The sequence below is a fragment of the Fusarium poae genome (genome assembly GCF_019609905.1).
Source record: "Fusarium poae strain DAOMC 252244 chromosome Unknown contig_1, whole genome shotgun sequence".
Lineage (NCBI taxonomy): Eukaryota > Fungi > Ascomycota > Sordariomycetes > Hypocreales > Nectriaceae > Fusarium > Fusarium poae.
The window spans coordinates 1,489,316-1,603,073 of record NW_025408659.1 but is presented as its reverse complement, the minus strand read 5'-3'; the positions used below and the strand labels follow the sequence as shown (position 1 = coordinate 1,603,073).

Sequence of the window (113,758 nt, the reverse complement as noted above, 5' to 3'; positions counted from 1 at the left end):
TGACAAGATTTGAGTGTCATTTGATTGAAAAAAATGGTATTTTGGTGCAAATCACGCCAAGTGGGCATCTTCCGGGATGTCTCACACTTTTCGGCTTGTCTCACATTTTTGTGGCCAACTAAGCTTGCTTAGTTGGCACCCCCTCCCGGCTAGCCAACGAGTATTACATACGTTGCAAAGCTTTGAGCTACCACCTCAAACACGATAAGAACCATCCAGGGTTATGACCAGAGCACCAATGAGATGATAAAGCGCCCCTGCTATCGCTGAAAGTGGAGTCGCGGCAGTTTCGTCAAGTACCCACTTTCAAGTGAAAGAGGAAAACAGGGGTGATGGCCCAATCAAGACGCGTAAACGTCCTTTTTCACTTGAATTTGGAGCTGGAATAATGATGTAACGTGGTTGATAAGCTTGCGTGACAGATAAGCATGCGTGACAAAATTCCCTCAACCTACATCATTACCATCTAATTAAATAATTCTCAACCACCCAACATGTCACAATCCTCAAGTGAAGCTAGAATCCTTCTTGCCCTTCTTGCCCTTCAAAATGACCCAAAATTGAAAGTCCGATGCGCAGCAGAGATCTATAAAGTTGGGCGTATGATGCTATGGCGTCGATAACAAGGCATTCAATCGCGAAGCGATTGGATTCCAAAGTCACGGAAACTATCTGATCTAGAGGAACAGATAATAGTCCAATTCATTCTCGACCTAAACTCGCGAGGATTTCCATCGCGATTGCGTTTTGTGGAAGAAATGGCCAATTCTCTATTGGCTGATCGCGATGCATCACCCGTCGGCAAGCGCTGGGCTCATAACTTTGTCAAGCGACAACCAGAGCTAAAGACGCGTTTATTTCGCAAATATGACTATCAGAGAGCTAAATGCGAAGATCCCACAATTATTCGTAACTGGTTTAGGCTCGTGGCAAATACAGTTGCGAAATACGGTATCCGATCAGATGATATGTGGAATTTTGATGAGACCGGTTTTATGATGGGCATTATACAGTCCGGAATGGTCGTCACAGGCTCTGAAAGGGAAGGGAGGCCAAAATCAGTACAGCCTGGAAACCGTGAATGGATTACTGCAATCCAAGCGATCAATGCAGAAGGTCAATTGATCCCGCCGTTTCTTATTGGTACCGGGAATGCGATCTTCCCGGCGATTGGGTTATTGCAACGAGCCGAAATGGATGGACAAATAACGAGCTAGGTCTTGAGTGGCTCAAGCACTTTGATCGATCAACAAGCAACCGATCAGTTGGTGTCTATCGCCTTTTGATCCTTGATGGCCATGAAAGCCACCACTCCGCCAATTTCGAGAGATATTGTGAGGAGAACAAGATCATTACGCTCTGTATGCCGGCTCATGCATCTCATCTACTCCAGCCTCTTGATGTTGGGTGCTTTGCTGTGTTAAAACAAGCTTATGGTCGACAAATAGAGCATCTGATCAGATGCTCTATAACTCATATTTCCAAGACCGAGTTCTTTGATGCATTTTACGCCGCTTTTAAAGCTACTTTCACTAAAAGTAATATCCGGGGAGGTTTTAAAGGCGCCGGACTTGCTCCTTTTAACCCGGAAAATGTGATCTCAAAGCTTGATGTGCAGCTACGGACTCCAACACCTCCCGGGGAGGCTACTGAACCATCAACCCCTTGGACTTCAAAGACCCCAACAACAGCAATTGAGGCCCAATCTCAGTCTGAATACCTCGAAAGGCGAATCAGAAGGCATAAAAGTAGCTCACCAGAGTCAATTATTGAAGCTTTAAAGTCTAGTACTAAAGCAACAAAGGCAGCTTTATATCAACTAGCCTTAGTAGAGGCTAGGTTAAAGAATCTTGAAGAAGCAAATAGGATATTAAGCCGACGCCGGAGGGCTAAAAAGACTCGACTACAGAAAGGAGGGATTATGACTGTAGAGGAGGCATCACAAGTAATTGATCAGATGGATGTTGATACGCAGGTAGTGGCCGAATCATTGAGGAGTGGTGGGCGAAGGAGGTCGGTCGGACCGGGTGTTCGGCGTTGTGGTGTATGCGGCGAGACCGGGCATAATGCAAGGACCTGTAAGGTAGATATTCCAGCCTCTGGTGATGAGTATAGTGAGTAGTTTTAATTGATCAGATAGATTGTGGTTATTTTAAAGAGGTTTGATGTCTTAAGGCTAGGAATTTTGTCACGCATGCTTATCTGTCACGCAAGCTTATCAACCACGTTATAGGCAGTAGTACGTTTCAGTTGTCTTCGACGCGATATGTCGGACACAAGGCGGACGAGAGGCCATCAACAGTGTAGGGAAAATCAAGATGGAATTTCCCAAGTCTACTCGCTATAGGATGAAGGGAACACCAAATCCATTCTCAAACCAACCAAACGCCGAAAGGCATATATCGACTGCTGCAACCAATTATAATGTAATTAACTGAATCAGATTACCGTCCAAATGAAGACCTCAATATTGGAAATAGTCTGCAAATCGGGTAGGCTCATTTGCTTCTGTCGTGCCAGTCTCTCAAATATCTTTATTACCTTATCCTTCTCCTGCTTCGCAGACAGATAGACTCAGCCTCCGCAAAGATATCGGCCTAACGCGACTTGACCCTTCCCCCTCCTCGCAGCCAAGCTCGAACCGTTTATCTGAGCCAATTCATAACTAGAGCGATGAAAGCAAACCAAGATTTCTGTTATTTCACCATGTATAACTCATCTAGAGCACAAAATAGCACCTCGCTCATATCATTCGCTTTGACGTGACTTTGTTGGCTTGCTTTAGGGAGCTACGTGACACAACAGTGAATGCGAATACATGCTTCTCCTTTTGCCTTCAGAATGCGACTCGCCATCTTTATCTTCCCTGCAACTTATTATATTCAAAACTCTCGCACCGGTCAAACTACCCTGATTCGGTTTTTTAGCTTGTTGTCCCTTATTCCATTCTACGTTTTTCTTTACCCGCCCAGAGAAGAATCCTTTTTCCATCAGCAACACCATATGTCGAGCTTTTCCCGTGCACCCACCTGTCATCTTGACCCGTGGGCAATTCAAAATCTCGCTATGATCAAGCTGTTAGGACTCGCTTGACTCTTGTTGCCTCTAGTAACTGACGCTTTCTTCAGCCCAACGCTCCGCATGCCTCAATTCGCTCTGTCAAGGTCACACCAGAATCATCCCGAGATGACAAATTAGACCCGACCGAACCAGTCACCAAGACCAAGGACAGTTATACGGTAGTCGACATCTAAGATAACCCCCTGCCTCCCAGTGCGTAGCCTGAAGAGGTGTCTTAAGGAGCAGGTAAGCTAATCCTCCCATTGATTATTATAGCCACCGAACATCTCTTACCTGACACTTATCCCATCTGCGCCCTAGCGATCAAGGTAAAGGCATGTTTGTAATGTATGTATTTGATTGATGTACTCAGTTACGAACGGATATCTCAGACACTCTCAAAACTCGCTCTCGAAAGGTTCTGCATTTGATTATGGAGGGAGGCCGATGGTCATCTTTAGAAGAACTCGAAGGCAGTGTACCGATTGATCTTGAAAAGTTTCTCTGGGAGCAATATAGCAAGTAAGGGCAAGTCTGTCACTTCCAACAACACCACAGCTTTCATCACTAGGCGGAACAAGTAACATGTATCTCTACAGTGGTGGCGTGTAGAAAGCCGAGGCGGCTACGTCTGCTGGATCAATTACTACTATTTATATACAATGCGTCAAGCTTTGGGAAATCTTGCCATTTTATGTTTGATAAATAAGCACACGTAAACGTCACAATTAAGACCTGATATCGTCAGGAGCCACACACCGGCCGAACGACATGAAGTCTAACATCGACTCATACGACATGTGTTTCTCAAGCATAAGAAGCCAGCTTCTCGTATTATGCGATCGGAATGTTGGGTTCATGTCAGCACCTACGACGATAAGCCCTCGAAATCATGACCGTTCAGAGATAACCTCGTAAAGAGCCTAGGTTTCAAGTGTCTGTCTACCGTCATATCTACCCCAGCGTTGTGTCTCAAAACTCCCCAAGGAGGCAACATCCGCATTCTATGTTCATCTTTTTAGGGCTTGCGACTTGGCTATTCATGATCTGCCCATGTGTACGACAGTAACTGGAGATTCATGGAAAACCCTTCATTGACAACGCAACATCTAAGTGTTTCTTGTTTAAGGTACATTCTAGTCTATAAGGAGGCTACAACGAAGGATTAACGCTGTGGTATTCCTTCTGTGCTTTGTTCGTATCACTGCACCATCAAGAACTGTTCTTTATGAATATATTAGTCCCTGACATGCTAAAGACTCTGTCCTCATTCTTCTTTCACAGGTGTAGCACTGACACCACCATCTTGTATACCTCATCATTATATCATCTAAATGTTTTTTTACACCTATATCCTGATACCACTTACAGTGAGTCGCCACTACCTCTTGCCAAAATGTCCATGCCAATAAACCCCTACCTCTGTGGCCATCAGCTTATGCGTTTCTACCTCAGCCAGCAGCTGGAAAGCAACTTTCACCATCTGACTCTTTACACTCCAGAGGACCTGGCCTTGATGGTCGAATGTGAAGCTCACGGCGATGACGCAGATGAGGAAGACTTCCCAGCTATGTGGGCTACCAGTATGCCCTCACCAAGAAGGACCCTTGGTTGGCGGAGAGCTGCCATAAAAAGACATACATTGGCTACTTGAAATTGTGCCGAGTCTTGATATGATCATGAAGTCGCTAGGCGGAGGTTACTATAGCTGGATGGCTAGATGAGTCTGGGTCGAAGACACCGCCTTCATAGCGACAGGAAGAGTAACTGTACTCCTATTCCCAATGCCAAATCTTCAGTGCAACATGTATTGAACCGTTATGTCGTGAGGTTATGACCTTGTTGGTGCTTAATCTCTACCCCTTCGGGAGAGCATTGACACGTTGCGGGCATTCCGTACGCGGTCGACATCACCGAGGTCCCTTTTCAAGCAGAATACATGTGTCCCGGTCCCCGCTCAGGCGTCCGTATTAGGTCTGGTTTCGTGGAACATATCTCGCAGCTTCCCTTCCCTGTGAAGCACAACTATGATGTACAATTCCCATCCTCTGATATACCTAGTGCGTTTCTCTTGTACCAAGGCCAGAAGACACCATCAACCCAACGACATAGTTGCTGAAGTCCCAAGACAGTCTTATAAACACCTATCACATCATCTGTCGAACCAAACTGAAAGGGTAGCCACAAGATCGTCTTCTGCCCCATTCTTGTCGTGGCAGCAAAACTCCACTGATGTCCCTGGGCGATGATAGCAGGCAGAAACGGCAGCCCATCCATAGAACCACCAGTGCGTGAAACCAGGTCTTCCAGAAACCGCCACTGGGCTGAGTGCCATGTCCCTATCTGTAACTCAGCAGACCCTGCTGGCGTATTACTCGCACCCTTGGTCTCAATGCTCAGAGCGATGGGACGATTGCGCAATGAATAAAAGTCAGTGTGATTGATATAACCGTATGGTAAAATCCTCCGTGCTTCTTCGACTTCTGTTGTATTATCTTTTGGATCGAGGTAGATGCAAAAATCAACCATCTTGGCTTGTGTTGGTGATTGTAGATATTCCTGGATAATCTTTGCAGTTGTGCAAGGCGCGACTCCAACGAGCTGTTTTTGTCGCTGCGAGCCATAAACCGCCTGGGATAAGAGAGGATAGTGTACCATCATATTCCATCCAGCTTCGTTCTGTGCTGTAACGTGGCAATCGGCGGCTTCGGTAGCCAAGCTCCGCGCGTCCTCGGGAGACGGTGTAGGACCGAATTTATCGCGAACAGTTGGATCCGCAAACATGTGGTTTCGGATTCGAGAAAATTGACGATCGGCTTTAGCAAGTGTGATGATTTCTTCCTCCCAATTGCGTGAGATAATCCCAAATGCGCTATCCTTGATATCCTGTAGCCCATCGCGTATGTCGCAAAGTTGACGTGGCAAATCAACATCTTCCACCGTGAACTCCCGCGGCTCGAAGCCTCTGGGACTGATCTCAAGTGATGCGAGTTGCTTTGAAGGTGACGAGCGACCGGATGCTTGCGATTGCGTTGATTGGGATGCTGTCACCGAGTGGGCTTGAGCATCTCGCGTAAAGTTTGGGGCATCTGATGTTGTTGGAAATCCCTTCGTTCGCTTACTCCGAGGAGCTCTTGGTGTCTTATCAATATCATCTTGTCCCCTGCGTCGCTTAGCCGCTGGCTCGGAGCTATTGTCGTCCATGAGTCGTTTCGTGGTCTCGTTCTGGGAATTTGGTGGCGATAACGGAAGGGACTGTTGACAGTTATATTTTTGGAGGTAAGAAAGATCGTCGAATGTGCGGCAATATTCAGGATCTGCTGATCCAATCTCTTTCAGCCAGTGTTCAATATCGGCAGTTTGCATCTTTGATTGCTCATTGATGATAGTTTGTGTTGAAGATATTAGATGGAGCAGCGTATTGATTGGGGTCTGTTGTTTTGACGTCACCTGGTCAACCGGGGCGGCCAATACATGGGCACCTAGGTGCCCAAATAACCTTGGGCATCCCCCCTAGAGCACGCAATATTATTGGGTCAAAATTCCCCACACTTTGACAAAGCACTAAAGCCTCAGCCGGCCTTCATGACTCATACGGCAGGTACAACAGCACTAACACCTGAGATTGTGTTAGACATTTGTTGCATCGACTCAACTACAACACCGTCATTGATACCTGGAGATGGTATTGCATTAAAATTAAACGTACATGGACCAAAGAATATAGTCACTTCCTATTTAATAATCGAGTCGTTTTGAGCGCTGAATTGACATGTGTGCTATGCTCTTACTCCTCACAGGGCGGCCTTTGGATCAGTTTTCATGCTGTCAACTTTGCAACGCTCCGTGGACCTATAGAATCGTGTTCATCGCAAAATCATGTGTTCAAGACTTTAACCACCCATTAACCCACAGTTAGGCTACAGGTGTATCTTTGAGCTCATCCCCCCGCCCATCTGTCCAGCAACAGCTCTCTAAAGTAGCCCTAACCGCCCTGTTGTTGTAGGCTATGTATTGGTGCCACGCTTTGTCAGGCGGCGCACCTGGGTGCGCAACTTTATTTGGGCACCTAGGTGCCCATGTATTGGCCGCCGGCTCTGTCGTCACCAACGCTGAACTCAAGAGGTTCACCCTAAGAGTGATTACATATTAGAAGAAGCCTAACCTGTCCAAGACTAGCTCTTTTAGCTAGGTACCTTTACAGCAAAACGTGGGGGAAATTTGTAGTCGCCCGCGTTGGCATGGACGAAAGACTTCCTTTCAGTCTGTAGATATTAAGATGTGTGCACAGAAAGGGTAAGTCTTGATGCAGGATGCAGGCTTCAAACAGGTCATGATAAGGATCAATAGGCGACGCGATACGAATCGCTGTCCCTCATTCAAATGGAGGTTGTTTGTCCTAAAGGGAACCGCCTGTTCAACCGATTTTCTTAAGAGCAGGCTTCTTGTTCTTATTGTACTGACCAATTAACTCAGGGTTGGCTGTCGGGAAGGTGGAGTATAATATTTTTAAGCCAATCAGCTCGGGGTTACATGCCAGCCCGAGCGACCAGCCATATCGTAATTGGCTCGCTAAGTACATCCTCTGGAGTAGCCCCTGGAGCAGTTACTGCACTAATTCCAGCAAAACGTCGTTGGAATTAATTTGGGCTTGACCAAAACGTAGAGTAACGGCGTGGATAAAGCGATGAGGTGCTATCGTGCGGGCTGCTCTGGGTATATAATGATGTCTGGCCACATATTCTATAACCGCTAAAAATAATTTTATTTTTCAGGTAAATACAATAGACATGACCTAGATCTGATCCCTTCGATATTGACCGAACGTGTCTAGAGCCGCTGTCACATAAATACTTAAATTCCCTTAAACTCGTTCCCTTTCTATCCCTATTTGTTATATTTCTAGGAATCTGCACACCTTCCAACACCAACCACTCCTCTTCTCCTCTCCTCTCCTCGCCCGCCATCCCAATCCGAGGCATATTTTGGTAAGCACCATTTTGTTGCGCATACCGCGCCCTCAAGTCGTATTACATCACCAAACACTTGGCCAACCAAGGTCATCGCGATCTCATAAACGCCCCATCAGGACCACCGAGGGCGTCGAATAGGCGGGGCATCCATCTCATCTTCCGAGTCTGTAAGACGGGCACGCTTGGATCTGGCTTTCCGGGGAGCGCCGGGTATCATATTATGCTGGACAAAGCCATCATCTAGAATCTGGCGCGGTGGAGTCTTAGGTCTCTCGCTGGTTCCATGTTCCATTGGAGCTCGGTTAGATGGAATGATATCCAATTTGTGCGCCATATCACCCGCTGCGCTTCTCGGAGTAATATTGAAGGGAACGCTCCAGTGATGTTATTGGATTGGATTGGAGCTGGATCCGAGCCTCGATCCAATCCAGTCCAGACGTGGGGACAGGCAGCCTCCAGGTGATCCAGAACCGATCCAGTTCACATTTTTACCCTTTTGGGACAGTCAATGAGCCGCTGAATAAGCAGACTTGGAGTGGAACTGTTCTTGTCCTTGGGCTATGACACCACCTAACTACAGAGCTCATGTTCTACAGTAACTTGCGTCTCCAGTATGTTCGACTTCTCGCTTCCATCATCTTCGCCGCCTTACTCTCCCTCACCCGGCCCATCCGCCCCAACTGTACTCCCTGCCTCGCCTTCCATCAAACCGATGGCAGAGTCCTCAAATGCCTTCTGCTCCGGGCGACCATACCAAGCTCGTAAGCACTCGCTGGCTTCAATGACGTCCATCCGGAGCCGTGAGCGATGATCTGTAAGGAGGAGCTTGGCGCTGCTAAAAGGCGCTCACACTCATCCGACATGGGAGGCAGGGCTAAAACGTCCAGCGCCATACGAGCTAGGTCTGTCTGCGAGTGGTAACGTTCATTCCAGTACTGGATGGGGTCGAATTCCTCGTCATCATTAAGGCCGATAACGTCAGTGGTGATAAACTCATTGTAGTGATCCGTTGAGGGCAGTTCGGGGCTTGAATGAGGGTCGGTGTGGCGTAGTTTGAGACGCTTGTGGTTTCTCACCGAAGTAAACGATTTCTCTTTCGGTTCTGGGCTCTTAAAGACGTGGGTAGGAACTGGCGCGCCGTGGGCGAACTTGCCTTTGTATTCGTCAACCCAGAGCTCCTTAACTGCTCCAACGGCAGCTTGGATCCAGGCACGCTTGTCATCACTGCCATTCCAAACCTGATAGTACCATTGGTTCTTAAGGCTTGGATTCAACGCTATGGCGGCGTAGTAAGCGGGCGATTCATCGGCCTTGTTGTAGTACTTCTCGCATTTCTGCCAAGCAACTTCTGCAGCCGCAGCAAGCCAGTTATAGTCGTCGAATTCGTCATGCTTATCCTGTCTATTCGGGCCACGCTTCCGCAGGGCGTCTTCAGCGAGCTGTTCAAACTTTCACCGAGCAAGGTGGATTTCGTCCATAAGCCAGTCCAGCGATTGAAAATGATCCGCAAGAGTCCACTGTCTGCCTTCGTTCATTACTGTGGCCTCGTAGAATGTCTCAAGTTGGTCATGGAGGTGTCCGAGTTCGTCCCATTGCCGTGGGCTGAGGCGTTGGTCCAGGACGTCTCTGTCGCTTTGTGGAGGCTCATATTGATCGCAGAAGAGCTGGATACGTTCTTTGACATTAAGAGCGCGTCCAATTGATAAGAAATAAGAATTCCAGCGCGTGGACTGACTTTGGACAAGCTGCAGCAAACTCCAACGTCAGTACTGAAACCGGAAGTGTAGGACGCCGCGACTACCTTGCGACGCGCACTAGGGGAGCTTACCTCCAATCCGTCAAATGCAGCCAGATCGCCGCCAATTTGTATTGATCTGAAGAATTGGCGCCGTTGAGGGCTAGCTCTAATGTATCGTACGATATTATGGAGCCTCCCAATTGCACCGCGCTTCTTCCACAGCTCACGAATCCGTGAGTAGTCCCCTTCTCTATACGCAGAGTCCAGATCCTTGCAGGTCTTCGCAGCATCCTTTCCCATAATAAACGCCTGGGCGCAGAGATTGACGATATGGCTAAAACACCGAAGGCGTCGTCGTACGCGATGTTTCCTGCTCATGTTCGGGTAAAGAGCCTTCAGGACCAGGTCGATGCAGGCATCATTAGAACTTGCATTGTCTGCCATGAAATAACCGATCCGGCCACTGATCCCGTAGTCATCAAATATATGTAGGAGGACATCTGCCATATTCTCACCTGAATGTTCGCCAACTAGTTCGCGAAGAGCCAGGACAACCGTTCTTCTCTTGCCGCTTCTGTTGATAAAGTGCGCGACACATCCAAGGATAGCCTGATAGTTCGGTGACGTCCATATATCAAACGATATCGATATATTGCTGTGGGCCGTTTGCATTTCTTGACGCAGGCTGTCCTTTCGTGCCTCAAAGGCCTCTATTATCCATCTGCGAACCACTAGTATCGCCTTTGGAAGGAGTGTTGTCAGGCCAGGGAAAATATAGAAGAGGAGTTCGCGAAAGTAGAGGTTCTCGATTTGAAAGAAGGCAATGTGGCAATAGACGATCCATCGAATAAGAAGTTCCTTGAACTCGTCAAATCGGCGTTTGAATACAAGGGTGGATATGTTGTTGAAGTCGACGATTGATGGCTGCGATGGGTGACGCTTCGCATGTCTGCGCTCACCAGTCTCCCTATCGATTTGGTGTTTCGATTCCAGATGGTCTAAGGCAGTACAGTTGCCCTTGCCGGAAATAGGAAGTCCCTGTTGGCGCTGCTGTTGTTCGCACAGATAACAGTACCAGAACCTCTTCGTCAGGTCCTGCATGAGTTGTATGTCTTCACCATACTGCCAGACGACTGATGTCCTTTTCTTGGTGTGCTTTTGGGACTTTGCCACAACAACATAGCGTACATATTGCTTCCCATTCAGCTTGAATTCGTCGGGCTCAATCAGAATTCCGTCGAGGTCGTTTGGGCGAGGACTAATATACGTTGGAGCAAGAATAACTCTGTCAGAATCAGGACGGCGACCGCCGGCAGCACCGAAATAGCTGGAGATAGTGGCCATGGTGTAGCTGGTGAGTGGACTGTTCAGACACGTTTGCCACAGTAGAAGGACTGCTGAAGTCGCGAACGACGCGTTTGCCTCCATGCTTTTAATAGCGCAGCAATCTGCGCGCGTTGGATGTTAACCCAATAGCGGAACGATGGTTCGCGCGTCATGTCGACGGGAGCTGTGATGGGAGACCCCTCATGACCACTCAATTAGGCTTAGCTCTTATCTTATCAGGTTAGACCATTGGAGCTCCAGGAGCTGGTTGCCAATCAATCCAATCCAGTCCAAATCTTCGAGAAACCCAAATCCAGTCCAGTCATTTTCCGACAAATCCAGTCCAATCCAAATTGCCTCCAATCCAATAACATCACTGGCGTGATCTGACAGCCGGCTGTGCACATATCAACTCCAAGCCGTGCCAGCCTGCTCTCGCCTGCTTTGCATTGCTTTTTCCACTTCCAACGCGGCAGAGCCCTGCGATTGAGCTAGGCGCAGCTGCACATCCCATCGTTCGGCAATCCTATTGGACTCGCAGGCTGCGCCTTGCTACAAGGGTCCTTCTCAGCAGGCCTCACCGCACGCAAATCTCACAAACGGTGGCAGTGCGTGCATGGGTTTGACAGCGACACCATCCACGGATGCCTAACGCGCGCTTAGCCGTCTCCCCGAATCGGCCAAAAAAAATTATGCTGTGACGATCGCCTTTCACTGACGCTATTCAGTTCAGTCATTCCGCGACCTCTACCCCTACTGACACTCGGAGGAGAGTCGCGCCTGTGAATCATAACCAGATGAACATCTCGCCGAGATGAATGGGAGACGACCTTGGCACGAAGGCCATACTACGGCAAGCTCCTCTCACCCTCCGAAGCGACGCAAGACCGCACATGACGACCCAGAAGATGGGGTTTACGACTCGCGAAACGGGTCGCCCGCCTCGAACAACCAGTATACAATCGCCTGGATCTGCGCGCTGCCCATAGAGATGGCCGCAGCTCGCGCCATGCTAGATGACATCCACGAAGACCTGCCCAGACACACAAACGACACGAATACCTACACGCTCGGCGGCATACAGGGCCACAACATCGTCATTGCGTGTTTGCCGATAGGCCAGTACGGAACGAACAACGCGGCGAGCGTGCTGACCCACCTCATCCGAACCTTCCCATCGATCCGCCTTGGTTTGATGGTGGGAATCGGAGGCGGGGTGCCGGGCAAGGTCGACATGCGTTTGGGCGACGTCGTTGTCGGGACGAGGGTGGTGCAGTACGATCTAGGGAAGACTATCGGAGACGGACAGATCCAACGCACTGCGATCCCGAAGAGCCCGCATCACCTGCTTGGCACGGCCGTGTCGTCCCTACAAGCAAGGCATGAACGAGACAGCAGCCGAATCCTACTCATATTAGAGGAAAAGTTCGACGAAGACTCCCCGTACCGCCGCCCGACTACAGCGGACCGCCTCTTCTCCTCGACGCATGAGCATACCTCGCCATCACCTAGTTGCGATGGATGCGACCGTTCGAAGCTGGTACCACGAAACAGGCGGAGAACGGATAACCCGGTCATACACTATGGAACGATCGCTTCAGGGAACCAAGTCATGAGGAACGGCATCCAACGAGACAACATCGCTCGACAGCTGGACGCCATCTGTTTTGAGATGGAGGCTGCCGGTCTGATGGATATCCTCCCTTGCCTACCGATTCGGGGAATCTGCGACTACTCGGACTCTCACAAGAACAAGGAATGGCAGAGATATGCAGCGGCGGCAGCCGCGGCATACACAAGGGAACTAGTGGCGGTGCTACCCGTCGTCGACGTGCCCAACTCTTATAAACTAAGTTCAGTGCAAGATGATGGGGACAAGCAATGCATGAAAGACTTGCGCGAGACTGACCCTCGCGACGACAAGACACGCATCCAAGATACAAAGGGCGGCCTGCTCAGGGACTCTTACCGCTGGATCCTCGATAACGACGACTTCCAGCAATGGCGTGACAATCCGCAGAGCCAGTTGCTCTGGATCAAAGGTGACCCCGGTAAGGGCAAGACGATGCTGCTATGTGGTATCATCGACGAGCTGGAGAAGGAACCCGGCAATCGCCTGTCTTATTTCTTCTGCCAAGCCACTGAGGCAAGGCTGAGTAACGCGACTGCGGTGCTGCGCGGTCTGATCTACCTTCTAGTCGTCCAACAGCCGTCGCTCATCCTGCATATTCGGGAGAAACACGACCATGCGGGCAAGCAGCTTTTCGAGGACGGGAATGCCTGGGAAGCCTTATCCAAGATCCTCGCAGCCATGCTTAATGACCCGATTTCAGACGGTGCTATCCTGATTGTTGATGCTCTCGATGAGTGCAAGACAAGCCGCGACCAACTCCTCGATTTCATCATTAAACCGTCTCGAGCCAAATGGATCGTCTCTAGCCGTAACTGGCCGGACATTGAGGAGAAACTGGACAATTTGGAGCAGAAAGTCAGGCTGCGCCTTGAGTTGAACAAGGACTCAATCTCCAAAGCTGTCAATAACTACATCGGATACAAGGTGAATCGACTGGCAGGTCTTAAGAAATACGACAAGGAAACAGGAGACGCTGTTCAACGTCACTTGGTTGGCAATGCCGATGGCACCTTTCTTTGGGTTGCTTTGGTCTGTCAAGAGCTAGCAGATCCCAAGGTCCGAAAACGCCATACGCTCGACACATTGAAGTCGTTCCCCCCAGGTCTTGATCCTCTCTATAAGCGAATGGTGGAACATATCAGCGATTCGAAAGATGCAGATCGTTGCAAAGAGATCCTCGCTCTTGCTTCGGTCGTATACCGACCCATCACCCTAGACGAATTAAAGGCTCTTGCCCAGTCGCTCGAAGATCTCGACCAGGATGAGTTGGAAGAAATCATCGATTCCTGTGGTTCTTTTCTGACTCTTCGAAACGGCGTCATCTACTTTGTGCATCAATCAGCCAAAGATTTCCTGCTCAAGAACGCGTCAAAACAAATCCTACCTTCTGGCATTGCGCACCAGCACTATGCCCTCTTCTCGAGGTCGCTAGGGGTCCTGTCGGAAACTCTTCGACGAAACATGTACAGTCTCAACACGCCAGGATTCTCCATTGATCAGGTCTCACCGACTAATCCCGACCCATTATCCCCAATTCGATATTCATGCGTCTACTGGGTTGACCATCTTCACGACTCAGATGTCGCAGAAGTCAACGACATTCTACGGGATAACGGCAACGTCCATGTATTCATCCAGAAGAAGTACTTGTATTGGCTGGAATGTCTTGGTCTGCTACGAAGCATGTCGGAGGGAATCAAGGCGGTACACAAGCTCGAGGCTTTAGTGGTAAGCTGCTCTAGATGTATATTGGAAGCCGTCTAACAAGGTTATAGAAAATCGCGGGAGCGCAGAAACTGACAGAACTACTTCGAGATGCGCGCCGATTCATTCTTTCTCATGCTCGCGCCATCGAGATTGCTCCATTGCAGGCTTATGCGTCAGCACTCGTGTTCAGTCCTGAACGCAGTCTCACCAGAGAGCTCTTTAAGAAGGAGGAGCCGGATTGGATGGTATTGAAGCCAAGAATGGAGGCAGATTGGAACGCTTGCCTGCAGACGCTCGAGGGCCATGGCCATTGGGTGGCGTCGGTGGTGTTCTCGGCAGATGGCCAGCGTCTTGCATCTGGCTCAGGTGATAACACAGTCAAGATCTGGGACGCGGCCACGGGCGTATGCGAGCAGACGCTTAACGTTGGGAGAGTATTATATCACCTTTCATTTGATCCAACGTCAAATGCTCTCCTCTCTACCGATATTGGACTTCTAAATCTGGATCGCCCGGCTCTGCCGCCTGTCATAAATGATCGGTCGACTGAGATAACATTACCGCGTGTTAGCCATTCTGGATGGGGTATAAGCGCGGATGGCGAATGGATTGTTGAAGATGGAAAGAAGATGCTTTGGCTGCCCCCGGACTGTCGAGGGGGCATGCCCGCTATTGATAGATCAACGGTCGTTATCAGCTGTAATTCAGGTCGTGTGTTAGTGTTGAAATTCTCTTAGAGCAGAGGCAGGCATCATTGCAGTCGAAAAACACCCCGAACGGGTTCCGGTTAGGGTTAAAAGTTATAAAAGTTTGGGGTCTTTACACTACCCGTTGGCTCATGTGGGCCCGAAGTGTTGAAATGTGAGATCGATAATTGATTGAAGATCTAAGTTGAAGGACTCATACAGTGTTGCGAATAATATGGCAATAAAGTAGTATATTGCAATACATACCATATAATATGCCTTTTCTGGTATTGTGATAATATGATATGAAGTCTACGATATTGTGACAATATAATATGAGGATGTCCATATTGGCAATATATTATCTATATTGGGCTGTTAATTCTTGGGTGAATTAGCCCCGTGAAAGCTGCAGAACTCGGCCTTACCCTATATAAGAAGCAGGGATAGCTGGCATTTTATTGGCCATCGTTCACTTCCACGCACTTCTTTGTTGACAATTAGACCTAACACGCGATCACGCATGAAAGAAACGCGTGAGGGAGTGCAGACCATGTTGGGTTGGGCCATCTTCGCCTCTGCTCCCCTTATTTCTTTTTTTTTTGTTTTTTTGTTTTTTTTTGTTTTTTCAAAATCACTCGTCGAACTCAACTTTACAAATCTAACTGCCATGCCTCAACAACGCCTCTCTTTTGCGCAATGGTCACAACGAAGAGGGTCGTCAATTTCTGGCGACCTTCTGGAGTTTTCCAGCCAGCAATCGGATGATCTGGACGTAAGCCAAAAGTCCAAGTGCCTGTCATCTCAACCTCGCACCGTCTCCACAACCTCCTCTACCAAGCCCAGAACATCATGGGTCTTCTCTCATATGCCAGACGAGGAGGTAGAGACGAGATACTACAATCAGCGGACCGGAAAGGAAGAGTGGCGCTGTAAACATTGCGACAAAACCTATGCCTCTTCAGGGGGTACTGCAGCTCCTGCAAAACATCTCATGGACCCTCCTCCTGACGGTCACGGCCTGCCAAAAGGAGCCCCGCGAACAGCGAAAGTTACAACTATACGAACTATTATCGAACAAGCTCGTGTTGCGGCAGAAGAAAATCCCCGAAAACGCCGTCGACTCAACGATCAATCCGGAGACTCGATCGAACCTGACCAGCTCGAGGCATTATACGTGAGGTTTATCACGGCCTGCTCTCTCCCATTTCGGCTCGTGGAATGCCCAGAGTTCCGAGCACTCTTGGCCTACATCAATAACGATATCGAGACTTGGCTTCCGGATACGCATGATACCGTCAAGACATGGATTATGCGCCAATATGGATGCCAGAAAGAGAGGGTCAAGCAGCGCATACAGTCGGCAAAGTCAAGAATTCACATCAGCTGCGACCTTTGGACTTCTCCCAATTCTTTGGCCATTTTAGGCGTAGTCGCACACTATGTCACGGAAGACGGTCAGCTGGAACACCATGTTTTGGCGTTGAAAGACATCGACAGTGAGCACGACGGTTCTCATCTCGCTGTGGCCATTTTGAAGGTGGTTGACGAATGGGGCTTTGCTTCCAAGCTTGGATATTTCGTGATGGACAACGCTGGCAATAACGACACCATGATGAGATCCCTTTCGCTTGGTCAGTACAACTCACTATTTCTCCTGACTGGCGGCCCTAACATCCCACAGGCCTCCTACGCCGATATGACATCCAATACGATCCCAAAGTGCACCGACTCCGCTGCCAAGGCCATATCATCAACCTCGCTGCCAAAGCCTTCCTCTTCGTCACCGATAATGAGAAGCTCGAACTCGACGATCCTGGTGTGCATAATGTGACACTAAAACATATTGAAGCGTGGCGGAAAAAGGGGCCTCTTGGCAAGATTCACAACTTCGTCGTTTTCATCTAACAAAGTATCCAGTGCAGCTAAAAGTTTCTTACTATTAGCCATAACCGTAAGCTCGCACGGGACAATGACACAAGATGGAGTTCGTGGTATAACATGCTGCGAGTGGCCCTGAACCTCAGAGATGCGATTGGCGGCTATTTCAACAAATGGATGGAATTAGATTGCGCTGGAGACGAGCTCTCTTCAGAGGACTGGATCATCTTGGAGAAAATCAAGTCTTTCTTAGAGAAGCTGAAGATGACGACCAAGGCTCTCGAGTCATCGTTTGCAACACTCGATAACGTCCTCTTGGCTATGGATTTCGTTTTGGCACAATTCGAAGCAGGGAAGGAGGCATATATTGACGATCCGATAATGGCGCCCATGTATAACTCTGGCTGGGCCAAGTTGGACAAGTACAACCGGCTCACTGATGAATCGCCTGCCTACGTTGCCGCTATCGTGCTCCACCCTTCGCATAAATGGCACTACATACAGGAGAACTGGAAAAAGGAGTGGGTTGAGTCGTCAAAGAAGTTGATGGAGACGCTGTGGAATGACTATAAACCCGTGGAATCACCTCTTCCTCTCTGCGAGGTCCCATCGACGACCACGAACGAGTTCTTGAACTGGAGGAACAAGCACCTGCAGCCGTCGCTCGTCACGGATGAATATGAACGATATTGCAACTCTGAACGGGTTTACGGGTTCACAAGCGCCCTTGCATGGTGGCTAGAGGAGACACAGCAGAAAAACTACCCAAACTTGAGTAAAATGGCGGTGGACATACTGTCAATTCCCGCAATGTCTGCGGAGCCGGAGCGGCTCTTCTCCGGGGCCAAGATAACCATTACAGATCGTCGAAATCGGCTTGGTAGTGATGTAGTTGAAGCTCTGGAGTGCCTGAAGTCATGGTTTGGGATACGAGAGCTTCAAGGTGATGTACTTTAGCTGCCGCAGTAGAATAACCCAGATCACGTGCAATATATGGGATGTATTGTCATACTGGCAATATATTGGGTTCTTGGCAATACAATACAATATAGGCCAATGTCATATGGCCTAATACAATATGCACCACTTGGCAATACAATAATATTGCGAGGCTTCCATATTGCCAATATACGTATTGTTTATATTATTCGCAACACTGGTTTCGGAAACGGTAATACCCAATGTCACACCTTTTGGTTTTTTGTTTTTTTTTTTTTTTTGTTTTTTTTTTTTGTTTTTGTTTTTGTTTTTTTTTTTTTTTTTGTTTTTTTTGAAATCACATGTGGTCGTAGTGCAATGATGATGGAGAGAAAGGGATAGTAACAAAGATTTCAGAGCTGACACAGCTAACAATCTTTTCATCGGACAGCTTCCCCTTAACTAACAAATCCAATATACGGTCCTAAGTCGATCAGGCCAATATCTTCCAGATCATCATCATCATTATCCTCTCCTGAAGAGGAGTTGTCTTCTTCCGCCGTTTCCTCCGTGTCCTCGGCTTCCTGTTCATCCACAGGCTCGACATCCCATTCCGGTGGCTCACGTTGGTGAAGGAACCGTTCCAGGAGGGACTGGCTCTCTGTCGATGGCCCCACTTCCCGATGCCTGGCCGCGAGATGACTAGGGAGGTCGTACTGATCGCCTTGATTGTCGAGCCGACGTTTTGTCCATGACAAACGTTTTGTGATGCTGGAAGAGTGACCAGTAAGGATCTTTATAGCATCGAGCAAACCGATGATAGTGTCGCGGGTGGGCAGCAGAATAGTTGGCTGGCTCACCGTATCCTCAAAAATCGTCTTCGAGATATGTGTTTCAGCCACAGGCACACGGAAGACGTCCCACTCACTACTACTATCACGGGATGCGTTTTCGATAGACCATGGGACGATAAAATTCACATCCTTGTCCAAACCCCAAGTCGGGCCGGCGAGATAGGAGGTGTAGAACAACGCGCGTTTGCAGTGCCGTCGGATGGAGTTACGGCATTCAAAAGGCAAACGATCTAGATCATCATGGCGCGAATGATGCATTATCTCGACCCAGTGCGGCCAGGCTGCGCTTTCAATATCGTGGAAATTCCGGGGTGACGGAATTAAGGGGGTAGAGCGAGGAGAGAGACCTTCGGGATAACTGCGGAGACGGTAAATAGACGATAGAGACGTCATTTCTTGCGTGCGCGGCGGGGAGAAATAAGGAGCCCAGTACTGGATCTGGAAGAAGGATGGCTTGGCGTGGTACCAGGTCCCCTGAGCATGACTGGTACCGACTTCCTTGGTGTGGTCACAGTTGAATGCAATCTGGATGTAGTACCCGATCTGGCGGCTGAAGCGACCGTCGAAGGGGCCCAACGGCGCACATGTATCCTGCCAAAACTTCTTGAATCCTCGGTAGAGCTGAAGAAAGAATAGTGCATTCCAGGTCGGTGGCTTGGGGCGGCAGAAGATTTGGTCAAAGAGAAAGGCAGACCAGCTGTTCTTGGGAGGCAGACGCCGACGAGTAGTCATCCAGCAAGGCAGCTCCTCCGGTAGAGCAGATCGCAGTGAGGATGATGATGTATTGATGTCGCCGTTACTATCATCATCCGCTGTAGCTTGACGGTACTTGTCCCATGCCTCCGCGTAGATGCCGTGAACAGCCTGGGCGGTGGGGATACGGCCAGTCTCGGCTGCCGACTCCTCCTAGGCTTGCTGTAACATATCCAGGACCGGCAGTTTCTGGCGTCCGACCTTACCTCGGAGCCGATCCCAGTACGAGTGCAGCTTGGCCAGGAAGTGCTGATGATAAGCACGGGCGATCTCTTCCACCGCAAGAGCGACGGCACGGTCGGCAAGAATCTCTGCGTCCTGGTTACGCCCTCGATCGTACTCTGCCCGAGCATTTCGAACTAGCCGTTAGAACAGTAACTCGATAGTCACTTGGTTGGTGGCAAATGCTTGAACATTGGCCTGGTGGGCTAGCTTAGCTTGAAGCGGGCTTCGAGACATGTAGATGTTCACCAGAAGCTCGAGCGAGATGTGGCCTGTCTGCCAATTGATATGACCATCAGATGCATGCTGGCGACTTTGATCCGTGGCGGCCAGGTCCTTCAGCATCCCTTCGCCAAAGGCGAGAAGCGGCAGAAAACCTGAGCTGAAGAGCTGGTAATCGCTGAACATGACGCCGAATAGCTCCTTGCTACAGTTGTACGCCTTGGCCCGAATGACACCCGGTGACCTGGCTTCTGGGTGGCCAGGGTTCGATTTCCGAGTCGACTTCGCCCTCACGTAGTATCCGCCTATGTCCCGGAGGAGGTAGGGCCGATAGTAAGTGGCCTCCATCGGAGCTTCTGGGGCTACACCAACTACCTGGTCGTGGAGATGACGACAGCAGTCGCTCTTCCAAAGAAGCGTCCACGGTTCATGGTGATGGTGATTTTGGCTCTCGCTGTTAGACGACGTGGGCGGCACGAGGACGTGATCTCGCATGCCCACATCTAGCCAGCAAGAGTGCATGTCGATTTGGCTCGGGTCGAGGCCAGCTAATATACTATCCCGAAACAGACACAAGCTGTCTTGAAGACTCTCTGACGCGAACATGTTCTTCAGGTCGTGGGCCTGAAAGAGGAGACGGGGGTTTTGGAAGTAGGGAACTGCGTCCCCCTTCTTGCTCTGGAGCCGATGCCGATTCGCGTTCCTCACAACTGCCGCCCAGAACTGCGGGAGGACACTGGCTGGGATGCCGTATGCCAGACGATACGATCGACTCTCGTCTTCGGCGCTCCAGCGACCAGCACCCGGCTTTTCCTGGTAGGCGCGCGACTTCGCGTAGATCAGGTCGTATGAACCGGGGATTTCCTGTCGCACGTGGATAGGGACAGTTTCGCGGACAGCCGGGAGGATGATCTCATCATAGAGATCCCTGAATCGTGCGAGGGAGAGGCTGTTGGTGGAGGCTCGTGTTTGCGAAGGGGCTCCGCTAGGGAAGAACATCAAGACGGAGAAGCGGACGCCGGCAGTGGTGAAGGTGCCGATGATGGTGTGACGCGTACGTGCTAGGTCCAGGCCATGAGGCTGTATCACTTGAGCGGTGGAGATGTTACTCGTGTGAGGTGAGAAGAAGGAGAGTCGAAACTGATCGGGGGCTCGGATGGCTGACAGGCTCCTAGCACCGAACCAGACACTGTCGACATCCCACTGTCGCGCGATGGTCACGGCGTCTTGGGACAGCGAGGCCTGTGTCTTGCGGAAGGACAGCGGCTCGGCCGGCTGGTCGGAGAGGAAGCTCTGCCACTGTGAGAAGGAAGCACGTGGATCGCAGGCCTCATCGTGTCCCGCAAAGACGGTAGGCAAGGGAGGAAGAGCACGGCTGATGTGTTGGACGTATTCGGGAAGGGTGGAGGTATGTTCCGGCTCTTCACGCGCGCGTGGTTCTGGACCTGGTTGAGATTAGAACGTGAGTAAATAATTCACAGAGTCACTCTAGACGGATGGATTGGCGAAGTAACATACAGTCACATTAATGGCTGAAGAATTTCCGGAGTATCTGGTCATACGCGTCGCTCTGTGCGAGTAGAAAGTCGGGGCCACCGGCTGTGTCTTGTTGGCGGATTGCTTCGAGGAAGCCACTGAGGACTGGATCGTCTGAACCAAGTGAAGAAGATACTGCACCTGCATCGGGCGACACAGGGAAGGTCGGCGTAGACGGGAGAGAGATTCTGTGATGGGGTGGTTGACTGTCCCGCCGAGTAGAGGCAGGAGGTGCTGGAGGCGTTGGGGAAGTCGGCCCTAACGCGACATCGTTGTCAAAGCCGAAGCTCTCCGATCCGTCATCGCCCTCGCCGTCTTCCACAGCCTCGTCAGGAACCGACGAAGGGGCCGGACCATCGTGCAAGGTCAAGGCAGAGAACTCCAAGGTAGGCGGTGGATCTTGCGAGTCGGCAAACCATTGGACGATCTGCTGTGCCCTTGTGAGGTGCTGCTGGTCGCGATGTCGTTGGACGCGGACACGCGTTCGCTCACGCGGCGACACGGCGGGATCTATCTGTGGACGGCCAGGCCTAATAGAATTTCCTTCATCATGATCATATTGTGGAAACGCATGCGACTCTGGTGCTTCGACTGCCGGGAGGGTCTCTTCCACCTCGTCTTCCCCAGTCGCGATTTGCCCACTGGGAAGTGTTGCACCACATACGACCGAGACGCGAATAGGGTTGAGACATGGTAGTGATGATGCCTGCTCGTCGATCGATCGTAGTGGCGCTTCCGGTCGTGGAGAGGTATCCGTTCGCAATGTCGTTTCACTATTTAACAGGTCTAGGGTAATACATCAGCTACCTTTTATTTGCTGGCAAGTATTTATGTCCTGCTTCTAGAGAGGGAGTGAAAGTTCAAGTAGAGAATTAAGTATACTTAAAACTTCAGTATCTTCGGATATAATTTCTATAGGTGCATTGGTCGTGGGAGTGGTTGTGTGGTGAGGGCGGATATCAGTGTTGTGCGTCTTGGTGTTTTGGCGGGCATTCAACCGGCGTTGTCTTCCTCGATCCCGCTCCCGAATAACTCTTTCTGCTTTTTCATGTTCCGAGAGCTTACGGCGACCCATTATGATTGATGATACGTGATGATAATTTCAGTTTGAGGAAGCGATGATCAAGGGAAAGAACATATCACGGCCTACCTGTCGGTTTGTTTATTTGTTTATTTACTTTGTGTATAGTTATAGATGTTGACATCATTTATCTCTATAGAGTTTTAATCCCCGGTCTCTTTGCTTTTGAGTTTATACTGTTGTCGACAAAGGGTAAGCGTATTATGTGACTGCCGGGTGAAGTGATTGGTCTATACTTACAAGGATATAGGTGATGGAAGAAATGAAGTGGCGTTAATCGGCACGGGCGGGAGCCGAGGAGACGATATCGCCTCCTGCCGCAACTCACATTAGGCATCGTTTTATGTGTCTCCCTTTACGTGTAGTAGCAGCACGGGAGGCATAATATTACTAGCTACAGAACGGAAGAGTAAAGGCACTCAGTAGTGGCATATGCATATATCTTGTGGTTTCTATAATATCTATACATAGATAGGTTAAGCAGTCAATAGCATACTGCGCTCCTATTAGCTATTCCTGGTCGTTCTATTGGTTGCGATGAGCATCTCCGTCTGGACGACGTAAATGCATAAATGCATAATGGTCTGCATGCTCGTCGGATAGGTGGGAGATCCCTGACGGAAGGACTTGGAACATTGATACTTTAACTGGGCAGGGAGACTGGGTATAGAAGGCATCATGGACTTTTATTTATGGAACCTATGCTGATGACTGAGATGGTGCTGATATCCAAAACACGGCTTTGCTCCCAACCCTTGAGATTCACGTGTCTTCGTGTTACTCTTCAGGGTTGGGATATCGAGTGGAACCAGCGTCCGCGTTTATTCTTTATCGTATTGGCTCGAGGAGACTGACAAGGATTGCGTCCGCGTTTATTCCTAATGTCATTGGTTACTGCTGTAAGCCATCGACAAGGGTGTGTCGTTATTTCGTAAGCAACATTTTGGCGTGGTTTAGTCTGGGATAGATTTGACCGTGAAAGATGCAAAAGAAGGCAGGATATACGCCGTAAATAGCAACTAAAATGTCAATAATAGATATCAGAACATTAATTATGCTTTTGCCTACCGCTGCATGTTACTTTCGCCTTACCTTTTGCCGTGGTTGATTTTTAACTGATTTTTAATTGTATTTTCTGGCCGACCTTCGAATTTGACTAAGACATTCACGATCCTGCCAACCCTGTCCCTACTTACCCTCTTGATTATCCCATCCCCTACTTGTTATTGCCTTTCTGATGATTCCTCTCTGCACCGCACTGTCTATCGTTGTATCTCTGCCAAAAACTTTAGATCCCTTAGCGGTGCCTACAGCCTTTATCGAGCTGCCAGAGTCACTCAACTACCCTATTGCTTGTCCTGACATTTTATTTTCTATGACAACATCAACTGCTTCTATCATCTTGGTCCACCCAGTTAATATTTAAAAAATAAACTGGCCTTCCCTAGTCTACAAGCTTAACAAAGAATCTGGCTCTCTTTAATGTTTCCCTTGTCTCCTCCAGCTTTCTCTCGACTTCCAGTTCAACCCACTTCTGGCGATCCTTCATTCGGTTCTTCTTATACTTTCGAACCTCCACTTCACACTTATCTAGCTTTCTTCGTTCCTCCGCAATCCGCTGCAGCTTCTCCTCCTGCTGATCTTCTGCTTCTTGTTCTTTGCACTTCAAGCCCTCCACCGCCTTCCCGATATCCATTCGAACCTTTTGAACGATGTCGCTGTATTCTTTGATGTTCAGCACCTCCGTAAGCTCCAATGCATTGTCTAGGAACTCCTTCATCCTTGACCAATCGATTCGCGACCGATTAGCAGCTATATCTTGGATATCGACTACTGATTGTAGTAACTCCCTCCTGTCTATTGTGTCGAAAGCCTTAGTCATAGTAGGAAACTCATTCATCCAAGTACGAAGCGCTACTGCTTCCACACAGTCCCAGCCGCGTTTGCGTAGTTGCGTCGGTAGCGTTTTCTGTCCATACGCAAAACATGCTGTCTCAAGGACCTCCTGCAGATGGACAAGCAAATTATGCTGACTGCCCATGGGTAGGCAGCCTGTCTTCTGCTCCTCTTGTATACGGTCCCCGCATGCTTCTTCTGTTGGGCAAGGCTGATGAGTATATTGAATCGCTATGGAGTAAAGGACTCGAGCTACTTACCTTCCAGAGGTTTTGTCTCTGCTGGAGCTTCGTATGCTTCCGTCGGATATGGCTCTGTCGGAAAGGGTTCTTTTTCTAGCCATCGCTGATTTTCTATGCCCTCTTCTTCTGGGGATTTGGCTGTGGCTTCTTCGGGCTCTTCTTCTGCCGTCTTGGCTGGGATCTCTTCTGGCTCTTCTTCTGCCGTCTTGGCTGGGATTTCTTCTGGCTCTTCTTCAGAGGCCTTTGCTGGCGCTTCTACTGCCACTAAGATTTCCCAGTCCGTTTTCTCCGACGTGCTTTCAGCAGGTTCCGTACTCATGGCTTCTGCGTGAACGATAACAGCAGTCAAGCCAGGAAATCGTTGTTCCGCAATAGATTCGGAGGTAAATGACCTGTCCTTCAACAGTCTTCTCACTACAGACTGGAGTGAATCCATTCCATATTTGTCGACTAGTGCCTTGACATCGGAGCGATCGATTGACGCGAGGGCTGTTTTAATCATGCTAGTAGGATAGTGAGTTTTCTTTGCCCATTTTCTGCCCAGGTCGCGGATCAGCTCGATATCTCTGAGCGCTAAATAGATGGCCTTTTCGTCAGGGCAATATCGATCGCATATGCCGCATTGCAATGGATAGTTATTTAACATGGTGACGCAACCACAGTACTCGATGGCATCTATAGTATCGGGCTTATAGGTGTACAGCGCCATTCTGACCTCGAGAGGTAGACGGGTCACTTGCTAAGACCAGAAGGTCTCTAACAATATTTATATAACAATGAGATAAAATCCGTCTTTCTTGGTTGTCGGAGTGCGGGGGTTGAGAGACATCTACCTGTACCTACCATGCGATGCTGCCTTATTGCCTAGGCTCTCGAATTTGAGCCACCTGCGTCATAGTGAACAAGAGGCTGACAAGGAGGTAAGGAGGCTGCCAGTAGGTCATACTATGACTGTAGCTTGTGGTCATATGAGTCGCCCCATTCAATGAACATGGCCAGAATCCAAACCCATCACTTTGGATTACTATTTAACTACAATAAGCTTAAACTTCTGCAACTACCTCTGCTGCACCAATCGCTTCCAAAACTCTAGACCCTGCTGCCTCCTGGCACTGTTTCATCCAGGGCAGGATTACTGTCTCTACTCTCTCCATGCGCTGCTGAAGCTTCTTCGATTCGGCAGCTATCTGAGCCAACTCCCTCTCTACCCTGGTCTGCTTAAGCATAGTGGTTAAACGAAGTTCTCCTAAAGACTTGTCGATGTCACTCCGAAGCTTCTCAACGACACGGAGGTAATCTCCAGCCTTGAGAACCTTCAATATGTCCTCCGCATTCTTTAGGAATACCTTGGTCCTCTCAGAATCGACAGTTATACGCTTAACAGCCACATCTCTGATCTCTATTCCCGACAAGAAAAGCGCTTCAACCTCTTCTGTGCTTTTGTTCGTATCAAAACCGTCATGACCAATCAGTATGTTCATCCACTGATCCAGTTCCGCTGCTTCAGGGTGATCCCATTCTTGATCTTCTAGGGTTTTCTGCATTTCTCGTTGAGCAAACTCATAGCATGCGTGCTCCATCACTTGCTGTAACTTCACCATCAATCGGTGCTGCACTTTAGCTTCTAGAGGCACCGGATAGAAAGGGTCTTTGTGCCAGACTTTCAGCTTTGTAAACCTATGCCGCCCTAAATACAGTTACATGCAATTAGTACGAGTTTAGCATGGTTGAGTATGACGTGATGCTTACCTTTATCTTGATTGCTCACCTTCTCTACAGGCTCATCTGAATGTTCTTGGTCCGCCTCAATGCGACACAGCCCTCCCAAAATATTCTCCAAACCTGATTCCACAGTATTCTGGTTCGAAAGACCATCTTCTATGGGATACGTCGGCTCTTTCTTATCTTGTGCGCGCTCTTCCCTCGGTTCCTCTGTTATGTATAGTCAGTGGTTGCACTATAGTCTTCCCCATTGCGAATCTGAGTCACATACCATCTGAGGGCGTTGTACACTCTGCCAGAGACTCGTATACTTCTGCTGGGCCTGCCTCAATCCTGGGGGGTTCCTCCTCGGGGTCTCCCAACTCATAGCTCGCTAGATTGCATCCATCATCATCAGGTGCAGAGAAGTCGTCATCGCAAGCTTTCTCCTTCATAGCCGGCACACATACGTATTCCTCATCTGGTGCCCCAGGCTCCGTCTTCCTTATTCCTTGGTCCTCTTCTACTGCGACCTCAGTATCGCAAGGGTAGTCGCACGGTGGTGCCTCTTCTGTAGCCGGCTTCGGTTCTGTATCCCAAACTACCTCTTCATCGGCAGCCTTTTCAGGCTCTGCAGCTGGTAGGGGATTTTCTAAGCTAGAATATAATAAAGAACGCAGCCCCGGTGAAGCGTTGTTTACTAGAACCTTGATAGATGCACAAACCACATCGCAATCATACCTGATGAATAGCCTATGAATGTCCTCCCTATATGCAAGACTGTCAATGGCATCCATGATAGCTCCCTTATCATTAGTCGTATTGGTGTTTCTACGTTTGGCCATCTTCTTGCATTCCAAATGTCGTAGATGCTTGACGTCGTCTTTCAATACCATATAAACGGTTTTATCGTCGGGGAATTGCCGATTGCACAAGTAACAGATCGTGTTGGTTAAGGTACCGTCTAGATTGAGCCTTCTCATCGTGCAAGCACAGTAAGAGACGCGTGCTTCGCGTGGCGCGGCCATAGCTTGAGTGCACCGAGGACGTCTTCACGGAAATGATGACAATAGAGTTGAAGTACGTCTAGTCCGTCAGCGAGGCCCAGAATGAGGTAACGGATCCCTTAAGAAAGGCGGTTGAACTGGTAACAACTTTCATGTTGACTGTCTTGAGATGCGGGGGTCTTGAGACATTCGGCAAAGCTGCCTCATTATCACGTCATACCCTCGCGCTGTATGTAAAACGAAGCTCAATGATTTAGCTTCAGCACAGTCTCTGAGCTGTCAGAGTACTGCTAGGCCTCCCGCGCTGGTAGTAATATCCACCCTGATATGATTGGTGACAGCCGGAACGGTGAGAAGCCTCATGACGTGCTCTACTTCAAAAGCGAATCGATTAAAGGTCACAAAAATCTGTGTGTGTGGAGTTTTAGTGGACAATAGAGATCAAGGTTGCCATCCGTGACACAAAACCCTGTGCTACCATGCTGCTACGTGGCCCTAGCATTGTGGAACAACCAATGAAGCAAAATGGTAGGACTACGGATAATGGCCAGTCACTATCCAACACAAGAAAAATATTTAAGTTCTGGTGAGCTGCCTTGGAAATGTGGTATTTTTCTCAGTGCGGGGGCTTTAAGACATTATGCAAGGTTGCCTCACTCTGCCGTCATTGCCCACCGCATTGAGCAAATCAGTTGAGTCTTACAATCATCACTCACCATATACCAGCAATGCCTGTTCTGCCGCACTTATATGCTATTTTATTAACCATCAGGGCTCCTTCCGCATTCGTCTGTCCTTGCAGGTAAACTTGTTGTTTCTTGAAGCCTGTAGTAGTCGGGACGCTCTGGCTTCCTAACTGAGTTGGTCGGGCATATGCAGCCATTTCCCTTTTCATCTGTTTCCCGTTGTAGCTGGCTGTGAATCAAAGGTTTGAACCTTGTCTATGATACGGAGAACGCGTGGGAACAGCACTCAATTCAGGTTCTCAACCTAGAAAAGGACTGGATCTAGGTGACATGCGAAGATGATCATCCATGTAGCAATTGTCAGCGTATGTGTTGTTTGTTGATTGAACTTGATTTTTATTTTTGATGCAATAGTTCTTCTAAGGTTCATATCTCTGAACGAATTGATCCAGAACTTTGCACTCTAATTCTAGGACTTTCGGACTATTTGCCTCAATTTTGAACGGGAAGAGGGACCCTCAGACTTTCATTAAAAGCAGCAAAGTATGAAACATGTCCAAGGTTAGCTCTCGGCCCAATCCTCTATATGCAGTCGCACCCCTTCCAATATCTTCCCCATGTGCGACTTTCTGATTGACTGACATTCCTGCCGTATCTTTGTAAAAAAAATCTTCAAGAACGGAACGGGACTTTTCGAGAGCCCCGATCTATTGATGCAGGTGTTCGTTGGCAGCGTTGGTGGAATCCAGCCATCAGGCCCAAAGCCGACTGTTCCATCAGCAGCTTTCCACGCAAGTCCGAGAAAATCGCAAAGGTGGATGTAATCGGAGAAACTTGAGAGATACAGCTGTCTAGAAAAGATATTGAGTGGTGTAATGAGACTTCGAGGGATAGCGCTACAATTCTGCGCCTGGGGGACGGTGTAAAGGTTGAGATGGTCCAGCGACTCAAAGCCGAGATTGACCCTCGGTGAGTAAAGCCGAAGAGAGACGTGTTGGGACGCCTCGATATCAGGTAGAAGCCTTTGGGCCTCGAAGGGACTGACAACTAGAAGACGCTCATTGAGGATTTCATCTTTGCTCGTCAATATCCATTGCACGGAACGTTGAAATCCGTCCAAGAAGTCTTCGGAGCCAAGTGATTCCTCGACGACCTTGGAAAAATCCCTCGTCACCCATACGTTGTTTTGGAACTCGCGCACATCAAAACTCTTAGACGCCGAGGTGAGGTGTAAGGTGGCGAAAGCGGGCTGAAACGCTGCGGTGGATCCTGTGAAGATACCACTCTGGACGAACTTGCGCACATCCGCATGTAGACTATGTCTTGCCGGCTGCGCTGGGGGTGGCCTCTCCACTTGGCTTTCTTGTTCGGTTTCGGGCGACAGTTCACGCTCTTGTTCCTCTTGTAGTGCAGATGTGCGTAGCTCCGCTAGGCCGAATTGCTGGCAGAGTTCATACATCATCGCACCAGAGCGAGATCCGAGGCGGTCGAGGAGTGAAGAAATACTGGGGTGACTTTGCTGTGGGTTATAACGCCGATCTAGTGACAATGCCTCATCCTCTCGGAAGCTTTGAGCGCATGCTAATCTGCTTAATTGGTCGTTACTGGTATTCATGTCATCCCATAAGCGTTGTTGGTGATCGAAGCGTATGCCCTGGGTGAGCCACAATGGCACTTCCCGCCGTAAGCTCTGGCAGGTCTCGCTGATGGCCCAACAAAGAACATCTGATACTGTTAGACTGCACGGGGCTATTTGGGCCCGACCCATGAGGCGAATTATCTTTTGCTCAATCTCTCTCGGAATGCAGAACTCCACACTCTGCCCTTTTCCGAGCTTCCGCATCCTCATGCATGCTGCGAGGCAAGTCAGCAACGATACTAGCCACTCTTACTCGCCGAGTGAAATGGTGAATCATACCTTGCACTAGTCTATCCTTCGTTAAGTTTGCACCCAGTGTTACTGCCGCTCGATAATTGGTAGGTAGCCTCAGGTCTGTGCCTCTTGTATGGGCCTCGTCGAGAAACACAAGACACTGGTCTAATTGATCCGCAAAGGGCGAGCCTTGAAATTCTTCGACTTGACCGGATCGACTGAGCACCATGATATTATCAGAGTCATCGAAAAATACGACAGCGCGCGTGTGGTTATCGCCACCGTAGCTCTTGAGCCATTCTTTACTGAATTCGAGATTTGTGCGATCGACAATCTGGGCACCAACATCAAGGATGACGCGGATTTGAGAGCTCATTCCAGTTACCATGGTAAGAAGATAATGGCTGTTCAGTGCTGTTCCTTTCATGTCCGCAGACATCATTGCAATGGTGTTCTCCGGCCTCAGAAGGTTATTTAGTACCAATGCGTTGGTGTGCTTCTGTTCAGGAAGATCAAGCTGCTTCATATCCAGAGGGAGAACATAGCAAGAATCATTGGTGCCACTGAATCCTGTGGTTACATTAGACTTCTTCTTGCCCAAGTCCCAGCCTGAAGCAGACAATTTGTACGGAAATTCTTTACACTCCTTCGCAAAGACCATGTGAGAAAGAAAGTAGTCAATAGCCGCTTTGGAGAACCGAAGGTGAGGAAATATGTTCAACTTGCACTGCGTGTAGTCTCTGAGGTTGACCCCCTGGAGGTGCCTGAATGCATGCGGCATCGTAGTAGTCTTGACCCAGTCCTGGTATTCCTGATCCGCATCGTCCGACCGCACGAGGAGATTGAATATCGTGAAGAGAGCCTCGTTATCTAGCCCACCATAGTAGTAGCTTAGACAAGTGAGGACAATCACCACGTCAGGGTGACTAAATTCTGACCGGGGGGTTGGATTGTCCTTAGCTCTGAATGGTACTGCAAGTTTCGTTCCTGTTTTCCTATTTGGATCTAGGCCATAGTTGACTCTCCAACGCTTCTGGACAAACGCGAACGCGAGTATACCGGATGCAAAGAGCCCTCGAAGAAGAAGTAAATGGCTCTCAGTGCTCTCATGCCAGAAGGAACTATTCTTCACCGTCTCGACCTCAACATCTGGCAAATCCAGCCGGGTAATGTACTGGAAAACTGCGCCCCTGACGACGGGAGGCTGATGTGAGATTGGAAATCCATCCATACCGGTCTCGCATATGAAAGTTGCTACGCGCTCAAATATTGTCGCTTCAACACGGCGGTGAAGAATTCGGACCCTAGGAACCCGACCAGGATGCTGACCAGTGATGTCAAGGGATTGCGAGAATTCTGCTTTAGCCTCCATACAAAATCGAAAGACGAGGCCCAGAGTTTCCTGAATGATTCTCCATCGATCTGGGCTGTGATAGATCGGTCTCTGCTGGCCAACTGTGTAGACTAACTCAAACTTGACGCTCAAGTTCTCGTCAATCTCATCCACCACATCTGATGAGTATTCGTGAAAGAATTGGCGAATCTCCACCATCCTCTGGGCGACTCCGCTCCTCTGGTTGGCATGCAATTCCAGCTCCATCAGCTGTAAAGATAACAGATGTTCCGGCTGAACGAGGAGAATACCACCCTCTCGCATACACCTGGTTAAAAGCTTGTGGATAGTCTGTGCTTGAGATTCATCCAGCCTAATGTCTCTGGAAAAGGGTAATTGATAAACTGGGCGGTCAAGCATACCAGATAACTTGGAAGTGAGCATCTGCTGCATCTGTTTCGATTGCGGCTTTGCCACGATAACACGGACAAGGCGTGAGCCATTGCCCTGAGCGGAAGCGACAATAGGGACAATGACAGAAGACTTGCCTTCCCCCATATTCAACTGCAGTGAAATGTTTTCGCCGTCTGGAGGCTGCATCATTTGTCGAGCAATCTGCTGTTGTGCTTGCCGGATCATGATCTCGCTTTCGCATTCAAGAAGCAGCCATTCGGGGTACTCATGGACCTTCCAACCCTCGTGGCCAGAATTTTCAAGCTCGCGAACAAGGTCGGCTTCATCCTTACAGAACGAGACCAAGCGCTTCGCCTGCTGAAGAGCAGTGATCGCAAGTCCGTATTGCGCGATGGCATTCTGCCAAGGTCTGGAAAGTTTCGACCATTGCGATGTTTTCAGCTGCCCCAGAAAAAATGCCGGGCAGACGCGGGGTCTACAGCGGGTGTCTTGGAACGCTTGTTGGATGGCTACCGGGACATCTTGTTGGATTTGATTGACTGCTTCTAACAACGTCTCATAGATGGACCTGGCATTCGTATCACATTGCACCAGATGCTCTTGGAATGCTATCAGTAGCGCTGATGCATCATTTTGGGCCAGCCCCCAACTCGTGAGATCTTTTAAACTGGCCAGACTCTGTCGTAGCTCCGCCAAGTAGCGTCTTTCAAAGGCTAGTTTGGCTTTGTCATCCAGGAAATCGAGGAGAGGAATGAGCTTTGTGACCTGTCCATAGCTTATTGATCTCCCTCTGAGGAGACTTTTGATCGAGGAATTTTGAGTTGGCGTTGCTGGTCCTTGGCTTTGACGAAAGAGGTCATCCACTGAGAGGAACCCCAGTGGCTGGCTTGTTGGCTGAATGGCTGGCTGCGTGAAAGAGCCATTAGCGATGCCTCTGTCCACCGGCAACTCTTCAATTCTCTTGATCAACCTCACTAGATATCCACGAAATTCGCGATTATCATACCATTTCCTCCACTGTCCAACAACCGATCTCATTGCTTTTCGTGTGTCAATGTACGAGGCGACATTTCTATCCGACGGTGCGTGGGGATGTTCACACGGCCACTGAAGAGAGAGCTCCGACTTAAATAATTGGACTGCATGGTTTTTCTTATTTTTGTATTCTTGACGGCGGCGATTTATGATTTGGTGACCCTCCTCATGTGGCCGTGATGCCAGGTGTGATGCGGGCGTTCTGTCGAATGAGATGGCAGCAGAATCGGCGATACTATCAAGCTTTGTTTTGTTAACTTCGTATCCTTCGGATAAATCATAAGAGCTCTGAGAAGGCAGAGTAACAGTAGAGATGGAGGAAGATAAAGCGATCGAGAGAAGTGCCTGTGTGACCTGTTGATCGTACTTGGAAGAATACGCCACTGTCGCTATCCAAACCATTAACCTGAATTTGTTGAGCCATGATTGATTACTTTGAAAGGCCTGGTGTAACTGGCACCAGTACGCCGACAAGAAAGTTGCAGGGCTGCTGAGCCACTTTGAGTCGTAAAGCAGGTCATCCTCTGGTGGAATTGTTCTCGGAAATGCGATTGCCTCGTTGCTCAGAAGCGTGTACAGATGACCGGAGAGCCCAGCAGCGACAGGCTCAAGCAAACTAGCATGGCCCCTGCACGCTCGGACAGCCATTTCCGCAGCACGGGCTGCTCGATTTGAAGACCCATCATCTCTTGACTGGTATATGACATCATGCAGAACAGAGAAGTCCTCTGCACCATAGCCAGACACACACTGGCGAGCCTTCCTAAGGATAGCTCGTTCAACCAACTCGATCGTATTTCGACTGAGTTCTTCTGGCCTATCAGTATCAGGGTAGAGAAAGCCAACCTCGACAGATCGGTCGATGATTTCCTTTGTGATTGTGTAAAATCTGTCGTCTTGAGCGAGAAACCCGAGATCTGAAGACCAGGAAACTTGCTGCATAACTCTCTCGTGTTCGGGGTAGAAAACCCGGACTGGAGAGAGAGAAGCGATTGATTGCAATCTGCCATGCTCTGTTGTAGACAGTGGACCGGGTGCTCGGACAGATGCCGAACCCAAGAGACGAATAGCTTCCTCCGTTCCTGTCCGCCCTAAGAATGGATCTGGAAGGCAGAAGGATGTAAGAGCATGGACATAGGCAAGAAAAAGCTTGCTCTCAAGCTTCGTACTCGCGACGAGGCGGCGAAGGAGTTTATCGATCCGATAATTCTGTATGCGCCGAGCAGTTCCATAAGCTACAGCGGCAGTAACTTGACCTCCAAGCCTCTGGATCTGTACACGTCCTTCTGGAACAATCAACATCCTGACTGACAAAGCAAAGTCACTACGTAAAATGAGCTTGCTTGTAAACCCCACCAACGTCCCCAACGACTGGTCCGGATCGATATGCATGCCACGAAACTGTCGGGATCGGATGGTTGAGTCTTCAGCCTTTATGAAAAAGTCGAGCTGCAACCGGGGCACATGGATTTCTAAAGAGCCGACAGATCGGTCAAAGAGAATGTGGAGATAAAGTGAGTCTTCGATTGGCGATAATACTGTTGCCAAATAGTGCGCCATTCCGCTGCATGGGGCGAGGAGACATATGCTTGCACCTTGTCTCAATGTCCAAACTTCGCCTGAAGGAGAAAGGTACCAATTGCTAGAGTTCCTGGCCCATGGATCTTTCCGCGGGCGAAATTCCACAATGCCCGTGCTGATATGATACCAATGGGTATACCCATCGACAAATGAATGTGGCAATAGTCCTCTCAATGTCCGTAGCGGGATTAGATCTACATGGGACCCGACAGCCTCCAGCCTAATGAGCAGGTCCTGACGCTGCATTCCAAAGTGAACAGTGTTACCTTGAAACTGCTGTGTGGTACAGAAACGCATACCTGGCATATTACTAGGCATTACTTCCAAGACAAGACCGCCGAACAGTCTTTTGTAGCTGTCGTGACTTTCGTACTCTTTCGGAAGGCGTGCCAAGGGGGAACCGCTGACTAGTAACTCCCCTGTAAAAATATCAAGATGGACCCGCAGTCCTTCACGGGTGGTTGTCTGCAGCCAATGGCATGTTTTGTCAGCAAGCGCCCAATTGGAGACAGGAACAAATGCTGGCCAACATCGTTTCACGGCAATGTTGAAGCACGAATTGGCAAGGGCGCTCTGTCCAACCAGCACATCACGAGCGCGGTACATGGTGTGTCTCCATCTATCGAATAGGGCGTTTTGGAGAGGTTCGTCTGTTGGAATTTGTACAGGGGTATTGTTGTGAATGATGACTGAGCATTCAAGCAAGATGGATGCTCGATCCGAGTCAGTTAGCACTTTGGCCAAAAAGTACTCATCCACATTGAATGAATCGACACATACGAGCGCAATGTTCAGCACTGCCCCCAACAAGCCCTTTCGATGGGCCTCGTCAGTAGTTGTCTGCGCTCTTTCAAGCACGATAGCTAGCCATCGGTAGGAGACAGCACGACACTCATCGATAAGGTCAATAAAGGGGCTGACCAGATCGCTAGGAACTTGAGATAGGATTCGGGATGCCAAGAAGGTCAAGGAACACAGAGCGGTATAGGATTCCCAGTTCTCTCTTATTCGTGAGACCCCATTGGCCAGATTGTTGAGCATCACTTGTCCAAACTCATGGTCACGAAGCCTTTTGTGTGTACACCTTGTGGCCACTAATGATCTAGGGCCGGCCTGCAGGCTCATTTGAAGCAGAAATATGGCGGTCTCCATCTTATTGAAGTCGATTCTCGGCATGGCAAGCTGGTTCAAGATGCTCTGCCACTGGATGTTGTATCCATAAGGCAGTTCGGCTAATGACTTATACTCAGACAAAGACATATATTCCGGGCAATCTGACTGGCTTGCGATCACCTCGTTGGGGGTTTCTCCTTCCGGCTTACGCCAAGTGCGCACGAGAAAGCGACTCAGCTTGTGAGCACGCCCTGGAAGACTGAAGGTGCAGAGTTGTGAAAACCCATTTGTTGGCAGGAATTGCTCAAGGAACCAGCCTCGAGATCCATCAAAGTACTGGTAGTGAAGCCCATTGTTGACACAAACATCAGACTCAGTACAACTATGCACATCCAACTATTTCCGATGAGTAATGATATTTGGCTTTTTCTTAGATAATAGATGGACGCGGTAATCTTTACCCGTTCGAAAGAACTCATGGAGCGGTGGGTAGTCTCGTAGCGGATGGGATGACTGTGGATGAGGGGTTTCGAATTGCTCGCATAGTAGCACATCATTGATGATGTACAGAGTACTATCTCGCCATTCAGAGAAGACGGCAGGGACAGAAAGCTCAAAAACGGTCGATTGAGCCTCCAACTCGTGTTGATGCAAGGGCCACTCGTGCATATCAATCTGGAGGCTGTCTGCCTTGGCCAGATACTCGCACCGGAGACAGGCGCGAGAATGGCACCAGACTGGAATACCATCCTCCTCTCGGGTATATCCATCACACTCCGCCCTGCCATGGTATTTTTCCATCCAAATGCTATACTCTTTCTTGAGTCGTCGAAGTTCCTGCTTCTTCTCTTGCCTTTGGGCCCATGCCTGAGCTTCAATCCTGACTTTCAGTTGCTGATGCTCTGGAGAGGTAGAGAAATACTCTACTGAGAATGAACGTGAGCAGCCATAAGATCTGAATATAGATGGCCTTCCATCCTCTTGGGCAACGCGTTGCCGCTTCAACAGGTACTTTTCCAAAATATGGAGTCTCTCTGCTTCAGCACCAGCTGTTAGAAGCAACGCCTGCCATATCTCGACGTGAACCTCGGGTTCGTAGAACATCAGAGAGGGGATAGCCTGAATAGCTGCCTTGTCCATCGCCACCCATAGTTCGCCGATGGCGAGAAGCATCCTCGATGCACCCTCAGGGCGGTCAGAGTACTGGCGGCTAGCCACCTGGTGGTATGACTGGATCAGCTCTTTCAGTTTCTTACATGCATCATCCTCTCCGATATGATGCTTTAACCACAATTCAAGATTATCGGCTACCCATGACTCTACTATAGCCAATCTAAAAGGTAGATATGCTTCGCCTGTTTCAATTGTAGGAAGGCAGTTGTCGTCGAGTAATCGCACATATGTAACTGGGTTGAAGTGTGCAGACCTGATTGTCTCCTCTCTTACCGAGACTGAGGCGACAAATGTGTCTATTTCCGGGAGGGATAGCCGAATGCTATCGTCCAATTTGAACTTTTCTATGTCTTTGAGAGCCAGAGGCCTTTCATTTTTCATGCAGATACGGTCCCATCTGTCAGTCAGGAACTGCGATGTTTCCGATAGAATGTGACGGACATGTATCAGCCACCGACCGTCATATGGATGGTCAAGCTTGCAAAGCCTACGGCAGATCTTAGCCGACATCGTACTAAGTTCATCACTTCCGGCCTCATGCTTTGTAGAGATATCGAGCACTTCCGCCATTAAGAAGATCATGAACTCTTTGTACATATCTCGACCTCGGGATGAAGATCGAACCATGGTAAGCTGTAGACCAACTCGAATGAGTAGCCAGAGTGGTGATCGTCTCCATGGGAGCTTGCTGTTGCTCCACATGACTTCTTCATGGGTGTTTTTGCGAAGACCAGTGACGCTAACTTGCTTGCCTACGCCCCGAAGTATACCTGGCAGTAGGTCAACGACAATTCGTGGATGTACCGTCTCCCTGTGTTCGATATGCTTTTGCTTGGCCTTCTTGACTTTATGTTTCGTCTCCTCGACAGTTTGGTGGCTCATCTTCGCCAAGGTTTTGGCAAGTGCGTCTTGAAAATCTGCATTTTCAACATCTCGGCAGGGTATCTCGGTCGCGTTGGCTGGAAAACGACGAACTAGACGGCCTCGAGTTTCCATAACGTCCTTGTTGGACGGAGATAGTTCGAATGTCTCAAAAGTAACTGAGGTAGTAGTTTGATACACGAAAGCGCCGCTATTCTGAGCCGGCACGTGAAACAATGCAGAGGGGGCCTTTGCTCGATGTGTCAGTATTTGAGTGAGGTCATGTTGAAGGGCCGCACCTTTGAGGGAAAGCTGCTGCAAGACATTTTGCACACCATCCGCACTCAAGAACCCATGGGCATTCTTGGATTTCTCCAAACTTCCGATCATGACTGAACAAGCTTTGATGGCGGCACCAGCCCCAGGCTCAGTTTCCGTGATAAAGCTGTCCAAAGACTGGCGAACGAAGCTCATGAGAAGCCTCTCATTCTTAGAGCAATTGTCATCTCTATCTGGGAGTTTTCCGGGTAAAACGAGGTGAAAATAAAGATATTCCACGTCCTTGCTAGTCAGGTTCTGTAGGTCTACATCGGTGTAAGACATTTTAAAAGAACAGGAGATGTCAGGAACGAGTTTGAATTTGGAAATGAGACTTGACGTGCTGACGGAGCGTAGCTTAACCTTCATTAGTCTTGAGATTGATGAGAGTCGTATCGAAGAGATGGGACATAAAAAGTTGGCTATGGGCCTTTATCCTTCGCTACGCAATCAAGGTACCGTCCATTGAAGATCCCAGTCAGCGTTGGTGGGCCTCCCACATATAGATGTCATCGAGGTAACAAGACATGACGACGCTAATTCAAATTCAGCCCAAGATTTAGGCAGTGTGAAAAGACTTTCACAAGGTGCAGCAAAATTGATCATCTCATACTCCAGCGGCAGGTACTTGACTCCATAGTATCAAGGTTTCACTTCTATCTCATATCATTGAGCTACGACTTCGCTCAAGATAAGGGAGGATAGATGAGTGCCTGAAAGGCTTCTTTGTCGACTAAATTTAATGACACAAAGTATCCGCCTCCCCGCCGGAATTTCTATGGTTGATACGAGAAGGTGGCATAGAACTCGATGAGCTGTTTATCAATTGATGAGCGTGCATAGGACAGCATCTCTTCCGCAGCCGCTATTTTGACGAAAAGAAAAATTGGATTATCAAGCAGTATGGTTTTGACCAATGAGCCGCTTGACGAGGAAGACCAATAGCACTTTTCTCAATAACATGTGATCTTCAATTCCAAGCCACAGCTTTAAGTTTCTTGAGATAAGCGTTTGCCATAACGGGCTTCAACCATAGGCCGGATCTAGCTTTATCAGAGGCTGTTGCGTCAAAGTCACGTCATTTAAAAAGTATCGTGCTAAGAGGGGGGGCGCGGGTAATGGAGTGTGAGGCAGGTTTCCACTAATCAAACGTTAGAAATACCAAGACATGACTGATCGTGACTGATATCAGTCCAGCTTACAGAATATGGTTTCATACTACGGCGCCCAGCCTGAGTAGAGGCACCTTTCACAGGTAAGATGACCTCTCTGTTAGCTATCATACTGTATAACAAAGCCTGTGTCTTCGCGTAAAGTTAATATTGTATTAGTGATTTCCCTACCCGTAGATAGCTGTAGTTAACCTTCCCTTCTTAATACAACCAGAAGAAAACTTTTCGATGTTGGGAGACGTACAACTTAGCATGACCCGTCTGTCAAACCCCCACTCTAATTCATTCACTCCCACGATTTAGATATCTTGACATCCATGTAAGACAAGGAACTAGTACGAGGAGAGATCGTAGAGTGGGGCTAAAACTGAAAAGTAGCGTTGTCTGCGGTTACAGTAATCGTGGACATGCTGCTCGCACTTGTCTAGCCACGCCGGTAAGCCTGCAGGTTAGGTCACTGATTCCTGGTCATATCTTGCAGGGACTTGCTTACCAACCCCTCGCAAACCTAAAATCAGAGTATCGCTTCGCCATCTCAAATGTGGTAATACGGCGAGGGTTCTTGCCTGGGGATCCAACAACTGGCATATTTTATACTTCTTACTATTGGAGCCACGATCGATGATCATTCCGATGCATTCACCAAGACTCAGTCCATAGTGGCGGCAACAAAAGACTCGTGGTTTTCCGTCTCCAGAGACCAGGGGGGGGCGGGGTGATCTAGACTAAAAGAATCTAATGTTGAGGGGTAAAGCTACATGGGCTACTTATCTTGACCTTTCAGCTCCCCCCTCTCAGCCCGTGGCTTCTCTTTCTCGACAGAAGAGAAAGGAGATAGCATAAAAAGTATATCTACCCTACGGGTGATATTGCGGTAGCACAGACTACTACTACTATTCCTATTTTGTATGCATTAGAGAGAATTTTCACATAAACATCTATGCCTCCGTTCGTCTGGTAAGACCTATTTACCACTTTCATTTACCGACTTTCCGTACTCAAGCCAACGACTGCCTGCACATTGAAAACCTTATTGCGAGCGTCGCTAATTTTGAATCGATATGCAGGTAGCCACCTCAGCTTAGCAGGAGAAATACACAATACGGCTTGCAAGGTGCATAGCTTTGTTAGGGTTGCCACAATTCTAAATTCCAGGCAGCAATAGTTTTAAAACCCTTGAGCAGTCTAAGTTAAACAAAAACTGTCGTACCTTGCGGGTTCATCCACACTATCTGTCGCCATATACCAAGCAACTCTTCGGTATTTATCATGAGGTGAGAGAGAAGGCTCGGTTGTAGCCAGCATCTGTAATGTAGCCGGAGGTTTTCTCTTTGAGGCGAATCGGCAAATAAGATCATCTGGCCAGGCCTCAACAATCTTGGCGGAGCGTGCTGGTGTGCCTAACGATGACTTGATGCTGACATGGGGGGCAGATAAGCCCTGGCACCTCACAACCAAGGAGCGCGTGACAGTTAATGGAAAAATCTACCAAGAACTTATCGTGGCTGCCTCGATCGTCTCGGCAAAGCATACAGTAAATTCCATTCTGAAACCACGAAGGAATTGAACCGAAAGCACAATCGACGGCGGTTGCATGCCCTTTTAAATTCTCATTCACGTCTCGCATAAGTGGTAGATGATCAAAACTTCACTCCAATAGTTTGGTAGCAACAACCGTGAAGACAAGCATCGCATTCTTATGCTGAGTACTGCCTTTATCCATAGCCTATTAGCCCTAGAGCGGACTGGACCTGCGCCATAGAAGTCTAATAGTGCCTTAACTTCTAGTCGGTCCCGAGCCTCCTTGATAACTGCTCCAATCTCAGTGCTTCGAGATACTGGAGTCGCCCGATCAACGAGGAGTTCTTTTAGTCCAGTGCCACTATATTGATTGAAGTTCTCCTGTGCCAGAGATCACATGGATTGACCTAAGCAATTGGTGACTGCTCATGGCTCCATTGATTACCTGTGATCTATATCAACATTACAAGTAGCAGCAAATCCCATAAATTATAAACTGTGTACATTCTGATGAAACAAGACGTCTTGCCGTTAGCTAGAACAGTCATGAAAGACTCAAGACCACGACAAGCCAGGATCATAGTTCCATCACACAGCTGTGTCTGCTCTTCCTATATCAGCAATTTCCTTGCCATGCTCGGAGCATGTTAATACAGGCCGCCTGCTGGGTATCGTTAGTATTGATCATTCTATAGTTATGTTTTGATATGTAGTGCATACTTTCTCATAGCATAGGAACCTTTGTCTGCGTAGGCAGGCTGCCGTGATTAATAATTTAGTTATATGTGATGACTGGATTTCAATGTAAGCCGAGTGACCCGAGGAGCACTGTTGATGACACGACCTCTAGGGAGATGTTAATGATATTTGCGAATGGGGCTTTGGTCATTGAAAAATGCACATCATATAATCATAGCTCAAACTATAAATTGTCTGGCCCCATTCGACCACAACATCTAGTCTGTCTAGAGGTCTACGAGGTCGAATATCGATTGACAAACACGTACGTATTCAATGACTTCTGCGATATCAAAGGTCACTTATTGGTTGCTCAAATTTCAGTGGCGTCGCTATGACATGTGGTGCGTCACATCCAAGTCATGATGACGTGATTCTCAAAACAGAACCGAGGCTTTCAAAATTACGTTTCGTGGCGTCAAGTCCCCAATTACTATTAAGCATACACCAAAAGACACCAAGAATGTTCACGATGACACGATCTCGGCATCGCGGAGACCCTGTAGGTGCGTGGGGAACCGGATATGGATAAGCCAGAGGACCAGGTCAGCCCGCGACCCCTCGACGTCTTGCACAGTCTCGGCCTTCTTAACTATGCTAACACGTGCCCAGCTTAGTGTGATCCTCCAGAATGTCGATGACCGAAAGACTCTCAAATGATTACCGCTTACGCACGGTGCCTCTTTCGACTCCCATGCAGAAATACAACCCGACATGCTTGACTGGTGCGCTTGAGAACCCTGCCCAAGAATTATCGGCGAAAACTTGTCAATTAGTCAGCCTTTGTCTTTGCCCTGCTGGCACATCTGAATCGTGCCTTATCCATAATTGCCTACTGGCTTAATAATGCTGTTTACAACAGAAATGTAACGCTTCACTGATGATGTTAACTACTCTATAATAGGAGATTCAACGGTTGATCGCAAGTCACCCTATCGCAATATACCATGACATGCCGTGACAGCAATCTTGATCGAAAAATAATAAAACTTAGTCTTTTATAATATCTAGATCAAGAATTTATATTTCAGAGCCAAGTTCAATTAGATTATCGGGGGCAGCGTTGAAAACCTAGGCTGGAGTTGACTGGTGGAGAATCACCTGGAACACATATGTGATAGTGGGGACCCAATCTTACCTGTAATAGACAAACACCAACCCTAACACCTCAGTATAATAGATACCTGGGTGTTAGCAATAAATTAGACCTGGATGTACGGTTTCCTAGAAGCACGAATACGCATATGACTACTAATACATTTTGCTACCTGAGTAATGGATGTGATCCCGTTCTTCCTGAGAAGCATGTAAACCAAGCTGCGAGGTGAATTTGAGGAGCTCGCCACCTCGGATGCTACAGTGATGGGCTAGAGTAGAACAACTGCCGTTGGAGCCCACTCGGATATGCTCACTATTAGCAAACTTTCGAAGCAACCTAGCCTCGAAAGTATTGTGAGAGTCATTATAAGCTTCTGTGGCCTTTCTTGACTTGCCTTATATATTAATAAGTGCGAATTATATTTATATGTAGTAACTGTTGAAATGAATGCGACTATAGAATTAAAACATATTCGCTCTACTTATACCTAGCCGTCTGTAACGCCGTTAGCAGGTGATCAACTGCATCTGCATCTAGACTGACCCCAGAGGAGCTGATCGCCGTCATGTACATCTCCAGCCAGCATATGAGAGCGGCAGTGTATATCTTAGTTGCAGACTTCCAATTCCGAGGGTGTTGTTCCGCATCTTCATCCCAGCAAATACGATTGTCGCTGTCGATATGAACTCCTTTCCCTTCCACAGCCTTTTCAAGTGGGCCACTAGTTGCCATTGTTGTTTATCTCTTTTTCTTTTTTGTAGAGATGTTGGCACAAGCGAGGAAGTAGGGAGAGAGAAACAGGTTTGCTAATCGCCAAGTGCGATCTAATGGTAACAAAGAGAATTTGTGTCAATCGTTTGTCGTCGTTACAACAGATAGAAGTCACAAAGCTCTGTGCATTCATGTCGAAGGATATTGTAGAAACTAAAGTCCAAGGGCCAGCCTAGGTAGTAGGCAAATCATAGCCGTAGTCCCGGGGCATCGAACCGACGGGGCATCGAACCGACGGGTCATCGCGATCACGGCGAAAGCGCCAAAAGTGAAACCAGATTAGTGATCATCGCCTCTGGCTCTTCATAGCCGTCCCTCCATTCCTATGCCCAATTAAAACACTAAAGGATGACGTTGAAGACTTTCCTGGTTGGAAGAAAACAGACTACGCATCAACCTAGTCTCACTTACGAAGGGGCGGGAGTGAAGCCGTAACGATCTAAGAGAGATAGCCATTGAGTTTGACTTCCAAAATCGCTATTTAATATCCGAAATCGCTACTTGATCAGATCAGTGAGGCAATATCACCTATGTCATCAGCACTATGTCTTCGTTCCGAGATTAACGACATGCATAGATTTGAACTCTCTTCGAGGAATTACTGTTGGCTAGTGGGAGAGAATGTGCATAAGTCCCGAGCTAGACTTGTCTATTTCTATTTTAAACTATCTTGTATTGAATCGGTTTGAAGCTTCCTCCATTGGACTTGCCAGCTGAACAGGCAGTGATTGCGACGATAAGGTCCATCTCGGCGACAAAGTCGATGTGATCACCAGGCTTACTGATCGGTGGCTCCACTGTGAATTTGCCTGTCTTGCCGTCAACGGGCACATTCATGAAGCAATTAAAGGCGCAAGGGATGCGGTCCGGTGCGACGTCGTAATTCTCTAGTGCAAGGGAAAGGTTGCCGAAACATCCGTGGTGCGGCTCCTCGTGTCCATATATGATTCGGAAGGTATCTTTAGAACACGGGGTAAGCAGAAAGTCGTGTCGTCCGCAAGTGTCGTTGACGATTTTAAGCATGACATTGCTGCGGTTTGAGTAGAGTGGGTGGCCAGTTGTCAGATATATGGTGTCTGCGTAGTCGAAGGTGCGTCCATTCGAGATAACTTCGTCAGTGTCCTCCCGATTGAACGCCACGAGGTCAGAGACTTGGTCGCCCTTTGAATCAATGACTAACAGATGTTGGCCTTTGTTGAGGAGGAATGAAGTGCCTGTGCGCGGCGCAAGTTCGATTGTCCCATCAGTTAGATGTCTAGTGTCCTCCATTGTAGTCGATAAGTAAGGCAAGCTACTCTAAGTTGTTAAAGATTGACTTGGGCATTCAAATACCGAAGGTGTTCCAAATGCAGAAGGTATTTTGATTATACTATATTACGTAGCAATAGTGTTCGGATTAATGTTAATCAGAAATGACAACATCATTCCAATGTCAATGGATGATGCGAGGATGCAGGGTCATGACCTCATCCACCTTTCCCCAGCTTTTTCTTGGAGCCCCGCATTCCAGATGCCATCTGACACTAGGATCGAGTATTGAGAGATCCATTTGTTGCGGGAAGACTAGTGTATCCAACCGCACGAATGGCCCAAGAGAAAGACGGCGGTGTGACTGTGCATTGGGAACTTCCAAATGAAGAGGTCTATCGGAGCATAAGTCCCGATAGGTATGTGTGCATCATCGCACGTCGCATGCATCGTTTTGATTTGGGCTGGATCATGAGCAAAACAATGACAGCAAAGTGACATGATGATGTAAGAAATGCTATGTCACGGCTCTTTGTCAGATGTGTGATTTCTTTGCCAAGTAATGTATCCAGGACCTATCAACTTGGCCACTCAATATCAATGACACGTTCGGTTTACGCTCCGGCTTGTTGGTAGATCCTCGAATAGACGTTTTTATATTGCTAATATTATGACATCCGATATAAGTTGAAAGAACGCTACCTCGAAGCTGCCCGACTTGTTCTGGTTTTCTATATTCAAAGATAATTGTTCTTCTAGCATCATGCAGCTCGCAATCAATGCCGTCCTTTTCGTTGTCGCATTCCTAATATTATTTCACCTAATACAATTTCAAAGAACTATCGACCAGCTAATAAAGAAGTTGAGATCGGCAACAAAAGATCTCAAACTTGGAACATTACCTTCGAAACGGGACGCGGGTGTCTTCGCCTCGGAACTGTTGTCAGGTTCACACATAGAGCTCTTGACGAGGTTTGTTTCCATCATAGTCGATTTGCATTGTGAAGCTTACATGTTATCAGAGATGACGTCGAAGGACGATTCGACAACAATTCTTGGCAAGGACTTGCATATCATGATTTCAAAAGCACGATATTAGCCAAGGGGAATCGCGCCAAAACATTTCCATGCGTATATGCAACAATGGGCTACCGATCAGGCGATCACCGATTTGTGTTTCTCGAGTCAGATAATCCATCGGAGCCACGTAATGTACGCAAGGTAGCGCTAGCTCTCGCCGAGTACCTACGTATCTCAACTTCCTTGGGTCCAAACACTTCCCTTGTCATCATCGGGGCACCCTCCGAAGAGGAACGTACGGTCGAAGAGCATAATCGCACTTTTTGGGACATGCTTCGAGGCCTTCGTATTTGTAATCCGAAAGCTTGGCCATGCAACATTCCACAAGACACGGAGGATGCGAAATGGACTTTCTGTTTCAGTGGAGAGCCAGTGTTCCCGGTCATGTTGACACCGGCCCACCAAGAACGTTGGAGCAGGCATATGAGTGTGCCACTAATTGCTCTACAACCGAAATGGGTCCTGGACAAACTCCTTCAAACTCCTGAGAAACGAAAATCAGCACAAAACAAAGTTCGAAACCTGTTGCAGAAGTACGATACGATAGGCATTAGTCCAGACTTGACCGACTATGGTGCGGCTGGCACAAGCGAGATTCGTCAGTTATGTCTACAGGATAAAAATGAGTCTGTTCAATGTCCATACCGCAACTTTGACAGCTAAATGCCGTGGCTACGGTGACCTACACCATTATAGAATATCAATGCAGTCTAACTTTACGTGGTATAGACCTCTTTAGCATCTAACTGCTTAATAGTCTTGAATGGCCTATGAGGCATTACAGAGATTTAATGCTCAGTTTTAATAAAATATTTTCTTATGAAACCCTTCTGATATTACTTGGGAATTTGCTTCTGTAATTAGTTATTTTTTACCACTTTTACAATCCACTCTGACCTACGAAACCGTTTTCGCTATGTCGCAACTACCCCTTGTTACGATCTGAGCGGCTACGTCACGTGTACCCCACACTCACTTCCCACTACCCCACAATTTCCCCATCACCATATCCAATCAATAAAGGACCGACACTTGCAGGACCGACGGCGCTCCAGGACCGCGTCGCTCCAGGACCGACGACGACCTCAAACATCGTCGCTCCCACCACAACACCAGTAGTATATATACATTCGCTTAGCGCTAGATAGTACGATGGCCTACCAGCTATCAACAAAACTTCTTTACCTGAATACGCCTAACCCGCTCTATTCACTATTAAGAGACGTGACACTTCGCAACGCTCAGTGACAACACCCTACGACTCTGCCAACATAAACCAGTACGGACTAGTTTATCCCTTGGGAACCTTCACCCGTCACACCCCTACCCTATAATAAATACCGCATTCGACCGGCGATAAATTCTATTCCGCAAAAGATATCCGCTCTCTGTAATAATGTAAAACTTCCTAGTCTTGGGTGAGATAACTAACAGAATTTCTAGTATTTTTGGTACCTCCATTCCTCCAGGTTGTCACCGCTGTCAAGAAATCTCCCTTTCCTAGTTCATGGATATGAGCCTAGAAATATGAAAGCTTTTACACCAAGTTTGGGTCCAGGATCAGTATTGAAGAGTTGGGAGATTGGAAGGATGGGATGCTAATGCTATGGGATTAGATAGTTCGATTTGTATCAGCAGTATGTTTATGCTAAACATACAATTGAGAGGCTTGATATGGCCTATGAATGATCTGTGCTCCCGTTAAAGTGAAAAATAGCAATGTTTCATCCCCGCGTAGCGTTAAGCTATAAATAACAACTTGCAGTCACTTGATACTGCACAGACCGCTAATTAATAAAGACAAAGCAAATTAATTTACATTTACCTTCTATACTGAAGAATAAGCAGTCCTTGCATGATTCCAAAGAGTCTTAAAATTGCATTGCGAAAAAATTCATCTTATAATACAGCACACTAAATATCATGAAACATTTTTGCATAAATCAAACCTATAATCAGGTTGAAACTTCCTTTATGCGCATAACGTCGATGGTGTGTTTTAGCGTCGTTATCAAATTGAAAGGTTAGTATCTTCAGCCTAGAATGCAACTGAAGAGCGAGTTAATGGTTATTATGAAAGGGCCGCAAACCCAGTTTTATATACCCAGTTAAACTTCCATTCACCGCCGCCTCACTTTCTCTTCAACAACTTATTCATTTCTATATACGACGCTCATTCAAACAGTTCATTCCACATTCATTCAATGTTTTCAAGAACCAACAACTCCAAGCCTCAAGAGGCAGAAGAATCGCCTGAAGATGATGCGGTGTCATCATTAACAACTCCCAAAGCTCGTCCAACTTCATCTGGTACCATGCTGGATTTAGCGACGACTCGAAAGGCGGCTTCAAAGCAATATGCTCAAGCTGCAAAGGCCGAAGAAGCATATCGCATCAAGAAAAAAGCGACTCTGGCTCGAGCAAACTATAACGAGACCAAAGAACATTTCCGCGAAGCCTTCTCTCACTTCAAGCTTGCTTTCAGGGGACTATTTTCGGTCATTGCAAACTTTACCTATTTGATCAGCGAGAAACGTCAGATGAGGAAACAAACAGCAGAGAAGAAGGCACGCGAAAGGAACTTAGAGCGAAAGAAGAAGCTTGAGGAGCAGCTGGCAAAGGCAGAGGCGGAAGCGGGTGATAGCAAAGAGGAGGATAAAGACAAGGACGATGAGGAGTAAGAGTCATGTTGTATCATAGCTGTGGGGCCAATTTGATGTTCACTTTCCTTTGTATTAGTTTATATCTCTGTGACTTTCTTAATTTAGTTTTTAATAACCTTTGACAATCCCCTTGTACTCTTCCCCATGCCGCTTGGGTACAAGGATTACGACCCAACAAGTCGTTACGCCTGTCCACAGTTTCTGCTGAGTCATGGATATCTCTTGGCGGCACCGCTCTTCGGAGGCTAAATGAAGACTTTTACAACAGTTCTTCCTTCTGAAGGACACCACGATCTGAAACCGCAACAATCAACGGCATAGTCAATCCATCGAAGTCCATTATATCGTATTCAAAATCAATTGTCTTACTTTACAATGGAGCGCCGGTCAAAAACTCGTGCGACGCTTGCATGTCTCCCTTGTCGAAACCAGCATCTGAAATGCGACGGGACACGTCCTATTTGTTCCCGGTGCCAAAGCCTCTCTAGAGCCTGCGCATTTCCCGAATCGCGTCGAAGCGGTAGCTATAAAGCAACTTTAACAAGATCACGGGCTCAAGATCTCCAACCCAATGATTTAATACCCACTGATAGCGTTACATCCCTTACTCCGGAATTTCGGCAGATGCCATCCGGCTCAGTTTTAGGCTTTGGAGTGAGGGAAACTACTCGTGATTTCGGAATCGAGCTTATTGACTTGTACTATGAAAACTTTCACCCTAGTCATCCTTTTATCCTGCCGAGGACAGCTCTTGATGCGAGGTATGCCGCTGGATACCCTAATATTCAGCATGTCGTAGCCGCTGTTCAGCATATTGGCTCTTTTTACACAAGCAACCCTATCCTCGGGATTGAAGATTGTTTGTTGGAAAAGAACGAACAGATAGATGGGTTCACCGTGCAAACGACTCTGCTGATGGCATTGGCAAAGAGCATGTGCGCTGAGCAGGACCTTGCCGATGAACTACTGTCAAAGGCAATGCACCAAGCACGCCTCATTGGCATGGACACCAAAACATTAGCCGACTTTATTTCCGAAAGCGATCCAGTACTCGCAGAAAGTTGGAGGCGCACAATGTGGATGTTATACGTGAGCGACACAAATTTTGCCGTTATTCGACAGGACTATGACCTGAGGCTGAAAGACATGAGCTTTGACGTGGATCTTCCATGCGAAGATAAGGAGTATAATGAAATGGTAACCGTCCAGATTTGTCCCTGGATAAATATTGTTATTGCTAAACTGAATTACGAAGCTTATCCCGTCGACGAGAACGACATTCGCAGAGTATCATAATCGCGAGTACGACATGCAAGAAAAGCCGTTCTCTTCGTTTGCATATTACATCGATGCAAGTATGATATTTGCTACCACGCTTCCCGCATCGCTCAAATTCAAAACCGTATCTAAAGCAGAGATACTCTGTGATAATCTTGAGGCCAAGATCGCCGGCTGGTTTGCGATGTTACCGCCAAGTAAACGAGATCTGGATGTTCGGCCTGCCTTCTTGGATCAACTCATTTTTCAATCACATATGATGATGTACACGTAAGAACTCGCACATATTTCTCGCTAGTTGTTAAATCGAACTGACCAAAAACTTCCTAGATGTCTTGCTTACATACACAGACCCTTTTCTACCCTTCGATATGACCCTGTTGAAGGAATCTCTACGTGTGGGTCGCCTCCCCCTCCACTCCTCATGGGACTCGGTGGTGGAGGCGGGCTGAATCGTCAGTCGCATCTGCAAAAGCTCTTACAGGCCATCCGCAAGCAGAATCAATGCCTTATCATCTTGCCCCTCGGTTCTGCCCAGTTGTCGCCTTTCGTCATTTGCATGGTTGCCTGCTGCACCATTGCTCACCTCGTAGCTTGCAAGTCGGCACTACCAAAGGACGAAGCCGAAGTAGCCCGATCCCGGATCCGCGTTTGCCTTGGCACACTCAGGCATTATGAGGATATATGGCCGAGGGCTAAGAAGATATTATTGGAACTCAAGAGAATTGCCAATTCCATTTTTCAGACTGAGATGGCGACCTTGCATTATCAGCCCACCTATGCTGAAATCTCTGCAAATCAGCAAGACGCCACGCTTGGGGATTTATTTGAAGAGGAATGGCTGGATGCCCTAAGGAACTTAGCATAAAGAATGAAAGGGTATAACGTTTGTATTATACAAAGTGAAACGAAGCTGTAAGAGAAGATAGTAAACAATATCAGGGCACATTGACTGGGCTGATGAGCAAATAAATTAAAGACATTAACGAGCGAAATCGGTGCCAGGGCCTTCTTGGTAATCAGTGTTCCCTTGTTTCTTGGCTAATATTAACAACGATAATAAACTAACTTCTTGGACACCAGTCCGCTCTTTTACCGGAACCTGTCGGCGTGAAATATCATGTAATTAATTACCTCTTAGTTCGCTCCGGGATACGGGGCCCCACCCAAATCCCGAATTGCCTAAGGGCGGGGCGAAGACCCCTTGGTCATCCCGAATACCCGTGGTTAACAGAATGCATTGAAGGAAGTAGCTAGCTGAAAGTTCGGACAAGACTTGCAGCAGTTGGGGTTGCAAGTATCAAGTAAACATATAAGACTGCCTTACGTCTCAGTTGGCTTCTCGAGATGCAACTCCCCAAGTCCGCACCCTTCCAAGACATCATCAAGACCTCGTCAAGATGATAGCGCGTTATTTCCGGACCACGGCCCTAGGTACGATTGTCAGGCTAGTAACAAGGAACCGATTCCTAGCATTGAAAAGCTACAAAGATCAGTATCCCAAGGAGGCAAGCAACGGGTCATCACACTGTAACCTCCAGGTAGAGGATGATTTTATACTTGTTGGATGGTGAGTGAGAAGTGTTACGCTATCAATCTTCGTTTTTTCTTACGGTAAATATAGGAAATCAGACGATGATCCTGAGAATCCCCATAATTGGTCTACAGTGAGGAAGACGGCGGTGGCCGCCCTGATCTGGTAAGTTGTATCTAGTTTGATGAATCCCGACCACTACCTGAACCTTACTGAGACCCAACCTCTTCTTGACAGCTTGTACACTTTTACCGTCTATTGCGGGTCGTCGATTTACGTTCCAAGCGTCGGGTACGTTAAAGGTTTGTGGGACATAAGGACGATACACTAAGTCAGGATATAGACAGGTCATGGAAGAATTCAACGTCACAGAAACATCCGCGTCGCTAGGTCTCGCCCTTTATGTTCTCGGATGTGAGTCTTCTCAATTACCGTCACGACTTTGACATAGGCTGACGAGAACTACAGATGGATTTGGGCCGCTACTTTTCTCTCCGCTTAGCGAAATCCCCTACATCGGACGTAACCCGATCTACATTATTACGTTCGCTATCTTCAATGTCCTTTGCATCGGAGCGGCATTGACAGAGAGCTTCGCTGGATTCCTCATCATTCGTTTCTTGCAAGGATTCTTCGGAAGCCCGTGCCTCGCCACTGGTGCTGCGAGCCTTACGGACATGGTAATGCCAGGTTTCTCTAGCTCTATCATGCAATCTATTTACTAACTGCTTGTCTAACAGTTTTCCGTCATCTACATCCCATACAGTCTAGCGGCATGGTCAGGCGCTATGTACTGTGGCCCAGCACTTGGCCCATTGTTTTCAGGCTTCTCAGTTGTTGTCAAAGGGTGAGCTCCTCCTATTTCTACAGTATTTACATCCTTTCTAATCAGCAATAGATGGAGGTGGTCCATGTGGGAACTGCTATGGCTCTCATGCTTTGTTATCGTCCTCCTCGTCGTCTTCTTACCCGAGACATCTACACCGACGTTGCTGTACCACAGGTCCAAACTGCTGCGAGAGGAAACAGGGTCAGACAAATACAATGATGCGACGTCCATTGCGTTGAGGGCGGTGACCCCCAGAGATGCCATAAAAGCGGCGCTGATTAAGCCATTCGAAATTTCTCTCAAGGATCCTTCAATCGCATTTGTCAACATTTACGTAAGCTGCATTCATCATGTTGCGCGTTTTCCCTTCGAAATATCTCCATATCTAATTCCTCCGTGCAGACATCATTTACTTACGGGATATACTATTCATTCTTCGAGGTTTTCTCACTTGTTTATCCCAGGATCTATGGGATGAATCTTGGAGAAACGAGTGCCGTCTTTGTGTGCGTTCTAATCGCGTGTATTATTGGTATAGTATGGTACCTGTCTTGGTATCGTATATGCATCGAGAAGCGTTTCAAAGCACTGGGTTCCTATGATGCCCCCGAGACCTTCTTACGTCCTGGACTACTTGGCGTCTTTGGTGCGCCAATTGGCATGTTCCTGTTTGGCTGGGGCGCAAGAGAGTCAATTCCCTGGGAAGTGCCAACGCTTGGTATTGTTATTTACTGCGGATTCTCGTTTGTGGTGGGCTCTGGCATCTTTATTTATCTTCCATTGGGTTATCCCCATTACGCGGCTAGTCTTTTTGCCGCCAATGATGCCTTGAGGAGTTCGTTTGCTGCAGCTGCCATTCTATTCGGTAGGCCTCTCTACCTGAATCTAGGAATTGGAAAAGGCTGCAGTCTATTAGGCGGCTTGAGCATACTTGGTATTGTTGGATTCTGGTATCTCTTCCGCTATGGAGATCAATTGCGAAAGCGAAGCAATTTCACGATTCAACGATAGAGGTAGACAAGAAGGGAGATGATATCCTCTGGCAAATCGGTCCAGTTATGTAAGTCACGTGGAAGCATGGAGAGCTGGAAATACGTTTGGGTAGCTGTGTTTTCATCGGGGAAGATATGCAGTTCTTATACGGGGTGACCCATGGCTAGATTGGGTTATACTGCGAATGAGTAATGAGAGGGGTCCGATATAGGGTGTTGCTGTCTTGATTTCGATTATTCCCGCAATGAAACAAGGACTGAGGGTCGATGTTATATAACTGTCTTCTCAAAATTGAAATTCCATGTCGTCTTCTTGTTCCCTTGAGCATCCGAAGAACCCTTGATGCCCACGTGCTGCAAGAGACTTGGCACGATAGCATACTTCTTCAAGGCCCGGTCATCGGCGAACTTCTCGATAAGAGAGTCACCTGCAATTTGGTTCGGAGCTCCATGTAGTGCATTTTCCAAATCAAGGAGATGATGCTTTGGTATTACAAGACCTTGTGCACAGCAGCCATAGTTGGGCATTTCCCGGATGCCCTCTTTGTATGGATCGACAGTTAGTCTACCAGCCAGGAAGTAGAGTGTCGTAAAACAAATTACCCAGAAGGTCAGGTGTAGTACATCATGGCTATGAGCCATAAAATAGGAGATATTAGACCTTCTACGTATGTCCACTGCAATAACGACAACAATGTATAGGCAGAGTACTGTAGCGTAGAAACATAACGAACGGACAAGATATTTGGGCCATTCTTCTGAGTTCCAGCCCAGGTATGTTTCTGAGTAGAAGAGTCGGAGGTAAAGCCACTTTCCCGTGGTATCAATCCGTTCAAGGTATGTCAAGCCGTCTAGTAGCCGACTGGCCCAGTGACGAGCAGCGATGACATCGTCTTCCATAAGGGCGAAGTACCCTGCTCCTGTTGTACGGCAATCTTCCATCAGGGTCGCGTAATCACGGTGTACACGGTCGTTTCTCGATAGCGTCTCACCCCCGTTCGGCTTGATGGGTTGCACGTAGCGATATACATCGGGCACTACCGGAGATGAAGCATTGCCATACAAGAGAATCTCATCAGCTAGTTGATGAAGCCACCTTTGACCAAATGCTGGATGACTTGACGGGTCATCGTCAGCTAGCAAGACGACAATGCGAAGGGCGTTTCTTTCCCTAGTGTCTAGGCCCTCCGTCAGGGACGCTAGAGTTCTCGGCAGGAAATGATGTCTCCCTCGCTTGACACTAGGAATTCCGACACATATTCTCTTGTCTTGAGCTCGTGTGTCAAAATCATTGTTTATCTTAAAATCGATGGGAGCTTGGTCGATGATATGGAGGAGATGGTCGGCTTCCTTTACTCTTAGGTCCGTGTAACGAGTTTGGTAAGCTTTTTGGGAATTGTAGAAAAAGGAAGATGGATCGTAGTAGGTATAAAGTCTACAAATCTGGAACAGAGATAACCAAATGGTAGCCAAAAGGGCGTACAAAATAAGGACTCGGGTGCGTCCCAAAAGCATGATTGGTAGCCCTGTATTCTCTCAATATCCAGCATAGTTTTTCTGGATGGTGTTGTGGCCATCTAGTCTTATACCTGGACATACAAAGAGTACTTGAATGCAGGAATTTGGCTGGCCATGGGTTGATCTGTCGATTAGTATCTAGCGTCGGCCGCCGCGTGGGTTCTGACTGAACGAGATCAACAGCTCGGGGACCATTTTGAGGCTTGGCAGGCTGACGAGTCTTTACAAATACGAGCATTCTGAACTCGTTACCGCCATTCTCCAATCAATGGCCCTATTGCGCTCAAGATACAATCGTCACGCTTCGTCAACTGTCGAGGGTTCGTGTAGTATGGGATTTTGATGCCAAAGGACACTATGTGTATACTTTGACCTTGATAAGAATATCCATGTCCGTGACATCAATTCTCAAAGCATTGAGACTAGGCGACATGTTCTAGAATAATACTGTATCACCTTCCCATATTTAACCTTCCCTATGCAATGGCTTTGGGGGGAATGACTTACAGTCCTATGACCCAACCAGGATACAGAAGCATAAACCCCTTCCAGCAGCATTGTGCAGTCACTACAAACTCCTCATCGGTATTCTCAATTTCCAGGTGTTCGAATGAATTTGGGGAAACAGCCAGTTACGTATCGAAAATCATGAATTTAGAAAGGATACCATTGTCACGATTGTCTGAGCCAATCTGATGGTGGATACGTCAATCCTACCTAAACGTGGTTTGCTGCAATTCTTGGAAGGATGAGGCTGTGAAGCTGCCGGCTTGGTTGTCTTTGCGGCAGACATGGCTATATGAATATTCAAATAAGGCCTTATATGAATATGCATGAATATATTCATATTTATATCCATATAATATATGAATATAATATGTACTTGCGTATCCATATTCATGCATATTCATATAATATAGTGGGTCGTGATTGGCTCAAATTTGATCTCATCTCTGTGAGAGATGATAGCTACTAGTCACATCCGAGGAATGGCACGAGGGCGCGTTTGCCGCCGCCCAGTAGTCTCTGGAAGGAAGAGTACAACCACGATGTCGAGATACAACTCTCAGAGCAATCCTTGGCTGCGCCTACTTTCTTAAAGCGAAAGAAGGATACGATGCTCTCAAAGATGCGCTTAGAACTGTGAAATATGACAATGGCGAGAGCACGGGGCAAGGATGATTTCGATAGTTTTATCTCCAAGGCTCCTATCGCACTTGCAGAGGGTACTACGCCCCTTCAATGGTGGTGTAGTGAGGACGTTCGTATAGCGTACCCACGGCTTAGCCGTATGGCTATCGATATCGTGTCTGTACCAGTAGAATCAGCAGAGCCAGAGCGGACCTTTTCGGGGGCCAGGCGCACAGCTAGATGGGATATGCTACGATTGCTGATTGAGAGCATTGAGAAGATTGAGTGTATCGGCAATTAGCTGCGTGAGAGACATATTAGACCGTAGGCTGAGGGGAGGATAGGCCTCCCATGTGATCCAGAGGCTATAGGGGGTGATATTTAATAATGTACAGGTCAAACGGGGGCGATTGAGAAGTTTTCGGGCTATATAGCTACATGAATCGGTTCCTCTCACTTCACTGTAGTAGCTTGGCATCACGTGAGCCCTTATATGAATATGCATGAATATGTTATATGAATATGTGTTCTGCAAGATAAGTTGAATATAATATGAATATGAGAAAATCAGCGTGAATATTCATATAGCCATGTATGCTTTGCGGCACTTGTGTTTCATCTTCATCATTAGCTTGAAGTATGAAAATGTTGCCACGTACGTCCGAGTTTGAGCAAGGATTTCCGTATTTCCAAAAGCTACAAATTCAGCTTATTGTTATCTACCCTGCTAGTCTAGCTATGATATCACTTGTTTCCAGGTTACTGCGCCATATAAGGCTATCGCGGTATAGTACTTATAACATTAAGAAAATAAGTATAATATTTAGAGTATACCAGCCTTGTCACAGATCTATATTTAGACACAGGTTCGTATTCCTTGTTTTTGAAATCCAATCAGTACTAAATGCCAAACAAGTAGAAGCACGTTTCCATAGGTCCTGTACTAAAACCTTTCTGGTCATATACTAACTACTCAATAGAGCTCTCTGATTATGAAATAGCTGCATTAATAAATTCCAACCAGTTCGCTGTTGAGCGAGTCAGTCGATTTGTTATCTTACCCATGGCAGAGTGTAATGTTTGAAACCTCTTTCAGTGCATCGCTACATGGCTAATGGACCAACCCTGTTAATATGAATTGGGGCAGAAATGGCTTTGCTACCTTGCAAGGTTATACGAATGAACAGACTGTCGATCGCGTGGCTGTGCTGGGATTTGCTCGTTCGATTGGTGCAAGAAGCGGCCGACTCGGTTAAGACGGCTCAGCCTTCCAGATAAAACGCGAAGGTAAATTTAACTCGGAACATGTAGGAAGAGAAGAGCAAAACAAACAGGGCTGTATAGAGTACCATCATCTTGCTTTTGTCTTGGCCAGTAAATATTACTAAGCCCCGAACTGCCGATTGTCATTTTTGAACTGCACATCAGTTAATCACTCGCCTCTCAATTTACCTACTTAACAACTATTTCCAATAGCCGCACAAGCCACGTATCTATTCGATATTCAACACTCAAAAAACCGCTGTATTAAGACATGTCTTTGGTTGTGTGCAATTGAGGGTGGATCTAGCTCTTGAATCTATTTAGAAAAACTACTCCGTAAAATCTAAGCATATGGGCCATAGCGAAGATCTACGGAGTCCAATTGGACAATCCAACGACGACGCAATGGATCTGCTGCACGACACATTAGATTATATTGTCATCTGGGCACTCACTTGCGGGTCTGACTAACTAATTATTTCATAGGATCTATCAGTGAATGTAAGTTCAGATGTCATAACAATAAGAAGAAAGAAGGGCGCTTTCAAACACGAAGCATCCATATCGGCCTGTCCACCAACAAGGTTGGCAACAGCTTGGATGAGGGCATCCACAGCCACACCTGTAGCAACAGCAGAGGTAGCCACGTCCGCAGCCGCTGCTACAGTCGCGATAATAGTCCCAGCCATCACCACAATATTTACCCCAGTTGTTGTAGCAGCCACCAGACTTTGACCTTTGTGGAGGGCACAAAATCTCCATCCAGACTGAAAGAACCGACGGTTTCGCGAGAGCCAATCTTGGTGATTTTATGCACTGCGTTGTTGGCTAAGACATGGGCATCAAAATTGCCGCTGTCTTTGTCTTGGGCGACGATCAAATTTTCAACGGTATCGTCGAGAGAGGACTCGGGGATGTCGAATTCCTCAGTCTAACTATCGGAATCCTTGCCATGCTTGATAGTCTTGATAGTCCCATCAGTTACCTGGTAAAGAACCAAGTTCATGCTAGGAAGACCTGCAACAGTGACATGACCTTCATTATGGACAGAAATATCACTGTTAAGGCCATCCAGCTCGGGTTCATCCCACTCTTCAGGGTCCTCATCAAATTCACTGATCCCGATAAAGCCGGCGTCATTGATGTATACTACATATGTTTTTTTGTCACATTTTAGAATGGTTCAGATTCTAGTTTCGTCAGACGAGTACTCAGCCTGTCTTGAACTATAATCTGCAGTTGAGCAGTTCCTTAATCCAACGGTAACCATTCGTTGGTCCTTGCGTTCGTCGCCATCGTAGACCTTCGCGACAAGACGACGGCCGTAAACCTCAAGAAAAGTAATGTCACCTTTGTCAAGAACGTTGTGGCTCGCAAAGCGAAGGGCACGAGCGATCGTTCTGGATTCGCCCCTCATGGTGAAAGAATAAGATGCAAAAACGCAGTGATGTGAGTGTTATAACAGAGCAAAGACTTGGGAAAACGACTTGATCTTCTATCTTGGAGTCTAAGTTTTTGAGAACTGCCTTATAATTTATGTTTCCAGAGGATCTATGCAGGCCTCAGGGTATTAGAAAAATTAACCACTGGAAGCATAAGAGACGAAATTAGTAGGCCACTTTATGCTCCTTAGACTATAGCTCTTAGACTATTTATTTTTATAACCTTAGACTTAGGAGGTCATACAGGGTAGCTTCAGTACCACTTTTATTAAATACCCCGCATAATATTCCGCCTCAATCAATCGCGTCTGTCTTCCAACGACAACAACATCATGTCTAATGCCTCGACAACCCCCCGCATGCGCTCCTACGGATGGAATTTTCATCTCGTAGCGACATCAAAATCGTGTCACTTTGCTGGGCTATACCAAGACCCCGACAATGGATTCCTGACATTTCGCGACCTTGTGGACGAGCTGCGTTTGTGTTTTGAAGATGATGGTAATTGGGACGGCGTCGCTTTTGGACTGGATAATAAGAGTCGCCATAACGCGAACAACTTCCCACTTTTTATTACCAAAGCGAAGTTGGATACTGTGATTCCGAGCTTGCCTTCCCCTGATCCGCAGGAACGCGCTATTGTCAGATACCATATCGTGCGCCATACGGAATGCCAGCTTGACGAAAATTCCCCATTAAGAGCTCACCTCGAAGGTACGGTACCTACCATGTTCTTTACCTCATCCTCAATTTCCACTGATGAACAAGTTTAGCTTCTTGCGCAAGCCACATCTCTCGCCCGACCCGCCGTTACGACCCTCGCTACCAGGCAGGGACATCTTACGAATCTATCGAATCGAACGCCAAGCCTTGGCGTTCGAATCGAATGTGACCCCCGTTGATTCGAATCGAATCGAATGTGCCTCCCGTAGATTCGCATCGAATCGAACGCCAAGAAATTCTTGTCCTGTAGATTCGCATCGAATCGAATGTGTCCTCCGTAGATTCGATATCTATCGAATGCCAAGATTCGATCGAATTCGATTCGAACCCGATCGAACGTAGACCTAATCCCGGCGGAGACCGAAACACCAATAGGACCTAGGGCCAAATGGATCGTTGTCATCATCATCAGGCATTCATGACTTCATACCCCGACGTACGAAGGGTAAGAGATGCAGAGGGGTTTTAGAGAACATCACAGCTGTAGATGAGGCGTCGCAGAACATTTTCAATTGTGCAAGACAGGTAATAGGCAGATTAAATGTCACTCGTCCCCTTCAGCGACGCAAGTGCGTCAACCCATTGATCATCACTGAGGCTAACCAGCGGCAGTGAAGGCGTGTAGATTCCAGCTTTACTCCACGATCGAATGCACTGAGCCATCGCTACTATCTCCCTCCTCAGCCGGCTTCTCAATGGTGCCGTCATACGCCCTGCACTGCTAAACGTCCTCTCGCTCTCCGCAGACGACGATGGGATGGTGAGCATATCAATCGCCATCAGAGACAGCCGCGGGTACCGATTCCTGTTGATTTTCCACCAGTCAATCGGTCTACTCCTGTAGTGGTGACTGTTGACAACATCCTCAGCACAGTACCGAGCATATTCGTCATCAGCAGTCGCTCCCGCTGTCGTGTGTTTCGTCTTCCGGGTGCTCTTGCGGCCACTGGACGCTGCCAAGGACGAACCCTGGGCGCATGGCGGCCCAGCTACACTCCTAGCAAGTCTCCGCTCAATGTAATCCATTGAGGCCTCGTCAGACGTAGCGAAGACTTCGCAGTCAACATCGCGTTCCCTGTAACTCTCCCAGATCTCTCTGAGCTTGGCTTCGTACTCTAATCGCCAACTCTTAGCCTTACGAAAAGGCACTCGAGACCACAGTTGATCGAGAAGGCGCCACTTCTTCGCCGGGTTGAAGACAACAGAGAGAATAATGACCTCGCGCACCATGTCCGACTACCCACGCGAAGACGCCTCTTGGCTCAATCACTGGTGCTCGACGGTTCTCCAGGTGCTATATACACCTGCGTTAGCAACCAATGAAATCGAAGGTCTTGTCACTCAAGTTGGCAGACTCTGACAGCCCAGTCTGGTATGGTCCCTGGTCATCTGGTTTCAAAGTGCCCCTATTGGCTCATGTCGTCGTGCACAGACCACCGAGGCACACAACTGGAACTTTCCTTCCGCGCTGGCCCGTCTCGTTCCATCCTGGCGTCGCCTCTGAATGGGCTCTTGAGCTCGTTTGAGCTGGCCGGAGCTCGTCGTGTTGCCACGTGAGGTGTAGCGGTGAGGGCGTAATTTTAATGCTGTAAGTGGTCGCAGCTGCGGGAGGATTATGAAGTCGCTAGTACATCCACCTAGGGGCTGGCTGGGTTTGGCCGCAAGTTCCTGTGACCAAAGCGGGGAATAACTATGTTGGGTCTGGACAGTTAGTCGACCAATACAGGTTGAAGGTGCAACAGACATGTGAGACTTCAAGGTCGAAATGGTCTTCTGAGCGTGAGAACACTGACGCCGATAGAAAGCTCTTGAGGGAGATGTCTAAATGGAGCAGTTTTTGTTTGCATTACTTCCAATCTACAGAAAACCAGCATGTGTTTAGATGGATGTTCATGGGGGAGTAATTGCAAGACGGGCCTACCCTATACCAATGTGCTAGAAAGATACCAGGGTACTCACGTATTCTTCCACAGCTACGCAAGTAACCCCTAAACAGCATTTCATGGCCACGAGGATTCGCTTTTCAACCTCGCCCACGCTTGACATAGTCCTCGTGGAAATTGGGAAATGGTCCCATTCAATAAATTACTTTTGATATTTTAGAAAGTAGTCGTTTGTGGGTTGCGGCCAAGCATGATTACTGCAGTTGCACGATACCTATTCTGACCTGTAAATCTCGGGGGTTTAGATGTACCGGTATACACTAACACATCTTAGCACCTACACGGACCCTGGGCCTTCAAGACGACAAATCACGCTCGGTCGCGTCAGGTACCGCCAGGGGCCGGTTGACGGGTTCAAGAAGTGACGCTAAAACGAGCCGCGTCACTCGTTCGACCGAATCGATCGATTTTCGATCGAACGCTTGGGCCCGTTCGATTCGATAGCGAATAAAATGTGCCGTGTTTGATTCGTATGTCGAATGAGAAACACCACATTCGATTCGCATCGAATCGAACGCCAAGAGATTCGATTCGATATTCGTAAGACTTGGCATCGAATGAATCTATCGATTCGATTCCCGTTCGTAAGATGTCCATCCCTGCTGGACGCTGCCTTTCGCTGCTTTGACTATGACCTCGACGTCAACGTATCACTTTTTGTGTACCTTCTGCGGTCCATGACTTGTTTATCTCATATATAGTAACCGCTATCCTGAATACTGTACGCAAAATCGGACGGCAAAACGAACAAGCTCGCGCCTTGACTGATAACATCGACAATGGCTTAACCTCTCAACTTTTTCTGAACGAGGAAGATCATGCTCGGTCAGAATATCAGCCTGATACGCAATTCTAGCATAACAACGCACAATATCCTGATGTAGTAGTTGAGGTTTCCACTGACGTAAAACGTTAAGGAGTTGCGAAGGATCGCCAAAAGATACGTTTACTTTACAGATGGGCAGATCAAAGTGGTCTTTTTGCTTTGATCTCAACCAAGACAGAGTCCACTATTTCTGTCTGGAAGCCCAGGCTCACCCCAAAGCAAGACGGCACAGGGGACATTATAGAGATTGAGCAAGTTATTCAACAACAGGTTTGTTCGTATTCTTTTCAGAGTATCCAGAAGAAACAAACTTAGCGACTTATCTCTTCCGAGACGCCAACCAAAAAAGCCCGTCGATAGAACATCGAATCTGCAACTTCACGAGTTGGCCCCCGACCATTCATGTCAAGGCAATCCCAGCATCTGCCCCTTAATTTCATACCACGACATGTTCAGCATGTTAACCAAAGCCGAATGGCGAAGGCTCTTGCGCGAACGCAAATATATACGAGACTTCCCGCCCCGCGTCGTTGAGAAGCGGCGCTATTTAGATATCCTCTAGTAGAGCTTGGAAGATCGGATCGCCGAGGAGGATGAAAAGAGATTATTCAACGAAGCAAATAAGGCGACCGAGAAGGAAGAAGATGATGATGAAGTTTATAAGCCCACGCAAGAAATTTGATAGTTCTATTTTTTGCACCTCGTAAGAAGCGTGGTCAAAGGTGTAGCCGTTTACCACGATCGTCGCGGACCGATTGGAGCAAAAAGCGTCGATCCACTTCACCAATCCCTTGGGGATGCCTCTGGCTTCTAGTCTCTGCAGTAATCGATCTTTGAACACCCCGTTGTACGCTCCCTTTACGTCAAAGCTTATCAGGCTGAGCACCTTCCGGTTGCGCCACGCTTTGTAGATGTGCTCTTGGAGGAGCAGGAGTGCCTGCTCGGCCGATCGTTTTATACTGGTGTGTTAGGGTTAGGTTTTCAGTATTTTAGGTACTATTATGTCTCATCCATTACATATATAATCGGCTCCCTATCACACATGTGATCCCGACTCCCTGTTACATATATAATCCAAGCTCCCTATCATATATGTGATAAATCCCATTCCTATTAAATATATAAATCCCTGCCTAATATCTCAATCCCTATTCATTATAATCCTCATATTCTTCTCCACTTCCGCTCCTATTATTATTACTATCGCTATCACTATTGTTACCCTCCTTATAATATTGCTGGAGAGACTGTTGACGAACCAATGTAATCTCAGCATCAATATCGCCTCCTGCCACATTACCTAATTCCTCTACAAACCCACTGAGAGACATATGAATACCGAGCAGTTGTGGAATAGACGTTTTTCGCAAGCTATATAGATGACCGTATGTAGCCATCTGAACACCAGGGACTCTTAGATCCCGTGAAAGATCTTGTATGTTATTATCACCTGGAATACGTGACTTCAGGACAGGCTGAACGATATGCGTATATGATGCCTTACAGATCTCAAGGAGGTCAGGGAGCTCGTCTGCCACGGCGAGCGCCATAGCGCGGAACTTGTCCTCTTTCTTGATGCCATGGGTTGGATGAAGCTTATTATAGCATGTAAAGAGGCTCCTTGAGACAAAGACATAAATGCCATCGCCAAAGACGTCTGCCATAACTGTCAGTGGTCGCCAGGCATAGATCTTCTTGGCCAAGATGCCGTCGGGAAGACCGAGCTGTCTACTGAGATACTTGGCTATCCTTATTGAGAGTGCCCCTGTGTTGGCGCCCAGTCCGTTCTTGGCGAGGAAATCCTCAATCTCTCTTTCCGACCCTATAGCGGCCTGACTCGACCAATAATCCCATTCACGGACAAGTGACACCTTCATATCAGCAAGTCTAATGTCGTCAACCGTCGACATGTTAGGGCTGTCGTGCTGAACGGCCTGAGCCCAACGTAAGGTGAAGCTGGATAGCATCTCTGGGCCACTCTTGCGGATCTCATCTGCTACCCGACCTGCGTTCCGGCTGAGGTCGGCGAGGTGTTGTCGCGGATGGTGGCCATAGAGATGCGTCAGTGTATCAGCGAGTCGTTTCTGGCCTTTACCGCCGAATACCTCATGTAAGACGGCCATGCCTATGACGCAGATGTCATGCGATGACAGCTTGCCGCCAAAGTCTCTTCTCTGCAGCCTTCGGGCAACAGCTAGGCTATCAAAAGCGTCATCTCCCTCCTCTCCGTGCTTCTTATGTCTACTCTTGGCTCGCAAGGCCTCCACCAGGGTGGCTGGCTTTTTATCCCCGCTGAGTCCCTGCTTCTGTGTTCGCCCACCGGCGCCCAGCCGTACCACGATGGGTTCGTCGCCGCCCGTCCGAGGGGTCTGTGTGAGAGCTCGATTGGCAGATGACCGCGAAGGGATACCACCATCTTCTTTATTGTCTTGATGATTGTTCGACACTTGGGTGGATGCCTGGACGAGCTGGGTGCCTCTCCTCGAGAGCAAACCTGGTGTGGGAGAGACGAGTGGCTTCTTCATACGGCTTGCATCACGTTGGCTATCTGTCTCCGAGTCGTCTTCTTCGTCATTGGTCTGGATGCATTGCTTGGCAAGCTCGTGGACTAGATGCTCTGGTATGCCTTTTTTCACGAGGGATGCATGCCACTGGCCGACAAACTTCTTCAGCTTCCTCTCATATTTGGAGAGGGTATCAGGCAAATGATCGTGGTACTGTTCAGCCGGTGCTTCGGATGATGATAATGTATTTCGCGTTGACAAGCCAGCAGTGTCTGTACTTGGGATGGTGTGAAAGGTAGAATCTGGGATAAGGCTGGATGATGGTAGACTCCTGTGCGCGTCGGCGTCAGGATTCTGCCTAGAGCTGAGTTCCTTCCGTGGGAGAGGCTGGCTCGACCTGGCCCCAGACGCGTCAGGGTCATCATCGGCAGTAAATAGGCCCATGCCTGAGAACTCTTGCAAACCCTTGTCGTGGCTGGGGCTGTTATCTAGAGTGTGACGCGCGGGCAATCCGAGCCTTCCGAGTCGAGGTCCAGACGTGCTGGGAGAGTCACCGGCATAATCAGGCAAGCGGACGCGCTTAGCCGAATCTGCGGCAGTAGCAGAAGCTGTGCCCATCTTCCTTTTTCTGACTGTTGAAGTCATACTGCTGGTCTGTTCCTTCATAATGATGACTTGTCTCTATGGCCTCCTCTTTCCTTCTACTGTAGAAAAGGAGGGAGGGATGGAAGAGAGTTTATGATGAAGAGTAAACATACTACGTTGTATATGTGAGTAATTTCCCAAGGCTACCGGGGTATGTTACATCACGGTCCCTACTTAAGCCACCCAGACTGGCCCCCCTGTTATTTATGCTTTTTTTGTTTTAGAAAAAGACGTTGATCTTTGATATATTGGGATAAACCCCCTAATCACATGTTTGAGAGAAAGTTTAATCTAGCAAGTATTAAGAGAAATTATTAAACGTAGCTTGATAAAATTAAGGGGGAATTTGAGGCCTGTATTTATGTTACTGGTGAGGTTACTCTATTACGAATTACCCTAGACTTAGACTATGATGTCTTTTCAAGAACGCCCTACTAATAACACATTACTACCGGTTATATAATAAGATCTAGATATTATTTTTCTATCAAGTAAATAAATAGTATTATTTACTATATACTAAGTATTTATATTATCATCGTTATTATGGCACCAGAGCGGCAGAAGATAAAGGGTAGATCAAATACACGATCCAGGCCCACAGGTCGTGGGCGAGTAGGTGTCTCGTCTTCCCGTTCATCTTCATCTAACGCCCGTACACCTATACCTCAGAATACTATCCTACGATACCTACAGTCAAGTTCGCCCAACCCTACAGCATCTAGAAGAAGAACATCGCCTGGAGCGGCAAGTTCTGACACGCTACGGTCAGACTTTTCCTCTGCTGCCAGCAACAACACATCTATCCACAGATCAGGCAATAGCAGCAGGACAGGTCCCGTTACAACAGGCTCTATCCTTCCCGAGTCGTCATCATCATCATTATCTCTAACCTCAGATATATCACCGCCAACAGATAACTCTCTAGGAAATGCCAGGTTACGACGAGGTAGAGAGGTGGATGCGCCGACCTCGTCTAGACCTCCAGTAAGACGACATTACAGCAGAAACGAATCTATACCAGGTACGTTCTTCCAGACGTGGATATTGATTGGCATGCTGATACTTACACAAAATCGATGTAATAGACTCGATGGACGACAACATGATAGACGCGGCTGCCCTAGATAGTAACGCGTTGCCAAGTAACCATGTACCGGTACATGGCTCTGATATACCGATGGATCAGACCGAGGAGGACAACAGGTCGTGGCATATACACTCAGCACCTCCATCGAGTCACGGGTCGTACCAGGGTCAGATACTCAGTCTCCAGACAATACTTCCAGGCCGCTAACCATCTGCCCCTAGACAGCATAATAAATAACCCGAACGATAACGATAACCTACGCGAACCTGCCATCGCCCGAAGCGATGATCCTCTACACGAGGTATATAACGAAGAACGAGCCGATCCTGTCACTGCGGAACTGCCAACCCGCCAGGAGGTTTACAATTGGGTTGAAGAGGAAGGCTTAGATGAAGGGGATAAGCTGGCTCGACGTATTGTCTATATCCTTACCGCCGGCCTGATATCATGCCCGGCGGATCAGCATAAGGAGCAGGACGCGTCACACCTCGCAACGTGCCGCCGCCATCTGCACCTGCGTGAGACGTGGGCTGGGTCTAGTGCAAGAGTCAGCGGGTTGTCCTTCGCAGAGAGAGAGGAACGGTCACGACAGTTCGGCCTGGACCGGACTGTTCGACCGCTTGACGCTTCAGTCACAGGTCTCCGTCGCGACCAGCTGCCACCAGCCAGCCGGCTCGAAGCCCAATTCGCAGGTTGGCACGACGACAAAGACTGGTCAGATGCCGAGGTCTGTCTTCACCGAGACGACATACCACATCGGAAGCTGGCCCCCGCTGTCCACGACATCGATAGTTTTCTACATGTCACGAAAGACCCGCGCAGCCTAAAAGGACCGCTCAATATATGCATCACGTCGCAGCCGAGACTCCTTCTCTCCAAGTCCATTCATATTCGCGTGCCTATACAGGTGGGAGAGAAGATCAAACAGGTCCCGATCTACCAGATCCCACATACCGTGCTCGCACATCAAAGGCCACGGACGGTCTATATGTTTTTCCCGCGGCTCTATGACGAGAAGCGTCAGAAGAAGGGCCCGGTACCTTTACGCGAGGAGCAGAATCGGCTATTCTTTGACGGCTTTATCCGGCCGAGTATCGAGAAGATTGGACCACACTTTGTGCACCACTTACCTGGAAGCTACGATTCTGTCCGGGCAGCATCACAGATCGCCAGGGAGTCGTCAGGCTCGGCGGCTATACGCGGAGCGGCCTTTGAGGTGCCGTATAGTGAGGAGAACCTCCCCAGGCTGTGGAGCGTTATGCAGGAGGCACTTGATCGGGCGGAGCGTGATATGGTAGCGGATGGGCTCCGACCTGGTAGCGACGGCAACGTAAGGGAGACAGAAGATGCCAGTAAGCTATGGCAATTTGGCGATGCCATCTTCCTCTGCAGTTACAAGGACACAAAGTTATGGCATCAGTCCTCCGGCAGTAGCATCGCGGGTGTGCTAGGAGACTTCCGCGCCCAATGCAACGTCGTCAGCCTCGAGCAGGAACCGGCCATGGGAAGTATTCACGGTGGTGGCCCTTCTTATAGTAGCAATAGGACAGAACCAACGTCATGGGGTCAAACTCAGCTTATCGATGTTGCGTCCGAGCTCCTGCCAACGAGAAGTGGGCATACTATTCTGGCTCGACGGTGCTGCCAGCACAACACCTTACGCTTTCTCTACGGCCAGTCTGGGGAGGCCCTACTCGGAAGGACAACCCCCAGGCGGCAGAGGATGAGGCTGATCACGACTGGGGTGTTGAGACCGGCAGTAGCCAGGAGGATGAGGAAGGTGGAGGTGAAAGAGGCTATGACAGAGACGACGGACAAGTTCGACGCGGAGTAGGGAGCGGGGAAGACCAGGCTGCAGAATATGATGGTTGGAAGCCTCCCCGGATCCCGCGCGCCACGACAACAGAGTACCCAGTACACATGCTACGAGACTCCATCTCTATTACTTCGGAACCCAGGAGAACTAGTCCTATCTTTAAGCACGGCGTCTCGTATATTCAATCCTACACCGTAGAGGAGGGGAACTTCAATGTGGCCGCCATCTGGGCTTTCTCACACCCCAACATCTTTAACCTCGCGCACAGCGATGAGGCCTGGGCAGCAGTAGCCCGGGAGGGAAATATCAAGGCTAGCCGCCAGGACGCGGAACGGGCACTATCACAGTCCATTCAACGTATGGCTAGTAACCTGAAGGATCCGTCACGGGGATACGGATGGCGGATTGAACTGCGCATCACGACAGCACTCGCGGCTCAGTTACGGCCGGCGGAAGAGGCCTGGTGGCAACTGACCAAGCGGACAAACCGGCTATCTGACGAGCCAGGCGCCGTGACTGTGACCCCGGACAGGAATGCTTTCTACGTGCTTGCGGCTGGCGACTTCAATGCATTCGTACGACAGAACATCGATAAGCATCGGCGGCTTATGGACTATATTATGTCATATTGGGCGCGAGACCCATCTACACCACAGTCAGCGGCATCGCTCTATGCTATCGTAACGCTTGCTCTCCGGCAATTCATCAACCACCAGCCGTATGCATTGGCCAGGATACTATCTGCACCTCTCACCGCCGCTGCCGGGGGCAAGATCGGTCTCGATATGGCCCGTTCCAGAGAGCAGCGGGGGTTTGCCTTCTTCCCGAAAGATGTGATAGATTGGCATGAGCTCCGGCTATGTGATTGGGCCATAGACCTATTGCAGGTGCCACAGCTCGTCATTAAGGCACACTGGCTGGAAGAGGCATCACTACGGAAGTCTAGACACCTTATCGACCAGGTGATCAGCCTCGCCATCAGTAGGGATATCCGCACGCGGGAGCAGGCCGAGGATGTACTCGGGATCCTCTCGCAGCTTCTGATCCGCAGCTATAAGGAAACGGCATACCTAGCGCTCTTCCCGGCAAAGGGTGGGAAGAGAAGAGTGCCCGACATGGACGTATTTGAGTTTACCCTAGCTGGCGTGCGTTCTGAGTCGAGAGCCGTGCAGGGCAGAGACTGCCAGTGAAGTAAATAGTGTGGCCGTAAATAAGACGATATCATATTCAATATCGTATTGCCTGCACGGTATAAAAATACCGTGCAGTGCAAGCAACACCGGAAACCGTGTAGTACAATGCATGGTCGTTCAAATATCGTATAAATATGATATCAAATATAGTACAAATACTATGTAATTAGATCAATATGAGGTCTCTCCCCATATATGAAGCAGCATGAAGATCCCAATTTACAGAACTTTTTACTAATGAAGTGTAACCTGGTTAGGACGTTGATCTGCACTCGGCTGATGCCGATAGTAATAACACCACCAAATAATGGCCTCGCTACAAACTCCTAAGTGTTTGAGTATGTAACAAGCTCGACAGCTCTCTGAGAGCTTTCAGTTCTTCTTTTCTTTAATATAATCAATTTGTTGGTTCCCAAGAACACTTCTGAACGAATAAGGCCTTTGCCCCTTACACGAAGCGTGTCAGCTCCTGAATCTTTCCCTACTTCATCAACAAGTCTTATTCTACGAAATAATGACTTCTCAGCGCCCAGGCATTAGCGTTTCCTTCACGGCTACATCATCCCAGACTTCCCTAGCCCCTGATTCGTCGAGTTATCAGCGACAACGGAGATTCTGATGTCGGAGAGACATCTATTTCACCGTTGTTAGCCTCTCAATTTAAGAAGAAGAAGCGTACGTCGAAGATATGGGATCATACGCCCTTTGGAAGGAATCAGATCGTCCGTAATACGGAAGGTCAGATTATATGGCGTTGCAAGTACTGTAAAGGGAAGCCTGCCGAATATCTCGAAAATGGAGGCACGGCACACATCTACAAGCACCTTAAATCTCACACTACTCTCGATATATTAACGCCTAATGAAGAAAGGGCTGCTAAAACACGGAATCACCTTGAGGAAGCCTTCTCACGGATGTCTCAGAACACGAATCCCCTCAAACGCCGTCGACACGATGACGAAACGACAGATCTTGACGCTGATAAATTTGAGCAACTGTATGTAGAGTGGATTGCAGACTGCGGGATTGCACTTCGTATGCCAACAAGAGAAAGCTTTCGAGCGTAAGTGCTCTAACATACTTAATATTAATGGTTCATATACTAATCTTATGCCCTTTTAGCTTGCTCAAATTCCTCAATCCTGGAGTTCTCTCGATTTTACCTACATCACATCAAACGATTCGCGAGTGGGTGGTGCGAACGTTTGGGACGCAAAAACGACGTATACGACAAGTTCTCCAATCAGCTATCTCAAGAATACACTTCACCATCGATATATGGTCCTCTCCAAATAAGCTTGGTATCCTTGGTATTGTTGCACACTTCATTGATAGTAATGGCGAGCTGGTTTCATATTGTGTTGCTTTACGAGAGGTACATGGCAGGCATTCAGGAGAGAATCAGGCCCATATTGTGATGAATGTCGTCGAGGACTACGGAATTGTCACCCAGATTGGATACTTTGTTTCCAGACAATGCAGACTCGAATGATACGTTGATGAACTCTCTACAGAAATGTACGTCTCTATCCATTTATTGAGAGAACAATACTAAGGATTAATAGTGTTGAATGAGAGGCACAATATCATATACGACGCGAAACATCACCGCCTTCGTTGTAACGGTCATACCATTAATCTAGCAGCGCATGCGTTCATGTTCCCAAAAACCGCACCCGGCGAAGCCCCTACGAAAAATCAGGTTAAAAAGGATACTACGAACGAATATATCAAGCCTTCAGACGCTGATATATTGAAGTGGAGGAAGGCTGGTCCTCTTGGCAAGCTCCACAACATCGTTGTCTTTATCCGATGTAGTCCACAACGGATACAGAGGTTTAAAGAGATCAGTGAGAAAAAGGGTCTTCTTCGTGACAACGATACATGATGGAACTCAAAGTACTACATGATTGAGAGAGCCATTGAGCTCGCTGATCAAATTGATTACTATTGCTCAAAGGAGAAGGACCTTAAGCTTGATTCGCGTATGTTATATACCCAATTGAGAGGACAACACTAATAGTCTCTAGTTTCCGAACAAGACTGGGCTGAGCTGGAAAAAATTTGCAACTTCCTCAAATCATTCACCGATGCCACCAAGGCTGCAGAAGGTCACGCGCATGCAATCGATCGAACGCTACCCATAATGGACTTCCTGCTTAGCAAATTTGAGGCTGCACAAATCGAGTACGCAGATGACGCTTTTATGGCGCCTTGTATTGATGCTGGATGGGCGAAACTCGACGCATATTACACTCTTACAGAGCGGTCATCTGCTTATGTTGGAGCTATTGTCCTCAGCCCTCATCGTAAGTGGCACTACTTTGACACCGCCTGGGAAGAACATCCTGAGTGGATTGAGAGCAATAAGACTGCCGTAGAAGATCTCTGGAAGTCTCGTTACGCACCAGTCGCCAAGTCAGCGGAGTCGTCAGCCCAGTCCTTGGTTGAAAAGCCACTAGCGAAGAACTCGTGTCTGGCATGGGAAGACGAACATGAGGATTCCGAGCTTCCTACCCTATTCGACGAGTATCAGAACTATATATCAGCCCCAAGAATCAAAGTCAAGGATGTACGAAGGTGGTGGCTTGAGGATACACAACAAACGCTCTATCCAAACCTTTCCAAAATGGCGCTGGATCTTTTGTCAATTCCTGCGATGTCTGCTGAGCCAGAACGTCTCTTCTCCGATACAAAAATAACCCTCCAAGATCGCAGGAACAGGTTAGGGATTGATATAATTGAGGCAATTGAATGCATAAAGTCCTGGTCGAAGACTCACAACTTGGCTTGGGTTGACGATGCTGAGCTTGTCTTAGATACAGCTATCATTGGAGAAGGTGAACAGAAGGGGACTTCTAACATTATACCTGATATTACGAGCAATAGATAGTATGCAAGCAATTCAAACTCACAATGCTTGGATCTGTGGAGTTTTCTTTTGACCTCTAGATCTACTTCATTCTCACACCTAAGCAATAGGAGTGACGTTAAATTGGTCAACTATGTAGCTTAAGCAAACCCTTAAAATACGCGAGCGGGATCTAGGAAAACGTTTTCCCGATCGTTCTCGTTATCTGGCAATAGTATAATCTTATATGTTGGCTCTGAATAGCTTCATCTTGTTACGGTCCGCGGGACGATCTTGAAGCTCAGCCTTACTCGATTTGGTTAGTTTCATGCTTAGGCCATGTGGCTCTTCGCACGCCGTGCGATATGATATTACGATACGATATTACTTAAATATAGTGGAATACCGTATGCCGTGCAGTGCACCGAATTCCTAAACAATCCAGTGCAGTGTGGCGCTGAAAAAATATCGTATACGGTATTTTGCACTATTTACTTCACTGAACGAGGGCACCAGCTGGACCGACCGGTGTAATTTGGCACAGAAACGGATGAAGGGCGCCTTCCGGCATAAGAACATCAGTTTGCAGTTGCTCAGGAGAAAATGCCAGTCACCTGCTGAGAGCCACGACACGAACAATATCGCATCAAGACAACACTTGAGTACGCTCTACACAACAAGATACGTACCAAGTTGCAGCACGAAGCGCAGAAGTAAAGATCATGTTTGCCATCACGTCGTCCCTGTTCCAGTGGCAATACCACATTACACCGATCGCGCATGCCAAACTGACTTCTGTCAAACTTCGCCGCTCTCAACAGACGATCTGATTTTGGAAAGAGCTTTAGACGAGTGCAGAATTCCAAATGAGAGGCCGCCTCCGCCGTATGCAAGGTTCCGATCAACTACACCGAAACCCACCGGTTGATCGATTGGTGTATTACTCATACACTTACATCAATCAACCTGAACCCTCGACGTGATCAACTACTCTACATCGGCGACCCTGGTTGATGTAGGTGTAGTGGATTTTTGCAGCGGTGGACTTTTAGTGGGACAAGGTATCCAGTTTTGGACATCTGGATCCACCCTGTCTAGCCTGTTAGGAGGTACTGTCTTTTGTGAGGGTTAGCAGGGCCACACAGACTTTAGTATTTCCTAACTTATTTTCGGGCCCCCAGTAGTTATAGAGGATATCCTGGGGTAATTTCCCGTACAGGTCCAAATTTTCATCGATCTGTTTGACGCATTCACACCTCCCGTAATGGCCGATCCTTTAGAACACAAAGTCGTTGAGACCTCTCCACCAATTCTTTCACCATCAACGTTACTAGCTGATGCCCAACAGCTACAGGAAGAACGTCTGTTTCGTCATTTCCGCGGCTGGCTCTTCTCCGAGCGCGCAAAGGACACCTCCTCCTGGACTTGGGACTACGGGTATGATATCCAGCGGGCTCATGAGCGAAGATGGGTATGCAAACTCTGCATTCACCAACGAGTCCCCCAGCCGAAGAACTTCACACATACTGGTCTTCAAAATGCCAGCAAACATCTATTCAAAGAACATCATATTCGGGCGCCAGAGGGCAAGACGAAGTCTTCGACGCAGTTGAAAGCGGAAAGCGTCGAGAAGCAGCACCGCTCAATAGCTGATACCTTGACGCTCGATCCGGAAAAGCCGCGGGAGCAGGCCATGGCGAACTCCTTCGTCAAGAACTTTGACAGGGACCATTTTCAACGGATGGTGATGCCATGGATCGTTAAGAGTAATCTTTCCTTTCTCACGGTCGAAGACGAGGATCTCCGAGCCATAATCGATTATCTTAGTCCATCAGTGTCAACGTATACCACGGTGCCTCTATTACCAAAGCGGGCCTTGTCAGCAGAGCCAGGTATCGGGGAACCCGACGTTGAGTCCGCTATCGCTGAAAGGATTCCTCTTGTCGCTTGGGCCGCATTTTAGATTACCTCGCCTGAGGCATATTTCCATAACCCCACGTGTATCTACACATGTACTTAACTAGTCTTCATTACGTAGCCTACCAGCCTAGATGCCAGTTTGCCAATCATGTCACGCACCACAATATAAGACAATCCCTGTTCGTGCTTGCCCCCTCGTTTTTCTTCTGGGCCCAGTCACGTGCCGAATTTGAAGTAATTATGACCTTCTGAGACGTGAGTGTGGGTCGAGTGTATAGAGAATTGGGGAGTTTATCACGACAAGACCACTCGCATCAATATACTATTAGGAGCCTCTGCCATTGTGGCAAGACCGCTAAGTATAGGTATAGCCTGATGTGGTGCTGACAGTTGTCAGGTTTTTCCGTCCTCCTACTGCGGCTGGCCTTGGCACACGGAGCCGTTACACAATACAACCGGAAGGAGAATTACACAATATAGAATTACTTCAATTAGACCGTTCCTCGTTTATAAACTATGGTACAAGGGTGTATCGCCATGAGTCCGGTACGACGATCCGCCACTCCCCTATTTCTATCTTCGTACACTATGTCGTCTATCAATATAACCGAGTCAAAGGTGACATAGCATACGGACGTTGTTGACTATGTCGCCAGACACACTAGTAGACTACGGCGTCTTTCTAGTCCGTGAGCAGGGCGCCACCGCCTTCAGCCAGCTGCCGCATGTATCTCACCGCGACAAAGCCCTCGGTCATCGCAGGGGCGAGTGTCGTTCCCACCCCTGGGTTCCAAGAAGCGCAACTGATGCGTTGCCCCCAGCAAACAAACCAGAAATCACGCTCCCGTCTGCCCTGAGCACTCTTGCGTGCTGGTCAGTCCGCAGGCCGCCTCGCGTGCCAGCATCACCGGGAAAGATTCTGATGGCGTAAAACGGGCTTTCCTTGACAGGACCCATGCATGGGTTTGGTACCACAGTTGGATCGCCGATGAACTGCTGGTACCTGTCCTCACCTCTGTGGAAATGTTTATCTATACCTTGATGACACATTGTATTCCACTCGCTTACTGTCGCCTGCAGGCTGTGCTTCGGCACCCCTATCTGCTCAGCTAGGCCGTCAATAGTATCCGAGTGCAAGAGCAAGCCTCGTTCGATAGCCTGATCAATCTGCCAGACGGTCTTGAGGCTCCCGATGGGATATCTTTTCCGGTATCTCTGGTCAAAGACAAGCCAGAATGCGGCCGCTTCTGCGTCCCCATTTGCTCTCTCATACATGAACCTAACGGCCTCGCCGTAGGGCTGGGACTCGGAGAAGAAGCGGCGGCCCCAGCCATCGACTACTATGGAGAAGGGCTTGGATATGGCAAACATGGCTTCCGTCACTTTTCCCGTCCTAGGATCGACCATGGTGGGAATACCCCAGACTTGACCAAGCTGTGCACTACCAGCGCCAATCTTCAGCCCGGCTTGCAGTGCGATGCCAGCGTCCCCGTTAGATGCTAGACTCCATTCAGCCCTGGTTGACATGACCGAAGTTGCCCCCTTGGCGGTTGTTCTCCCTAGATATGCATCCCTCATTTTCTGGTTCTGGGAGAAACCTCCTGTGGTTAAGATCACACCCAATGATGCGTGTATGTCAATGTGTTCCTCACCGCCTCTGCGGTGAACTCTTGCTCCTATCACGCCTCCATCGTGATCGGATAGCAAGAGTTCGCTCAGCTCCAAGCCAGTCCAAATCTCTACGTTGTCGTGTTCCATGCACATCTTGAGAAGCTGGGCAATGAGCGATCGCCCCATGGACATAGGCCTCACCATTCCTTTCGGAAGAGCCGAGGCTTCCGCAGGATAAAGGCTGGAAGAACGCAACCTTGTCAAGACCCGGAAGTCCTCAAACCTAGGGACCACAGGCACGCCGTCTGGCTTCGGGAGGTATTTCTGGTAATGGCCCAGGCTTGCCGCATCGAAAACCGCTGGGTCCAAGGTGCGGCCATGCTCGACCGCACCGTCAACGTGCGGGTGATAGTCTGGGAACTGGGACGGTTTGGCCATCCATCGGAAGCCCTGGTCTCTAAGGTATCTCATCATCTCGGGCCCCTGCGTCAAGAAAGCGTCGAGGCGCTCATAGCGCAGGTCCACATTAACGGCTTGTTCCTCAAGGACCGGGCTTCCAAGTTTTGCCACAGCATTGATGTAGCGCGCGGCTTGTTCTTTGCTATCTTTGATGTCATTTTCCTGCATGAGAAAATTGTTGGGCATCCACATGCAGCCACCGGACCTGAAAGTTGTGCCGCCAACATGATCTTCCTTCTCTACCAGGATGACTCTGAGGCGCCGACCATCCGCCGCTGCCGCCGCTACCGCCGCAGTCAAGCCGCCGGCGCCGGCGCCCATTATGATGATGTCGCATTTGGTAACTGCTGTTCGTTGATGGTTGGCCGTTTGGTGATGACGACCAAAGTCTTCATGTGCTGCGGCGCATGCCATCACTTGGTCATGCGGGGATATGGCTTGGTTCATTTGTTTGTTCGTCGACAAGTTAGATGGAAATGCGGTTCTTTCATAGGCTGATTCTCTTCCTATATCGAATTGAAGTTATTGAGATGCCTTGGCTTCATCTTATACAAACTATACGCGCAGTTCCTGCGTCACCATTCACATACGTTCAGCTCGATCTACGGTGGTTATTGAGGCTGTTCAAAATTGGATCTCAGTCGTCAATATCGGGAGGAACTACTCTTGCACACTTTAGGCCGCACGACCGCAGGTCTCCCGTAACATCGAAGAAAGAGTGTAGACAAAATTGGCCGAGATTTATGCCAGGTTTAGCAGGGTGCATATGGTAAGCACCAGTAGCAGTTGACCCTCGTCCACAGATGCGTCCGAGTTAAGCTGTCTTGTTACGATCGAATGCGCGGCAGCCCGTTCGAGAGGTACGTCCCTGTGGTAAGGGCATTGATCCAAAAATGCTCTCGGTCCTGAAACAGACAGGAAAGCTTGTCATCCCATCATATTCACACTTCCTGTCTCTACCGAACGCGTACACATGTAGTTTTCATCCGGATCACGATTGCTTGCTTGCTTGCTTGCTTGCTTGCTTGCCAGTATTCGTTCTTCTATTGTAAAGAAGATGTGAAAATATGTTTTGATTGATAACGCACGAGCTTACTAATGCTTGTTCACGATGTTGACCAATTACATGTGTTGGTGAGAAGTATTACTGTACTCGCAGTGAGGGGGAGCAGTTAAAGCGAAGACCACAATTCTCAATCGATTGAGAGCAGATCTGCAAAGTAAGAGAAAGTTGCCGGAGGGAGTTGGCAAGCATTCTAGGAAGGTCGACTCAGCTCTGCCTGGTAAACACACGTGTATGCTCTACGACAAGTTGTCGTGGAAGGAAGCCAGTGTAGTGGCGCAGCTTAGAACCGGAATGGCGCGACTAAACGGATATCTATATCAGATCAGGGCAGCACCAACAGATGAGTGTCCATGTGGGCGGGCAAAGGAAACGGTAGAGCATTTTCTCTTCCGATGCGTGAAATGGACGCCAAACATGGACGCAGTACGAGCCACAATCAGATTCGCGATCGCCACAGGTCGCCTAGAACAGAGATGACAGGAATACCAGTAACCCCGCAACACTTTATCAACACTAACCGATAACCCCCGACACCCTCAAGTAGTCAACAGCAGCCATCGCTTCAGCCCGCCGACGATAGGAAGCTGAACACTTGGAGGAAATAGGCTTCAAGTTGACTTGCTACTACTAACATCTAGAAGGGCCAAGGAGAAATGCGATAACTGGACTGGAAAGGATAAGGCTAAATTCTCATCGGCTTGGCGAGAGCAAGGCAATAATGAGGGAGATGTATGTATTCTTAGCTTCAGAGCCCTCTGGGGGCTGGCCTGCCGGGCGTAATAGACTTGTGTGTGTGTGTGTGTGTGTGTGTACTCGCAGTTGTAGATACAGTCTAAAAGCTAGACTCACAAGTGTCCGAACCATCACATAGATCGGTTGGTCGAATCACCCGTCAAGATTAGGGGTGTTTCCTCCTCTCTTTCTCTTTCTCCCTCTCTCTCTCCTTCCCTCCCTCTTTACACCTTGAGAACTAGTCGAGATATTGGGTCGGCCACCTCCCGATACGTGTTGCGCTTTCCATCTTGCTTCACGGGACAAGCGACTTTCACACTGTTTAGGCTTCGTAAGCAGCTGTGAGGTTTGGTGTTCCATTTCAGGTCTATACTCACTGCGCGTTCCCAATCCTGAGAATCCATGAGCCAGCCGGCGGGCGCCCCGATGGTGACAAGCCATTGTTCCTTGAAAGGGTCGAAACATTTGAACCGACAAGGGACACCATATGCTTCGACGTATTTGGCGATTCCATTATGTAGAGAGCGCAACCATTTTCGGAATATCGCTCTCCCATCCTCGATCCCACTCCCTATTGTTTATATTGCGCAGTAGTGCTGGGTGAAAATGTATTTTTTATAAAACTTGATTGTTCATTATTGATATGAGAGTTCTTCTCGGGTTTATATCTCTAGATGATTTCATCTAGGACTTTGAACTCTAAATCTAGGACTTTCAGTCTGACAGTCTAAACCCTGAAAGGAAGGGGGATCCCCGGATTTTCCAACACTCCCACCCTCGAACTTTAGGGCATAGTCAGTTATCGGGCAGTGTGGGGTAAAGCGGCCACGACCCAGACGTACCTCTCTAATGTTGCGGCTTATCGCGCCAGAAGGTCGAGGCTCCACACCAACCCATGACGAGCAGCCCAGGTCCCAAAAGCACAAGTCTACAGCAATGTCGTCGAACCTCGCAAGCCTGGCCGCTTTTCGTAGCAGGGCGGTTCCGTCAACGAAAGCCTCTCTCATGCTGAAGCGTTTGCCGGGATTCCACTTCTTGACTCTCCGCCGCCTTGTTCGTCGCACGGCCGAATGAACAGCCCGTTCCTCCTGTGGTGAGGTAGTATCGAGGCCAGGATGCTCAAGCTGTTGTTGCGTGGCATGCTGCACAGTATTGCAGTGAGTCTGCGCCAGGTCATGAGTGCTCATTGTGTCAAGGCTCGATTGCTCGCAGCTATGAGCAGATCCCAAGATAAAAATTGACTCGAGCACAAATGGAATCGTTTTGTACGTTTTTGGACGACAGGCCCCAGTCGCCTCCAGAAACACTCAATGCCGGCGAATTTTGGATTATTGGACTTGGTGTTCACGTGCAGTTGGTTGGTTACCTAGTTGACATATAGCAAAAGGAGCCTAATTTGGCTGCTCCTCGTCAAAATCTAGCGTGGGCAGCCATGGCCGTCCTAAAATTGCCGACATACCCTGTGGAATCATCGTGTCTAATGGTCAATCCTCGGGATAGTATACATACGTGAGCATTCAGGTCGAAACCGGACGGAGTACCACGCGTTCAAGAACGTCGCCAAATCGCACATATTCGGCCACACAACCTTGTTGTGGAAGCCGAGATTGGCCGCCTCCAGTTTTGGATACTCACCCACGCATACAGCGGACGCTACAGGCCTTATTGTCACAGTGGCAATCAGGAGCATGTCGAACTAACGGCTGAAACTGGACAAACGCCAAAAGCTACCGTTGCCGATTTGGGACGGCATGAGCCTGCTTATGGCCAAATTTATCCGTCAGAGCCGAAGCCCGCACGTCGCTACGAGTCTACAACGCGGACCGATCAACCCTACCTACACGGAGCGCTCGCGCCTCAACGCATCTCCTCAATCGTCTTACGGCACGACCCAGACCTACGCATGGGAACTACATCATAGATATATGGAAAAGACAGTAACAAAAAAAAACTACGAAAAAAAACTACGAAAAAAAAACTAAGAAAAAAAAACTAAGAAAAAAAAACTAAGAAAAAAAAACTAAGAAAAAAAACTAAGAAAAAAACTATCTCTGACCGACTTGGGTGGTGGGAGCTTTGCTCTACCGATCTTCACCTGCGGGAGTTTGTATTATATCTCTGACCGACTTGGGTGGTGGGAGCTTTGCTCTACCGATCTTCACCTGCGGGAGTTTGTATTATATCTCTGACCGACTTGGGTGGTGGGAGCTTTGCTCTACCGATCTTCACCTGCGGGAGTTTGTATTATATCTCTGACCGACTTGGGTGGTGGGAGCTTTGCTCTACCGATCTTCACCTGCGGGAGTTTGTATTATATCTCTGACCGACTTGGGTGGTGGGAGCTTTGCTCTACCGATCTTCACCTGCGGGAATCTCCGATCGACTTAGAGTGTCGGGAGCTCTGCTTCGACCGACTTTCACCTGCGATGAAGTGGAAAAGAAAAAGGAACTAAACAAGATTGCTGATAAGAAAGTGCTTTAAAGAAACAGAAAAAAGTAGTGGCGCTAAATCGAATCCAGTTAGAATGATTACGTGATGAGCACAAAAGCTGTCAAGAATCGGCCGCTTCTACGGATACTCGTCTAGCCGCTTTAGGCTATCCTGGGCCGCATATTCAATCGTGCTGCACTTTTTTGGACTTTTCACACAAGATGTCATTTACTATAACGCCACCGATCAAACAATCGCCAGTAACCGGGAACTATCTGGCTTGTCGTCCCATTTTGTCCAGTTCAATCAAAGAAGCCGATTTTGGAGAGAATGGCATGCGGGCGACAGCTCGTCTTTCCCAGTTGTCATGTTTCCTAAGCCCGTGAAGATCATGCCTGGCGGCAACATGTAACGTAACGTAAAGAGCTATTCCACGAAGTCGCACGGCGATTATGAATGCTAAAAGCTTATCCGGAAATGCCATTTACTTGTTATGGAGCTGATTATGGGGGGAGATATCTGCCGCACGTCATGGGATCCCGACATGATCGTAAATCACTTGCTCCTACCCATACTCCACGATAGATCATAACTTAGAAGAGTGCAAGGAGATGTCACAACTCTGGCTAACAGTGCGACTGGCTATTGCTGTCTCGTTGCTACAGTAGGGTGCGGGTTCACCGTCAGTAGCCCTTCATCATAATTTTGTTGAATTGACTCAAAGCAGACTAGCTGCGGCGCTAATCCTAGTGACAGATGACGCTAGTGGGGTCATTGTTCTGTTGTTTACTAACAGCACTCTGATCAGCATCAAGGAATTAAAGCGAGGATGGAAATCACCTCGAGTCGGATGAAGGGATAGTTACTAACGAAAAGATCTATCACATGATTGAAGCTATAATAGGCTGGTCTGAATATTGGTACCCTATCCCGGACCGCCGACAAAGCAAGAGACAATTATGGCTGAGAGATGGTGGGGTACATTCTGGCTCGGGCTATGCATGGGTCGTTCGTCACACTAGTCAGTCCATCTTGGGACACTTTTCATGAAAGCACGATAAAAAAACAGCTGACGGTGAACCCGCACCTCACTGTACTGTCCCTTTCACAAGTCGCAGAGAGACCATTCAACCGGGCAAGTGGCCATCATGATCACGGCCAGATTCGTCCTTCTCCAGACCCAGCGAGCAATCTGGGAAGAACGCATACAGAAGGCTCCCTATTGCCCCCCCCGCCACCACGAAGTCACAAGGAGGAGAAGGCTCTCGTAGCCGTCCAAAATGCCTTCAACAAAGGCGGAAGGCTTGCTCGCTTTAGTACATACCTAGATAAGCGTGTCTTATGGTCAGGGATTCAGGGGGCGCTTCCGTCAACAAAAGCCCCTCTCATGCTGAAGCGTTTGCCGGGATTCCGCTTCTTGGCTCTCCGCGGCCTTCTGCGTCGCACGGCCGGACGAACAGCCCGTTCCTCCTGTGGTGACAGGCCTCAGTCTCCTCCAGAAAAAAAAGAAGAAAAAAAGACGGTGATTTTTGGACTTTTGGAACTTGGTGTTCCCCTACAGTTGGTTACCTAGTTGGTTACCTAGTTGGCATAAAGCAAAAAGGAGCCCAAATTAGCCGTTCTTCGTCAGGATCTAGCGTGGGCAGCCACGGCCGTCCTAAAGTTGCCGATATGCCCTGTAGAATCATCATATCCAATGGTCAATCCTCGGGAAACCCATGATAGAGGTGGGTCCAACGTTTGCTAGAGCCAACACCTCTTTCGAATCCCTGGTTGTGAATTCGATTTCACGATGCCGTTGTCAATCTTGTTGTTCAGCGTCCTACTTCTGCCTTCCGTTCTTCCGTAAATTGCTTGCCCCCACCTAGTGTCGACCGCTCAGCGCTGAGGTTACATCGGTAATGGCGATCGACTTATCATGTATTGAACCCATATCACGTGATACAGGAACGGCCCAAACGGACTTTTGATCGCCGATCTAGTGGCCAGGTAGCCGGGCCTTGAGCTCTTGGCGGCACATTTCTGCCGCTGCAGGATGCTAACTTGTATAGGGTAGTCTGTAGTTTCATAGCCAAATGACCCAGTTCGATGCGCGACTAGATTTTCTACAACTTATCGTGGTTGCCAACAGCAATGGCTGCCTTGAAAACCCTATAGGAGGGAATTGCTGGGCGACTGTTTTGCGTTTTACTGTATCGCACGGCTCCACTCTGTCGCCATGAATTTCACCCCCAAGAGTAGCCAAAGCGGCTTGTAGGTCCACTTTTCCTTTTCCTTTTTATTTTTTTTATTTTTATTTTCCTTTTTATTTTTTATTTTTTAAGCTCTCACTGATCAAAGAAGCAGAAAATAGACGCGGCGGAGGCGGACGTTGTCCTTCGCAGATTGAGTTTTGATGCTCTTCATCTCTGCGTCTGTGCTTTCTGGTTTGTCTATCCACTTTCATGCTTTCATGGATCCATGATGTGTTTCACTTGGATGAATTGCATGCGTGTGACCCCCAGTGACCGAGGTCGAACGAAGCGAGGCGCTGAAGAACTGGCGCCAGACCATGTAGATCGTCCAAGCTAGACTGAAGCTAGGCAAGTTACCCGGAATGACAGCACGCGCACCAGCACAGGGGTATTAAGGCAGCCAGAATCTGTGTCAACAAGCAAAACCAAGCGGCCCAGCTGCTGAACTAAGAATGGCCTTGGCGAAGAGCTACCGAGGCTGTCGCTGGTTCTATGCTAGGCCTGTCAGCGGTCGCTGGTGGCATACCGGTATACTTCACCAGCCAAGATTCCGCTTCTCGACTCTTGGCAGCTTTGCGACGCAATGATTAGCCCGCTATTTTTGTGGTGAAGGTAGTACAACATAACACGATTCATTACGCTCGGCGGCTTATCTTGGCCGGTAGGGGTAGAGTGGCACAGTATGTAGCCTGTTATAATTGGACAGGTGCTGGGGTGTCGCATGCAAACAGGGGATATTTCAAGATTACGCACCGGAATGGCAGTACCTTCAAGGGGGCAGGATTTGGACAAAACACAACATGAATACACCAATGTGCATCAATGGACCGAATACAGGCAGGGTCTGACAGTTATGGGCTTCAGGAAGCGGGTCACAATTTGGACGATGCAAGGCAAGGAACAGCATGAGCATGGGCTTGGGGAGACGAGGACGAAAAAGTAGGCAAGGTATGTAAGCATGGATTAGAGACTAGTGTCCTTTCGGCTAAACTAAGCCGCTGGCGTACAGTATTGGCATGGTGTCAAGACACTCACGGGTGTGGGTGGGTAGGTCTTAAGGCAAAGTGGAATTAAATCGTACGGTTTTGGACGAAAGGCCTTAACTGCCTCTAGGATATGCTCCGTCGATGGCGATTTTTTGACTTTTCGAACTTGGGGTTCATGTGTAGTTGGTTGATGTATGGGTAAGGCGAGCCTAATTTGGCCGTTTCTTGTTAAAATTTTAAGTGGGTGCTCAGAGTCTCAAAATCGCCGATCCGTCCTACAGAACCGACCGCATATGTGCACGCTTGGGCCGAAACCGGACGGAGTGTCACCCATTCAGGAACCCAGGCTAATTTGTCCATACCCCAGTCTTGTGAAAGCTGAGATTGGCCGCTTTTCGTTTTGGATATTTGCCTACCTATACTACTACAGACGATACGGGCAATTAAGAGTTCATCCCACGGCAGAGGCTTGGTTAGGGACTAAAACCGCCGCCGCCAATCAGGGACACTAGAAGATAACTTGCCGTCAAATTTGTCCGCCTAGGAGCACGGTGCCGGTAGTTTCTACGAGGCGGACTGATCGAGCCTACACGAGATGCTTACCAGTCCAAAGAGTCCTATAACGGACATACGACATGACCTACTGGTAAAAAAAGAAGAAAAAAAGAAGAAGAAAAAAAGAAGAAAAAAAAAAGAAGAAAAAAAGAAGAAAAAAAAGAAGAAAAAAAAGAAAAAAAGAAAACAGAAGAAAACAGAAACAGAAAAAAATTGAAGGAGCGTATATCTCTAACTGTCTTACAACGGCAGGAGGCTTTGCACTCTGACTGACTTATGTTCGCAGGAGCTTTGTGGAACGTCCTGGAGGAAAAGGAACAGAAGATGGGAAGAAAAAAAAGAATTTAAATGAGTACAGCCGGCGTAAAAATATACTAGATCAAATTGAGTTAGAATTGATTACGTGATGCCTATGAGAAATCGTCAAATTTTGGCCTTTCAATGGGGCTGTTCTGATTACGCAATCGACTCACTGACCCATCTTTTCTATTACGAGACGTCCAATGCTCACACACTATGATGCTCCCTGCCCTATGAGGCGTATCCTCCCGGGCGGAATAAATTCATTCATACACTATGATGCCACCATTCCGAAAGCAATCTTGATAGCCAAACACTGATGGTGGATTATCGTCCGAAAGGGTATCTTTGTATGTTGCCCCACCCTTTGCAATAATGAAGGTAAATATCAAGCCGAGGTCTCGTCGCCGATTTCGTCCGTTCATATCCGCTGCACAATAATGCCAACAGGATCAGCGTTCGACATAAGTAAAGTAATTGCAAGTAAGTAACCAAGTAAGTAAGTAATAAGTAAGTAAGTAAGCCCGGCAGCGAAGTAAGTAAGTAAAACCTCTAAGAAGCAAGTAAGTAAGTAAGATCTAAGCAAGTGGGGCAAAACCGCAAGCACCGTGCGACCGGATGTGAAACGCGGCCCATACGTTGGGGTCATGTATCCGGTTTCACATCCGGTTTGTCGCATCAAGTGCTCCAATCCTAACGACATGAGCTTAAATAGCCATACCTGAACACATGGCTATTCAAATTTCTTTTATTCCTCTGGGTTTGTGGTCTATGTGACGCACAGAACCAGGTTAAGATATTGGAGGCTAATGTTACGACCCAACTAATCTCCACCCACGTGAGATAACATACCCCACGTTTTCCACCACTTAGAATAGACCTACCCTATACAAGTCGAACGGACCCCATTCGACTTGCATGACGAACAGAGTCGAACCGACCTCGTTCGACCTGCATAACCTCATGTATATATACATTCGCTTAGCACTAGATAGTACGATGGCCTACCAGCTATCAACAAAACTTCTTTACCTGAATACGCCTGACCCGCTCTATTCACTATTAAGAGACGTGACACTTCGCAACGCTCAGTGACAACGCCCTACGACTCTGCCAACATAAACCAGTACGGACTAGTTTATCCCTTGGGAACCTTCACCCGTCACACGCGTGTAACGGTTGCACCTAACCGTTAGGCCACAGGGCAAAAGATCGGGCTATAATCACTATGCTAGCGATTACAGTGGTGCTTACAGCTGCCTATAGGGGCCGATCGTAACAGCTAAGGCAACTACCTCCCCGATCTACCACTTGAACAACGACCATCATATATATAAGCCATCTACTGCACACGACAACGGTCCTGATTCAGAGCCCGAATCGTCGAATAGAACATCTCCGGCTCCGTCATCCTCTGTATCGGTCCTTGATATGCAAAAGCGGGCCGCCAAAAGAAGGCCGCTGATCGTTGAGAGTAGAGCAGACATCTTCAAGCGACTTCTTCTCGGCTGGATTACGGATGCCAATATCCCTCTTCACGGTGTTGAACACAAGCTATTTCGACAGCTTCTTGCCTTCCTAGATGACGAGTTTGTTATCGAAGTTCTGCCGACGTCGGGAAACACCGTAAGAAGGTGGATCTTACAAGAATTCGAAGGACACACGAGGATGTTAAAGGATGAGATGAATAAAGCCTTATCAAAGGTTCATACTTCCTTTGACATGTGGACTTCGCCTAATGGTATTGCTATCCTTTCGGTGATAGCGTACTATGTTGACATAGCCGGGACACCACAAGTCCGCCTTATCAGCCTAGAGAAGCTCTCTGGCAGTCACGGTGGCGAAAATCAGGCCATCTTGATGGCTAAGGTCATCCGGAAATACGGCTTGGAAAAGAAGATCGGGTTCTTCACAGCAGATAACGCTGAGTCGCTGACCCTTGCGATACTTGTGTCCGGGCTTTGCTTAAGATGTTCAATCCCCGGGCAAGTCCTACTGGGCTTGAGGGCTTGGAAGGCGAGCGGCGAATCCGCTGTGTTGGCCATATCCTCAACCTATCGGCAAAGGCCTTCTTAGAGGGCGATTCTAGTGACATATTCGACAGTCACATTGCGGAGAAAGACCAGAAGAAAGAACGCGAATTACTCCGTGAATGGAGAAAAAGAGGCCCTATTGGAAAACTCCATAATCTGGTCTACTGGATCAGAAGAAATCCTCAGCGTAGGGAGCTTTTCCTATCCATCACGAGTGGCAAGGTCGACCAATCAATCATGGCCGAATTGGGAGTATGGTTTGTCGACGACACTCTCAAAGGCTTGATGGTCAAGGCAGATAATGATAGGTACGCGATGGAATTCTGTCTATTTGATGGTCCATCGTGCGCTCAGACTTCGGGACATTATCGATGTCTTTTGCAAGCTTAGTCTTCTTGACCCCAAGGAAGAAAAAAGGGTCTCCGCCGAGGAGGTTCTTAGCTGTGGAGACTGGGTAGTACTCGCCGAGATCATCGAAATCCTACAGCCTTACCTCACGTATACCAAGCACTTTGAGGGTCGCACTCCTAGATTTGCAGAGGTACTTCCCACCATGTACCTCTTGAAGGGCCATCTATCTGAAATGCGACAGCGGTATTCTTCCAACCTTATCCCTGCGCCGTATCGGGCGCCGAGGATCACTCTCGAAGAGCCAGTACTTGATTGTATCATAGTCGCTGCGCCTACTGATGGCAGAGAGAGAGAGCAACAGGGAGGGCTGCAACAGGACACTGGCGTATCTACCTGGGGCAGATATTCAACCATGGAATCGACTACCAGCGGAGAACCGAGTTCTCCACTATACCAAGCAGAAATCTCGGTACAATTCGAAGACAAGGACCTGGATCCTGAGCCCTTCGAGTTGTCCGACGATGGGCTACATTTCATACAACACTCGATTAAGTATGCAATGTCAAAGCTCGACAAATACCGCAATTTGATGGAGGGGAGCGTTGTTTACTGGGCAGCTATGATATTACACCCAGGATACGGCATTGGGTTCCTGCAGCTTAGGCTACCGAACCAAGTAGACTCGATCCTTCGGGACTTCAGAGATTACTTTGACAGGCACTATGCTCACAGTAACCAGGCACCAGTGTCTCCAGACTCCCCTCCGGCATTTCATGGATCAAAGTTATTGTTGCGCACTGCAAACTTCCCCAAGAAGGCCAGGAAAGAAGCTCCGGATGAGATCAACCTATACCTACAAATGGTTCCAGAGGAAGACTTCAAAGAAGAGCAATTGCTCCAATGGTGGCTTGGCCGCAAGACTCAGTTCCCACGGTTATTCAATATGGCGATGGACCTACTTTCTATCGCAGCCATGTCCAGCGAGAATGAACGTGTTTTCAGTGCCGCAAAGCTCACCATATCTTCACAAAGGAACGCCCTGCACTGGGTTACTGTGGAGGCATTGCAATGCCTCAGAAACTGGGCTCGCACTGGTGCGATTTCCTGGGCAAAACCAAGGGGACATCAGGACACGATGCTGTAAGATGATTGGCTATGGTATATGGATCCACTTTACTTGCAAGTAAGCAAGTAAAGTAAGTAAGTAGTTCGGGGTGGCAAGTAAGTATGGATATCGTTAGTAAGTAAGTAAGTAAGCCTGAAAATTTTACTTACTTTACTTATGTAGAACGCTGGCCATGGTGTCGTCTCGTTGGGGTTGATAACTCCGGCACGGCTATGGGGGCTGCTCCCCATGTGTAATTCTGGCGTTTCCATCCCGTCTCGCAACTCAAGACTTAGTCTTCATTTACTGCAAGTTGCCTTTGAAGAACATTGAGGGCTATTCTCTCTATAAAGTTTGGACCTGTCCTAGAAGTGCGCGTCAAAGACGCGCTGTTCGCGTGGAATTCCGTAATCAAACTTTAATTATATTACATGTATTACACACGCTGCGAAGCTTTGAGCTACCACCTCAAATTCTATAAGAACCGTCCAGGGTTAGGACCAGAGCACCAATGAGATGATAAAGCGCCCCTACCATCGCTGAAAGTGGAGTCTCGGCAGTCTCGCCAAGTAGCCCCTTTCAAGTGAAAGAGGAAAACAGGGATAACGGCCCAATCAAGACGCGTCAAAGTCCTCTTTCAGTTGAATCTGGAGCTGGAATAATGATGTAGCGTATCTCTTCATATAAGCCGTCAATATCCCAGCCTTCGGTTGGCCACGTTTTAAACACCATAAGAGGAGGTATCGTAACTATGAAATATTAGAAGATAGTTAGAAGTAAGGAGATTACGCACATCCTTCAGCATTTGCACAGCCGATCATCGTAGAAGTCTCACGGTTAGAGAAAGCCACAACCTCGTGCTTGGTGTTGAGGATCTTCTTGATGATAAGCACCTCGAGCCGCTCGCGGATCATGCCAATACAAATACCGCACTCATCGGCATTAAAGATCTATGAGGCCGATATATCTCTTTCTTCGATAACAACACCAAGGTCAGTATAAAATTGCTCTACTTCAGCAATCTCACCGGCTTCAAACCCTGCCCTCTCACGATCTAATGCCCTGACTAACTTCTTCTTCTGTAGCTCCGGATTATCTGCAACAAAGCGCTTGTACCATCCCTGACCAGCAGGAGGGTCAGGAGGACTTCGTGATGCCCTCAATTCATTTTCTGCATCTTCTATAACGACTTGGTTTGCAGAGAAGTCACATCTCTCAAGCCACATAACATACGCAACGAGCGCACGATCTTCACTTTCATCGAGATTCCTTGGGTGCCCCCCTGCCTTTGTACTGAAAGCCGGTCTTCCGAATAGCTTCATCGACTTCAGATGTGTGCCGACAGCAGTCTTGCCACAGCGAAAACGGGCTGCAGCCTCACGTAACGAAATCCGCGGCTTGCCGAGGCGCTCACGGCGCTCAGACTCCGTGAGGATCCAACGGGCAGCCTGCACAGCCGGGCTTGCGGTAAAATGATCAGACATAGTCTCTTTTAGGCGGTCAGACAAGCTCAGAGATAGGGAGGGACATACGGCTACCAAATATGGTCTTCAAATTGGTGAGTTTTGGTGGTGATTTGGGTGAAATGCATACAAAACCTGACTGTCCGGTTCGTATTCGCCTCTACCTGAGACCCCGGCAGGCAAGGGTCCAGGACCAATCAGCTCGGCTGGCCCCTATAACATCGTGGCTTCCTAGGGAGAGTCACGCTTTCCGGAGCCGGAACATACAGATAATCCGGCGTATCTAGGGCTCTCCATTCAGATATATCGATATACAGACGTTGTATTTGAATTGATTGACCTGATTGATATATCTGATTATTAATCTGATCTGACGGCAGCCCTGCAACTATCGGACAGAGACAGGAATACACACAATTTCACCCCAAATATTTGACAACTTGTCATGCCCCAGAAGACAGCTCGAATACATTGTCACACGCCGAGAATAGTTCCATGGACACCTAACTCCTTTAGACCATTTGCGTTTCTTTGAGAACATTATCTTTGTACCAGGGCCAAAAGTCCTCGACAGCCCATCTCCTCAATCGACTTAGGCCTGCCATGATCTGCAACACGCCAAGAGACGTCATGGTCGTACCAATTGGGGTACTAGCCCAAAGAGTCTTCCAACAAGTCAGCAACATATTCACTTCAGAGAAACAGCACTGTTCAACAATAAGGACACTCACAGTCTCATCCCCTCGTCTCGTTGTCGCAACAAACGACCAATGATGACCCTGCACTATAATTCCAGGCAAGAAAGGCAGCTTCTCGATACTATCGCCTGCTTGATTAGCTAGACACGTCCACTGCGCAGCCTGCCATGAAGCCATCTGTACATCTCCCTTCTTCACATCACCGCCGTACTTCTTCGTCTCTATACTGAGACAAATCGGCGATGTACGGAGGGGATCGAACGAAGTGTGATTGACAGACTTCTCCAACGTGGCGGCTTGAAGGCGACGAGTCGCTGCGTCTACCTCTGTTGAGGCTGGTGGGTCGATGTGAAGGACGTAATCCACCTTTGTCGAGGGCAGCGGGAATTTGTGGTAGCGTGCTGTCACCGAGGCGGTCATGCTGAAGGGTCATTGTTGGATTGGAGCAAGATACACGGACAAGATAAACTTACCAAGGTGACATTTTCAGTATTGAACTTCCTGGCCAGCATTTTTGCTTTATGACCGCTTTGATAAGCGGTGTGTGCACGAGATGATTCCAGCCTGTTTCATCAAATGGATCATTCTGGCAGCGTTGTGCCTCCTCGATAATGTCGTCGACGATGGCAAAGACTGAGGACAGCGGCATCTCATCGTCATCGTCAACAGTAAAGCCTGTAGTTGGGGGCAGGATGTAAGCAACGCTGGGTTCGAGCATTTGCAGTGTTCGATCAATTGTTTTTGATCGCTCGTTGATTCCAGCCTTGCGGTACATTAGCCAAGATCCCAGTGATGAAAAAAGACAGTACCGACCTCCCAGCTTTGAGGCAAGAATTTCTGGCCCATGTTAATTTTTTGTATGTCAACATATAGTTTGTACAATTCATCAGGCATATCAACTGCACTCGGATTCAAAGTCCGCGAATGAAGGACATGACCGCCTAACCCAACTACAGGAAATGTCTGTTTGATGGGAGAGGATCGACCAGATCCTTTACTGGTAGAAGTCCCGGTCCCGCTCCGGGACGAGAAATCTGGGACGCCTTCAAAGATGGAGCTCTGGCTCCTTGCCAATTGAGGCGCGCGCGGTGTTACGTCATTGTTGTCATCAGCTTTTCGTTTCCCGGGTGTTTCGGGAGCCATGTAGGGAGCAGGAATAGCAGATGCGCGCTCGTAAAGATTGGAGTTCTTGGTGGATTGTTCAGGTGAAAGGAGCTGGTTGTTTTGATGATAGCGTTTGCGCTTCTTAAGCGGAGGTTGATCTGCTGAATGGTTCTGGGCTGGAATATCAACGGACGCAAGCCACTGATCAATTCTGAGTTCTAGCACGGAGTCCATACGTGGGTGCTGTGTTGTGGTGCGATGAGATGGGATGGGGATTCAATTGCTTTGGTGTTGAAGTAGTAGTTAACATGTTTTGGTGAATATTCTTTCGGCTGTCTTGCCATTGTTATGACATGTTGTCTTGCCAACTGTGCTGGCAAAGATCTGCAGGGATATGGACTGGGCTTAGCCTAATTAGTTAAACCTCGACGTGTGACCAAGGCCCAATCATCAACCGACCTCTACCCCCTGGCCTACCCCACAGCTAGTGACTTTGGAGAATTCAGAACAGGCCCCGTTCTGAGATGGCGCGAACCGATTTTGTTTTCAAGGCCATAATCTTTGCGACAATCTTTTACAATCTTTACAATCTTTATTAACGTCGCCGTGGTAACCTGTTGGAGAGTCAAGTGGGGCCCGACGCGACGCGGAAGGGTGCGATGGACGCGGTTGCGGATAGTATCATCGTGACCACTGACCCCCGAGTAGGGTCCTGGACAGTGTGTCCAACAACCAAGTAAAGCAAAATTTAGACCCTTTTTTTACTTGGTTGACAGAACCCCTTGCTTGACTTGGTTTACTCGGCAAACAGCGGCTTGATTTACTTGGTTGGTTGACATTACTCGACTATTTTTCATGCCCTGTATAGCTACGGTGGTAGATCTAGGCTAATATTCCGCTTCGAAGCAAGTGCTTCTGGCATTCAATCGCTGCTACCGTGTCCGAACTGAGCCGGTTCCGTTCATCCGTAATGACCTTCTTTGTCTGTGAGAAGACGCGCTCCGGCTCACATTCAGCGCTCATTGCTGGGCAACTGAACAAGTCAAACGCCATCTTCGACAGGATAGGATAGTCAGATGCATGGCGAACCCACCACTCCAGAGGATCCTCAACATCCAGATCAGCCTTGTTAGTCCTCGCCATAAACTCATCCAGCTCAGACGTCAACTTTACCCGCTTCTTTCCTCGTGTAGCTGACATCGCAGTGACAGCAAGCCTCTGCCGACGCTTACGAGCTTGCTGAAGTGGATCAAGAGCGATACTGTTGTCAGCAATTGCTTCCTCCTCCAGCTCCTCCGGCTCCTCCTCTTGTCCTACTCCGTCCATTCGGTCCGCTTCCGCAGCTGCTGCCTCGTATTGTGCAAAAACCTCCTGTACCACTCTCTTTGCGCCGCTGATCCATTGCCTGTTGTGACTCCATTCAAGCTCGAAATAGGTAAATTTGTTAGCCGGATGTAGGGCAACTGCACACCGGTATGCAGGGGTGGCATCAGTGAGGCCAAAATATTCCTCAAGCTTGATACGAGCGGCATCAATAGCATGGGAATAGTATGTTGACACCACGTCAGGGTGATCATCTGCGAACTTCCCAGCCTCTTGGAGCTTCTTGAAGAGCACATCCAGCGACTCGAGAGTCTCGTGAAGTGAGCCATGTGATCCTTCCGAGCCAGATTTGTTAGCCCGGCCCTCCATGCGTTTTGCTAGATCCTTGAAAGGTTTGAGGATATTGAGGAAGTGATCGAGATCAACCCAATCCTGCGGAGTTGGGATATCTTGTGAGATATCGTATCCTTCGGCGACGATGCGGCGATAGTTGAGAAAGAAGAGATCAATGGCGTGGCGGAGTTTCAGAGCTCTCTCAATCATGGAATATACAGAGTTCCAGCGGATACCACCATCGACCAGGACCCTGGTGTAGAGGTGTTCGATACTGCCTTCGTCATAAGCCCGCAGGATGTACTGTTTCAGCCGCTCCCGTCTCTGGTCGCTTCTGTTGATCCACACGCAGAAGTTATGGAGCTTGCCAATACAGCTTTGCTTCCTCCATATCTCAAACCGCTCGTCATCGGATGCAGCGCGCAGCTGTTTCTCCAGCTTGCTAACGCCCTTGCCAAAGAGAAGAGCTTTGACGATGATGTTCAGCATATGGCCGACGCACCGAAGGCGGCTTTCGCGGTTGATTGTCGGGTACTGCTCTGCTAGCTCTTGGATGCATACATCGTTGCTTGCAGCGTTGTCCATCATGAAGAAGCCAATGATTGGCGAGACGTCGTAAAAGTCGATGACGGTCGACAACACTTTGGCAATGTTCTCACCGGAATGAGGACCCTTTAGAGGTGGGAGGTCTAGAAGAGCTGTTTGTAACTTGTGGCGCTCATCCAGGAAGTGAGCGACAACGGCAAGATAGTTTGTCCCTTCTTCAGATGTCCATGCATCCATCGATACATGGACCTTGCTTTTGGCGGATTGCAGCTTTGTCCTTGGCCAAACGCGTCTCCCACCATCGCCAAGCCACTTCTCTTTGACCCAACTGCCAAGAGTAAATGGGCTTCTGGGAAGGATCTTATCGATATCCTCCAGATAATTGATAAACATCTCATTCGTCCGCTGATGAGTCGCCTGACGAAATGTGAGGCCAAGGTCAGTCACCCAGTTAGTAAAATCGTCCTTGAATTTCAGGTCGTTGAACACCGCGCGCCGGCTTCCGAGGTATGGCGTAAGGCTTGCTGTCCTCTTGGCTATGCTGAAAGGATCGGCTCCTATGGCTTTGTAACCGAATTCTTCCAGTCTGTGCTGCTGTTTAAGGTGATAATTGATGCTGGTCGTGCTCTCACTGGCAAAAAGCGCAGCATCGTGATGGCCGCTACTATGGCAATACTTGCAGAGCCAGAACTTATTGTTCCCATCTGTGGTAAGCTGTGCGCCGTGCCTGTAGATTGCTGAAGGCTGGGATTTGGAGTTGATGGCGCGCTTGTGGGGCTGGCGGTATCGAATAGATGGTACTGGCTTCCTGTTGTAGCGGATTTTGTCCCAGTCGATAGGGAAAGGGCACTGAGAGGCGTCCGGCGCACCTCTTTCGTCAGAAAGCCTTGAAGGGGAGGGCTTATCGTTAGGCACATGGGTTTGAGTTGAGGCGGAGCTAGGAGTGCTCGGCTGGGCGGGGCCGAGCGACTCAGAAGGGGTCCTAGGAGGAGTGGTTTTTTCGAGCCTTCCATGAGGCTTAAAGAATGGGCGCGAAGACATATTTGGTTTGTTCTTCAAGTTATTGGACCAAATCGGCAGCCTTGGCTCTGTGGAAAGGTTGGAGGAGAAAGAAAAGGAGATCCTCACCCATTTCATTTAAAGACTGGGCCAATCAGGGTGCGCTGTCTTCCTAGCCTGCCCTATTAAGGTTAGACTTTGTTGGCCACTTTCCCAATCCGGTAACTTAGTCGAGTAACTTCAAGTTAACTCGAGTAAGCCAAAAAGGCTTGCTTGTGGTTGGTCGGAGGGGGGTCTTACTTGTGGTTGGTTGTTACGTAATCAACCAACCACAACCAAGCAAATCAAATAACTTGGTTATTGGACACACTGTCTGTAGGCGATACTGAAAACATTAGAGAAGGGTGAAAATAAGAATATGATCGCGTCGCGTCGCACGACGCCAGCTGAATGGCTGGAAATCGCTACGGTAACGGTGCTTAGTCATTTTCGCGGTACCCGTGAAATTTTAAATCCGCGGCCACCGCGAACCTATGGGCTCCCCTGTTAGGATCTATACCAGTCCGCAGTTACAGTCACTAACAGTGGCTAGTAGACTCACTTCATATCAACGAAATCAACGAGATCCACCAATTTCAAGGTAATATTGAGTTGGGCAGCTTACTAATAAAGTCCTCCATTGAGTTGGTTGAGTTGGCCGTTGATTACGTTGAGTTGTTTGGGTCTCTGTCCCTAAAGCCCAATGGCCACGACGCTAATGGCGGTCGGCCCCCTGCATCTGCAATACATGGTCGTTTTTTCTTGTCTACCCCGCTCCTACTCAAGTATTCTAGTCGGGGACGGGGCCTGTTCCCGACGCGATGATCCGTACCATCTCAGTTAGTTGCGTGATACCCCTGACTTAGTATAGGTACCGTTATCGCCATGTCCTTCGTGGATTAGCTGTAGGACAGCATTGCCGCTAAAACCTGATAGAATCGCCTGCAATCATGGTGTAAGTTCACCAAGAAGATATATTCACTGAAAAGGTAAATAGAACCAGAGTGCGTCCGCCTTGCTAGCTGGGACTAAGAAAGATAAGCGGAACCCTCACGAAAGATCGTTATATAGAAAACAACTTCCACGTTGGCTATGTTAATGAGGGGGTTTAGAGACATCAGTCTGTACGTACCCTGCAGCGTTGCCTTGATGCCCAAGCTCTGAGGTAAGCCCCGCCACATTTGCAATTAAGCTTGTTGTCTCCTAAAAGTTCCGCACTACCTGTCGGCGTTGGTCGAGCATATGCAGTCGCTTACCTGCCCAACCAACAACTACACCACCGTAGATAACCAGCTAGGAGGGCTCTGGTAATTGCGATCTGTAGGTTATCTGTCGGTGTTGGTCAAGCATATGCAGTCGCCCTTCGTTATGGCCGGTGCACCTGCTCAACCAACCATTCAAATTGTCATGGGGGTGCGCAGATGACTCAATCTCTCCACCTTTAGCTGGCCTCATTACAACCAACATACCAAGACTACTTGTCGCAGTAATCAATACCTCGTACGTAATTTAATGATCCAACAGTCAACTGATAAGAAAAGATACATCGGGCAACAGTTAGCAAACACAATTATGCCCAGCTTTACCGCAAGTGTCACAGCGCCGCGACTTTGAACGGGCACTCCCCGCATAACTACCATTCTGTTGCCTTTCCTGGGGTGTTTTCTCATCTGCAGCCTTTTTAGCCAGTAAATCCTGTGTGTCTTGCACAGTAAGTGATCCTCCTAGCCTCACGCGTGCTCTTTTAGCTCTCCGGCATTTCCTAAGAGCTTCGTTAGCCTTACGAAGGGAGGAGACCTCCGCTTCTAAGAGGGCCACCCGATGCATTATTGCTTTCGCGCCTTTCGCAAACTGATCAACTGCATTAATCATCGATGTCGGGGAGCTATTTTGGTGATTGGAGATACGAGTCTTGATTAGTTCTGACTGCGAGTTGGCTTCCAAGGGGTTCTGGGGCGTCTTGGCAATCCAAGGGTCAGCTGAGGTCGAAGGGGGTAGGGTAGGTGTTGGAGTCCGTATCCGTACATCTAGTTTGGAAAGAACCCTTTCCGGGTCGTGCGGCACAAGTCCAGCTCCCATAAAGCCTCCCTGTATGTTTTTCTTTATCATAGAAGCAAAAAAGGCCTCGCGAAATGCGCGAAGGAACTCGACCTTGCTTACGTGTGTAATATGTGCTCGCATCAAATCCTCGATCTGTCGACCACACGCCTTCTTCATCGGCCCAAAACACCCAACGTCTAGCGGCTGGAGGTAATGAGAGGAATGAGAAGGCATGTAGAGTATAACGATATGGTGTTCTTTGCAGTAGAGCTCGAAAAGGTGGAGTGGTGGCTCTCGTGGCCGTCAAGGATCAACAGCCTATGGGTGCCTTTCGTACGACTCGCTGTATGCTTGCCGAAGTGCTTGATCCAATCCAGGCCTACTTCGTTGGTAGTTCGGCCATTGTCTGTAGTTGTGATCATCCAGTCGGCTGGAAGGTTCCTCTGTGTACCAGTTGGCTAGATGGTACTGCGCGGCCAGGATGATGAATGGCGGGGTGGCCCAGCCTTGCGCATTCACGCCTTGGATTACCGTTGCCCATTCTCGATTACCGGGCTGTGCCAGCTTGGCCTTGCCACGTCCATCTGAGGTAGTGACCACCATGCATGCGAAGATGATACCCATCATAAACCCAGTCTCGTCTAAGTTGTAGGTAGGTATCCTCCTCTAGTATGCCAAACTTGGCTTTAACATTCTATACGAGTGCAAACTACTCAGAGATAACCTTCGGATCTTCGAATTTGGCTCTCTGGTAATCATATTTCCGAGAAAAGCGCATACGGAGCTCTGGCCGGCGTCTAACGAAGTTAGAGGCCCAGTTCTTGCCAACTGCCGACGCGTCGCGCGTGCGAAGCAGTTGGCAGGGCTGCCGTCAGATCAATCAAATCAGATTAGGACGTAAATCTGAACTGAACTGATAATTTGCCCTCTACATCTGATCTGATTGATTGATTGATATCTGATATATAATAAGTCACGTGGAGTTATCTCCAGTCTCGGGATTCTGCCCGCGGGTTCTGGCTGGCCTTGTTGCTCAAGCATAGGCCCCATAGAGTAAACACCCTCCCCTTATCCAGTTCTTCAGTAATTGGATCGACTCAATGCTCGATCCAAGTAGAGAATGTCGCTGTGAGCTGACTGTAAGCTTCGCAAGACTGAATGTTCTCTCACAATCGGTTGACATGGCCGAGATTGCAAAGACATCCAATGCAAATCTACTCAAACACGGGATTGCTATGATCAATCCACCAAAGTCTAGCTAAATCTATGCCGTATCAGAGCGAGAGGTAGAAAAAAGGGGTGATCTACCGCCGTATTTACTCACGAGATTCGGAACGCCCTGTGGAGTCAACTACCCTTCTTACGGCTGATTTAGCAGCATATCATTGGCCTTTTTAGATTTAACACGGCTATAGTCGACTTTTTGAGAGTCTAAAAAGGAATGAGCCACTTAGTACATGGCATTTGACTCCACAGGGCGTTCCGAATCTCACGAGTAAATACGGGGATCTTTAGATTCGCCTCTACTTAAGACCCCGGTAGGCAAGGGTCCAGAACCAATCAGCTCGGCTGACCGCTGTAACATCGTAACTTTTCAGGAAGAGCCACTCTCTCCGGAGCCGGAACATATAGATAATCCGGTAGTTCTAGGGTAGCTGCTCTCCATTCAGATATATCAGATGTACAGGCGTTGTATTTGAATTGATTGATCTGATTCTGATTGTTAATCTGATCTGACGGCAGCCCTGACAGTTGGTTGGCCATCTTCCACGCCACGTAATCTAGGCGGGAAAGATCGCGTGCACAACTCAATCACATATTGGACAATGACCTCTTCTTCTAACTGTGTAAGCTTCCTCGAATTGGATACAGTATCGTGTCGTGCAGCAGAGCCATCGCGTCGTCGGCGAATGGTTCGATCAGACACCCCGCAGATCTTCGCTGCGGCCCGTATGCTTAGATTGTGCCTGTTGCAATGGTAATGTTGGTCCTTCTTGAAGTTGCCGCGGGACTTCTTGCTTGGAAATTCCGATCCTTGCAGTATTCTCCGAGTGACTGTTTATCTCCAGGCCATTCGTGGCATGGCCTATGGCTTGGTCATTGGTTGCAACAGCAGCGCTGTGAAGCTGGGCATCAGATCTGCCATCCTTCGCCTGTGTAAGAAGTGTCTGTGTTAAGCTGGAGAGCCCTAGCTTGCCAGAAAGATATCTTTAATATCTAGATCTATCTATTGACTTTGGTGGGCCAAAGATGCTGGTATGTACGTATATCCATGTGGATGTGCACTTGGAGTTACCCCCTTTGCCCACTCCGTAACTGTTTGGGCTCCTGCAAGAGGCTCAACTCTGCTTTTAATATCCCTAAGGTTGTTCGGCTTATACACCTCGTCGACTTCCATTGAGTATGATTTTCCTGGTGAAAACACTCTAGCATAAACTTGGAAAGCCTTCGAGTCTTTCGTGCTATTCGCCATAATTCGATGTGAAATGGAGTGGTGAGCTACAATGGATGTTAGGGTATTAGGTACTAGGTACAGAGAATATTGCACAAATAATCTTACCAGCGCGTATAATTGGAACTTGAAGTCGAGGTTTATTTTATGAAAAGTCTCAGTAATGGCAGCTCCTTATATGCCCTCTAATTCTCACCGCCTGGGCCTCGTCATAATCAGGCTCTGCAGTCACAATTCTTCTTCAGGGGCTGTGGAGTAAGGCCCTGCAGCTGCATCACAAACTTTCAGGGGCTCTCCTACCTACCAAGGTTTGAGGACACCAGAATCAGGCATACATGTTCCTTCTGCAGACCCACCCTCCGAAGCGGAACAGATAAAAAGGTACGTCCCTTTATGGGTGCATAGAGCATCAGGTGTGCTGACGGACCAGGTTGCTCCAAAACTTGTCAATCCGTATTGAAGATCTTGAGCGAGCGGTATCAGTCGGCAATTCCCAGATCAATCAGATTGGTTTCAACATTGAACGAGCGTTGCCAAAGCTTCTGAGCGCTACGGAAGATTTCCGAGAAACTATTGAAAGCTTGCGGAAAAGCCTGAAGGTTTTTACGCGAGTTGGTGAACCACTTACTAGGCTGGTATGTTGAGGGTGATGCTGAGCCAGAACAAAACATGTGATTAGTTGTTCGTGCAAGTCTTTTTACAGGGGATCATCTGCGCACAATAGACAAAGATAGAAGTGGCAAGCATGGGTAATCTGCAAGGATAGGGACAGGGGACTCCTGTGTGATAGACGAAGCTAAATCCTGACCCGCAAATAGTTACACTAGTAACATTTAAAGCCAACAGTGTCTTACAACACAGTGATGATGATGACACCTTCCAATGGTAATAAACCCTGTAAAATATTCTAGCAAGAGGAAACTTTCATGTTGATACGTAATAACAATGAGTGATGCGGCCGATACTGATACCAGAAGCAGTATAGAAAGGCGCCTGTAGATCGTTGAGTCTTGGACAAGTGGACAAGAAAGGCAGGCGACTTGTATATTGCCGCCGGTATTAGTGTCTGCCTCGGCGCTTCTTATACCAATCAGACCAAACGTCTAGAAAATCGTACATTGACCCACCAACCGACCGTCAGGTGAAAATAAAGAGATACAGCATGTCACAGCCTGAGTCTGAGCCCGAACCTGAACCTGATCCTGGTGGCGCTATAGCTATATATATGAGAATGCAGTGTAAGGTCAGGGACCTTACATCCTAGTCTTTTGCCGTATAGCGCAGCGGGTAAGGCCCTGAATGCATCCAGGGACCCTGGCCGTGACACAGCAGTGTTTATTTTGAAGTATCAAATCTAGGACAGACGATATATAGTTAACTCTCTTCGGAGTAATCAGCTCAATATCCAAGCAAAGTTCAAGTCTCTTGTCACCATGGCATCCGTTACTTGTCAAACCGTCGATCCAACCTTCGCCGGTATTCAGGACATCTATGCCTAACTCAACTGCAAAGACCATCATGGAAACATAATTGCTCGCTATGAATCCTTTTCAAATGACGATGGCAACTTCCATTATTGGTTCCGGGTGGTTCTAGGAGATGACACTAAGAAACCAGAGCCAGACATCATTGATGCCCTTCAATACCCGGCAATCAGCATGACGTTTCTCCCGGTGATCCGAGAGCCATACTTTCCATGGAAAAGCATCCACATGGAATTTCAGTTCCTTGGAGATGGGCAGCATGAGTTCATTTTGGTCCTCAATGAGCTCAGCATGAGCTATCAGTTCCATCATGCTATTGCTTCCCCCTACGAAGCTCAGATGGAGTGGGAAAGGACTCTCAAGGACCACGATATGAATGGTATCGATGCACTGCCTCCTCGATCGCCATCACCCTTGCAATTGCCCTCGCCTATCATCCCCCGGCTAATCTAGCCCCCCAAGCTAGCAGGGGTATCAAGCGCAAGCTGACTTGCGAAGGAGGAGACGAAAACAGCCTCGGCAGTAGCTATAACCGGTCAGCAAAGCGACGTGGTGTGGTTCGTCGGAACAAGGGCAAGAAAGGAGCTAAGCGCATGATGACTCCTGACAGCGATGGCAGCTTGTAATTGGTTACAAGGATTACTTGATGGAAATTCCGGGTAATACGGGACTAATTGTGAGGGATTTTTCTGAGTTCAAGGATCAACTTGATTTGGATTGTTGCGTTACAAACATTTAGTGTATTTCGATCTCCACTGTGTTGGCTGCATGTTTAAAATGGTTGCCATGATTATAGCTAGATTCTATGGAGACTTGTCAACTGTAATTTGTCAATTTTTAGCGTGAACCAGACTGTCGGGAGTTGTCTAACTAGATGAAGCAAAGGCTCCCACACACCATGCAACCCACACCTTTTATTCCATCCTTGCAAGGCGAGTCTTCCCCCCCCTTTTCTAACCGAGGGGCTGAGGGGCCACCTCCGGCTGTTCTGTTGCGGGAGCTTCGATTAGAGCCCACGGCACCTGAACTTTACGTTAAAAACCTGAATTGGGCAAAAATACATTATGCTCACCAAATGACGTAATGTCAGAATAAGACGTTGATTCTCCAGGCGCAGTTGACTGTTTTGCGCCTCCGTGTCTGCAACCATAGCTTCCAGAAATGCCAGGCGGCTTTGACAGGCGAGGAGCGCCATTCTTGTGCGACCACTGCGTCATCGTTCGTCAGGTAACATCGACGATGCTGAGCAGGAGCAGGAATCGCACGGGGTTTGGCCGAAGGGATCAGATTGGCTCATGTTGTTTGGTAATGAAGTTGTCAAATCATGAAGTTTGGCTACTTTCTGGTGCCTCAAATAGTGCATGGATGGTCGCCGTAAGCACGAGCAATCCCATTTTGGCTTCGTTTAAACTCTAGTGCAACCGCTTTCGACCCGCCCCACAACACAAGACGAGCTCAAAGCGCATGCACTTAGAGTCATGTGTCAGTTAGCACTGTAACGTCGCTGGTGAAAGACAGGGGTCAACCACTCTGTCGGTAAATTGGCAAGTCACCAGTGCTGCCTACCTTGGGCACATTTTGCATGCACATATTCTCGATCCAACTTGCTCACCGTGTTGTAGAATGCAGGCAAATTATAGCATGGTAAGCCGCGCATCTCACTTTCCCTTCTCTTTGTTGTTAAACAACTTTATCCATTATGACTATTGACTTTCTTCTTGACAGCAGTGATGTTATTGGATTGGATTGGAGCTGGATCCGAGCCTCGATCCAATCCAGTCCAGACGTGGGGACAGGCAGCCTCCAGGTGATCCAGAACCGATCCAGTTCACATTTTTACCCTTTTGGGACAGTCAATGAGCCGCTGAATAAGCAGACTTGGAGTGGAACTGTTCTTGTCCTTGGGCTATGACACCACCTAACTACAGAGCTCATGTTCTACAGTAACTTGCGTCTCCAGTATGTTCGACTTCTCGCTTCCATCATCTTCGCCGCCTTGCTCTCCCTCACCCGGCCCATCCGCCCCAACTGTACTCCCTGCCTCGCCTTCCATCCGCCCCAACTGTACTCCCTGCCTCGCCTTCCATCAAACCGATGGCCAGTGTTGCGAATAATATAAACAATACGTATATTGGCAATATGGAAGCCTCGCAATATTATTGTATTGCCAAGTGGTGCATATTGTATTAGGCCATATGACATTGGCCTATATTGTATTGTATTGCCAAGAACCCAATATATTGCCAGTATGACAATACATCCCATATATTGCACGTGATCTGGGTTATTCTACTGCGGCAGCTAAAGTACATCACCTTGAAGTTCTCGTATCCCAAACCATGACTTCAGGCACTCCAGAGCTTCAACTACATCACTACCAAGCCGATTTCGACGATCTGTAATGGTTATCTTGGCCCCGGAGAAGAGCCGCTCCGGCTCCGCAGACATTGCGGGAATTGACAGTATGTCCACCGCCATTTTACTCAAGTTTGGGTAGTTTTTCTGCTGTGTCTCCTCTAGCCACCATGCAAGGGCGCTTGTGAACCCGTAAACCCGTTCAGAGTTGCAATATCGTTCATATTCATCCGTGACGAGCGACGGCTGCAGGTGCTTGTTCCTCCAGTTCAAGAACTCGTTCGTGGTCGTCGATGGGACCTCGCAGAGAGGAAGAGGTGATTCCACGGGTTTATAGTCATTCCACAGCGTCTCCATCAACTTCTTTGACGACTCAACCCACTCCTTTTTCCAGTTCTCCTGTATGTAGTGCCATTTATGCGAAGGGTGGAGCACGATAGCGGCAACGTAGGCAGGCGATTCATCAGTGAGCCGGTAGTACTTGTCCAACTTGGCCCAGCCAGAGTTATACATGGGCGCCATTATCGGATCGTCAATATATGCCTCCTTCCCTGCTTCAAATTGTGCCAAAACGAAATCCATAGCCAAGAGGACGTTATCGAGTGTTGCAAACGATGACTCGAGAGCCTTGGTCGTCATCTTCAGCTTCTCTAAGAAAGACTTGATTTTCTCCAAGATGATCCAGTCCTCTGAAGAGAGCTCGTCTCCAGCGCAATCTAATTCCATCCATTTGTTGAAATAGCCGTCAATCGCATCTCTGAGGTTCAGGGCCACTTGCAGCATATTATACCACGAACTCCATCTTATGTCGTTATCCCGTGCGAGCTTACGGTTATAGCTAATAGTAAGAAACTTTTAGCTGCACTGGATACTTTGTTAGATGAAAACGACGAAGTTGTGAATCTTGCCAAGAGGCCCCTTTTTCCGCCACGCTTCAATATGTTTTAGTGTCACATTATGCACACCAGGATCGTCAAGTTCAAGCTTCTTATTATCGGTGACAAAGAGGAAGGCTTTGGCGGCGAGGTTGATGATATGGCCTTGGCAGCGGAGTCGGTGCACTTTGGGATCGTATTGGATATCATATCGGCGTAGGAGGCCTATGGGATATTAGGGCCGCCAGTCAGGAGAAATAGTGAGTTATACTGACCAAGCGAAAGGGATCTTATTATAGTGTCGTTATTGCCAGCGTTATCCATTACGAAATATCCAAGCTTGGAAGCAAAGCCCTATTCGTCAACCACCTTCAAAATGGCCATAGCGAGATGAGAACCGTCGTGCTCACTGTTAATGTCTTTCAACGCTAAAATATGGTATTCCAGCTGACCGTCTTCCGTAATATAGTGTACGACTACGCCTAAAATGGCTAAAGAATTAGGAGAAGTCTAAAGGTTGCAGCTGATATGAATTCTTGACTTTGCCGACTGTATGCGCTGCTTGACCCTCTCTTTCTGGCATCCATATTGGCGCATAATCCATGTCTTGACGGTATCATGCGTATCCGGAAGCCAAGTCTCGATATCGTTATTGATGTAGGCCAAGAGTGCTCGGAACTCTGGGCATTCCACGAGCCGAAATGGGAGAGAGCAGGCCGTGATAAACCTCACGTATAATGCCTCGAGCTGGTCAGGTTCGATCGAGTCTCCGGATTGATCGTTGAGTCGACGGCGTTTTCGGGGATTTTCTTCTACCGCAACACGAGCTTGTTCGATAATAGTTCGTATAGTTGTAACTTTCGCTGTTCGCGGGGCTCCTTTTGGCAGGCCGTGACCGTCAGGAGGAGGGTCCATGAGATGTTTTGCAGGAGCTGCAGTACCCCCCTGAAGAGGCATAGGTTTTGTCGCAATGTTTACAGCGCCACTCTTCCTTTCCGGTCCGCTGATTGTAGTATCTCGTCTCTACCTCCTCGGCTGGCATATGAGAGAAGACCCATGATGTTCTGGGCTTGGTAGAGGAGGTTGTGGAGACGGTGCGAGGTTGAGATGACAGGCACTTGGACTTTTGGCTTACGTCCAGATCATCCGATTGCTGGCTGGAAAACTCCAGAAGGTCGCCAGAAATTGACGACCCTCTTCGTTGTGACCATTGCGCAAAAGAGAGGCGTTGTTGAGGCATGGCAGTTAGATTTGTAAAGTTGAGTTCGACGAGTGATTTTCAAAAACAAAAAAAAACAAAAAAAACAAAAAAAAAAAGAAATGGGGAGCAGAGGCGAAGATGGCCCAACCCAACATGGTCTGCACTCCCTCACGCGTTTCTTTCATGCGTGATCGCGTGTTAGGTCCAATTGTCAACAAAGAAGTGCGTGGAAGTGAACGATGGCCAATAAAATGCCAGCTATCCCTGCTTCTTATATAGGGTAAGGCCGAGTTCTGCAGCTTTCACGGGGCTAATTCACCCAAGAATTAACAGCCCAATATAGATAATATATTGCCAATATGGACATCCTCATATTATATTGTCACAATATCGTAGACTTCATATCATATTATCACAATACCAGAAAAGGCATATTATATGGTATGTATTGCAATATACTACTTTATTGCCATATTATTCGCAACACTGGGTTTGGAGAAGTCCACATGTCAAAGCTAAAGCTAATATTTGCGACTGCCTTCTCCAATTGACACGATATTGCTCCCTTCTTCACCTCGAATAATTTCCGCATGGTATCACGCACCGACTGCCGGCTCCACGGCACCTCTTTCGCCAATGACGCATCGTGTAAGTCGAGCATTCGTCGCAAGTACGGATTCGACAGCGCCGTGAAAGGAAGATTGGCTGTAACGATCCAGCCGACCGTCAGCTCCTTCGCTTTATTAACATTGGATCTTGCAGTAGGAAGCTCCAGGCAGCGCCGTTTCGAAGGGGGCTGACTGTCAGCGCGAGACGAATCTTCTTCGTACGCATTGCCGTCCGCCTCAGTGATCATATGTGACCTATATCCAGTAAGGCGCTGAAAAGGAATAAATGTCGGACTCATACGCATGTCATATACCTTCGGAGATGTTCAATTGGCGACGTGGTGTTTGTCGCGACGAACAACGAGCTCTTCCCGCGTTCATCACATTTCGAGCAAGCCCAGTAGGTCTGCAAAGTCTGCAAATCAGGGCTGACTTCCGTGAGGAAGAATCCGTAGGCTTGAATCCAGCTCCGCCGGCCTTTGCGATTCTTGTTGGCAATATACTCCTCTGGTATATACCTCTTGCAGCCGATCTGAACCGTTGGGATGTCAGCAAGAGTCGTTCTCCCAGATTCAGCCTTGATGGACGCAGCGTCAAGCTGCTGTTTCAGTGATTTGCGCTGACTGCTAATGCCCAGGAGCGTTTCTAGCGACTGCTGTTGTGCTGTCATAGCGGATCATTGGCGAACCGCGGATCGTGGATGCTTCTCACACAGATTTGGGTTCTGAGTCAGCTGCGACACGTCTGGAACACGCGGGTGAACAAAACAATAAATCCGCGACACTCCTACCGTGTCCCTGGATTATCATTGGTGCAATCAGCTCGGAGCCACATTCCGGACCACATCAAATTCATTACCCTACACCTTGGGCCCGACAAACCCCGAAGGGCCTCGTCACTCCCAGGACCGTCGCACAGGAAAACCCATAAAATACAGTATTTCAAGTAAATCAAGTAAATCAAGTAAATCAAGTTTGAGGCATTATGAACTTACTTACTTGAAATATATAGGGCCGTCAACTTACTTGACTTACTTGAAATACTTGACTTGATACTTGAATTGAGGTCAGCGCTGGGGGAAACAGATGGTAAAGGAGGCTCGTGAGGTATACTATGGCGAGAACGAGTTCTGGGTGAGCCTGCATTGGCTGTGCGAGTTTCGGTGTGATCAATACGATTTCGGCATAATACTACCCGTCGCCCCACTAGTCCGACGTCTTATCGTCGAGACAGACCTACATACCGGCTACGACCACGAACATGATACCGACGATAACCCGCTCTACCCTTACGACGGCATCGGCGATAGAGAGGAGAATATAGATCCCAACCATATTCGGCCCAGCGCAGATATCGTAGCAAGACGAACCCGGAAGCGCTTGGAGGAGCTCTTCTTATTCGTCAACGCAGAGGAGATCACGCTTGTGCTCCGTGGAAGAGGACCACTTGATGGTAGCGATACAGCAACGCGTCAGACCATCGCAGACATATCCGTCACAGTCAACCAGTTGATAGAGTTCTTTGGCAGTCGCTTCGCTAGCGAGAAATGGTCTAATAATACTAGATCTCCCTCAACTCAAAGCTGGGTGTCATAAACAGATCTCACTAGACGGGATACAAAGGAAGGCAGGGCCTCGTTTCAGCAACAAATGCAAATGGACGTGGAAAGGTGGACGCGTGACCCAGTCACAATTAAGAGCCGAAGCTAGGTCGGCCAGGATTGGAAGGTCTTTTGGGTTATGTTGTAAACTTTAATAAATAAAAAACCGGACTTGACTTGAAATAGCTAGAAATAAACGCGCGATCCCGGTCAAGGTACCCTTGTTATCTGTTGTCCACGACGCTTGTTGAGATCCGCGCCGTTGTGTTCGTCTTCCACTTGGTTCGGTGGTCAGATTTGCTACTTCAGAAAGATATGGTCAAACATTCCACGCCACTTCATCCCCCGAACCCCATCGTTCTTCTATAAACTCAAGTAAATAACAGCCTTCTACTATAAAAGTCAGCTATATATATATTTATTCATATGTCTCTTCGTCTCGCGCACATAATGAAGGTACAATACGCAATATTGCTGATGACGTATAGGGTTGGACTAACTTTGACAGGGGTGCCTCCTTGTCATCCAAAAATGTATAAATAAGTCCGCTTCCCCCAACAAGACCATGCATGAACAGCACCGACTCTTACTATCCTGATTATCTACTTACAGAGGACGCCGACCTCAGTGATGATGATCATATGGATGGATGACTTAACGCACTGGACGTCGATTTGTACCCCAGGGTTGAAAATTATAGGCCCCCTTTTCTAAATGACCTCTTGGTTTGTACCCTGGGGTTGAAAACTTCTGGTTCTACTTGCTTCACGCAAACATCTAAAGCCATTTACTTTCTACCCCAGGGTACAAACGTGGACTTACCCGGAATAATCACCTTCTTCTCTTCTCCTTCCAGTATAATGCTTAGCCTTGTCCTTTGGCGTGCCGTATTTTCGGGGCCGCCCGGAGTGTTCCCGGCATTGTGGGTATGATGGGTCGTGCTGGGTGCAGTATGTTTTCGTAGGGATGGTATCAGGAAATGAGATTCCCCTGAACTGACCGTTAAATCCTGATTAGGTTAGCAAAGTGACCGCGAAATTCTGGTTGGACAGAGGGAAATACACTAAGAGTCAAATTGGCTAGCTTACTGACCGCGAAATTCGAAATGCTAATTTTAGCTAACCCGATGGCTTTGACTAGCGCCTCCAACACGGGGTATAGAATCAGGCGACCCACGGCAGTGTTACTCCATAGGCTGAAAGCTGCTTTATTTCACTCTTCATGAAATGGGTTGGAAAGCAAGGGTACATAGATACTGTGACAATAGTGATTAATTACTGTGTAAGCAATACGCCCCCGGCAAAACCGTCCGTGCGGTATAAATCAAAGAGTGTCAAAAAGGGACAACCGATTTCGATCTTTACTGTACTTCAAAAGACGATTTTTGTCAGAAGTAGGCCGGCTTGTAGGTGCGTAAGCAATTTCTAGCTGGACGAATGAAGTACTTAGAAGTACCGCTGCTGCCTGGAATTCCGGGGCCCGAATCTGGGAAAATGGGGAGAGGCTGGCAGTGCGAGTTGTGAGTACTGTCGCTTACATCGATGGATTAAGTACATTAGTAGGCCCGCTTTCAGTATGGACATAAGTGTACACAGTGCAATCAGCTACTTATGCTCGGCGTGTGGGGCTCTGTTTTTACAAACAAGAGTTATTGTAGCAGAAGAAGGTGCAAGTGCTCAATACTGTAACCAGGCAGGACCGGCGACAACCATCTTAAATCAGTCGTAGGCTATCGTGGCAAAAGCTGATACGTTATGAAAATCTTGGAAATAGTGTAATGGATAACTGAATGTGACACAATCACACTGCAGACATCACTAGTCAAAGAAACGAGATATTCCATAGCGACACGCCCTCTGCATAGATGATCATATCTGTCAATGTTGGTGCATGCGGTGATATCTGGAGGTCCTGGTTCAGACAGTTGTGTCATATTGAGAAGTGATAGATATGGCGGCTAGGTGTGTAAATTCCATCAAGACATAGCTGAAAGCCTACGGATAAAGGAACATGCAGGCACATGCATCTCAAGCTCCTATGGCTGGCTGATCTTTTGCGGTGAGAAAGCCTCCTGCATCATGAACGTAGTATTGTGTCATTTTTTTTCCATTTCTATACGCTGAAGCAGAAGCTGGATACCCGCCGGTCGGGACTAACGTGACGACCCCCTCTCCTCTGGAGAGGGGGTGAGAGGGGGTGAGATAACTCGTAACTTCACTTTAACCGTAACTAATGTCAGCCTATAGTAATTAGTATAAGGCGATAAAAGTATTAGGTCTGTTAAAAATGCCCTTATATACACTGTAATACTGTGTAGCTATTATTTTGTCATCTCATATTAATTACTATAGGTTGACATTGGTTACGGTTAAAGTGAAGTTACGAGTTATCTCACCCATTCTCCAGAGGAGAGTGGGTCGGCCTTGATAAATCAACTCAGACCCACGGGTATCTATTGTGACATCTACCTACCATGCAGTACCCACCTACCGGTAAGCAAAAAAAAAAATTTCCCATATTAAAGTGAATTGCTGATCTTTCTGCCATCCGCACCAATCAATCTCAACGCGGGGAAAAGGAAACCCTGTCACATTGCATCTCGGATCAGACTCCGTGGTTCAAACAGGCAATATTTTACCCCAGAGTAGCATTTCACTTAGACAATCTGCACCGATGCCCAGAAACAAAATACGGGGTAGTACTAATGAAAATAAATCCTCCACCAATGTTATGTCGACGCATATAGTGCCTACTAGAAAGTAGGTGTCACGGGCTGGTCTCGGGAATACAGGTGAACGGGGAACGCTTCAGGCGGAACGGGATCTATTGCTACGGATAGGCACTGCAGGCGGATCAGACTATTGACAAGACGTAGCTCCAGGAGCTACGTTCAGGATCTATCTAGTCGGTGAACTAAAGTCTCAGCGATAACGTATCGCCACGTGATCTAACCCACTTGTAGCTCTAGGGTAGGCAGGTCCGGTCTTGGTCTGTGACAGTAGGAACAATTTCACTTCAGAAGTAGAATAAATGAATATATATATATATATATATCGGCTGCTTTTTTGTGACTTTTAGTTTATTCTCCCACCAAGTAGTCCTTCTCTTCACCATCAACCTCGAGAATGAAGTTCTTTAATAACGATCTGCTTGCTTCAAGCACCCTGCTTCTTGCCACTCTCGGCGGTGCCTCAGCTCAATGTTCCATCCCCACCAGCTACCGATGGACTTCGAGTGGCCCTCTTGCTGAGCCTCAGAATGGTTGGGTTAGCCTCAAGGACTTTACCGTCGCGCCTTACAACGGTCAGCAGTTAATCTATGCCACTGCCTATGGAAATGGCTGGAAGTCTATGGGCTTTAGCCCTGTCTCGGATCTCAGTAACCTAGGCTCTGCTACACAGACTCTTCAGCCCGGTACAGCTGTGGCCCCAACTCTATTCTATTTCAGGCCTAAGGATATCTGGGTCTTGGCCCACCAATGGGGCCCTACCAAGTTCTCATACAGGACTTCAAACAACCCAACCAGCGTCAACAGTTGGTCGCAGCCTCAGCCTCTATTCACGGGCGAAATCGCCAATGCCCCATTTGGTCCAATCGATCAAACTGTCATCGGCGATAGCAGAAATATGTACTTATTCTTCTGTGGCGATAATGGCAGAATCTATCGCGCGTCCATGCCTATCGGCAACTTCCCTGGTAACTTTGGATCGAACTCCCAGATTATCCTACAAGATACTGAAGACAATCTATTCGAGGCGGTTCAGGTTTACACCGTTCAAGGACAGAATAAATACCTGATGATTGTCGAGGCTAAGGGTAGAAATGGCCGGTTCTTCCGATCTTTTACTGCGAACAGTCTTGATGGCCAGTGGACTGTCAATGCTGGCACCGAAAGCAACCCCTTTGCCGGCAAGGCAAACTCAGGCGCTACCTGGACCAACGATATTAGCCACGGCGAACTGCTCCGCATTGCCAACGATGAGACATTCCCCATTGACCCTTGTAACCTAAAGTTTCTGTACCAAGGACGCAACCCTAGTATTAATGTCGACTACAATCTCCTGCCATACCGCCCTGGTCTCCTAACACTCCAGCGATAGATCGCTGGTCTGTCTTGTTTATAGGATGTCTGTCCTTACCTGGCGAACATGTATAATTAGGTGGCTCATACCATGCAGTACCCCTCACTCGGTCATACCCCTCTACCGGTCAGCAAAAAAAAATAGTCTCCCATACAAAATGCGAATTTTCAACATGACGGCAAAAACCTGGCAAAAACAGCAAAACTAAATTCACGTTTAGGATCAAGATTAGAATCGACTATATTTTAATATTCCCTTGGTCTTTTAACTGCGCGGCCTGCGCGGGTCCGTACAACTAGTAACTCTTCCGCCTCCAAATCTGAGCCCTCATCCTCTTCCACTCCTCCCACCTCGATCACATCCTCGACAGCCTCTATCTCTTCAGCTGCTTGGTCTGGCTCAGAAATAGTATTACCGACCACCAGAGCCTCAGCTAGTGTCATGAACTTCCTGTTGGGATTCGGTATCGCCTTTCTCTTCTTGCCTCTGCTCAACCGTCCAACTTCCTCCTCTAGACTGGCTACTCTTGAGCTTAGCGAGGCGATCTTTGACTCTTGCGCTTCAAAACCTCTCGATATCACAGAATACCTGTTGAATGTTGGAGGGTTCACCCTCAGCTTTAGGATTAAGGTTTAGGATTAAAGTTTGAAATCCTAAACTTAGATCATAGGACTTTCATCTAGACTAACTCACCGCCACCCCGTACACTCCCCGACCCCGCACACTCGTGAGAGCATCACATCAATAACATATAGATAGCTTCAAATAATTCTACAATTATATGTATTAATTCAATTGAGTTAAAATTTTACATACTGCTTAGAAAACATCTATTCTCACTAAGGGATTTTTCTCAGCTTATTCTTTAGTCTTTTCCTTGGCTTTTTGCTCTAATCTGTGCAGTGTATTCTTCTCTGCTTGATCTCGCGCCGTGATGATCTGGTTAATTGAAGGGAAAGCTGAATTTGGGTTGAATTCAACTGCGACTCGGCCAGTAGGCTCTTTTGCCGCCGCTGAAGCTTTCAAAACAGCTTTTTCTTCTTCAAGGCGTTGAATTTGACTGTTTTTGTTGTCAATTGATTTCATTGCCTTCTTCATGATACAATTGAAGTCCCGGATCGATACAATTCCGTCACTTTGAGCAGCTTCCTGTTGTTTTCGAATATCGGCACTTCCTTGAGGCGTACTCCAGGCTAGATCATCTGTTACTCGCGGCTTTCTCGGCGTTGTAGGACCTTCAAAGGTCTTGCGTTTCCTCTCCCTGGGCTTTAACGCCTCTATCGCCTTCCTCAAGCAGATTGGGAATACCCCAGACTTCGAGAAACCACTCATTATGTTCCTACGGCTCATAGCTTTTTCGGAAGCCCTTTCATATGCTTCTAGGAAGAGTTGTTGTTGGTGTGGTGACGTTGCTTCGTAGCTAGCCCAAGCGCGGGTCAACTGGTGATAGTACGTTTTCAACGGCCCAAATACCGCAACATCAAGCGGCTGAGTAATGTGTGATGAATGTGAGGGTAACCAAGATAGCCAAATACGGTGCATCCAAGCCTTCTTCACCAATTCGGGTGTGATATGTGATTTGTGCCGGTCTAATACTAATAGTCTCCATTGAGAGGGATCTGACGGCGTAGTCTCAGGGATAAATGTATCCATGAACCACCGGATGAAGATATCTGAGTTGGACCAACCCGAGGGACTTTCGGCGTACTTCCAACTGGGAAAAACGCGTGGAAACCACTGTCCTTGGAGGTTTTTTCCAGTGATGTTATTGGATTGGAGGCAATTTGGATTGGACTGGATTTGTCGGAAAATGACTGGACTGGATTTGGGTTTCTCGAAGATTTGGACTGGATTGGATTGATTGGCAACCAGCTCCTGGAGCTCCAATGGTCTAACCTGATAAGGTAAGAGCTAAGCCTAATTGAGTGGTCATGAGGGGTCTCCCGTCGCAGCTCCCGTCGACATGACGCGCGAACCATCGTTCCGCTATTGGGTTAACATCCAACGCGCGCAGATTGCTGCGCCATTAAAAGCATGGAGGCAAACGCGTCGTTCGCGACTTCAGCAGTCCTTCTACTGTGGCAAACGTGTCTGAACAGTCCACTCACCAGCTACACCATGGCCACTATCTCCAGCTATTTCGGTGCTGCCAGCGGTCGCCGTCCTGATTCTGACAGAGTTATTCTTGCTCCAACGTATATTAGTCCTCGCCCAAACGACCTCGACAGAATTCTGATTGAGCCCGACGAATTCAAGCTGAATGGGAAGCAATATGTACGCTATGTTGTTGTGGCAAAGTCCCAAAAGCCATGCTTGGAAATCGATCGTATAGATCGATTTCCAGCTTTGAACGATCGATTTAAATCGATCGTCACCTTCAGTTGATCGATATCAATCGATCACTAGTCGATCGGTTATCATATCGATCGATTTCAAGCCCTAAACGATCGATTTGTATCGAGCATCACCACAGCTCGATCGATATCGATCAACTGAGGGCGACAATCGATCGATCTAGCAATCGATATCGATCGATGACCAATTAGATCAGTTCTGGGTTTCGCTATCCCTATCTACCCTTATCCTGCCTACCAGTTGAAGAACTTGCCTCCAATTCTCGCCTTCAAGTAGACTAAGAGGAAGAGTCGGCCGGTAGATGCCGGCTTTGCTCCAGGATCGAAGACACTGGGACATGCCCACAATATGCTGTCGTAAACGTGACCTCAGTGGTGTTATCATCCTCCCACAACTGCTAAAGTCTCTCTCCGTTTCTGCCGAGGATGATGGGATAGTAAGAAAGTCAACGGCCATGTACGACAGCCGAGGAAAACGTATAGCACCAACGTCTCTCCACCAACCAATCGGATCAGCTTTGTATGCCATGTTGTCAACTGGTGGCTCTGACAGATACTGGTCAAACTCGTCTTGTGGCGATATCGCCGCCGCTGGTTGTTGCTTGCACTGTCGCCCTTGAGAATCAGAACTGCCCGTAGCCAATAGCGACTGAAGGCCAGCCGGCGTTCAATATAGTCCAAGGCACTCGTAGCCTCTGCTGCCGAAACGGTCCCAGACCCCGCCCC

General features: G+C 48.2%; 30 protein-coding genes across 30 annotated transcripts; 14 read left to right on the top strand and 16 right to left on the bottom strand.

Moving 5' to 3' along the window:
• Positions 1 to 4,456: 4,456 nt before the first annotated feature.
• Positions 4,457 to 4,784, top strand: FPOAC1_013229 (uncharacterized protein; the record flags this gene model as incomplete). Its single annotated transcript, XM_044857570.1, has 2 exons — positions 4,457 to 4,643; positions 4,696 to 4,784. The coding sequence occupies 2 exons, from the start codon at positions 4,457 to 4,459 to the stop codon at positions 4,782 to 4,784; spliced, it is 276 nt and encodes a 91-aa protein (XP_044701753.1).
• A 301-nt stretch (positions 4,785 to 5,085) lies between these two features.
• FPOAC1_013228 (uncharacterized protein) lies at positions 5,086 to 6,426 on the bottom strand (the record flags this gene model as incomplete). Its single annotated transcript, XM_044857569.1, has 1 exon — positions 5,086 to 6,426. One exon carries the CDS (start codon positions 6,424 to 6,426, stop codon positions 5,086 to 5,088), a length of 1,341 nt encoding a protein of 446 aa, XP_044701752.1.
• A 5,485-nt stretch (positions 6,427 to 11,911) lies between these two features.
• Positions 11,912 to 15,174, top strand: FPOAC1_013227 (uncharacterized protein; the record flags this gene model as incomplete). Its single annotated transcript, XM_044857568.1, has 2 exons — positions 11,912 to 14,458; positions 14,506 to 15,174. The coding sequence occupies 2 exons, from the start codon at positions 11,912 to 11,914 to the stop codon at positions 15,172 to 15,174; spliced, it is 3,216 nt and encodes a 1,071-aa protein (XP_044701751.1).
• A 3,206-nt stretch (positions 15,175 to 18,380) lies between these two features.
• Positions 18,381 to 22,584, bottom strand: FPOAC1_013226 (uncharacterized protein; the record flags this gene model as incomplete). The annotated part of the gene is made up of 5 exons (XM_044857567.1): positions 18,381 to 19,682; positions 19,731 to 19,847; positions 19,920 to 21,418; positions 21,570 to 22,295; positions 22,575 to 22,584. 5 exons carry the CDS (start codon positions 22,582 to 22,584, stop codon positions 18,381 to 18,383), a joined length of 3,654 nt encoding a protein of 1,217 aa, XP_044701750.1.
• A 1,450-nt stretch (positions 22,585 to 24,034) lies between these two features.
• Positions 24,035 to 25,437, bottom strand: FPOAC1_013225 (uncharacterized protein; the record flags this gene model as incomplete). The annotated part of the gene is made up of 2 exons (XM_044857566.1): positions 24,035 to 24,684; positions 24,747 to 25,437. 2 exons carry the CDS (start codon positions 25,435 to 25,437, stop codon positions 24,035 to 24,037), a joined length of 1,341 nt encoding a protein of 446 aa, XP_044701749.1.
• Positions 25,438 to 25,771: 334 nt separating this feature from the next.
• FPOAC1_013224 (uncharacterized protein) lies at positions 25,772 to 35,483 on the bottom strand (the record flags this gene model as incomplete). The annotated part of the gene is made up of 6 exons (XM_044857565.1): positions 25,772 to 26,415; positions 26,478 to 26,660; positions 26,722 to 27,066; positions 28,765 to 29,976; positions 30,041 to 32,151; positions 33,250 to 35,483. 6 exons carry the CDS (start codon positions 35,481 to 35,483, stop codon positions 25,772 to 25,774), a joined length of 6,729 nt encoding a protein of 2,242 aa, XP_044701748.1.
• A 384-nt stretch (positions 35,484 to 35,867) lies between these two features.
• Positions 35,868 to 38,192, bottom strand: FPOAC1_013223 (uncharacterized protein; the record flags this gene model as incomplete). The annotated part of the gene is made up of 1 exon (XM_044857564.1): positions 35,868 to 38,192. One exon carries the CDS (start codon positions 38,190 to 38,192, stop codon positions 35,868 to 35,870), a length of 2,325 nt encoding a protein of 774 aa, XP_044701747.1.
• A 4,638-nt stretch (positions 38,193 to 42,830) lies between these two features.
• On the bottom strand, positions 42,831 to 43,085 carry FPOAC1_013222 (uncharacterized protein; the record flags this gene model as incomplete). Its single annotated transcript, XM_044857563.1, has 2 exons — positions 42,831 to 42,848; positions 42,897 to 43,085. The coding sequence occupies 2 exons, from the start codon at positions 43,083 to 43,085 to the stop codon at positions 42,831 to 42,833; spliced, it is 207 nt and encodes a 68-aa protein (XP_044701746.1).
• A 699-nt stretch (positions 43,086 to 43,784) lies between these two features.
• FPOAC1_013221 (uncharacterized protein) lies at positions 43,785 to 44,393 on the bottom strand (the record flags this gene model as incomplete). The annotated part of the gene is made up of 1 exon (XM_044857562.1): positions 43,785 to 44,393. One exon carries the CDS (start codon positions 44,391 to 44,393, stop codon positions 43,785 to 43,787), a length of 609 nt encoding a protein of 202 aa, XP_044701745.1.
• A 1,122-nt stretch (positions 44,394 to 45,515) lies between these two features.
• On the top strand, positions 45,516 to 46,115 carry FPOAC1_013220 (uncharacterized protein; the record flags this gene model as incomplete). Its single annotated transcript, XM_044857561.1, has 1 exon — positions 45,516 to 46,115. One exon carries the CDS (start codon positions 45,516 to 45,518, stop codon positions 46,113 to 46,115), a length of 600 nt encoding a protein of 199 aa, XP_044701744.1.
• Positions 46,116 to 47,656: 1,541 nt separating this feature from the next.
• Positions 47,657 to 48,133, top strand: FPOAC1_013219 (uncharacterized protein; the record flags this gene model as incomplete). The annotated part of the gene is made up of 1 exon (XM_044857560.1): positions 47,657 to 48,133. The coding sequence occupies one exon, from the start codon at positions 47,657 to 47,659 to the stop codon at positions 48,131 to 48,133; it is 477 nt and encodes a 158-aa protein (XP_044701743.1).
• Positions 48,134 to 48,739: 606 nt separating this feature from the next.
• On the top strand, positions 48,740 to 50,261 carry FPOAC1_013218 (uncharacterized protein; the record flags this gene model as incomplete). Its single annotated transcript, XM_044857559.1, has 3 exons — positions 48,740 to 49,312; positions 49,371 to 49,663; positions 49,724 to 50,261. The coding sequence occupies 3 exons, from the start codon at positions 48,740 to 48,742 to the stop codon at positions 50,259 to 50,261; spliced, it is 1,404 nt and encodes a 467-aa protein (XP_044701742.1).
• Positions 50,262 to 50,793: 532 nt separating this feature from the next.
• Positions 50,794 to 52,767, top strand: FPOAC1_013217 (uncharacterized protein; the record flags this gene model as incomplete). The annotated part of the gene is made up of 8 exons (XM_044857558.1): positions 50,794 to 50,963; positions 51,018 to 51,092; positions 51,165 to 51,218; positions 51,271 to 51,341; positions 51,396 to 51,607; positions 51,668 to 51,774; positions 51,826 to 52,090; positions 52,159 to 52,767. 8 exons carry the CDS (start codon positions 50,794 to 50,796, stop codon positions 52,765 to 52,767), a joined length of 1,563 nt encoding a protein of 520 aa, XP_044701741.1.
• Positions 52,768 to 53,018: 251 nt separating this feature from the next.
• Positions 53,019 to 54,382, bottom strand: FPOAC1_013216 (uncharacterized protein; the record flags this gene model as incomplete). Its single annotated transcript, XM_044857557.1, has 2 exons — positions 53,019 to 53,865; positions 54,348 to 54,382. The coding sequence occupies 2 exons, from the start codon at positions 54,380 to 54,382 to the stop codon at positions 53,019 to 53,021; spliced, it is 882 nt and encodes a 293-aa protein (XP_044701740.1).
• A 1,040-nt stretch (positions 54,383 to 55,422) lies between these two features.
• FPOAC1_013215 (uncharacterized protein) lies at positions 55,423 to 55,730 on the top strand (the record flags this gene model as incomplete). Its single annotated transcript, XM_044857556.1, has 2 exons — positions 55,423 to 55,684; positions 55,726 to 55,730. 2 exons carry the CDS (start codon positions 55,423 to 55,425, stop codon positions 55,728 to 55,730), a joined length of 267 nt encoding a protein of 88 aa, XP_044701739.1.
• A 1,630-nt stretch (positions 55,731 to 57,360) lies between these two features.
• FPOAC1_013214 (uncharacterized protein) lies at positions 57,361 to 58,077 on the bottom strand (the record flags this gene model as incomplete). Its single annotated transcript, XM_044857555.1, has 3 exons — positions 57,361 to 57,591; positions 57,646 to 57,809; positions 57,888 to 58,077. The coding sequence occupies 3 exons, from the start codon at positions 58,075 to 58,077 to the stop codon at positions 57,361 to 57,363; spliced, it is 585 nt and encodes a 194-aa protein (XP_044701738.1).
• Positions 58,078 to 58,434: 357 nt separating this feature from the next.
• Positions 58,435 to 58,875, top strand: FPOAC1_013213 (uncharacterized protein; the record flags this gene model as incomplete). The annotated part of the gene is made up of 2 exons (XM_044857554.1): positions 58,435 to 58,816; positions 58,871 to 58,875. 2 exons carry the CDS (start codon positions 58,435 to 58,437, stop codon positions 58,873 to 58,875), a joined length of 387 nt encoding a protein of 128 aa, XP_044701737.1.
• A 3,867-nt stretch (positions 58,876 to 62,742) lies between these two features.
• Positions 62,743 to 64,716, bottom strand: FPOAC1_013212 (uncharacterized protein; the record flags this gene model as incomplete). The annotated part of the gene is made up of 1 exon (XM_044857553.1): positions 62,743 to 64,716. One exon carries the CDS (start codon positions 64,714 to 64,716, stop codon positions 62,743 to 62,745), a length of 1,974 nt encoding a protein of 657 aa, XP_044701736.1.
• A 6,032-nt stretch (positions 64,717 to 70,748) lies between these two features.
• FPOAC1_013211 (uncharacterized protein) lies at positions 70,749 to 71,824 on the top strand (the record flags this gene model as incomplete). Its single annotated transcript, XM_044857552.1, has 3 exons — positions 70,749 to 70,827; positions 70,873 to 71,414; positions 71,795 to 71,824. The coding sequence occupies 3 exons, from the start codon at positions 70,749 to 70,751 to the stop codon at positions 71,822 to 71,824; spliced, it is 651 nt and encodes a 216-aa protein (XP_044701735.1).
• Positions 71,825 to 74,366: 2,542 nt separating this feature from the next.
• On the bottom strand, positions 74,367 to 76,004 carry FPOAC1_013210 (uncharacterized protein; the record flags this gene model as incomplete). The annotated part of the gene is made up of 1 exon (XM_044857551.1): positions 74,367 to 76,004. The coding sequence occupies one exon, from the start codon at positions 76,002 to 76,004 to the stop codon at positions 74,367 to 74,369; it is 1,638 nt and encodes a 545-aa protein (XP_044701734.1).
• A 1,701-nt stretch (positions 76,005 to 77,705) lies between these two features.
• FPOAC1_013209 (uncharacterized protein) lies at positions 77,706 to 78,668 on the bottom strand (the record flags this gene model as incomplete). Its single annotated transcript, XM_044857550.1, has 3 exons — positions 77,706 to 78,052; positions 78,206 to 78,263; positions 78,324 to 78,668. 3 exons carry the CDS (start codon positions 78,666 to 78,668, stop codon positions 77,706 to 77,708), a joined length of 750 nt encoding a protein of 249 aa, XP_044701733.1.
• Positions 78,669 to 78,913: 245 nt separating this feature from the next.
• On the top strand, positions 78,914 to 79,402 carry FPOAC1_013208 (uncharacterized protein; the record flags this gene model as incomplete). Its single annotated transcript, XM_044857549.1, has 2 exons — positions 78,914 to 78,954; positions 79,003 to 79,402. 2 exons carry the CDS (start codon positions 78,914 to 78,916, stop codon positions 79,400 to 79,402), a joined length of 441 nt encoding a protein of 146 aa, XP_044701732.1.
• Positions 79,403 to 88,100: 8,698 nt separating this feature from the next.
• Positions 88,101 to 88,390, bottom strand: FPOAC1_013207 (uncharacterized protein; the record flags this gene model as incomplete). Its single annotated transcript, XM_044857548.1, has 2 exons — positions 88,101 to 88,225; positions 88,270 to 88,390. 2 exons carry the CDS (start codon positions 88,388 to 88,390, stop codon positions 88,101 to 88,103), a joined length of 246 nt encoding a protein of 81 aa, XP_044701731.1.
• Positions 88,391 to 88,426: 36 nt separating this feature from the next.
• FPOAC1_013206 (uncharacterized protein) lies at positions 88,427 to 89,236 on the bottom strand (the record flags this gene model as incomplete). The annotated part of the gene is made up of 3 exons (XM_044857547.1): positions 88,427 to 88,965; positions 89,015 to 89,099; positions 89,207 to 89,236. The coding sequence occupies 3 exons, from the start codon at positions 89,234 to 89,236 to the stop codon at positions 88,427 to 88,429; spliced, it is 654 nt and encodes a 217-aa protein (XP_044701730.1).
• A 215-nt stretch (positions 89,237 to 89,451) lies between these two features.
• FPOAC1_013205 (uncharacterized protein) lies at positions 89,452 to 90,975 on the bottom strand (the record flags this gene model as incomplete). Its single annotated transcript, XM_044857546.1, has 4 exons — positions 89,452 to 89,604; positions 89,671 to 90,058; positions 90,111 to 90,400; positions 90,451 to 90,975. The coding sequence occupies 4 exons, from the start codon at positions 90,973 to 90,975 to the stop codon at positions 89,452 to 89,454; spliced, it is 1,356 nt and encodes a 451-aa protein (XP_044701729.1).
• A 6,956-nt stretch (positions 90,976 to 97,931) lies between these two features.
• FPOAC1_013204 (uncharacterized protein) lies at positions 97,932 to 100,410 on the top strand (the record flags this gene model as incomplete). Its single annotated transcript, XM_044857545.1, has 6 exons — positions 97,932 to 97,999; positions 98,063 to 98,178; positions 98,243 to 98,281; positions 98,824 to 98,854; positions 98,904 to 99,108; positions 100,198 to 100,410. The coding sequence occupies 6 exons, from the start codon at positions 97,932 to 97,934 to the stop codon at positions 100,408 to 100,410; spliced, it is 672 nt and encodes a 223-aa protein (XP_044701728.1).
• Positions 100,411 to 103,188: 2,778 nt separating this feature from the next.
• FPOAC1_013203 (uncharacterized protein) lies at positions 103,189 to 105,666 on the bottom strand (the record flags this gene model as incomplete). The annotated part of the gene is made up of 5 exons (XM_044857544.1): positions 103,189 to 103,412; positions 103,463 to 103,476; positions 103,729 to 104,132; positions 104,993 to 105,251; positions 105,311 to 105,666. The coding sequence occupies 5 exons, from the start codon at positions 105,664 to 105,666 to the stop codon at positions 103,189 to 103,191; spliced, it is 1,257 nt and encodes a 418-aa protein (XP_044701727.1).
• A 415-nt stretch (positions 105,667 to 106,081) lies between these two features.
• Positions 106,082 to 106,591, top strand: FPOAC1_013202 (uncharacterized protein; the record flags this gene model as incomplete). Its single annotated transcript, XM_044857543.1, has 1 exon — positions 106,082 to 106,591. The coding sequence occupies one exon, from the start codon at positions 106,082 to 106,084 to the stop codon at positions 106,589 to 106,591; it is 510 nt and encodes a 169-aa protein (XP_044701726.1).
• A 3,130-nt stretch (positions 106,592 to 109,721) lies between these two features.
• FPOAC1_013201 (uncharacterized protein) lies at positions 109,722 to 110,696 on the top strand (the record flags this gene model as incomplete). The annotated part of the gene is made up of 1 exon (XM_044857542.1): positions 109,722 to 110,696. The coding sequence occupies one exon, from the start codon at positions 109,722 to 109,724 to the stop codon at positions 110,694 to 110,696; it is 975 nt and encodes a 324-aa protein (XP_044701725.1).
• Positions 110,697 to 112,712: 2,016 nt separating this feature from the next.
• Positions 112,713 to 113,063, top strand: FPOAC1_013200 (uncharacterized protein; the record flags this gene model as incomplete). The annotated part of the gene is made up of 1 exon (XM_044857541.1): positions 112,713 to 113,063. One exon carries the CDS (start codon positions 112,713 to 112,715, stop codon positions 113,061 to 113,063), a length of 351 nt encoding a protein of 116 aa, XP_044701724.1.
• Between the last annotated feature and the right edge of the window lie 695 nt (positions 113,064 to 113,758).